We start from the raw sequence: 144,179 nt of genomic DNA on the forward strand, positions 1-144,179 counted from the left end.
AAGTAGATGTAGAGAGGATGTTTCTTCATTTGGAGCAATCTATTAAGAAAGCTCATAGTTTTAGGATAAAGGGTAGCATAATTAAAACAAAGATAAGTGTAGTGATTGTAACGAGGTCAGCTAGGTGGACCTCATTGAATATATGTTGCCTGATTGGGGGCTGTTAATCTGGTCAAATCAGGGAGCCCTGGCTGACAGACATAAACAGGAGCGTCAGATATCTGGTTCATTCTAAGGGCTGGCTCTGAGAGAGCTGGATCAGTGTCAAGGACTCTCCAAGTGTAAATAAAATGTGACTTGGTGATGGGATATTGGCCTGTGTTGAGGTATTGCAGCAGCAACAAGAGAAAAGCATGCTCCTGAAGAAATGTGCTTTCAGCCATCGTCTTTGACTTGGAGTAAGCATTTCTGGCATCATGCCATTATTTGGCAAGCTTGACTCATTCGATCCTGCTGTTGAAGACCAGGCCAAATATGTAGAAAGAATGCGTTTTTTTTCCAGTCAAATGACTGAACCAGATGTAAAGCAATGAGTAATTCTCTTGTGAACTTGTGGACTTGCAGCTTTTTCAGTTATTAGGAACTCAACTTATCCTGAGGCACCAGATACGAAAACATTTCAAGAGTTGATGGATTTAGATGAGGAATAATACAATCCCAAGCCTCCTCTAATTCTGAAACACTCTTGGTTTTACTTGGCAATTCAAGAGCCAGGGGAATCGGTGTCAGGATTTTTGACTAGGTTAAGATGACTGGCAGTGTCATGTGACTTTGGTTTAACCCAAAATGAGATGCTAAGACACTGTTTGGTATGTGAGATTAATGATGCAACTGTGCAAATGCACCTAGTGACTTCAAACAGGCAAGACAATTAGCTTTATCATTGAAAACTGTGGCAGATGGAGCATACAAGTTTCATATATTTCAGTGGAAGTGGTTACCCGCACCAGTCTAATTTAGCTTTGGGGAACACCATTTGAGTGAAAGTAATTGCAGAGTCTCACTCAGGCCACATACCAAACAGAAGGACTCTAGGTCAGCCCACAGCAAAACCCCAAAACAAAGCCAAGCCTCGAGCAAAGTGGTTAAAATTTTCTTCAGGGTTGGGGCTGGTAAGCCATTGTAGTTGCTGTCGGTGTGTGAACTTGAGACAGCAAAAGGTTTCCATTAGACCTGAATTGAGTAAGAGAATTCATAGGCCGATATCCAGAAGAGTACACACTCGGGAAAGTCCATCTTCATCTGGTGTGGAGCAGTTAAATTGCTTAGCAACATCCAAATTAGAACCAGTCAAAATAAGTATCTAGTTAAATGGTCACCCAGTTCTAATGGAGGTCAATACCTGCGTGACTGTTTCAGTGATCGCAGAACCAGTCTTTAACAAAATTCCCTCTGGACTCTAACCTTTTGAGTTTTCACTAGACCTTGGCTTGATGGAGAACCTATACTGGGGGGATCGTTTACAGATTAAGGAGACAACTTCGGTTCTGATCTCTTACGAGAAGCAGCTGATTCAATTACCATTGACTTCAATATAAGGCTGGGACCCAAGCTTGATGGGGTGCAATTGGTTGACAAAGATTCACCTGTTGATTGGAAAATAATTGCCTGAGTCAAGTCTTAATTAAATACCTAAATATTTTTCAAGAAGATTTAGGGACTATGAATGCTACCTTGCATGTTTGTCCAGGAAACAATTCCTCAATTCTACAAGGCTCATCCAGTGCCATTTGCCTTATTGGCAAGAGTCCAGGCACAAATCAGAAGACTGGAAAGTGAAGGAACACCAAACCCAGTCCAGTTTGCAGAATGGGCAGCACTGGTCAAACTGATTGTGAAGCCTGATGGATTGGTTCGCCTTTGTTTTAAATGAACAGTAAATCACAGCTGCAAAACTACCCAATCCCTCGCATAGAGGATTTATTCACAAGCTGATGGGGGAGCTGTCCTTCATTAAGCTGCATATAAGCCATGCATACTTGCAATTACAGTTAGATGAGGATTCCCAGACGTATGCTATAATTAATACCCATAAGGGTTTGTCCCACTTAGGAGATTGCCATTTGGTGTATCTTCAACCTATGCAATCTTTCAGCGGACAATGGAAAACATTTTACTAGGTCTACCCCAGGTCACCATTTATCTAGATGACAATGTACTAATAACAGGGAAGAACAATAAGGAGCACTTAGAAAACTTGGGCATAGTCCTTAGATATTTCTCCAAGGTGGACATATGTCTTAGAAGAGAAAAATGTGCTTTTCAGGTATCCCAGGTGACCTACTTGGACTACAGAATCAACAAGACCAGGTTACACCCATTGAAAGATAAAGTGAGGGTGATCAAAGATGCCCTGGTTCCCATGTCTGTTCTGGAGCTTAGGTCTTCCTTTGGGTTGGTGAATTATAATGGAAAGTTCAAACATAACTCTGGCCTCCATCTTGACAGCTTTGCATCAACTATTCAAAAAGGGTCAGCCTTGGAAATCGTCATCTAGCCAAACCGTAGCTTTCAGGGAAATGAAGAAACAGTGATCATCTTCTAAGGTGTTGGCACACTATGATCCCAAGCAGAATCTAGTATTAACATGTGATGCTCCTTGTATGGCATCGGGGTAGTATTAGCTCATAGGTGGCTTAATGGAGAGCTTATAGGTGGCCCAGTAGTGTACGCATCCAGGGCTTTGACTAATACAGAGCATAAATATGCCCAGATAGATAGGAAGATTTGGCAGTCACATTTGGAGTCAGGAAGTTCCACCATTACCTTTTACAGATATAAATTTGTAATAATAACAGTCCACAAACCCGTACTAGGTCTACTTAATAAGCACAATGCAATGCTGCCCATAGCTTCAGGCCAAATTCAGCGGTGGTCTCTAATACTAAGTGAGTATAATTACAAGTTGGAACACATATGGGACGCCAAGTAGAAAATGCAGATGCATTGAGCCATCTTCTCCTGGCAGATACAACATAGGTTGTACCACTACTGGAAGAGTCCATAATGGTTTTAAATCTTCTGGACACACTTCTAGTCACAGCTGATAATATCAAACTTTGGATGCAGAAAGATCTGGCCCTGGCAAAACTGAAAGAGCTGGTGGTGATTGGGGAAACCAAGGGCTATCACAACCAGAATTGCAATGTTTTCAGACTCAAAGAGACCAGATCATACTGGAGGATGGCTTATTATTCTGGGGAGCAGATAACAGGTTGTTGTTTACCAGCAGGGAATTTGAATATTTCTTAAAGTCGAATGGCAGCTCCATACTATCATCATCCAATGGCTTGGCAGAAAGTGCAGCCCAAACATTTAAGGCAGGCTTAAGGAAACAGCTTAAGGCTTCACTAGATACCTAGCTAGTTCCTGTTTGATTATTAGATCATTCCTCATGCATCTACAGGGATGATTCCAACAGAGTTGCGAATGGGGAGAAGACTCCATTCCAGATTAAATCTTATCTTCTCACAGACCGGGAGTGGGAGCGAGGGTGAAACAGCTTCAGGATTGTCATTGCTGGACACAAGGCTCTTCTAAGCAAGAGAGACAGTTTACTTTAGGGGTCAAAGTTTGGTGTAGGAACCATGGGATGATCCTGCGTGGGTAAGAAGCATGATTGATGCCACTTATAGCTAGGTCCACTGATGTAAAACATTTGGGTAAGTATGATGGTCCTGGACAAGCACATGGTCCATGTGAAAGCAGCAAACTCACAAACAGTGCGGAAGCAAAACATGGCCACATCCTCGACAGTGTTTCTGACTGTTCCAGAACCCGTGAGTTTCCCTTTCCATCAAGCATTGAAGATACCTTGGAATCTGAGATGGGCACAGTGGATGTCACTGCCTTTGCCACCTGAAGAAGAGAATGAATTTCTTCTGAGATACTCCAGGCACAAGCAGAGAGTGACTGTCTGTTACACGTCATCTGTATCAGATGCAGAGTTGGAGAAACTTGACCCAGTGCTAAAATGCCCCAGGAGGAGCTTCAAAAAAAGGAACTGGCCTATGTCCTTGGACTCAGAGTGGGAGGGATGCAGTGATTATAACAAGATCAGCCAGAAGGACCTCATAGAATATGAGTTTCCTAATTGGGCTGTTAATCTGGTCCAATCAGGGAGCCTTGGCTGACAGATAAGAACAGGAATGCTTGACCGACACAGTTGGCTTTGAAGAAGTCGGATCAGTGTCAACACTCTCCATGTGTAAATAAAGGGTGACTTGGTGTCAGAATACTGGAGCCATGGAGTTATTTCAATAAGGAGAAATTACTTCTCTCAAAGGGTCGTGAATCTGTAATTCACTACCTTAGAATGTGGTGGATGCTGCGAAATTGAAAAAATTTAAGGAGAGGATAGACAGATTTTTAAAGTTATAATGGATTGAAGGGTTATGGAGAGTGGACAAAATAATGGAGTTGAGGCCAAGATGAGATCAACTATGATTACATCAAATGGCAGAATAAGTGGAAGTTTCCAACCCCTGCTCACATTTCATACATTCTTATAGGTTGTGGCCATTCCTTGCTAGGTTAGAATTTATTGTCCATCTCTAATTGCCCAAAAGTCCAGTAAAGAGTCAACCAATGTGCTGTAGGTCTGGAGTCATATGTCAGCCAGACCAGGTAAGGATGGCAATTTCCTTTCTTAAATGACATGCGTCAACTAGGTATGTTTTCATGACAATCGACAGTGGTCACATGATCACCATTAGACTAATTTTTAATTTATCATTGAATTTAAATTTCACCATCTGCCATGGTGGATTTTGAATCCATGTTCCCCAGGACATTGGCCTAGTGTTGTGGGTCACTAGCCCAGTGATAGTACTTCTGTCTTCCTCTTGAACTGCTCCACTCTATGTGGTCTGGGGACACTGTAGGATTTTCATTCAGCTGTAGTGAAGTAATGTGATATCGGTCAAAGTCAGGTTGGTGTCTGTTGTGGAGAGGATAGCACAGGTGACAACTCTGAAGTGGAGAACAGTTAACGAAGGTATATGGTTAGTTTACTCATATTTCCTTCAGATCATAATTATATGCCCTAGTTGTCCTAATCAGAGTGCACTTGCCAACTAATCAGGCTGCTCCACACATACAGTATAAATGTTGTTTTCTCTTTACATGAGTATGTAATGAATTGTCCTGATAAGTGCAAGATAAAAAGGTTCAATAACTTAGGTCTTTTTTTTCGTAACAGGCAAGTTTGGTATTACTAAACAATTACTCTGAGTTTTGTCAGAAGTTATATATTCTGCAGTGGAAACCAAGACATCGGACTTCATCGCAATATTTTGTCAGGTTAGTATCTGGGTTACTGGTAGGTTCACAATATGCTGAAGCAATTGACTACCAATTGCACACTGGAAAGGATGAGCTCAAAGCTTTGTGAAAAACCCTGAATCAAATTGGTGCCAGACATCATCATGCTCCTTGACATTGAGGGCAGGCTTTTTGACAGGTTTTCCAAATGCACAAAGCACTTTATTATTTATACCCATCAGTCTTTTTCTGTAATCTAGCCTGCTGAAGTGTTTTTTTCTTAGTCCTCTGCATAAAAACCTCACACAGTGTCACCTTTCCAATAAGCCGGTTCCTCCACTCTCCTTGATCCGTGCGTTGGATTCTCTTGGGCCCCGTGTCTCACCATGTGCAAATCCCACCTCAAAGGTAAGAACAGTGCAGCAGAGCTAGTGCCGATAAAAGTAACAGAAAGACACTAGGAGAATGCTGTGGTGCTGGCAGAGCAGAACGTTGAGGTGCAAGCTTACACCAGCTGCAGCTGGTGAATCAAACATGGCATAAGAAGGAAATGGGATTTGAGGACAACAGATGAGGAAGCTATCACCTTCGATGAATCCAATGAACTAAGTATGACCTTTCGGATATTGACTGGCACTGTTTTCTCCATGAAGCTCCAAGATTACAAATGCTCCTCTCCACTCTCTGGTTAGCTCCTGCCTCCTTTTGGGTGTCATCTTGGGAGACAGGGAAGTGTATCAATGTGTGACATGCTCGGCTGAGATGGCTTGGCTGGTAGCTACTCAAAGACTTTGGGGCTTATAAACTTATCACTTATTTTGCCCCAATTAGAAGTATGGAATGTGTGAGCAAATGTTGAAGTAAGGGGAGGCAATGGCTTAGTGGTATTGCTGCTGGACTGTCAAGCCAGAGACCCAGGTTCTGTTCTGGGGTGGGTTAAAATCCTGCCATGGTGGAATTTGTATTCAATTTATTAAAAATAACTGGAATTAAAAATTTAATGATAGCCAAGTGTTGATTGTCAGTTAAACCCATCTGTTTTACTAATGTCCTTTAGGGATGGAAAACTGCCATCTTACCTGGTTTGGCCTACAGGTGACTCCAGCAATGTGGTTGACTCTTAACTGTCTTCTGGGTAATTATGGATGGTTGATAAATGTTGGCCGAGGCAGTGATGTCCTCATTCTGTGAATGAATAAAAAAAAAAGGTCAGACCAATCCAGCCTGAAAAGGAAAAGAGGATTTCTGAGTTGCAATCCCATCCCAACATATACATATGCTAAGTCTCACCAAAAAAACTTTCTCTGCTTCAAGAAGATCCAATATTGGGTGATGAGTAAACCTAACTTCACACCAAATGGTCTTTACCTTTAGTATTTAAGAACCGCCCTTCTATGCTATTATAAGGAAGTTTCCAGGGGTTAAATTTAATCCAAGGCTTCTCCAGCACTTTCTAAGTATTATAGACGTAGTCAGTACTTACTCACAATTCATTGCTGTTTGAAATCTTCTTGCCAAATGATAGAAACATGCAACTCAATTAATTTTCCAACTCTGCACACAATGTGACTTCACAATTCTACTGCAATTGTAATGTGCCTGTAGGACAAAGATGCATATGCCTGTGCCTTGTGGGCTTGCCCTGAGCTGCAGGCTTTTGAAATTCTATCCCAGTAGGCCTCAAATCATTAAGTTCCTTGTTCTGATGTTGTGATGCAGTTTGCTGTGAGTATTTCAATCACTTTCCGTTATGAGCTATATTTAATCTACTTTAATTTTGAAAGGGAATCAAAGGCACACATTTCACCCTTGTGAAACTTAGTGATATTGCCCTCACTTACTGATAAACTCAAAAAGAATGGAAGTGACACATCAAGTAGATCAAACCAACACATTTCCTTCAGTTTGGAAGCAGATCTTTGATTATGACAGCATCAAGTTCTCTGTATAATTCATATCAGATATTAATTATTTGTCTGTATGATCCCTCTAGAATACCCAGCATCATTGTAGTTTAGACATGGAATGGAAAATAAATGGATTCAGGAATGCGTTACGATAGTGGTGAAAAGCTTGTTTTTGAAGCAATTCTTTGTACAGGGAACCTCAACAAGTTAGAATAAGAAAGGTACAGAAGTAAATAATCTTTTGAAAGTTCCAAAAGTAGAAGTTATGCTGTGCTATCTTACTCTTATTTCTCTTTTTATTTCTTTGCCTCCAACCTCAAAACCCCCCCAGCTCCAATCCATTTATGGTCACGAGCCAGCCATCATCAACTCACTTCTGTAGTTAGGACAACAAAATTAGTCCAGTCATGAACTACTCTAGAACAAGTGCCAATATAAGTGTGCAATAGTCCCATAGGTTATGTAGTTTAAATCTAGACAGTAATAGTTGCCGTCCATTTCCAAATCTGTTCCATTCTGTAGTGTTCTATTCATCTTTGTCAATGGAGTTCTTTCTAACAACTCAACTGTCCACCAGAGAACTCCACACTGCAAGCATTTTCAGTGTTAATGAAATACCTGACAATATTATAGTTTATTTCTCCAACAAACCTGAAAATAAAATAAGGGCAAGGAAAAAAAATCAATTCAGTTAAACTTCAATTTGATAGGATATCAGTGGAACATAATTCATAGGGTAAACAAACTACACTCAGTGATTTATGCATCACATAATTTTAAAAAACATGCATTCCCCAATGGCTCCTAAACTTCACACTTTTAATCAATCTCCAATTCTTGGTATGTGCATAAGACACAAACGCTTGTATTTTACAGAGCCGTCGTAGTCAAGCAGAAACTTCAATAAAAAATTGATTTTCCAACATCGAAAAGTCTGAATTGATAAGATGCAGAGGAAGTACCGCTCTCTTTTAGCAGATTCAACATTATTCTGCTTCATTATCCAGACAAGATATTCAATAATCTTAGATGAAGCAGATATTTACTTTGTATTTATAGCGTTTGTTCAAATGTATCAGAAACCTAATAAACTGATGCAGTTAACACTCTGGCAGTAGAAAAAGCATGCATTTGATTTTCCACCTAAAATGTTATTTAATTCTGGTTGCTCTCAATGGGAAGATTTTTGGATTTTTTTCTAACCAGATGCAGATAGAACACATCACAGGAGCTTCCCTTACATTTCTGTTTATATTACCAGCTTGTGACTGGGAAAGACGGTGCAGAGTATAACACATTCCAATTCTTGTCTGGGTTGAACTGCAGTTGCAATGGGGCCATACAAGTTGACTTTAGCATCATTGGGTTAGATTGGAAATCATCCACATTCCCCCTCCTGAGTATTTTGTACTTAACATTAGCCTCCATTGCTATTTTCCCAGTGTTCTGTTTTGGGCTTACTATGTCCAAATTCCATCTGACCAAAAGCTGACAGGGTGAACAATATGAATAGATATCTGATCTTTTGCCTGGAACTCTGACACCTGACAAGTGACTTAACAGCACCACTGGAAAATCTATGTTATGATACTTGGCTTTTTGTTTGAGCTTCAATCTATAAATTTACCTCCCCCCTTCAAAACGTATACAGGGTATATATATTTAACTCTTTCAAATGCAGTCTGTCCTGTACTTTTGCTTTTAAATTAGTTCCTGTTGTATGGGTTTTTGTTTATATAATCATTGTTATTGGCGTTGCAGGAGTGATAGGCTGCAAGTTTCCTCCTTAGGCTCAATCACAATTAAGGGCTTGAAAGTGCATCCAGTGCTACACACACTGCTAATTTCATGTTATCCCAAGTGTCCAACAATTTTGTTAGAATATGCCAAAAATTAAAGTGAGCGTAAATAGGTATAGATCAATGCCAACTACCAAGGCCTATGATAATGCTGCATCTACACCATATATTTCCTCATTGAGCCTTAAAATTTAATTTTCAGCTAATTTAACCATCATTCATGCACATCAAGATTCAGCATGTTTAAGACCCTGCAACTGGGGGAGCTTTTCAATTTTTAATGTAATGATAATGGTCTCGGTTGTTTATCTTTGGGATAATATTCATCTTGTTCTCTGGTTGTTTGATTTCAAACAGCTTCCAATTTTTTTTTGCTTTGAAATCAGAAATGCAGGGAAACAGGCTGCCAAAAAAAAACTAACCCACAGCACAAGCCTAATTATTTATCACAAGTAAATACATGAATATTCAGTGTCAAAGTTCATGGAAGCCAGCCTTCATTATAACTACTTTAGAGGAAACAGTTATTTATGTACTACCTGCAATAAAATCTTAGTATTCTTTAGAGAAAAATTTACGGCTCTGTTCCACATTGCAAAATTTCTTATACCCAATTTCTAAGGTCTTTTGTTAAAAGCCAAAAAGCTTTATTAATTTTCTAACATGGCACTGAGAAAACAACCTTACCCAATGGTCATTGAATGTCTGGTTGGTTAATATTGAATTTGTTTAATTGTCAGGCAGATTAACTTGGTGGAAAACACAGCAAGTTTAAATTTTAAATATGATTAAACTTAATTGTGAATATTGCAATGTATGAACCTAGTCAGGCACTTGGGGAATTTTGTATTATTTCCATCTGACAATGGTTTATATACATATGTACTTAAATATAATTCATTCCATTAATTTAAGCTAAGCCCCCCAGCAAGGTGTTAATTCCTCCTCTGCTAACACAAGCTAATAGCTTGTGAGAAAAGCTCTTCAGCTTGTGACTAAAGTACTGTTTTCCTCTTTACTGTGTGACTGCCAGATGCAGTGTATTTTTCCTTAATAAATACACTACTCTGGTTCTTTATAAGCTATGCAAATCAGCCTTTCTAAAAATTCCTTAATACTGTGCATTAATATCATTAACAAAATTGATTCAAATGATTGTATAGCATTTCACATTTGGTGAACTACAGTCCATAACAGGGTTTACTGAGCATGTATCTATTGTAATTATTATCGACTGAAATTGCGCACAGTCAAGAACCGTGCAATCAAGAGTTATAGAAAATAGTGCTGTTTAGTTTCGGTAGGACACTTGCCAGAGGGAATAAAACACAGCATCTTGGCTGTGTGTGACTTCAAAAATTCAGCCCAGTGAGACAGCATGGCTTTCTAAAATCAAAGTACCTCTGTCCATCTCTCCCTTTCATAAACAGCATGCAAGCTGTAGTTTTTAGGGTCTTCAACCGCTGCAGACTTTTTTTGACTCCTGTCAGACTTTTCTTGAACATAGGCATTCGCTGCCACTCAACTCCCCTGTCACCTGTCATACTTCCCCATTCTTCAAGACATTCAGGCTTTCAGGAAATGTGTCTTTCCTATCATTAGATTCTGCCTCCACGCACTGCGGGACTCCTACAACATCCATCCTCCCCTAATTTTTTTTCTGTTGAGAAGCCTCAAACTCCCATGGAGTTCTGACAGCTCGGGGCCATTACCACAGGAAATGACAGCCAAGTCTGAACCGTCCATCATTAGTATCCAGTTTCTTCTGGATTAATCTGGGTCTCACTTCAACCCCCCGACAAATCATAATTTATTTACTCCAAAGCTGCCACATTTGTCAACTCATCAGTTCCTGGTTTCATAACTTAAACACTCAGATGGACTCCCCAGAGAGATTTTTTTTAAAATAAGGAACGATTTGCTGCTTGCCCTAATAAAAAAAATACTGAACAGTCTACTGGTGGCTAAAGACGAACAGGTTTTGCTTTATCTGGTATTAAACCTTTCTTAATGAAATCTACAGATAAAACCATTAATATACATGAGGTATTCATTGTGGCTTATTCCTGTAATGATTTGCTCCCAGGGTATCACCTCTGACTCCGGATCATGTTTTGTTTTTGGCATTTTTCTCCTTAATACATTTAAACCCAGAACAATCAACTTATTTGCCACAGGGGGAAAAAAGAGTCTCTGGAGAAAAGTGATCTTATTAGGGGGTGAAATTATGTTAACCCCATTGTGTTTATTGAAAAGTACTTTCTCCAGTACTAAGCTGTAGCTGTTAAAATATTATGCAGTCAGACCTCATTACAGAGGTTTGGATTGGCCCATTTCTGGCAGAATAACAAGGGTAGCATTATAAACTGCATACAAAAGTCATACTGCTAATAAAACTGGACCCAAGGCACACCACTTTACGTATGGTAAAGCCATTTTTTGTAAATAATGTTTTGCATAGGTTCAACACGTTGGAACACAACGCATCAAGCAATAGTACAACGAGTCCCAAAAAAATAGAAAACTCTCATTTCTGCTTGGGACTGTTGGCAGATCACAGACAGTGCCTGTATAATGAGGTAAATAAAGTGAAAGTCAAAGGTTTTGTCTAAGTGTGTGTGGGTTTGTTCTTAGATGTGAGAGTAGCAGCATAAAGGGTCAGAATAGTAAAGTATGAAGCTATGTAAAATCTTTTTATTTGTTGATTTTAATATTTATTGAGTATATTTTGTGTATATTTTATTAACAGATTCAAGCCCTATGGAAGAAGGTGATTTTCTTGTTCAATTTGCTATTAACCAGCTTGCTAGAATCTAGTATAATATTGGCTAAGATTTTACCAACTGAGTAAATCAACCAGCAATATCCAACATAATTTTCCAATAGCTAATGCGTTCTAAGGAGAATACAGTGTAGGAAACAGTCTCCTATAACCATCAGGGTATGATCAACTGTTCAATCGGATGGTGCCTACTAAAAATGTGTAACAACAAGGACAGTTGACTGGCTTTTTAGTAATACTTTAATCTATAGATATCAGTATCTGTTTGTTTGGTGACAAGTAGAAATGTGAGTTGAGGCTGTGCCTCAAGACGCTGATGCCAGATTCTTAACTGTATATGAGATAAGATAAGTAAGTATATACTATCAACCTAATTAGTCATAGGATTCTGATATTGGTCACCTGAACTTCGGTTTTAGTGGTTAGACATCATGTAGGTCACATTGCAAGGAAGATCTGACATTTCCTTATTGCCAATTGCATTCTTTGTAATCAGTGCTATCCAATGTCAGATTCAATAGGATTCAATAGGCTGGTCTGTAAGTACTGAAGTGGCCACTTCTTTAAAGGAGCCTTCCTTAAGAGAGATGTCATAGGGATCTGATATGCATTAAATGCCATCCAGAATGCATTATTTACAATTTCAGAATTGCACATCAATGTACTCGCACTATAAAGTCTGAAAGTAATTCAGTTTATTTCTCAGCCTTTCACGAAATCTCCGATTGATCTCAATGTGTGCCTATTTAAAGGCTGAACATTACAATCCTGCTCCAGATCCAAGGCTCCTAATGGCCATGCCAATGGGTGTCAAACTAGCTTCAATCTAATTTGTACGGTATTTTAATTTTACAATGGATGGACAAATTAACAATTCTTAGGCACAACGTTTGTCAAGAAATAAATTGTCAAATACATATTATCAATCAAAAGTCACAATAGCTCAGAACAAATTTGCATTACCTGTCACAGGTGCATTGATTTGCTTAAAAGTAGGATTCGGCCTAGAATCCCTTGTGTATAATTGCCAAATCCTGCTAATGTGCATGGCACTCTCATATGGATAAATGCCATAATTGGATTGCCTATCCATTTATATCCTCCATAGTCTTCCCCTGTGGATGGTTGCATATGTTTGAAATTATTATCAGCGGCTGTTTTTGGGCTGGAAGACTCCATCATTAGTGATATAATCTGCTACTCCGGACATGCTGTAGTACTAAACTGCAGTAATGGTGCCAGGTCTATATTGCTTTGATTAAGTGCAGAAACAGGATTGGGAAAGAAGAAGAAACATAATCCAGAAAATGCTCGAACGTGTTCACACATTTTAATCAACACTTGAATTACCTTAATGCATGTGGCTAACGTTTGATTAAAAACACATGGCAAAAAGATCTGTGAAGAGAAAAGGCTTACTTTGAGACTAGAATTAAAAAATACCGAGATAAGTGCCTGAGCAATTTGTATCTTTTTCACTGTTCTTGAAACGGTGTTTGCTATTATTGCATCACTGACATTGTAGGTCAGATGCAGCAGTCACCAGGGAGGGCTCCACGAGTTTTAAAGGGAAACCCAGGTTCCAAGATTTGTAGATCATAGTGTCATGCTTTGGTGCTTAAACCAGCGGAGTTGATTGCTTGTTCCACAGTGTGTCTGCAAAACCCATGAGATGTTAGGACAGTCAATCTACTACACAGCTTTTTTGATTCGTGTCTGCCTGATGAATTACAAACATATGACCAATTTAAATTTTGCCATCCATGGCAGAATTAAGTGAATTCCTTTACCTTGTGGGAATTCAGAACTACCCCATATTTATATTTCCTCCAGGTATCCTTCGCTTTTTCTACTCAGGGTGCTTAGTGCTGCGAGCAACAGGCTAAAGGTTAATGGATAGATTCATTTAGCTTTAGGCCTCTGTTTGTGATGAGGGAAGCATGCATGACATTGAAGGGACCTACATCTTGCTGAGTGCACACTGTATTCTGCACTGGCTCAATTTTGCTTTACTGTTTGTAATATTAGTGATAGTCCAAAGTGACCTGTTCTTCACAAGGATTTTAAATGCTCCTCTCCAGTCTGCAAGCTGGAACCAGTGCATTTTTTGTTTGTGCATGCACTAGAATGTCCTGCATTTCTTGCAGAGGAAAAACCCAAATTCAAATTGTGAAGCAAAAGTAATGAAACAAAAGACATATTAGTGGATGATGCATTTTCTTCTGGAATGTTTCTCTTTTGTATAAATGTGAAAAAAATGCTGAGTTTGTGCATTTTTTTTCATTGTAAAATCAACTTAGCAATTTGGGTACTCAGTATTGTAGAAGTGAGAAGACCACTATTGGACACTCATAACACCCAATAACTAATTATCAATGTGAGGAAAGTAGAACTCGTCTTTTAAAGTCAGGAGATCCTGACATCTTGGAATATATCTTATTGCCTCAAGTTGCTTTTATTCAACATCCATATACTTTCTCATGGACAGTAGCATTGCTTTAAGATTGGTACTAACACAATTCAATGTTTGTTCAACTCAAACTTACCTCTTTTGACTTTGAAAGTTGGCGGGGTGGCTTCGTTCCACGAAGTTTAGTCAGCGGGATTTGTTTGGTCTGGTCAGTAACAAGAACAGAGACAGCTAGGGCCCAGAAATCCCAGTGCCAGCTGGCAGCTGTGATGTTACCTGATGTCATGCTTAGTGCTGGGTATTTAGAGGAGGCAGCTTCTTGGCTGGCAGGAGTGCCTGCCCCAATTTCCTGGCTAGCTGATTAGGTTCATTCAGAGAGTTGTTGCGCTCAATTGAAGGAGGACAACTAGGACTTTTCATGCACCTTCCAGTTACCTACACTTCCACTCTCGAGACTGCAGTGGTAGCCTCACTGCAAAAGCTTTAATTTTTAAAAGATTTGAGGAGAGTGCACCTCCTTGTTATTTACCTGCTATCACAAGCTGCTGGTCCTCTCAAGCTGGAAAGCCTCATTCCCTACCCCACTGCCCCCCTCCCCACCAAGCCTTGAGAAACCATCCACTGCCCGTAACAGAACAGGGAACTTATTTCCATGGACACTGAGGGTCACCTCCCTGAAAATTCCAATGAGAGGTAGGGATTTAGGGCATGGGAACAGTCTAGCTTCCTGTTTCCTGCCCTCAGATGGAAAATCCAGCCCATTGTCAATTATCTACCTCTTAAATTTTTACATTTCCCAACTTTAATTATCTTTATCCATGTAGAATTGGGCACATAATTATTTTGCTGAAATAAATGTATTTGCCTATAATGTGTCACTTTATACAAATCACAGAGTTTCTTAGTAGAGGGCTTCTCTGCCTGAAACATGCGAGCTCACTCTGTCTTTCTACAGGAGCAAGAGCAATTGGAAAATATTATATTTTTAGCCATCAACATTTCCTAATATATCCTCCTTTAAAATCAGAGCTGCTGTTTTTCATTTGGGCCAAATGTGTTTCTGGAAATTATCTGTTCTCACATTAGATCAAATTAAAAGACGCAGGAGGTGTGTGATCATGCAGCGGAATCCTATGAAGCAATGCTAGAACTTCAACAAAAACAATAGGTGGGAGTACTTCACTATGATGTATTACTGGATGCTACTTTTCAATTCTATGGCTCACAAAACGCTAACAGAAGAAAAGAAGGCTTTCATTTACATATTGTCACAAAAACGTACATTAGATTTTTAAAATATTTTTTGATTTTGGTCTTTTGGCTGGCTGGAAACCCAAATTTTTCTTTCAAAGAGAAATAAAAGCTCAATTCCAATGGCTTGAGCTTGCAGACCAATATGGCTATAGAATTTGCATCAATGTCCTGCTAATACCATTGAAATAGAATCTACATATCAAGGATAATGGGCTTCAACTTACCATACTTTGGTAAAGTGCCACTTTTGTCAAGTTTCATGAAAGGTTTCACTCCGTATTCTTTGAAAACCTCTGTTTTCTTGCACTATTATTGCAAACTCTCCTCATTAGGTACCTACCACATGTCTACAGTGCACCTCTCTTCTATCCCAAATCTCCCACAGACTGTAGCCAGAAGTGTTCACCACTCCCGGGATATCTTGGGATCCCTGACGCCAGTGCAATCTTTAACAGACCATTGTCTACTTGGTCAAGCATTATCAATGAGAAGCTGCCAGGAATGGTGTGTGCAATTTGTTCCAAATTTGGCAAATAAAGAGGAAATTGATGCCTCTGGTTTGCAGACAGTGACCTAGAGGTCCCGGTGGAAGGGATGGTACAGGGGAGGGATGTTCTCATCCGATGACAGAGGAGGTCACGACAGCAGATCCTTCCAGCTTGATCCATGCTGCCAGGTTAGTGCAGTTTCAGGTGTCTGGAGGAATGGCAGGAGGGTAGGAAGTAGATCGTTGCCCTTCTCCACTCTTCCAGGGTAAGTCTCACCATTTTTTCTCTACTAGCTTACACTCACTCTCGTCTGCTCTGCTTATGCCCCACCACTCTCACTATTACATGCAACATCTACCATCACATGCACTTCACTCACCCAATACCCCCCCCTCGAGCCATGCCCCTCCCCTCGAGCCATGCTTTTAAATTGTTACTTTCTAAGATTCAGAAAAAAAAGGTAGTTGCTCTTAAGTTCAATCTTTTGCTTCAAAATCTGTAAGATTTTGGGCAGTATTTTAAGAATTATTATTTTAGCATTTAAAGGTGGAGGAAGCAATTGGTTTAATGGCTGTTTTGTAAAGCAGCACTTCTGACAGTGTCACATTCACCAGTGTAGATTTTATGCTCAAATGTCCAAAGCAGAACAAGGACCAACACGTACTCACTCAATGTGAGAGTACAACCTGTATTATAACTGATATAATACAGGCTTCGTCCTTTAATCCTCTGTGTCATGGGCTATAATTCATTGCCTATTACCACAGTCAATTACATATAGGCTCCTTTTTTATTTTTATCAGGATGTTCCTAGAAATTTCTCCCTTTTAAAATTATGCTTTGACATTATCTTTTCAGTTAATAGTCCTCAAGCCAACAAAGGTCATAAAGGTTTTTAAATATTTACCTTCCACATTTCATTTTAAATGCAATTAGTCACAAGTACAATCTTTCATTTCATAATTCTGTAAGATTTTAATATGGTCAGTAATTTAGAAGCAATGAGGTAATTTCATTATATTATGAATGAGTCACCCAGCTTGTTTTGTACAGAAATCTTCCTATGACAAAACACTGAATGACACCTCTGCCAGCCATCCTGTCTCTATGCTGACTTGTTTACAAGTTTCAAGGGGAGGGGGTACACAACTGAATTTTGAATATTATCCAATGATCTGCCAGAACACTTAACAGTGCCTCCAAAGCCCCCCCCCCCCCCACCCCGCCCCCATTGTCATGCTCCTCAAAAGGCAACTGAAAAGGAGACGTTTTATAAAGAATACCCAGTCTCAATGAAAAGTTGAAAAGTCCTATTCAGAATTAAACTATCTTTGTTCCAAACCACTGAGGTTGATTTGAACCTTTCTAAATCCATAATGAAAAGGCAGAAACTGGGTTAAAATCGGGTTGGTAGACTTACTTCCTTGTTCATGCTATGGTCACTTTTTTTTTAGATTAGATTACTTACAGTGTGGAAACAGGCCCTTCGGCCCAACAAGTCCACACCGACCCTCCGAAGAGCAACCCACCCAGACCCATTCCCCTATATTTACCCTTTCACCTAACACTACAGGCAATTTAGCATGGCCAATTCACCTAACCTGCACATTTTCTTTGGACTGTGGGAGGAAACCGGAGCACCCGGAGGAAACCCATGCAGACACAGGGAGAATGTGCAAACTCCATGCAGCCAGTTGCCTGAGGCAGGAATTGAACCCGGGTCTCTGGCACTGTGAGGCACTAGTGCCACCGTGCCAGTAACTCTGTTTATCTTGCACACTTGAAATATATTCTGAGCCACTCCAATGCTATGACTGCATGAGTTGAAACTGGATAACATCATTGAAGTACAGAGTAGCAAGATTGTGGAGGGAATTGAACGTGAGAATCAGAACTTTAATTCTAAGCCATTTGGCCAAGGGTACCAATAGATCTGTAAGTATGGAGGATTGTTGGATGAGCAAGATACGGTACACATCAGAATAAAGAAAGCAGAGCCAGGCCATTGGACATTGAGTCTGCTCTGCCATTAAATAGATCGTGGCTAATATGAAATCTTCAACTCTACTTTCCTACCTTTATCCCGTAATTACCTTTGATTGCCTTACTGATTACAAATCTCTCTTTCTCACCTCAACAGTACTCTGTGGTGAAGACTTCCACAGACTCTACCTCTGACAGAAGAAATTCCTTCTCATCTTGGTTTTAAATGGACTTATAGATTACACTGCCCATTCACTTTACCTGCCTATATCCCTCAGTAGACTCTTTGTGTCTTCAATGTAAGGGTTCTTTTAAGATTACTACCAGTTCATCCATTATCTCTATAGTTACTTCTGTTGATGACCTAAGATGCACCCAATCATTTTGAGGGGATTTATCATTCTTTCATCCCATTAGTTTCCCTAGTGCTTTTTTTAATTGATGGTTGTATTTATTTCTTGTCCCCATTTTACCATTTTATCAATTAGTATTTTTGAAATGTTTCATGAAGGTTGATGCGGAATATTAATTCAACTCCTCTGTCATTTCCTGGTTCCTCATTATTATTTTCTATACTCATATTTCAAGGGGCCAACAGTCACTTTGGCTTCTATCTTCGTTTTCCTATATTTAAAGATCTTACTGTCTATTTAGATATTACTTACAAGTTTGCCCTCAAAGTTTATTTTCTCCTTTTGTTTGGGGTCGTCTTCTATTGGTTTTCAAAACATCCCCACTAATTTTTGCCACATTATACGTTTTTTGTTTTAATTTGATACTATTCCTAACTTCTCTGGTTAAGTATAGTTTTTTTATCCGTTTTTGGAATCTTTCTTCGTCATTGGGATATATCTTTATTGTGTCATGAACTACTTTCTTAAATGAATGCCATTGTTCCTCACCTTTCCTTTCTGCTAAATTGCTACCCTGATCCATCTATCAAGTCTACCATCTTTCCTTCATAGTTTCTCATTTTTACATTTTGCACAGTTGTTTCTGACCCAGGTTCCTCACTCTCAAACTGAGTTCTACATTCTACCATGTTCAGTTCACTGTTTCCTAGGGTGTTTTATTCTGAGATCATTTATTAAACCTGTTTTATTACACACTACCAGGTTTACAACATATGTACTCAATTTGATTTTCCCAATCTCAGTGAAGATTACATGACATGTTCGATGAGTTCCAATGTATGGAGGATACAATATGAAAAGCCAGAGAAGATAGCATTGAAATAGTGAAGACTGAAGGTATCAACAGCATTGATCGAATTCTAGCAGCCGATGGCCTCCAACAGAAATAGGCATGGTCATTCCTACAGAGGTGTAAGTTTGTAGTTTTTGAGATTATGGGGACATTATGGGGTGGTTGTGCTCCGAAAACTAGTGCTTACAATTAAACCTGTTGGACTATAACTTGGTGTTGTGTGATTTTTAACTTTGTACCCCCCAGCCCAACACGGCATCTCCAAGTCATGGCAAATATTCCAGTTATTCTGAAACAGTGTCCTAAAAGAAGTGAAAGAACAGAACTTTTCACGTGGACTAAAGTCAGTGGCTTCAAGGTTGTCAGGTTTACCACAAGGAGTTTCCACTTTTGGAATACAGGTCTCCCTGTTAGAGTAAAGATTGTGAAACTTGAAAGGGTTCAGAGAAGATTTACAAGGATGTTGCCAGGTTTGGAGGGTTTGAGCTGTAGGGAGAGACTGAGTAGGCCGGGGCTGTTTGCTCTGGAGTGTCAAAAGCTGAGGGATGACCTTATACAGGTTTATAAAATGATGTGGAGTGTGGTTAGAGTGAATAGTCAAGGTTTTTTTTCCCCAGGGTGGCAGAGTCCAAAACTGGAGGGCATAGATTTAAAGTGAGAGGGGAAAGATTTAAAAGGGACCTAACAGGCAATGTTTTTTATGCAGAAGGTGGAGTGTGTATGGAATGAACTACCAGAGGAGGTGGTGGAGGTGATGGGGCTGGTACAATTACAACATTTAAAAGGCATCTGGCTGGATATGTGAATAAGAAGGATTTAGAAGGATATGGACCAACTGCTGACAAGTGGGACTAGATTCATTTGGAATATCTGGTCGGCATTGACTAGTTGGGCCAAAGCATGTGTTTCTGTGCTGTAAACCTGTATGCCTCTGTAACATTATGTGAGGTAAACAAGCTCAGCACGCACGGGTGCAATGTATGGGTCTAGCGAGGTGGTGATTAGATACAGCATATTATAATCAGCTTACATGTAAAAGTTGGCAGAGTACTATTGGATGATGTTACCAAAGGGTAGCACATCAACAAGAAATAAGATGTTCTCCAAGGAAAAAGAACTGTGAAGGTAGTTGTGCAGATAACCAAAATTAATCAATTCTAAAGAGATTCACGGGCTACCACTGGATAGATCAAAGTAGAACTGGACAGGTATAGCTCCACTCAGCTAGAGAACAGGAGATGCCATAAAGGAGAATGGCAAAGTCAACCATATCAAAGACTGCAAAGAGATTGAGAAGGATCAGGAGGGATATTGCACCACAATGACAGTCAAACATTACCAATATTTGCGACTGTTCAATGTCACCAGCATGAGGGGAGGTACTGAAACCTGCATGGAGATGTAGAAAAGGTAGGCACCAAGTTGAGAGATGAAAGCAGAATTCAAGGAAAAGAAAACTGCTTATGAAGTGATAAATCACAAGTACAATGTTATCACAAACTGAAGTTTTGAGCAGACAACATAGAAAGCTGATTTGAAAGGGAGTGGACAGATTCAAGGAGAGGGAACCATTTTAAATATAATTGAGAATAGGGTCCAGCTTGGTGGTCACAATTTAATGGGAATAGGAATGAATGAGTAGTCAGCAGACCTCGTGGACAAGGTGACGTCCACAGAAGAGCATGAGGGATAATTGCAAGGAATCCAAGAAAGGTGAAAATCTAGGGCTAGGGCACTCGGGAACTTTAGGTGGAGATTTTTGCTGAGAAAGGAGCAAGGCAGTTGTGAAATCCCATTGGTTTATCAGGCATCATAGGAGAGAAGATTCTATATAAATTATCAACTGACCTTTAGTCAGTTGTTTGAAACGTAAGATAAAAATAAAAATTAAAGCATTATTTAATATTCAGATAGCCTTCTTGATTACATCCAGGGTTAAGAGTCAGGTTATTAAAATACCTTGCCAGTGGCAACAATAAGCTTTGCAAATCCTGAGATTAAACAGTTTATCATAGCATAAAACGGAAATGTTCAAAATCTTAAATCTATTGTTATTATTAGAGGTTCCTGACTTCCTTTTTTCTTAGAAAAAATCATAAATTCAACAGACAATGTAAGTGTGGCTGCAATTCAATCCATGATTTAAATACAGAAACATCTTGTTAAATGGAAGAGGGCGGCCTTTGTAAAGATGAGGCGTGAAGGTTCAATAGGGGCAATTGAGAGTTATAAGGTAGCCCGGAAGGACCTGAAGAGAGAGCTAAGAGCAGCAAGGAGGGGACATGAAAGATCCTTAGTTGGTAGGATTAGGGAAAACCCTAAGGCTTTCTATAGGTATGTTAGGAATAAAAGAATGACTAGGGAAGGAATAGGTCCAATCAAGGATAGTAATGGGAAGTTGCGTGTGGAGGCTGAAGAGATTGGGGAGGCGCTGAATGAATACTTTTCGTCAGTATTCACTCAGAAACAGGACATTGTTGTCGATATGAATACTGAGGCACGAATAAGTAGAATGGATGGCTTTGAGATATGTAGAGAAGAGGTGTTGGAAATTCTGGCAAGGGTGAAAATAGATAAGTCCCCTGGGCCTGATGGCATTTATCCTAGGATTCTCTGGGAAGCAAGGGAGGAGATTGCAGAGCCATTGGCCTTGATTTTTGTGTCCTCTTTGTCGACAGGAGTAGTGCCAGAGGACTGGAGGCTAGCAAACGTGGTTCCCTTGTTCAAGAAGGGGAGTAGGGATAATCCTAGTAACTATAGGCCAGTGAGTCTCACTTCTGTTGTGGGCAAAGTCTTAGAGAGAATTGTAAGGGATAGGATTTATGCACATCTGGATAAGAATGATGTGATCAAGGATAGTCAGCATGGTTTTGTGAAGGGCAGGTCGTGCCTCACAAACCTTATTGAATTCTTTGAGAAGGTGACTAAGGAGGTAGATGAGGGGAAAGCGGTAGATGTGGTATATATGGATTTTAGTAAGGCGTTTGATAAGGTCCCCCATGGTAGGCTACTGCAGAAAATACAGAGATATGGCATTGAGGGTGAGTTGGAGGTTTGGATTAGGAATTGGCTCTCTGGAAGAAGACAGAGGGTAGTAGTTGATGGCAAAGGTTCATCTTGGAGTGCCGTCACTAGCGGTGTTCCGCAAGGATCTGTTTTGGGACCATTGCTGTTTGTCATTTTTATAAATGACCTGGAGGAAGGGTTAGAAGGTTGGGTGAGCAAGTTTGCGGATGATACGAAAGTCGGAGGAGTTGTAGACAGTGAGGAAGGATATGGCAGGTTACAGCGGGATATAGAGAAGCTGCAGAGCTGGGCAGAAAGGTGGCAAATGGAGTTCAATGTAGCTAAGTGTGAAGTGATTCACTTTGGTAAGAGTAATAAAAAGATGGATTACTGGGCTAATGGTAGACTACTTGGTAGTGTGGAAGAGCAGAGGGATCTTGGTGTCCATGTACACAGATCTCTGAAAGTTGCCACCCAGGTAAATAGTGCAGTGAAGAAGGCATATGGCGTACTGGCTTTTATTGGTAGAGGAATTGAGTTCCGGAGTCCTGAGGTCATGCTGCAGTTGTATAAGACTCTGGTGCGGCCGCATCTGGAATATTGTGTGCAGTTTTGGTCGCCATACTATAGGAAGGATGTGGAGGCACTGGAACGGGTGCAGAGGAAGTTTACCAGGATGTTGCCTGGTATGGTAGGAAGATCCTATGAGGAAAGGCTGAGGCACTTGGGGTTGTTTTCATTGGTGAAAAGAAGGTTTAGGGGTGATTTGATAGAGGTGTACAAGATGATTAGGGGGTTAGATAGGGTTGACAGTGAGAACCTTTTTCCACGTATGGAGTCAGCTATTACAAGGGGGCATAGCTTTAAATTAAGGGGGGGTTGATATAGGACTGATGTTAGGGGTAGGTTCTTCACTCAGCGAGTCGTAAGTTCATGGAATGCCCTGCCAGTAGCAGTAGTGGACTCTCCCTCTTTATGGGTATTTAAGCGGGCATTGGATAGGTATATGGAGGATAGTGGGTTAGTGTAGGTTAGGTGGGCTTTGATCGGCGCAACATCGAGGGCCGAAGGGCCTGTACTGCGCTGTATTCTTCTATGTTCTATGTTCTATGTTCTATCTCATGTAAAAGTAAAGAACTGATGTACAATTCAAATATTCTAGTTTATGAATTTTGACAACATTAAAGAATTGTTTTATTATTGATATTCAATGGGATTTTAATTTAATAGGATAGTTTTCAATATTAAGCATCTTCAGCTTTGAATTTCTCAGTAGGTTAAAAGTAGTTCTGAATGCAGTAATTTGTGAAGGAAGTACGGTGGGCAATTTGCAAGCTCACCCAAACAGAAATACTGGATCATCTGATTTTGTAATGTTGATTGATGGATAAATGTCGATTGCAAAACTAGAAATTACTTCCCTGCTTTTTTTTGTATTGACTCTTTGACAATTTGCAGAGAGGCAAATGGAAAATATTGTTTAATAACTCACCTGAAAAATGGTACCTCCGGCAGTGCGGCACTCCCTTGTTGCTGCATTCCAAAGTCAGCCTTTAATGTCTGCAATGAGATTTAAACCTAAACCTTCTGGAAAAGAGAAGGAGCTATCAACTGCTGAACCAAGGACATTTTATTTTAAATAGAGCCATTTATTAGCCGTATTGGCATACAATAATCAATTTCTTTTGTTGGGTATGTACATTTATGTTTAAGGACTTTGTGAAAAATTGAAAGATATGGAACTGTTTGGATAGTTTCTGGATGGATAGTACTTAGTACAATGTGGTTTCTTGTAGACATGGTCAACAATTTGATGTGAGCTGTGGTTTATTTGCTGTCTGCAAGTGACTTTGGAGGAAAAGACAAGAAAGCAGTAAGAGATAAGAGATGGGATGGATGGCCTTTAATGGCTTTGAAAAGACGAATGAGGGTCTTTATGTTAATGGCTATCGAGAAACCCTCTGTGGACTTGGCTTTTTCTTTTTACAGACCTACGTATTTGTAGGGAAGAAACTCTGGAGCTGTAGCTCTTTTTCTCCCAGAGGATGTTTCTGGGAGCCTGACAAGCTTGCAAATGTCTGAAATTCTGTCTAATATTTAAATCCCGAAATGCTGAAGTTGGTCACTTGCCACAGACTCAAATCCAGCTTGATTTCAATTTGATCTAAAGATCTATCAGCAACTTGATTTAATCAAAAGGAGCACCCAGCGAATGGTCAAAATCATCAAATTCTACCTTTTGTTTTTCAGATGTTTGCAAAATATGAATGGTCTTCTTTAATCCTTTTTAAAAAAATAATATTGGCAGAAATCATCACCTTCTGTGTTATGAGTGTGTTTTGGGATTAAGGGGATATTGTTCTAACTCTACATCATGGATTAAATGTTAACCAGTGTTAGCCATTTGTTTTAAGAATAAATTTTGTATTTTAATATATTGATTTTTATTCATTAATTCATTAAAGAAACGCGGTGAAAGATTTTTTATTCTGGGTCATGGTATAATGGAGAAACAACTAGTCCTTTCGGTAATTGAAACAACATACTTATACTAATGGTGTGATGGTGGAAGAGTAGGGTTTGATAATGAGTGCATTTCTCCCGTTATAGTTAAAACACTTTATAATTGAAATACTATGGAAAAGTTTTGAAGACCTGCATGTATGTGCCACTCCATCTCCAAACTCCGCCACTCCCGTCGGAAAATGTAACTCTGACAACTTCTCTCAAAGGCTTACCAATGGGCACAATTGTGGAAGTGTCCATTTCAGGAAATATCCAATGGTGATTTGATCTCGAAACTGATGAGTATGCTTTTCGGCAGGGCCAATTGTAATTCCTGTACCATGTTTTTAAGCTGGTGCATAAGATCATGAAATCTTTATTTTTTCTGAACATGTTTTATGCTTGAAATTCCTTGATTTCTGATAGGTTAGCTCTCTCTAGGCAAATTGTGCTGCAAAAAACACACACCATTGGAGAAATGTCTCTAGTTTATATCCAAATTAAAGATGCAGGGCTTGAAATTCATTTGCACCTGCCTTTTAGTGAGAAGAAATTGTTCACTCATGCCTCTCCCAGTTTATAAAACGTCTATCACCTTCAGTACACTCAAGGTCAACATTGTTCGCTAATGAATCACAGTAATGTATTGCAGGTGAAATTTCTACATTAATGTTTTATTGTTTAATTTACTCACTCTTATCTGTTAATGATAAGGTTGCATCTGAGAAGTTAGATCGTCATCATTCCTTCCCTGAAACAAAGTAGATAATATAGAAAAAGAAGAGATAAAATGATCTAAAGTTATCAAAGCATCTCAGCACAGAGCTTCAGTGCTGCTGGTCTAGAGTTGGGTGTACTATGTGCAAATTTCCAAACAGACCCCACCACCAAGGATATATTTCCCTCCCCTCCCCTATCAGCATTCCGGAAAGACCACTCCCACCCCGACTCCCTCATCAGGTCCACACTCCCCACCAACCCAACCTCCACTCCTGGCACCTTCCCCTGCAACCGCAAGAAATGCAAAACTTGTGCCCACACCTCCCCCCTCACTTCCCTCCAAGGCCCCAAGGAATCCTTCCATATCCGTCACAAATTCACCTGCACCTCCACACACATCAGTTACTGCATCCGCTGCACCCAATGTGGCCTCCTCTACATTGGGGAGACAGGCCGCCTACTTGCGGAACGTTTCAGAGAACACCTCTGGGACACCCGCACCAACCACCCCAACTGCCCCATGGCTGAACACTTTAACTTCCCCTCCCACTCCGCCAAGGACATGCAGGTCCTTAGCCTCCTCCATCGCCAGACCACGGCAACACAACGCCTGGAGGAAGAGCGCCTCATCTTCCGCCTAGGAACCCTCCAACCACAAGGGATGAATGCAGATTTCTCCAGCTTCCTCATTTCACCTCCCCCGACCTTATCTCAGTCCCAACCCTCGGACTCAGCACCGCCTTCTTGACCTGCAATCTTCTTCCTGACCTCTCCGCCCCCACTTCCTCTCCAGCTTATCACCCTCACCTTAACCGCCTTCCACCTATCGCATTCCCAACGCCCCTCCCCCAAGTCCATTCTCCCTACCTTTTATCTTAGCCTGCTTGGCACACCTTCCTAATTCCTGAAGAAAGGCTTATGCCCAAAACGTCGATTCTCCTGCTCATTGGATGCTGCCTGACCTGCTGCGCTTTTCCAGCAACACATTTTTCAGCTCTGATCTCCAGCATCTGCAGTCCTCATTTTCTCCCTGTCCTATGTGCATTCAATTCCAGGCCATGTAATATTTATCTAAGATTGGAGTTACATTTATATAATATTTGATGTGTGGCATTAATTAGTTTTTAAGTTGCATGTCGTTTCGTAGCCTTGGGTTTCAGTCTATTTGCAATTGCTTCTGTGTCATGTTTGACTTATTGCATCATGCAATGTCAAGTGCCTAAGATCTCCATTGATTTGTTCCATTGGGTTCCTTCCCAATTTGAAGCATTTAAATTTCTGGCTTTAACATAGCACAGCAAGTTGCTACCATTGTATTATTTAATTAATTGAGCATATACCACCCAAGTTTTTTTCTCTAAACCAATGTGAGGATCGTTTTGTGAACGTTGTCCAGTCTTCAAAAATAGAGGGTTCATAGAAAATCAATTAGAAGATTTACTGTGTTTTGATGGAGAGCATAAAATCCTCTTTAAAGTTGATCATAAAATAAATCGATTAGAAAATTGAGAGAGAATAGATAAATGATGCAGAAGTAATAAAATCTTTTCTATTTTTTTAATTGTATTTTCACTATTTGCTTTTATAGCTTAAGGTGAATGCTGTCAATGCCAAACTACTTCTGACACTTTAGTAACTCTATTGTTATAATATTGCTGTTTGTTTTATGAAATTTGAGCTGTAATTTTTAAAACAATGCGTTGCCAGGGAGGATGACATTTCTATGCACTGTCAGATGTCTCCGAATGTTGCTATATTACAGGTACACAATACTTTGTCTGAAATTCTGAAATCCAAAACGGTCCGAAATCCAAACGTTTTTTTGTGGAGTGTGGAATGCCTTTTGGCGTGAAAACAAGTGATCCAACTCCACACCCACTCGAACCACATCACTCAGATGTGACGTGGCAACGTGGCCCAGCACTGGCAGGCGTCAATTGTGTCTCAGCGCTCGTACTAATCACACATGGGTCTGCTGTTAGGTAATTTTTTTTCATTTCGCTGTGAAAATGTCATTTATTCCGGAATCTGAAAAATTCCAAATTCTGAAAAACAACTGGCCCCAAGGATTTCGGATAAAGGATTATGTACCTGTACAAGGGTTAGCCCACTGCTAACATTAATGTGGTACCATTAAGTTGATAGTTGCCCAGTTTAAATTTCACTTCATATCAAACTGCAGTCAAAACAACAGAGAACAGGTGGCATGAGTGGTCTGAAGAGAACAAGATCACCTGCAAGGGCTCCAAGTAACTCTACATTCGAACAATACCATAGACCAGGGTAGAATTTAGACAAAGCGCAATTTGAGGCCCAGATTCAGCATTGCTCAACCACCTGAATGCAAAGACCTGATACTGTCTGAAAACAGAGCCCTAGGCCTCAAGCCTGCATGGTCCATGTGAGATACTAGGGTCTGTAAAGCTTATGCAGGCAGCTTGCCCTGTCAGAAAAATCAATTCTGAGCTCATGGCCAAAGCTCTCAGTCACGTGCTATGGTGGAGATGTCTCAGATCAAGCACCATTGAGGCCTGACATGACTGTTGTGATGCCCTGCCACCTTTCTGCCCTGTCTCCATTCGATCTAATTTCCTAACCCTACTTGTCATTACCACAGCCGTGAAGTTCACTGAAGAGTCCTGAACAGTAACTTACCCAATACATCACAAGTATGTTTTGCAGCTCTTGTGGTACAGTGGTAATGTCCCTACCTCTTAGTTAGGAGATCCAGATTCAAGTCTCAGGTGCTCCAGAACATCCCTAAACAAGCTGAGGAGAAATATCTGAGGCTCCTCATTAAGTGGCTGAATGTGTGATTGCAGGATCTATCTCTTGATGTATTTGATACCCATTGTACATCTGAAAATCAGAGACAACAAATAGTTTTCACTCCCATCTTGATCATGGAAGATATAATCTACGCTCAATCTATCATCTGCTAATGATCTACAAAAATGATTAAGTTTGGTCACAGATTAAAAAAACGATTGTGGTGATCAGGTGAGAGAGGGAGATTTTTTTCATTAGCTATGTGCTTGGTATCTCACAAACAAAAGATTTCCTCGCTGTTTTTAGAAAGAACCATATCATAAATCATTCAAGAACTCAACCACAAATATGTTGGATACAACAATGAGAGGAAATCCGTCCTGTGTGTTTTTGACCTTGTTAATATAGAGTGACCAGAACAAAATCACCCCCAAGTTCTCAATTCAAATGCATAACCAGCTGTTAATAGCAGCTGAGAAAACTAAAACCCAGAATTTCACACCTTCTGATCTGCTATAAAGGCCAAAATAAGCAGCAAAAGGATGTAGAATGATCGAGAGGTGTTTTAAAAAAGGACATAATTAGTATGGCTGGTCCATTTTACTTTGTGCAATTAAATCAATTGCACAGAGAAACAATTCATTATTTTCTTTAGTATTTGATGTGGCTAGCTACAAAGCACTTCTTAAAACTTGACCAATTTGCTGCTGTCACTCTCTTTGATCAAATCTGAAAGAAGCTTTTGTAAGAAAGCTAATCTACAGAATGCTCACCCTGCCTACATAAGCCAGCCAAAGGGATACTGTCTTTTTATTTATAGCTTAATGCTAGAGTTGCTGACTGGAGATGTTGTACTCTCTCTGATTCGTTTCTCTGGCACCTTTCCCTCTGCTTATCAGTGATTGATTGCTTTTAACCATTTATTATCTTAATCCATTCTTCATAATTGTGAAAGCCTCTAATATTTATAGAACACAGGCACATTTTTGGAACTTATTCATCTGAACTTGTTAAACATTTCTCCAATAATAACAATGATAGTAATTTGGAGCTGGTCTATCTTTATTAAATTCCTCAGTAAATCTACGAATATTACATTTCCAAAGAAACTCACACACATGGCTTAACACTCTCTAACTCATTTTCGTTTGATCACACCTTTGGCTTAATTTTAGCTTTGTGCTTGGCTCTTGTATGTTTGAATTTTTTCAGAGGTTAGATAATATTCTTCAGGACAGGGAAAACTCATGTTTTACAGTGCGCACATGCATTTAGAATCTAAGGAAAGCAATCCAGAGCCAATGTATCACAGTCAAATCTAACAGCTACCAGTTAATGATGGTGAAATATTCAGAGTAAAGTACTATCAAAAGTCTGAATTGGAGAGATTTTGTTTTCATCTTTGTCCTCCAGACAGATAAATACTTTGTGCATTTGACGCAGCCTTAAGCATGTGTTTAGAACTTATTGACTATTAACATGAGTTTATTTTTCAGACACTTCAATGGCAGTTCTAACAAAGGCTTGCATAAACAAGTATTGGCCCATTTTTCCTCTTTAAGGAAGCTGACAAAATTTCCCTGTAACTTGTGAGCATGTTATTTTCATTTACTGTGGTGCAGCTTGTGTTAATATCTGTTCGTTTCTCATTTTTATTGAAAGAATTTTCTCCCGGTCCTCTCCTGAAGGGATTTCTGCCTCATTGAAATACAATTGGATGAACACTGGTCACCCTTCCCTTCTATCATTTAAGTGGCCAGTTTGACATGTGTGAACCAAGACAACATGTGAGCAGGATATTCAGAGCAGTTCTGTATCATAACCAAACCCAATCCTGTTATCGTGCAACATCTATGAGAAGGCACTTTTACTAAAGTAACCAGGATAACAGTCAGAATTCAAATCACAGTTCTCCACCCAACCCACCATTACTTTTCTCAAATTTTATTGACTGGCCATCACTATGGCTACATTAACTCTGCTTAAATCTGGTATCTGTCTATTTTGAGTGGTTTAGAAAGCTGGACTGAATTTTCCAAGGTTTAGATCTGAGTGGTACTGGAAAAGCACAGCAGGTCAGGCAGCATCCGAGGAGCAGGAAAATTGACGTTTCGCGCAAAAGCCCTTCATCAGGAATAGAGGCAGGAAGCCTCCAGGGTGGAGAGATAAATGGGGGGAAGGTAGCAAAGAATACAATAGGTGAATGGGAGTGGGGATGGAGGTGATAGGTCAGAGGGGAGGGTGGAGTAGATAGGTGGGAAGGGAGATTGGCAGGTAGGACAGGTCATGAGGACAGTGCAGAGCTGGAAGGTTGGAAGGTTGGAACTGAGGTAAGGTGGGGGAGGGGAAATGAGGAAACTGGTGAAGGAATTTTCCAAGTCCTTTCGCAATGGGCTGGGAAGTATGGGGGCTGGTACATTGGCAGGGAAGGGTTTTATCTAATTAGATTTTCCTATTGTTATTATAATTCTGTTGGTAGTGGGAGACATTAGGTACAGTCGGCGTTTTAATCACAACCAACTGAACCATTTACACAGCCAACTAGGAACTGCTGCAGACATTTTGACCAAGGTGAGAGATCCCATCACTCAGTTGAGGAGGCTCCAGGTCAACTGTGGTAGTGTTGAATGAGGAACCTTCCTTCATTTGTGAGATAGGTCCATGGATAGGAATGGCTGCCTTTTTGGAAATAGACAAGAAAACTGCAGATGCTGGAATCCAAGGTAGACAAGCAGGAGGCTGCCAGAACACAGCAAGGCAGGCAGCATCAGGAGGTGGAGAAGTCAACGTTTTGAGTGTAACCCTTCTTCAGGTTGGGTGTGGGGGGAAGCTGCAGATAAAGGGGGTTGGGGCAGGGTGGTGAGGTTGGGATAGGTGGAGATGGGTAGAGTGTGTGAGCCAGTTAGTCGTCGGGAGAGATGAATCTAGTAGATGGCTGAGAGGAATGGAAGAATGGGAGAGGGGCTGGGAAGGGAGTTGAGGGACGGGAAGAGAGGTCATTTGAAATAGCACCACCAATGTTTCAAGATTTCCTCCACCCCAACGATCATCACAGCCTGGCTTTTTCTGCCTTCGCTTGTCAGTCTTCAAGGTGTCCCACCACTGAGGTGGCCCCACTTTGATGATGAAGCCTCAGCAATGACCACTGCTATTGGTGGCACTGCTGGACCAACAATCCTCTGGTTGGTTTTAACTGGGCAGTGGCTGTAGCAGTAGCCTATTTACTGGTCATCCTGGAATGATGTGAACTGGATCCCTCCACTTGCCAAAGGGGTGTTGCCTCCCATTTTCAGGCCCTGAGGCAGGTCATAAATGACGGGATTCAGATGGTGATGTTACAAGAGGCAGCATTTCTGTTTGGGATTTTTGGAAATCCACATTTTTTCCAAACACTGATCAGAACGGAGGGACCCAGTTCTCACAATTGGGAGGAGCAGGGTATAGCTGGTGATTGTGTGGGGCATCAGGGATCACGGGAATGGCTGGTATACTGGTTGGGCTGGAGTTTGCAGTGACCTGAGAGTTGGGAAATGACTTTAATTGGGAGCTTGAGTTGAGAGTCTCCTAGTCTTCCCAGCCCTCAAATGTTTTCTCATACTCTGGAGCAAGCCTTGCTTCACTATAACCTCTTGAGATTCCAAGACCCAGGAATCAGATTCCTGGCTCAAACAGAGGTCCTAGTCCAGGAAGCAGGTTGGGACATAAGCAGATTCAAGATAGTTTGGGTTCAAGCAGTATGCATGTTGGTTTCACATTGAATTGCCATTCTTGAAAATTGCCCTGGTGAGTACATGAATAAAAGCTTCTCAGCAATACACAAGCTCTGTGAGATCAAATGACTATACTAAGTATGAATGATTTTCAGACAAGTAAGACTTGAAGAGAAATCTCTTTTGGATGTTTAGTGGGATGGGAGTGGGAATAGATTATCCTCTTGTGATTATTAGAGTTCTTAAAGTAATTCTGTCAGCAAAGCAACAAATTAAGCACATGGGAATGCTCCTATTTCTTCTGTCCTATAAACATCAGAATTGCAGAACCACAGCTATTAGACAGAAAAAGAGCCTATTGCCTGACATGTATAATATACTGGGAGAAAGTGAGGACTGCAGATGCTGGAGAGCAGAGCTGAAATTGTGTTGCTGGAAAAGTGCAGCAGGTCAGGCAGCATCCAAGGAGCAGGAGAATCCTGAAGAAGGGCTCATGCCCGAAATGTCGATTCTCCTGCTCCTTGGATAGTGCCTGACCTGCTGCGCTTTGCCAGTAACACATTTTCAGCCATGTATAATATACTAGTCATCACTGTGACTCAAATGAGGGATCTTACTTTCTACCTAAAATGGTGTCATGTGTTGTGACACTGTACACTTTTCACTGTACTCTTGTAGCCCATACTTGAGAATACATGACAATAAAACCTAAATTTAAATATTACAAATTCTGTGTTATATTGACAGAAGCAACTTAATAACATAGTGCCCTTCTTATGAGCAACTTGAGATAGGTAACAAGTTCTGGTCATGCCAACGATGCCCAAATCTCAAGATCAGAGGAATCTTGGTAATCCAAGATGGAGGATGGGAAAAATTTCTGGCTGTAACAGATGCTCCTTTATTGGGGTATTTTAGGTGCTGGAGGTGATTTCCTCGAATTCCAGGAGCGGCAATTACTGTTTCATATGCTGTTGCATTGTTTTGCAGTTTCAAAAGGGAGAAGAACAGATAAAGGAAGCACATGGTGAGGTAATTGCCAGAGAGAGAGAGAGAGAGAGAGAGAGAACCTGCACAGTTACTACCTTTGCTGTTTGAATTCATGTATCGTTGGATTTGGAGTGCATCTGGCAAAATTAACAAACTGTGAAATTCACAACTGATCTTGGAGGAACTGTTGAGCGAAGTTCACAGCACAGAATCAGATAAGTTAATCGTTATTTTAAGTGTGGCCTACAGAGAATCTGCAGTAGTGAGTAGAGTGGGTTCTTTCTTGATTATATGTTTTTGGAGATATGTCTCTTGATCAAACTTAAAATGTAAGCCATAACTATTCATTTAACCTGGGGCAGTGGTTGTAGAGGAATAAGACAGTGTGAATTTCTAGGTCTGTAGATTGTGAAGGAGCAAAAATGGCCTTTAATAGAGTGATATCTACTTCTTGTCAGATGTGGGAGTTTAAAGAGAGTTCAAGGGTTACTGCGGATTATATCTGCCATAAATGCATCTTATCAGATTGAATGGATCGGTTGGAGAGACAGTTAGAAGCATTGAGGAATTTGCAACAGCAACAGTTATGTGATGGATGGCAGTTATACGAAGGGGGGGAATGTCTCAGATACAGCCACATAGATGTGTTAACTCCAGGAAAGATAAGAGAGGTAGGCAGCTAATGCAGGAGTCTTTTAGGGATATATCCATTTCAAACAGGTATGCTGTTTTGGAAAATGTAAGGGGGGATGGATTCTCAGGGGAACGTAGCACAAACAGCCAAGTTTCTGGTATTGAGGCTAGCTCTAATGCAATGAGGGGTACATCAGACTTGCAAGAGATCAATTGTGTTAGGGGATTCTCTAGTCCGAGGTACAGACAAACGTTTCTGTAGTCAGCAGCGAAAACGCAGAATGATGTGTTGCTTCCCTGGTGCCAGGATCAAGGATGTCTCAGAGAGGGTGCAGAATGTTCTCACAGGGGAGAGGGGCCAGCAGGAGGTCATTATCCACACTGGAACCAATGACATAGGAAAGGAAAAGGTTGAAATTCTGAAGGGAGATTACATGGAGTTAGGCAGAAATTTAAAAAGGAGGTCCTCAAGAGTAGTGATATCTGGATTACTCCTGATGCTACAAGCTAGTGAGGGCAGGAATAGGAGGATAGAGCAGATGAATGCATGGCTGAGGAGCTGGTATATGGGAGAAGGATTCACATTTATGGATCATTGGAATTTCTTTTGGGGTAGAAGTGACCTGTACAAGAAGGATGGATTGCACCTAAATTGGAAGGGGACTAATATACTGGCAGGGAAATTTGCTATAGCTGCTCGGGAGGATTTAAGCTAGTAAGGGGAGGGGGGGGTGGGGAGGCGGGGTGAGGGGTGGGGGGTGGGACCAGGGAGATAGTGAGGGAAGAGATCAATCTGAGACTGGTACAGTTGAGAACAGAACCGAGTCAATCAGTCAGGGCAGGCAGGGACAAGATAGGACTAATAAATTAAACTGCATTTATTTCAATGCAAGGGGCCTAACAGGGAAGGCAGATGAACTCAGAGCATGGTTCGGAACATGGGACTGGGATATCATAGCAATTACAGAAACGTGGCTCAGGTATGGATAGGACTGGCAGCTTAATGTTCCAGGATGCAAATGCTACAGGAAGGATAGAAAGGGAAGCAAGAGAGGAGGGGGTGGCATTTTTGATAAGGGATAGCATTACAGCTGTGCTGAGGGAGGATATTCCTGTGAATACATCCAGGGAAGTTATTTGGGTGGAACTGAGAAATAAGAAAGGGATTATCAATTTATTGGGATTGTATTACAGACCCCCTAATAGTCAGAGGGAAATTGAGAAACAAACTTGTAAGCAGATCTATAAGAATAATAGGGTGGTTATGCTAGGAGGTTTTAACTTTCCAAACATAGACTGGGACTGCCATAGTGTTAAGGGTTTAGATGGAGAGGAATTTCTTAAGTGTGTAAAAGACAATTTTCTGATTCAGTATGTGGATGTACCTACTAGAGAAGGTGCAAACCTTGACCTACTCTTGGGAAATAAGGCAGGGCAGGTGACTGAGGTGTCAGTGGGGGAGCACTTTGGAGCCAGTGACCATAATTCTATTAGATTTAAAATAGTGATGGAAAAGGATAGACCAGATCTAAAAGTTGAAGTTCTAAATTGGAGAAAGGCCAATTTTGACGGTATTAGGCAAGAACTTTCAAAAGCTGATTGGAGGCAGATGTTCGCACGTAAAGGGACGGCTGGAAAATGGGGAGCCTTCAGAAATGAGACGAGAATCCAGAGAAAGTATATTCCTGTCAGGGTGAAAGGGAAGACTGATAGATGTAGGGAATGCTGGGTGGCTAAAGGAATTGAGGGTTTGGTTAAGAAAAAGGAGCATATGTCAGGTAGAGACAGGATAGATCGAGTGAATCCTTAGAAGACTGTAAAGGAAGTAGGATTATACTTAAGAGGGAAATCAGGAGGGCAAAAATGGGACATGAGATAGCTTTGGCAAATAGAATTAAGGAGAATTAAGGAGAATCCAAAGAGTTTTTACAAATACATTAAGGACAAAAGGGTAACTAGGGAGAGAATAGGGCCCCTCAAAGATCAGCAAGGCGGCCTTTGTGTGGAGCCTCAAAAAATAGGGGAGATACTAAATGAGTATTTTGCACAGTATTTTACTGTGGAAAAGGATATGGAAGATATAGACTGTAGGGAAATAGATGGTGACACATTGCAAAATGTCCGTATTACACAGGAGGAAGTGCTGGATGTCTTGAAACGGGTAAAGGTAGATAAATCCCCAGGACCTGATCAGGTGTACCCGAGAACTCTGGGGGAAGCTAGAGAAATAATTGCTGGGCCACTTGTTGAGATATTTGTATTATCGATAGTCACAAGTGAGGTGTCAGAAGACTGGAAGTTGGCTAACGTGGTGCCACTGTTTAAGAAGGGAACTATAGACCAGTGAGCCTGACATCAGTGGTGGGCAAGTTGTTGGAGGGAATCCTGAGGGACAGGATGTACATGTATTTGGAAAGGCAAGGACTGATTAAGGATATCAACATGGCTTTGTGCATGGGAAATCATGTCTCACAAACTTGATTGAGGTTTTTGAGGAAGTAACAAAGAGGATTAATGAGGGCATAGCAGTAGATGTGATCTATATGGACTTCAGTAAGGCATTTGACAAGGTTCCCCATGGGAGACTGATGAGCAAGGTTAGATGTCACAGAATACAGGGAGAATTAGCCAATTGGATACAGAACTGGCTCAAAGGTAGAAGACAGAGGGTGGGTTTTTTTCAGACTGGAGGCCTGTGACCAGTGGAGTGCCACAAAGATTGGTGCTGAGTCCTCTACTTTTTGTCATTTACATAAATGATTTGGATGCGAGCATACAGTTAGTAAGTTTGCAGATGACACCAAAATTGGAGGTGTAGTGGACAACAAAGAAGATTACCTCAGATTACAACAGGATCTTGACCAGATGAGCCAATGGGCTGTGAAGTGGCAGATGGAGTTTAATTCAGATAAATACGAGGTTCTGCATTTTGGAGAAAGCGTATCTCAGCGGGACTTATACACTTAATGATAAGGTCCTAGGGAGTGTTGCTGAACAAAGAGACCTTGGAGTGCAGGTTCATAGTTCCTTGAAAGTGGAGTTTCAGGTAGATAGGATGGTGAAGAAGGCATTTGGTATGCTTTCCTTTACTGGTCAGAGTATTGAGTACAGGAGTTGGGAGGTCATGTTGCGGCTGTACAGGACATTGGTTAGGCCACCGTTGGAATATTGCATGCAATTCTGGTCTCCTTCCTATCAGAAAGATGTTATGAAACTTGAAAGGGTTCAGAAAAGATTTACAAGGATGTTGCCAGGGTTGGAGGATTTGAGCTATGGGGAGAGGCTGAACAAGCTGGGGCTGTTTTCCCTGGAGCGTCGGAGGCTGAGGTGTGACCTTATGGAGGTTTATAAAATTATGAGGGGCATTGAGAGGGTAAATAGGCAAAGTCTTTTCTCTGTGGTCCAGGTATCCAGAACTAGAGGGCATAGGTTTAGGGTGAGAGGGGAAAGATATAAAAGAGACCGAAGGGGCAACCTTTTCACGCAGAGGGTGGTACGGGTATGGAATGACCTGCCTGAGGAAGTGGAGGCTGGTACAATTGCAACATTTAAGAGGCATTTGGATGGGCATATGAATAGGAAGGGTTTGGAGGGATATGGGCCGGGTGCTGGCTGGTTGGACTAGATTGGGTTGGGATATCTGGTCAGCATGGACGGGTTGGACCGGAAGGTCTGTTTCCATGCTGTACGGCTCTATGACTCTATAATAAATTCAAAATCCAGTTCAGAGTTGAATCTTTTCATTTTTCATGAAGTGCAAGTTGTGCCATGTTTAATGGAGTGATTCTCGCTCCAAGGCTGACTGAGGAGCCATATCTTAACAAATTCACTGCATTAATTCCCATCTATCACAAGTTGCCCATCAGAAGGCATTGGCAAAATGGCTTATTAAGTTGCTTCGGTCATTGTCATGTAGAAATTGTCAGATTCCTCCTTTGAGTAACAGTGATGACCAATATATTATTCATTTCAGGTAATACAGTCCCTTTTTGCCTCTCAGCTGTGGTTCTACACTGGATGTGTTTATAAGGTTGGCTGGAAGAAACAGGAGCATTCTCATGTGGTTAATTTGTTGCTTTGCATGATAGAATTCTTTAAAGGACTCTAATAATCACACCAGGATAATCTATTCTCGTTGCCACCCTACTAACCATCCAAAAGAGGTTTCTCTTCAATCCTGAAAATCATCCTGTCAAATTTCCACCTGCTCTTACCACAAGCCACCCCTGGAACAAGTTACCACTCACCACTGGATTTCCACCCCGGCATGGGGAACCCCTGCACTTGTGCTGTCTTTGAAAGGTGCTGTGCAGCTGGTAGAGTACTGGCATCTGATAGCTGAGATGTTTGTTGTTGGGAATGTGGCGCAGTGTTTGTGCCACACCAGCGTCATTCAAGGGTGACCAACCAGTCTCTCCAGGGCAGCCACCACCCCGTCTGTGAAGCTAGAAATGGATTTGGAACAGTACAACATGGGAACAGACCCTTCAGCCTACTCTGATGTCATTCTAATGTAATCCCATCTGCCTGCACATGGTCCCTATCCCTCTATTGTCTGCTGTTCATATGTCTGTCTAAATGCTTCTTAAATGTTACTGTGACATCTGCTTCCACTGGTGATGTATTCCAGGCACTTACTACACTCAGTTTAAAGAACTTGCCTTGCACATCTCCTTCTTTAAACTTTTATCCTCTCACCTTAAACCTTTGTCCCCTAGTATTTGACATTTTCATCCTGGAAAAAAGACTCTGACTATTCACCCTATCGATGCCTCTGATGATTTTCCATAATCCAATCAGGCCGCCTCCTCAGTCTGTCACAGGACTGGCTACGTTGCTTCATCTTTGACACAATGATGGCTAGTGACTCACAGGAGTAGCAGTACATCTGCATCTCTGTACCCAAGCAGCCACATCCCTCCCCCTTTATTTCTCTGACCAGAGGTAATGGGAAAACCGTGGCCCACTCCTTCAAGTGATCTGCCCCATTAGCACATTCCCAGATACACCTAAGCCCTGACTGGTGAGCATAAAACTGCAATAAACCCGGGTTTCTCCCCACCCCTCCATGGAGACAAAGGACTGACCTGCAGCACAGAGGCACAGACCTGACTCAATGCCTGACCATGACCAAAGCCCAAGACTGGTGTGGGAGGCTGGGCTTGACTGAAACCCCCCATGGACTTCACTGTGGGCTACTCCCCTAAGACTTTCAGAGATATCCCACTCCTTGCTGCATATGCAGTGTACTTGGTGGCATTGCTGCTGCTACATGGTACAGGTGCTGCGCTGGGGATGGCATACTGACATACTACAAGATGCATGTGCCCTTGAATGGGGATGCATGCACAGCATGACCATCTGCCTGGCTGTGTAACAGTGCCAATCACCACTGCAAAGCACAGGAGGGCAAGATGAGTTTTCCATGCTGTGAGCATGCCTGTTGGCACCAAATGAGTACACAGTGAGTGAGCAAGGGAGCAGCTGGATCCATACTGTGCATTGGCAACCTGTCCCTGTGCAGTGCCTGCACCCAATGTAGCTGCACCCTGCTGGCTGCTGGTGTACCCTGTTAGACAAGCCTAGGCTGGCAAGGCGCACTGTCAACACATTGGAGCAATGCCAGGCTGGTGGCGAAGGGTCCCTGAATGTCAAGTACCAGTGTCTGTGGCAGAAGGGTGTATTGTGCTTGTTGATCGTACCCTGCTGTGCAATTTGGCCATGAACAAAATGGAGTTCATTTGGAGGAGGTGATGAGGTCCAATTCCATCAAACATCATGCCACAGCCTATGTTCCTCAGAGCCTTAGAAGATTCTGTCCTTTGGGTCAAAAAGAATTGAAGAATTGACCACTTTGAGAGATGGTCTAGTTGGAAGTCACTAATACTTGGCATATGCTCACAACTACCAGCTTTTACACCAGAAATCAGCCTTAAGAGAGACCACTAACAAGATTAGTATCATCTTCAAAACATATAGTACCCAAAGGAACATAAGGAAATAGTGAGTTTATAACATGAGAAAACAACCAAGCACAGCATGGGTATTGAGCTGACTGTCTGGAGGGATCATATAACTTATCTGCTGGACAATCTAACAAGTATCATTATTTCAATATTATACATGTGTCATACAGCAGTCTCCAGTAAGTGTGGAAAACATATGGGCCTTAAGTATGTACTGGCAATGAGGGCAAAGCTGACAACAACTTTCTGATTCTACATGGAACAGCTAAAGACAGAAGTCACTGTCAATGATTTGACACTCCCTCAGAGAGCGCCTTGTTGAGTTCCCCTCAGAATGCAATCTGAGAAATCTGTGAATGAACAAGAAACTGTGTTCTTATGCTGTTTGTTTCATACTAAAACCCTTGAGAGATATTTCCCTTGTGGAATCAGGCATAGCTAGATTTGATTCTGTGAAACAAGTCATCATTACTGCCAAGCACAATGCCTGGTCACTGGGTCAAAATCTTGGAATTCCCTTCCTAACAGCATTGTGGGTCTACTAATACCCTAAACAGACTGCAGCCAACCACCACCTTCTCAAGGGCAATTAGGGGTGGGTAAAAAATGCTGGCACAACCAGCAATGCCCACATCTCATTAATTAATATTACAAATAATTTTTCATTGTGGGCTACCAAAAATATGATAACAATAAATCTGCATTTTGAAACGTTTCTATTTGTTTTTATTTTAACATGTATCCAATTATAATCATTTATTTTGCAATGTGAAAATTGTTTAAGTGCTTTTAACTTCACGATTTGTTATCTGTGTGATTACTTCAATGTGATTGGCTGCTCAGCTTGCTAGCTAGATCTTTGTGGGCAGTTTCCTTTGAGACTAATGATGAATGATGTTCATTCATTGCTAACCACTGCTTGTGCTTGTGCTTGTGCTCGTGCTCGTGCTCGTGCTTGTGCTTGTTACTGTCATGAATAAAATACGTAATTTTGTCATACTTGTGCTGGTAAATATCAACTGAGACAGACTATCTCTTCATCACCTTGCTGATATTTTCTCTTTCATCTTCTTCACCAAACATTATGGATTATCCAAACCACAGGCATCCATTTTACCATACACTTCACAAAAATCGACACATACAACAATGCTGTTAAATGTGGCACCAATACAAAATCTGGATCTATGAGTCAAAAACTTTTGAATACCTTGAGATATATGGAACATCTGTCAGTTCTCCACACTGCAAATGTATCACAAAGATCTTCATCTGACAATAGATCAGAACTGGGGATGATTGCATTCACAACTCCCCAGATACGAAGGCAACAGAATTCTGTGTACAACAAAACTTGGACAAGTTTCAAGCAACATTCATGTAATCCAGTGCCACACAACAGCCATTTTCAACAAAAGTGATTGTAAACAACACCTTTTATTATTTAATGGCATTGTAAAAGTTAACCACCTACATCTCCCTCCCCTTTTCATCAAAAACATCCACAAACTGGAATTATAACTGGATCTGCCAAGAAAATACTACAGCAGAAAGAACAGGTCAGAGGTGGGGAATTCTGTGCAGAACAGCTCAAACAGCTTGTGACACACAGAGCCTGTCCATGGTCGCCAAATGCAGTTTAAAACAACACTTGAGGAGCTCAACATCATTCAAAACAAAGTAGTCCACTTGATTGGCACCGTAATTACCACATTAACTATTCACTCTCTCCCCCACTGGCACACAGTAGCAACAATATGTAATGACTATAAGGTGCTGAGCAGAAACTCTCCAAGGTTCCTTCAATAGCACTTCTATACCTGTGACCTTTACCAGATAGAAAGTTAGAACAACATAACCAGCTGTTGGTTTCCCTCCTAGTCACACATTCCCTGATTTTCCTACAAAAATACATTGCCATTCTATTGCAGGGTCAAAATCCTGGCAATCTCATCCCAGCAGCAGTGTGGATGCACCAACACTGGATGAATTGCAGTAGTTCAAAAAGGCTGTGCAGCCTAGCCAGTGATGCCCACATCCCACAAACAAATGAAGAAAATAAATACTAGAGGTTTCTATAACCTACCATTCATTTCATTCCCTCTCTAAGAGACTGATGGAACAAAATTCCATTGCTACTATCTTCTTGCTGACTTCACTCCATTAGTGTCAGTCTTACATTGAACATATGAGAAATCTAAATGCAGGTTTCTTTCACACATGCACAAACAATTTAATGCTGGGTCTTACTGTTTTGACATTTTTTTAACCAATATGGACAGTGATATTATTATATACCTCTGGAGCAAGTGGACTTGAATCCAGGCCTCCTGGCTCAGAGATAAGGACATTAACCCTGCACCACAAGAGCCCAAATTCAAGCTTCAAGCATTATTCATGAAATCCATGCAACTGGAAACTCCAGTTCAAAATGGACACTTAATTCAAAACATCCAGCATTTGTCTTTCCAAGAGTTCTTACACAACTTGAAACACTGTTCTGGAGTTTTATGGTATTCGTAATACATTGAGATTTAGGATGTAAGTAGACTTCTACAAGCTCATGTTAATACATTCACTAATTTCCTTTCTATATATAATGGTTAATACATACCCTAGATTCTTGAGAAAATATCTGTACTCTGTAATAATTACTATGTCAGGTGAATACACTAGAGAGAGAAAGAAGACTGATGTAGTGACTCTAAAGGCAAAAACATGCCAGAATATCTTAAAATAAAGAATTTCAGTGTAACCCTGCCAATAAACACAACAGTCTCCTGGGGTAATATTTTCCACTGCGCATGGGTACATTCACAATCTGTCCATGCACATCTGCATTTTTGGCCATTGAAGCACCAATGATTAGCCTGTACATATGGGTGCAATTTGTGTTCAGTTTTCAGACTCAAAAGGCACTGATTCACATACAATTAACTAGCTTGAGCAATTTCACCCCACATTTATACCTCCTTCTGATGAATATATAAATAAAGTGGGAGCTGTTGGATCATTGTTACATCAGCTTTTGCTATTTCTTCATTGTCACTCAGAGATAAGCGCCAAAGTGTCATCAACTTTTTAAAAAATATTATGTTACACTGAAACAACATAATGTTGCATTTACAGTATAAAACATTTTGAGTACGAATTATTTTATTGTGACACATCTGGCAAATAACTTGAACACTTTCCTTCAGTCTTCAGTCCTGATGAAGGGCTTTTGCCCGAAACATCAACTTTCCTGCTCCTCAGATGCTGCCTGATCTGCTGTACTTTTCCAGCACCACTCTAATCTAGACTTTCATCCTATAGTGACCTGCCCCCAAGTCTCTGGTCTGGTTTTGGCACTATTTGCCATCCCTATGGAATGTTCCTGGATTTGGTTCAATGTTTCCTTGTATTGTCATTGTTGAGGTTAGAAGTAATTGCTACTAAGATCATGATCACTATTCTTTGGCACAATAAAACAATAGTGATCTTTGAAAGCAGCAACTTTTCTTCCTTAATTTGGATGCAAATTTATTCCTCAGAAGATTGACTTTAGCAACTGAAGTGAGCCTCTGCTCAGTGGTAACCTGGCCTGAATCAGAAAGTTAAGGGTTTGAAACATGCTGCATAGGGAGCAGAGTTTAGAGTTACAGTATCTAATCACTGAGTTGACATCCAGCAGAGTAATAGTGTGCAATGGAAGTGCACCTCCTCTACCTTGCCTTGGTGAGCAGGACAGCTGAATAGTGGGTTAACATCCAGAGTGATTTAACACATCCATTTAATATGTTATGACTTGCTCAGGGGCCAGTAATGTCTTAGTTTGTAGAATATGAAGTTTAAGATCCCAGCACTTACTAAAACTATAAAGTATAGAGCTTTCACGGACTTGAACAAACAAACTGTATGCTGTACTATACAAGGATGGAAAAAAATTAATCAGTCTATACAAATACAGGTACAACTTATATGTTAATGTATAGTTTTAATTTGAGGTAAATATGAGCTAAGGCACAAACCAGTTGAACACCACTTAAGAAATCAGATACTAGATGCAGGAGAAAGTGGGGACTGCAGATGTTGGAGATCAGAGTTGAGAGTGTGGTACTCGGAAAGCATGGCAGGTCAAGCAGCATTTGAGGAGCAGGAGAATCGACGATGAAGGGTTGATGAAGGGCTTAGGCCTGAAAAATGTCGATTCTCCTGCTCCTCGGATGCTGCCTGACCTGCTGTACTTTTCCAGATACTAGATGCAGTCAGGACAGATCCCCTGGATTTATCAGCAAGCCTCCAAATATTAGTTACACAATGGGTCACCAAATCAGACAAAAACTTGGTATCCCTCACAAGGAATTTCAATTCTTCACTGAAAGCTCTAACCTTGGAATCCCCCTATAATTGTTCTGTCATGCATTACCTTAATGATTCCTGTCACCTTGTAGTCAATTTCTTCTATTTTCATCTTGGTATCAGTAATATCTCTATTTAATAACTATCTCTTTCTTAAGGAACTTTCAGCAAATGCTTGCATTAAATTAACCACTAACCTGTTCAAATGCTTGACTGCCACTCTACACTAGCTTGAATCGTGCCAGTTTTTCAAAAAGACGGTTAAATAAACTTTATTCACAGTTCAATGACCATGCTGCAGAAATGCCTCATGGCCAGGACAATTGACACCTTTACATATGTCGCATTAATAAAGGGATAAATCTTAACTCAACTACAAACAAGTATATGCTACAAGCAGGATTAGCAGGGTTCAAACATCATAGTATCAGCATGACTCTGTGCCTGTATTTTCTCCTACTCCCTTTAAATCTGCAATGAAGAGTTCAATTAAATCCACAGCCAAGTTGCCACTCTTTTCATCAGCTGCAGGCACATTTCAACGTCAACTTTCCCCTTCCAAACTCAAAAAGGTCAAACTCTCATTTTGAGACAATAAGATCAAAATTACTCCTTTGGGAGCCAATAACGCATCTCCCTTTCAATCAGAATATCTCCTGACTTTATCAAGCATGTTAATGAGATGATTTTTATATTCAAGTAAAATTGTTTTCTATTCCTGTTGGATTTAATCGCTGAACAATTTGAAATCTTTCACTTTCTCCTGATTCCAACCCAAACTCTTTTATTTAATCTTTCTAAGTGATGTCCATGCCTTTCTTATTCTGCACTTTTATTATCCTGTCCAACTCTTTTTGTCTCTGATGCAAATCAAAAGCACATCCTTCCAAAACTGTTGGAATTTTAAACGGTCTTTTGAGTCCTACTAACTTCCCTGTTGTCCTCCTACACTTCAGCCCTTTGAGGTTATTTTTTTGTCTCAGCCCTTTCCATTGAGAGACCTTATTTGCAAATCCTGTACCTCTTGTATAACCTCCACACCGTCCATTACTGATAATGGACACACAAAAACAATTTTGAAATAGCGGCACTTCTTAGCAGAGTGGAAGAACTATACTGCCTGCTAAATAATTTCCTAATTTAGAATCTAAACTTTTAATAGGCAATTAGGAATAATTTCAATACACAAGACTCCTTCACAATTACATTTCGAGTGAACAAATTAAACTTCTTTTGTACAATGGTAAAGGCAAACACTTCTCATTAATATTTTGATACAGCAAGTTTCCTGAAGAAAGGTCAAAATCCTTTGCTAACCATAAACTATGAGCTGAAGCAGTATTAAATAGGATAACAAGCTTCCTAGACTTTCTCTTGGCCAAAAATGAGTAATTTCACTTTTGAATGCAAAACTCTTTCAATCGTTTGCATCCCAATCTATCCCCATTGTAGAAATATTAGGTGCGATGGGGTTCTCCTAAGCTTCACTTTCTGATGCAGCCTTCTCTGTTGGAAATTCCTAACACCTGCAATAGGACCTTTGATTTAACAGTTTGTTTTGTCAGACCTATAGGCCTGTCACCACAGTGTTCCACAGGGATTGGTTCTGGATCCTTTTTTATTTGTTATTTATATAAATGATTTGAATGAGAATAAAGAAATCATGGCTAGTAAGTTTGGGGATGACAGTAAAATTGGTGGCATACTAGACAGTGAAGACAGGTTTCTAAGATCAAAGGGTCCTTGATCAAATGGGTCAATGAGCTGAAAAATGGCAGATGGAGTTCAATCTGGATAAATGCAAGGTATTGCATTCTGGTACAACAAACATAGGTAGGGCTTATACAAATCGTGGTAGGGCCTAGGGTGGTGTTGTAGAACAGAGGAACCTAGGGGTACAGGTACATAATTCGTTGAAGTTTGTGTCACATATAGACAGGGTGATTAAAACGGCATTTGGCATGTTTGCCTTCATTGCTCAATCGTTTGAGTATAGGAGTCAGGGAATCCATGTTGAGGTTGTACAGACATTGGTGACGCCTCTTCTGGAATACTGTGTCCAGTTCTGGTTCCCCCGTTATGGGAAGGATATTATGAGGCTGGAGAGGGTTCAGAAGAGATTTACCAGGGTGTTTCCAGGTATGGAAAGTTTGAGTTATAAAAAAAGGCTAGATAGACTGGGACGTTTTTCACTGGACAATAGGGGGTTGAGAGGCAATCTGATAGAAGCTTATAAAATAATGAGAGGTAGAGGTAGAGTGAATAGTAGTTGTCTTTTCCCTAGGATGGGGGCTTTCAAGACTAGAGGCACATTTTTTAGGTGAGAGGAGAGAGATTTGAAAAAGACATGGTGGCAAATTTTTCACACAAAGAGTGGTTCATGTGTGGAATGAACTTCCTGAGGAAGTGGTGAATGTGAGTACAATTACAACATTTAAAAGACATTTGGATAAGTGCATGAATAAAAGTGCATTTGGAGGGATATGGGCCAGGAACAGGCAAGTGGGACTGGTTTAGTTTGGGATTATGTTTGGCATGGACTACTTAGACCGAAGGGTTTGTTTCTGTTCTGCATGACTCTATGACTCTATAAGTGATTGCCATTACCATTGCATAAAGTAAGTTAAATTTGTGGCCAATAAATTTAAGTGAAGGAGTGATGTGTTGTTAGAACTGTTCCTAATTTGCTGATTAAAAATTTAAATCTCGTGAAACAAATACTACCAGTGTTAGAAATCTGAAACAAGCACAGAGAATACAGGGTGAGCCCTGTGTCCACGGAATCATTTTCGGTGGTTTCAGTGACCCGCGGTTTACCGTGGGCCAATAACATTAGAGGGAACCTTCCAGAACCAGGGACCAGGAGGCTGCTGAGATGGTAAATTTCCCATTGAAATGAATGGGTTCACTCCTATCCGTGGTTTTGGGCTTCCACAGTAGATCATGGAACATATCCCCCATGGGTGTGGGGGACTAGTGTACTAGAAAAACTCCGCAGGTCTAGCAGCATCAGTATGGTGAGAAATGGAGTTAATGTTTCATAACTGATATGACTCTTCTTTAAAACTATCCTTCAACTCTGTAGAAGAGTCATACCAGATTTGAAATATTAACCACCTCACAACAGATGCTGCCAGCAACACTCCCTCTAACCGTTAAGTGCGCGCGTGCAACTTCTCTGATGTTCCACACACAACGATCGATGTCAGCACGCCAATTGCCGCACTGACTTTGGTTCCCGAGAGCATTGCCAGGGCTTCTGGTAAGAAAATTAGAGGGAAATCTGGCTGCTACTCCTGCCAGGTTTCTCCAGCATTCTCTGTGTTTATTCCCTTTTCAGAAGACTCTTTCAGTGTTCCTGTTACATCCACAAGCTTACCATCCCACTTCAAACAATTTGCTTTTACATGCCCCATCTTATGGCAAGAAAAGCATAATGGTTTATTCAAAGCAGTTTTATTCTTTTAACTTTATGGCTCAAACAGCTTGTCCCTTTTCTCTCAAGCCATATTCTATTCTAATTCTGCTGCTTCCATGTGGGTTTATACATGACAACATGACTAACCACCTAGGCATCTGTGAGGGACATCATATACACCTGCCAGAGCTGCTGTCCTCTTCACTACAGACACCTAGTATTTATCCAGGATCTAATTGCTATCAGAATCCTATTCTTGACTCCCTCTATAATCATAGTATGATCTGCCTGTATCAAACTAAAAACAACGCCTTTCACTTTATCACGATACATGCGAATCAATCAATCAATCAATCAATCAATGACTTTCCTCACATTTTCAAACATTTACTCTAACTTAAATGAATGAATCCTCCAGTCTTATACCAGTGCTTTTTCCATAATGAATCCAAAAAAAATCTGATTGGAATTTTTTCTTTAATTAGTAAACATCAGGAACAAGCTGATATGTATTATGTATTCTTTTTTCATTGTTGTATAATCTGAAGACAGTTGTTCTGGAAGATTTAATGAATGTTTATTCCATTACCTATTGGATATTTTGCAACACAAGAGTCTAATTTTTTTAATGACTCTGAAAGCAAGATGAAATATCTTTCTACTCCTTCTCTTGTAAATTTGGAAACTAAACAAAGATTCTTGCAAATCAAACTATACCTAATCCATCCAAACTATTAGACTCTCGACAAAATATAATCTAAGCTTTCTTTAGTCACTTCATGTTTTCTCTGGTTGAAGCACTGTTCTCTGATTTCCTTCCTCCCTTGCTAGCTTCTCACCCAGGGATCAAGTTTAAGCTTTAACATTTCCTTTCCTTTTTCTAGTTTTTGCTTTACCTCATCCTGTCTTTACTTACTTTTTTTATTCCTTTTTCTATTCCAAGTCTTTTCTCTGTAAATAAATTTTAGTCAAGTCAAGATGTGTTCCACCTGAGTTAGACTGTTATTCTAGTCCCTAGCACTGAACTATTAGCCTCAAATTTATCTGCTTTCTTAGCCCCTAATTTGATATCTAATTTCAACTTCTCTGTTAACCTAGTCTTGGCTTATTTTTGCAAATCAGCGATAAATCTTGCCTCTCCAGAAAAATTGCAGGAACTGAGAAAGCTGATTTGGTTTACAGTAAGTATAATAAAATTGATTATGGATATCTCATCATCCTTAACTTCAATGGACTCCAGCACTCATTTTGTCCGTGGAGTTGTAATCTTACTTACTAAAACTAAAAGCTGCAAAGGTTCCACAGTTCTGAACAAACAAACTGAACTTTACAATGCAAACAGAAAAGTAAGACAAGCCACAAAACATGTAATAAAAACAGAAGGTGCTGGAGAAACTCAGCAGGTCTCGCAACATCAATGAGGAGAAAAACAGAGTTCACGTTTTGAGTTCAGTATGACTTTTATTGGCTTTGCTAAAAGCTTTTGCTTTCACAAAGTGTGAATGTAGCTTATACTCTAATGTCCAAAATGAATATAGTGCATACAGGAGTTGTACTAACAATATTCAACTTTCAGCATTTGACTTTTATGGACAGAAAGTAGTTTTAAAAAGCACACTGCAGATGTAAAAGGACTATCTGATCACCTGCAATCCCAGGCAACCCACAGAGAATGTACTAAATTGTCTGTCTCAGAATTGCTGTTTTAATCACAAGACACAAATTTATTGAGCTATCAAGAAATTTGCATCTCATACTTACTCATGCTTGTATTATACCTCTTCATATTTACAGATAAAAGTTTGCTGACAATGATACAAACTGAAGTGAACTCACCAGAAAATGAACAGGTATGGTATATCAATAGCGGTGTTTGAGCAACAAGGGAGAGAAAACAACATGGACTGATAACCGCAAGGGTATTGGAAACTCTTCAATCTCTCTCATTCTCTTTCTCAGACTGGATCTCAATTTCAGAAAGCAGTGCCATTGAAAAAGTAAGTTGGGAAAAGAAAATAATCATTTACTGAGAATTCAAGATATTCAAATATTACAATTGCTAAAAAAAAAGGTCACTAGCTAAAGTCTTGGGCTTAGGACTTTCATTCTCACCATCCAGAGGAGTTTCAACAATCTGTGACTGCATTTGCTTGTTCCTTCCTGACTATACTACATACCTTCTTTTATTTACTTTGGTGTTTGATGTTGCATTTTTTTACAGGATAGCAACTAATTAAACAGCACTTTTATTTACTCAGGAAAACCTTGGAATTGGCTAACTTTCTTTTTTGATTTAGTCTGATTGGAGCTTGAGACTGTCATTCTTAAAAAAAAGAGAAAGTAAAAGTGTTGCAATTGATCTGGAGAGAGTTTAAAAAAAAGGGGAGCCATAACACTTCCTCTCCTGATAACAGAGCTAAGAGACAAACTGTCATTGAACGCCACATAATACACATCAAATTGCAGATGCAACCAAGACAGATGCCATGGATTTCTTACCAAACTATCTGATGAGGGTGATATTGTGGGTCACCAAATCTCATTTCAAATTTGTTTTCTTTACAAGGGATTCCAATTCTTCATTTTTAAAACTGTAATCCTAAAATTCCTTAAAAAGCTGCTCCATCACAGGCTACCTCAATGACCATTCAAGTCCAGATATTTCAATCTCTTCCCCTGTTACTGCATTCACTGAATTTCCAGGCTGCATTCCAGCACCTATTCCTGGTACACTCAGAGCTCTTTTACAGACAATTAGCTTCATTCAGCTTACTCTGTCCCTTTGCTTCTCAAGTGCCATTATTTCCCAGTTGCACCAAGCAAACACCACTTGTGGGCTTCCTTTACTCCCAACCCACAGCTGCAATGAATTATCAATTGTGCCCAAAAATACCTGCAACCCCTCTCTGTTCTGACCAGCTTCTCCTGAGCCTTAACCCAACTTCTAGTTGCATTGAATGGTTTCCAGGACTTCTGGGATCTGTAACTGCGCAGATTCTACAACAGTACCTTGTTGGTTTGGAGCATCTTCCGCTGCCTCTAATCACCATCCAGTCACAAGGCCTGGGTGCAGGTACACTACTGTCTTTGCAACAGCCACCCAAGAATCTAGGACACTGAGCTGTGCATTCCTAGCTTTTCCTGTTTGGCAAATGCATCAGAATTCCCAGGATGGGCTAGGAATTGTAGTCCTCAGTCTCGACTGAAAAAGTATATAAGTTCCGGTTTCTTAACAATTGAGAAAGGAGTGGTGGTACTTCATTGCACTTTTCACTCCACCACAGTGGTGAAGTTGCCTTTATCAATGTCATAAATGATTGAGAGTAACCATGATAAACTATCTTTCTTCGCAATCTATCTACAACCTCTGACACGGTTAACAATACCATCCTTCTTAAACACAGAGTCCATGTGGGTGGGACTACACTCACATGTTTCCATTTTTGTCTGTCAACCATAGCCAGAGAATCACTGACAATGAATAAAACAAAAGCAAAAGATTCTGAATGCTGAAGATTAGAATAAATAAAAACAAATGCTGAAGAAACTCAACAGCTCTGGCAATATCTGAGGAGGGAGAAGCAAAGCAAATATTTCAATTGCATTGTCACTGCCCTCAGATTTTAATTACTCACAATGAGTCCTTTTCTCCATTGTTGTACCCTCCAAGAATCTACCCTTGGTTCCATTAAATGCTCTCTTTTGTTTACATCATCTGATAATATATCTCCATTTTTAGACAGACAAGGAAATGTTCCATCTCACTATCAGCTTAACCCCTTGATTGCCTCTGATTGGTCCTAGGGTTTGTCCAATATCAAGTACTAAATGAGTAGAAATTTACTGCAACTAAATCTTGTACAGATCGAAACTATTGTCATCAGTTCCTACATAAAATGGACTTCCTAACCACCACTTCTATTCCACTCCCAACTGGAGCTGGTTGTGTTTGATGCTGAGACATTCCAGCCACATATTGTCTCCATCACCAAGATCACTTTCATTATCTGTCCCTGCCTCAGTTTGCTCCCTTCAAGTTAAACTGTTCCTGTGGTTTTCCATCTTCCTCTTATGAACATTTATACTCCATAAGTATGTGCACATCCAAAATTCTGTTGCCTGTATTTTAACTTGGTCTGAGTCGTGTTCACCCATCATCCCTCTGCTCAAGTATCTCCGTGGCTTTCAGTCCTCAGTCTGAAAATCCTCACCCTTGTTTTCAAATGGCCTCATTCATACAGTCATGAAGTCATACAGCATGGAAACAGGCCCTTCGGCCCAAACTGATCCATGCTGACCACGGTGCCCACTCAGCTAGTTCCAATTGCCTGCATTTAATCAATATCCCTCTAAACCCTTCCCATCCATGTACCTATCCAAATATTTTTTTTAAAATATTGTTACGTACCTGTCTCAACCACTTTCTCTGGCAGCCCATTCATGTTTGCACTACTCTCTACATGAAGACGGTGCCCCTCAGGTCCTTCTTAAATCTTTCCCTTCTCACCTTAAACCTATGCCCTCTAACGTTCAATTCCCCATCCTCCGTGAAAAAGATTGTATGCACTCATCCTATCTATGCCCCTTATGATTTTATATACCTCAATAAGGTCACCCCTTATTCTCCTACATTCCAAGGAATGAAGTCCTATCCTGGCCATTCTGTCCCTTTAACTCAGGCCTACTAGTCCTGGCACCATCCTCACAAATCTTCTTTGCACTCTTTCCAGTTTAACTATGCCTTTCCTATAACTGTATACAATACACATCAATGGCTTATACAAGTGTAACATAACATCCTAGCTCCAATACTCAAAGCCTTGACTGATGAAGGCCAGCACGTTAAATGCCTCCTCACCACCCTGTCTGAGCGTGACACCACTTTCAAAGAACTATGTGCTTGTACTCCTAGGTTCCTCCGTTCCACAACACTCCTCAGGACCTTACCATTTAAAGTAGAAGTCTACTTTGGACTGAATTTCCAAAATGCAACATCTCACGTTAATCTGTATTGAATTGCATTTGCCAATCTTCATTCCACTTCCCCATCTGATCAAGATCCCGCTGAAATTTTTGATAATCTTCCTTGCTCTCAACAGTACCTTCCAATTTATACACTCCTTCCTACCTTTGCAACTATCTTGAAAAATGTCTATATTACAGTGGAGGACGTGCTGGATTTCTTGAAATGCATAAAAGTGCATAAATCCCCAGGAGCTGATCTGAAGTATCCTAGGCCTCTGTGGGAAGCTAGGGAAGTGATTGCTGGGCAACTTGTTGAGATATTTGTATCATTGTATCATTGATAGTCACAGGTGTGGTACTGGAAGACTGGAGGTTAGCTAACACGGTACCACTATTTAGGAAAGGTGGTAAGGACTATACACCGGTGAGCCTGACATCAGTGGTGTGCAAGTTGTTAAAGGGAATTCTGAGGGACAGGATGTACATCTATTTGGAAAGGCAAGGACTGATTAGGAATAGTCAACATGGTTTTGTGTGTGGGAAATCATGTCTGATCATGTTGAGTTTTTTGAAGTAGCAAAGAGGACTGATGAGGGCAGAGTGGTGGACATGATCTGTACAGACTTCAGGAAGGCATTTGACAAGTTTCCTAATGGGAGATTGGTCAGCAAGGTTAGATCTCATGGAATACAGGGAGAACTAGCCAGTTGGATACAGAACTGGCTTGATGGTAGAAGATAGAGGGTGGTGGTGGAGGGTTGTTTTTTAGACTGGAGGCCTGTGACCAGATGGAAAAGGACTATTTGGTGCCGATCTATTGGCTCTGCCGTTTTGGCTCTAAACTGTTTTGACGCTCATTACTTTGGCGCTGAGCTGTTTTGACGCCAATTCAGAATTTAAAAAAGTCTTGTAGAGCCCGTAAGAAATTAGTTTTTTATTGCATTGTAAGAAATAAATCTAATTCTTTATTATTCATTATTTTTAACCTATTCATTATAAAAATGAATTTCTACATTTTGCTACATTTAGCAAACACATATAGATAACCATTGTGTGAAAATTTTGGTTTGTCTCTCTTGCTTAGAATGTTTTCAGCCATTTCTGGGATGGGCTCTACAAGAAAATAAAAAGAAAATTGTATTACAGCTTTCCAATGTGAAGACAGAAGGGCTTAAGAATCACCAAGGCAGTAGATGACTATTAACAATTGTTAAATGAGAAAATGATTACAAAAGGAGATTTGAATCTACAGCGGGTCATTACAGCTTTGACTATCAACTCTTGCTAGTTGAGAAAATTACATCAGGTCGTTAGTCATCCTCTCTTCTTTAACCAAACAAGACTTTTTTTTTATTCTGGACAGGTGCCAAGACAGCTCAGCGCCAAACTAATGAGCGCCAAAACAGTTTAGAACCAAAACTACGGGGCCAAATGATCGGCCAAAAGGGCGGCGCCAAAACGTACCTGACCCGTGACCAGTGAAGTACCACAAGGATTGGTGCTGGGTCCATTACTCTTTGTCATTCATATAAATTATTTGGATGTGAACATAGGAGGTATTGTCAGTAAGTTTGCAGATGACACCAAAATTGGAGGTGTAGTGGACAGCGAAGAAGGTTACCACAGAGTACAACTGGATCTATATCAGATGGGCCAATGAACTGAGGAGTGGCAGATGGAGTTTAATGTAGATAAGTGCGAGGTGCTGCATTTTGGAAAAGCAAATCAGAGCAGGACTTATAAACTTAATGGCGAGGTCCTGAGGAGTGTTGTTGAACAAAGAGATCTTGGAGTGCAGGTTCATTGTTCCTTGAAAATGGTAGATAGGATAGTGAAGAAGGCATTTGGTATGCTTTCCTTTATTGGTCAGAGTATTGAGCACAGGAGTTGGGCAGTCATGTTGCAAATGTACAGGACATTGGTTAGACCAATTTTGAAATATTTTGTGCAATTCTGGTGTCCTTTCTATCAGAAGAATGTTGTGAAACTTGAAAGGGTTCAGAAAAGATTTACAAGGATGTTGCCAGAGTTGGAGGATTTGTGCTATAGGGAGAGGTTGAATAGGTTGGGGCAGTTTTCCCTGGAGCGTCAGAGGCTGAGGGGTGACCTTATGGAGATTTATAAAATCATGACATACATGGATAGGAAAAATAGACAAAGTCTTTTCCCTGGGGTCAGGGAGTCCAGAACTAAAGGGCATAGGTTTAGGGTGAGAGGGGAAAGATATAAAAGGGGCTTAAGGGGCAACTTTTTCACGCAGAGCGTGGTACGTGTATGGAATGAGCTGCCAGAGAAAGTGGTGGAGGCTGATACAAATGCAACATTTAAAAGGCATCTGGATGAGTACATGAATAGGAAGGATTTGGAGGGATAAGGGCCAATTGCTGATAAATGGGACTAGATTAGGTTAGGATACCTAGTTGGCATGGACGAGTTGGACCAAAGTGTCTGTTTCCGTGCTGTCCATCTCTATGACTCTATGACTCTGTTAGATCTAGAAGCCTTTGAGATCTCTGTACTCCTCCAGTTCTGGTGTTTGTGTCAAACAAGGACAAAGCTGCCTTGGTTCTAAGCTCTGGATGTCTCTCCTTAAACCTCTCCACCACTTACCCTCCTACTCCTCCTTTAACACATGTCTTAAAGCTTGAGTCTTAAACCAAGATGTTCATCATTTTTCCTTTAAACCCTTTTATGGCTCAGCATTTGCTTTGTTTGAACACTTGCTGCTAGAGGTACAAGCAACAGATGAAATGAAATGCCAAGCAAGAAGAAAAGAACCACTTTTATCACCTTTTGATTCATAAATGCCTTTGGAAATATTTGTTGTATCAATTATATATCACAGGAAAAGTAGAACCACTTGAAACTTGAAGTAGGAATGAAAATCATTTCCACTCCATCTGTCATAAGAACCTAAAAGGACGATTAAACTTCATTAACCAGAGACAACTGATAGTACCATGTCTTTATTTTTTTTTTCTTTTTTTTTTTTTTCTTTCTTCTCAGGGAAGGAAACACTCAAGTGGCCAGTCACAACTCCAGGGTGTCAGTGGACACCCACGTGCTCCTTCTCCAAGGACACCCGGGCAAGTACCATGTCTTTATAAAGCAGCTTTTCATATTGTATTAATGGGATGATTGAAGAGTAGGAGGGAGCTGCAAAAAATACATGATAATGTGTTCTGAAAGAGATTTAGAAACACAACATTTTCACATGGAGCTGAGCCAAAGAACCAAGCAAATCCAAATTTGTTCTGTTTCATTCACTTTAAGCCAAACCAGATTTTACCTTAAATGTCTTGGTACTGAAGCTTGAATGAAAGTTTTTAAAATTTAGGGACTGTTTATTTCCTGTAGGACCAGATACTGCAACAGGATTTGTATTTATGCACAAGAGAACAACTTCACAAGGGAATCATTTCCATCATTGCTTTAGGACATGGCAATGGCCAAAGTATGCAAGTAGTGTTATTTGTGTGTTCAGCGTATCTTTGAAGAGATATTCTTCAAGAACAGAAGTGAATCAAACAGTCAGGGCAGGCAAGGACAAGGTAGGACTAATAAATTAAACTGCATTTATTTCAATGCAAGGGGCCTAACAGGGAAAGCAAATGAACTCAGGACATGGTTAGGAACATGGGACTGATATATCATAGCAATTATGGAAACATGGCTCAGGGATGGGCAGGACAGGCAGCTTAATGTTCCAGGATACAAATGCTATAGGAAGGATAGAAAGGGAGGCAAGAGAGGAGGGGGAGTGGCATTTTTGATAAGGGATAGCATTACAGCTGTGCTGAGGGAGGATATTCTTGGAAATACATCCAGGGAAGTTATTAGGGTGGAACTGAGAAATAAGAAAGGGATGATCACCTTATTGGGATTGTATTATAGACCCCCCAATAGTCAGAGGGAAATTGAGAAGCAAGGAGATCTCAGCTATCTGTAAGAAAAATAGAGAGTTATAGTAGGGGATTTTAACTTTCCAAACATCAACTGGGACTTCCATAGTGTTAAAGGTTTAGACGGAGAGGAATTTCTTAAGTGTGTACAAGACAATTTTCTGATTCAGTATGTGCATGTACCTACTAGAGAAGGTGCAAAACCTGACCTACTCTTGGGAAATAAGGCAGGGCAGGTGACTGAGGTGTCAGTGGGAGAGCACTTTAGGGCCAGCGACCATAATTCTATTAGATTTAAAATAGTGATGGAAAAGGATAGACCAGATCTAAAAGTTGAAGTTCTAAATTGGAGAAAGGCCAATTTTGATGGTATTAGGCAAGAACTTTCGAAAGCTGATTGGAGGCAGATGTTCGCAGATAAAGAGACGGCTGGAAAATGGGAAGCCTTCAGAAATGAGATAACGAGAATCCAGAGAAAGTATATTCCTGTCAGGGTGAAAGGGAAAGCTGGTAGGTATTGGGAATGCTGGATGACTAAAAGAATTGAGGGTTTGGTTAAGAAAAAGAAGGAAGCATATGTCAGGTATAGACAGGCTAGATCGAGTGAATCCTTAGAAGACTGTAAAGGAAGTAAGAGTATACTTAAGAGGGAAATCAGGAGGGTGAAAAGGGGACATGAGATAGCTTTGGCAAATAGAATTAAGGAGAATCCAAAGAGTTTTGACAAATATGTTAAGGACAAAAGGGTAACTAGGGAGAGAACAGGGCTCCTCAAAGATCAGCAAGGCGGCCTTTGTGTGGAGCCACAGAAAATGGAGGAGATACTAAATGAATATTTTGCATCAGTTTTTACTGTGGAAAAGGATATGGAAGATATAGACTGTAGGGAAATAGATGGTGACATCTTGCAAAATGTAGAGATTACAGAGGAGGAAGTGCTGGGTGTCTTGAAGGTGGATAAATCCCCAGGACCTGATCAGGTGTATCCGAGAACTCTGTGGGAAGCTAGAGAAGTGATTGCTGGGCCTCTTGCTGAGATATTTGTATCATCGATAGTCACAGGTGAGGTGCCAGAAGACTGGAGGTTGGCAAACGTGATGCCACTGCTTAAGAAGGGCGGTAAAGACAAGCCAGGGAACTATAGACCAGTGAGACTGACTTCAGTGGCGGGCAAGTTGTTGGAGGGAATCCTGAGGGACAGGATGTATATGTATTTGGAAAGGCAAGGACTGATTCGGGATAGTCAACACGGCTTTGTGCGTGGGAAATCGTGTCTCACAAACTTGATTGAATTTTTTGAAGAAGTAACAAAGAAGATTGATGAGGGCAGAGCAGGAGATATGATCTATATGGACTTCAGTAAGGCGTTAGACAAGGTTCCCCATGGGAGACTGATAAGCAAGGTTAGATCTCACGGAATACAGGGAGAACTAGCCATTTGGGTACAGAACTGGCTCAAAGGTAGAAGACAGAGGGTGGTGGTGGAGGGTTGTTTTTCAGACTGGAGGCCTGTGACCGGTGGAGTGCCACAAGGATCAGTGCTGGGCCCTCTACTTTTTGTCATTTACACAAATGATTTGGATGTGAGCATAAGAGGTACAGTTAGTAAGTTTGCAGATGACACCAAAATTGGAGGTGTAGTGGACCGCGAAGAAGGTTACCTCAGTTTACAACAGGATCTGGATCAGATGATCCAATGGGCTGAGAAGTGGCAGGTGGAGTTTATTTCAGATAAATGCGAGGTGCTGCATTTTGGGAAAGCAAATCTTAGCAGGACTTATACACTTAATGGTAAGGTCCTAGGGAGTGTTGCTGAACAAAGAGACCTTGGAGTGCAGGTTCATAGCTCCTTGAAAGTGGAGTTTCAGGTAGATAGGAAGGTGAAGAGGACGTTTGGTATGCTTTCCTTTATTGGTGAGAGTATTGAGTACAGGAGTTGGGAGATCATGTTGCGGCTGTACAGGACATTGGTTAGGCCACCTTTGGAATATTGCGTGCAATTCTGGCCTCCTTCCTATTGGAAAGATGTTGTGAAACTTGAAAGGGTTCAGAAAAGATTTACAAGGATGTTGCCAGGGTTGGACGATCTGAGCTACAGGGAGAGGCTGAACAGGCTGGGGCTGTTTTCCCTGGAGCATCAGAGGCTGAGGGGTGACCTTATAGAGATTTACAAAATTATGAGGGGCATGGATAGGATAAATAGATAAAGTCTTTTCCCTGGTGTCGGGGAGTCCAGAACTAGAGGGCATAGGTTTAGGGTGAGAGGGGAAAGATATAAAAGAGACCTAAGAGGCTACTTTTTCATGCAGAGGGTGGTACATGTATGGAATGAGCTGCCAGAGGATGTGGTGGAGGCTGGTACAATTGCAACATTTGAGAGGCATTTGGATGGGTATATGAAATGGAAGGGTTTTGAGGGATATGGGCCAGGTGCTGGTCAGCGGGACTAGTTTGGGTTGGGATATCTGGTCGGCATGGACGGGTTTGACCGAAGTATCTGTTTCCACACTGTACATCTCTATGACTCTATGATTTACCAATAAAGTTTAAATTGATGCATCTTTTGGAAAGTGCAATAGCCAGAAATTGCATATCCAAATAAATAGATACATTGCATGGTCATGAAAACAATTATTGTTTGACGTCAGCATCAGATGCTTGGTATGGAGGGATTTGCTGATGAGGAGAGGTTGAAGAGGTTGGTATTGTACTCATTGGAGTTTAAAAGAATGAGAGGTAACCTTATTTAAGCATCCAAGATCCTTAGGGGTTTAACAGGGTGGATGTGGAGAGGTCATTTCCCCTTGTGAGAGAGTCTAGGACCAGAGGGCATAATTACAGAGAATGAGCTCACCAGTTGAAGGCAGAATTGAGGATGGATTTCTTCTTTCAGAGGGGAATGAAACTGTGGAATTCTTTCACAGAGGGCTGTTGAAGCTATACCGTTAAGTATATACAAGGCTTAGAGAGGCAGAGTTTTAATCATTAAGGGTTACAGAGAAAAGACAGGAAAGTCGATTTGAGATTATCAGATCATGTTTTGCCTATTTCTTCAACAACGAGCTGGTATATTCTTGTTGCTGGGCCTATCTTTCAGTGAGAAAATTAATTTTCCAGTGACCTTTTATTGTTTAGACTGAGTAACCAATGCCAAAGCACTTTCTTGACAACACCAGTTAAGACGTCTTTGAGTTAGAAAACTTGCTTTAATGGGAGGACAATGTAACTGGCAGAGATGTACATTTTGGAAGAATAGTGATTCAAAAGCTTTTACAGGATAATTTTCTAAATTACAATCACCAAACAGCAAGTTACATTACCTCTGTGCCAGGCTATCACTGCTACTAAGCGATCAAGGCATTTGTCTCGGGCAGCATGACCTGTGCCCTAGGAAAGAAACAGCCTCTTGTTTTTTTAAAAAAATTGAACTAAAACCCAATATTTTCAACACATCGATCCCACATTTCATCATTGACTAAAGGGAAAGAAATTACAAATCCCATCTGCCCAAAGCAATTTCATTCAGTGACATCACATCGGGTGCAATGCTGCCCAATCAAATTCAAAATTTGCTACATTGAAAGGTTAGATCGGTGGAATTTGTTTGGCTGTGATTTTGACAGACTGTGAAGGGATTGGTAGACTTTTAGTTGCTTTGTGGGATTGGGTGCTAGGAGCAAGCACGACAACTCCAATGGGCACAAACAAGGGTTCACATTACTCGTCTTGTGATTCAGGACAATGGTTTGTTTTCACAGGTTACTGCAAATGTTCTCACACTATTTCTCTTGAAGACTGTGACTAGCAATTAAACAGCAGCATTTAACCCACAGCCCACTCGTTGCTCCAGAGTATTCCCACAGGAGGATGTTTCAGTTCCTAATATGGTGGCAGTGAATCTGCACATGAACCTGTTCCCTCAGCTCATTCCCGGGTTCAGAGAACTCATAACCCTTTCAAATCCACTGTGCTTTGCTGTTGACTTTCCATTACATTACTTTTGCTGACCTCTCCGGGGATACAGAGGTGGGGGTGGAGGATGGTAGGTTGCACATTCATTGAAGGCAGCAAACCTCCTTGTGTTGGCTATGCCCTTTGCGATGTTGTCAGGCTTGGAAATGAGGAAACCCTTTTGGTTTCACAATAGTATCAATCTCGTCATTTTGCTAACACGACACTTGATAGCAGTCACATTTCTGGCACAAAAAACATGGTTACCACCAAACTTCTGAAGGGAAAATACAGTTAGGGAAGCCAAGCCCGAAAACGTTTGAATGTACTGCTTTTTATTTGTCGTAGGATCTTTTGGAATCCTATGTGCTGCCAGCTGGATTGGGTTTACCAAAGCACACAATCAAATGTGGACCAGTTTGTAGTTCCTTCCTTTTCATTCTGCAGCCTCTTCAGAAAGGTCTCAAATGTCGTGAGGTGTGACCACCTCCATCCACTGCTGTAGCCCACCACTTAACTCTCCCAGATTTGTGGAAAAGGATTTTATAAGCAATTGGGGATACTCCAAAGGTGGACACATCCTGGTATTTGAAAGGATTGAAGAGGAAAGATCTGCCAAACGTTTGATCTGTCCTCAGAGAGCAAAAGCATCAGCCTGTGAGATTGATTACCTTCATTTCCTGTCCACCTGGTCCCAGCCTGAGGCCTCTGAGCAGGTACAGCTGGGATCATCAGATAGTAAGTCGGGCAGGCTTGGCAGGAGAACCCAGGCTCCCCATTGACATGCCAGCAAGTCATTGTGCTGAAATAATGGCAAGAGTTTTAAGAAGCAACAGCTAGTCTTGAACAGATCTAAGACCAAAGTTTAAATTTGTTTTGAATTTTCATTGCAGCCCTCTTGAAACTCCCTCAGGATTCCAATGGTCTCACAACAGCCTCCTGCTATCCCCCATATACTTAGAGCCACAGAGCTGTGTGAATGACAAACAAAAATCCTTCTGAATGGAGTTTTTGATCACTTTGACATAAATGGTTGCTTGGTTGATTTTGCTGTGATCCTGGTTTGGTGGCAATCAGAAAAATGTGACTCATTAGGTTAATAGAAGCAATCACAGTGTTTCCTTCTATGGACATTTTGAAATCTGGTTACCTGAGATGTAATAGCCACTTTTAATTATATAGATATACATGAGATAAACATAGAAAGTTAAGTGAACAAACAAATAGGGACCAATGTATGCAAACAGCAAAAAATCATTCACCATAGTAATTATGAGTACCCTTGGCATGATTGAATCATATTGTCTGGGGTTAGAGAAAAGCACTTCAGTGCATTTCTTTAGCATATGTTTGATGGGATTTTCTTTTGTTGTTCTGATTAGAGGCTCAATTGTTGCCACAGAAAGGATGGAATACTGTGTAAATGCTGGACTGGGAAACAGCAATATTTTGGATGCAGCAAAGGATGCCTGAAGGGCTTATTCACTAACAAGCTTAGGAATGGTTGATAGGTAATAGAATCAAAAATGGTCAATTTACAAATAAATGCAGTGGGTGAGCTATTAAGTATACTTAAAGCATGTATTTTGCCTGAGCATTTTGAAATTAATTTTTTTAAACTCCTTTAGACACTTTATAACTCCAAGTGCACATCACATATTGAATGTATTTACACTGAATCCTTACATCTGTCACACTCTAGAAAAAGGACAGGAAAATACATTCTCCATAAGAAAATCACTTCCTGTGATTTGTGTTTTTTAGCCTTCTTGTACGCAATGGGAAATCCCCCTTCGAATTCTGAAATGCATTTTGTTGAGATCTAGAGGGTATAGAACAATAACCAAATTTTCATTTAATCAGGAAATAAAAAAGGAGAAATATCCCTTGAAATGGACTCTACACTCACCCAGACAGCAAGGATGGTTTGTGGACCACAAAGTAAACAGCCATTAGTATACTCGGGGATAAAACATCAGGCCATTTCACCCCTCAAATTGGCATGTAGAGAATTTGACATTTTCTCTCCCACGAGTTTAAACATTGTACAGCTCAAGAATGTTCAAGGCAGTTTTCAGTTTCATTCCTCAAGCAGTATTTGTCTAGCGTGACATATTCAGGGGCCAAGTGGTTTGGTTTCGATTTGTTCCTTTATGAGGCATACAGGTTAAAAAAAACACACTCGCAAATATGTAGAAACAATCACAGCTCATTTTAGGCAAGACAGCAGAAATCACAAACATTTCTAAATGGAAAAATGTTTAAAACATTCGTCAGGGCAGTATTAAAAATACCTCACTAAGCACATCTGTAGTGTAGAAAAAGGACAGAATGATGCAAATTTACATTTCTCATCAGTAACCAAATAAAAGTTACTGAATTTCAGGCTGTTGCAGAAAAGCAGAGCTGATGGTTTTCTGCCATTGAAATTGATGCTCTTCAGTTGGATCAATTAATTAGCCATGTCTGAATGCCATACAGAAATCAGGTAGCCATGTTTTTTTTAAAGTGTTTGGGTTCGGGGAATGGATAGATAAGCTGATAACCCTTGTGTTTTTGGTTTTAGGAGTTACACTTTGCACCATTAATTGCAACTGCCACCACTAATTATTGAGTAGTTTTGAGGACTTCTTTTCATGGACACCTTTAACATGAGCAGTAAAAATAAATAATTCAGAAATAACCAGAATTTATTCTACAAAAGATTAAGATGTGATTCACATGACATATATTAAAATTAAAATTTCACAGAAACAAGAATGATTCAAAGTAGCACAAAAAAAACAATCTAACCATTCTTAAATTACTAGAAATGTGTTTTATGTTGAACATGTAGGAAGATTTTGCTGATTTTTAAATGAGAATGGATGTCCAAAAACAAGTCTATTAAATAGAGTTTTCAATAAACACTTGTAGGATATAGGCATTATTTGTGGAGAGAGAAACAGAATTACATTTTGAAGTTGATGACAATTCTCCAGAACTGGTACAATTCCCAACAGCATTGATACAATGCCCAGTTGGTGAATAAAGAGAGAGAACCACTTGCATCCTGTCATGATCCCTAGAAGTCTCCTGACAAAGATTTGCAGGAAGGTGGCCATGATATTATCTGCTCTCAGAACATGAGTGGCTTGTAATGATGTAGAGAAGTAAGGAAAAAGCTGCAGATATTTATGTATTCAGAAGCCTTTGAAGGTTGATAAGCCTGTTCAGAAAAAGCATATGGAATACTTTGTAGAGAGGGATATTGCATCTAAAAGCAAAGAATTTGTACTTAATCTTTACAAATTACTGGTTAGGCCTCAGAGGGCATATTGTGCCTAGATCTGAGCATCAAGCTTTCATAAGGATATCATGGCTTTGCAGAGGATGGTTTCCAGGATCATATCAAGGAGGAGAGCCCCTAGTTACATTGCTGGAGAAGGTAAACTTCATAGAGGCTTTCAAAATTATGAGGGCTTTTGATAGCGTAAGGAAGGAAATAAAAACCACAGATTCTGATTAACTGGCAAAAGAAGTCATTGTGAAATGAGGAAGATGTTTCTCACATGGGTTTTTATGATCTAGAAACCTGTAGTTTAAAGAGGGCCAAGAGCAGACTACATAGGAACATTCAAAAGACTTTGGGTATCTCCTGGAAGAGGACTAAATTCCAATGGGATGAGGAAAAGGCTGGGTGTAAGACTCAACTTCAAAAATCCAGCACAAGCACAATGAGGTGAATGGGCCAAAAGATCCTATTACTCTTTCGTTTCATTTGCTCTAAATAGCCCATTAATAGAGAATAAACAAACTCAAATCACAATGCAAAACTAATTAATAGTGTTGTGCAGCCCAGCAATCCATGGCTTTTATTCTGATGTTTGACAGTGGTAATGGTTTATTGATTATTCCTGCAATTAGCTTCAGACATGAGAAATGTAAAAGAACATCAAAAGGCAAAAACGTATGCCTCTGGAAAAGCAGGACACTTTCATTTTTATGTCTAATCATATGCTTGTCCTCAGAGAGTGGTGTTTGATACAAAGTTACTTCGTTTGAACTCTCACTCATGCACTCACTATCCACAGAATTAATACATAAATGCACAACTCTTTCTCAACAGGTGGTCTAACTTTGCTCTAAAGCAAATATTTTCATTAATTTCCTCCTCTTTACATGTAGTGCAATCCAGGTTAGGCTAGAAGACCAAACAATCTTAACACAATGATAGCTTAATACAATGTAAGACAGAGCTAAATAACATTACCGATGAAGAGAAATTTAACTTGATCAAATAAGTCATTGAAGCTCATAAGGTCAGGTCTCTAGGGTTTATATTCATTGCATTTATTCCCTATTCTTGTTATGACTGGAGACCATTTCTTCTTATATTTTGTCTCAAAAACAATCATTTTTGTTATTTTTACATAACTTAAATCATTTTTATTTAAGTTTACACAATCAGTATAAATACAATATTTCAAATAAACTGGCAAATAGTTTAAAATGTTGATTTTGTTATTTCTGAGTAGCTTTAAATTGTTAGAGAATTTATGATATTACAAAAAACAAAGCAGTATCAGGTTTTTTTTCATAATTTGTATTCATGTTATTTGCACCCATATGTCATTTCTGTAAGCTTGACTTTAACTTAGGGACCAGGAGTTGAAAGTCACATGACCCATGCCATTTTTAACTCCCATGCCATGTTAACACTTCACATCACATACTTCCACTTCCGCCATCACCAACTTTTTAAAAAATTCATCATTGGGTTGTGGGTGTTGCTGGCTGGCCAGCATTTATTACCCATCCCTAATTGCCCTTGAGAAGGCGGTGGTGAGCTGCCTTCTTGAATTTAACTTCACATCCTATACATTTCCCCTTATGTTCAGCAGTTCTCTATCCACACTGGCAAAACTGATAATGTCTTACTCTTTTTCAAACAGGGAGGGAGACAAAAATCAGTTAACATTTTCCCAATGTATCATTGGGAAAATGTCAAAGTCTGTTGTGAAGGATGTAAGAGCAGAGCGCTTATAAATACATATATGGTATGTCACGATGAGGAAATCATGCCTGACAAATTTATTGGAATTCTTTGGGAAATAACAAACAGATTTCCTAAAGGGCAAACAGTTGAGGTAAGATATTTGCTTTTGCAAAATGTTTGATAAGTTACTGTACTCTAGATAAAAGCCCACGAGGTTACAAGTAGTTACCAATTAGGATGAGGGGCATTTTCAGAATGACTTAATCTAATTAGTGGAGCGCCATAACGGATCAGTGCTGAGGCCATGATTCTTACCATCTATATCAATGACTTAAATAATGGAAGTATTGCCAATGCAATGACACAAACGTCCCATTTCATGCACAAAATACATGAGGGTATTGCGGACTGCTGCCACACACAATTTGTTGTGGTATATGGAATATGATATTCAATGTACCAAGAAATTCACCAAAGATCCTTCGACAGCATCTTCCAAACCCATTATCATTTTCATCTAGAAGGATAAGGGCAGCAGATACATGGGAACGCCAGCAGTTGCAAGTTCCCCTCCAAGCCTCTCACCATCCTGACTTGGAATTATATCACTATTCCTTCATTGTTGCTGGATCAAAAAAACTGGAATTCCCTCCCTACTGCCACTGTGGATCAACCTACAGAACATGGACTGCAATACAGTTCAAAAAGCCCACTCACTATCACCTTATTAAGGGTAACTAGGGGATGGGCAGTAATGCTGACCAGCCAGCAACGCCCACATCCTGTAAGTAAATAAAAAGTAATGTCAACACCTATGGCATTACTAGTATCTTTAATCTGTGACACAAAAAGGAATTTGGTGAAATAATCAGCCTTCTTGGACATAGAAAATATCAGTCAGTGTTCAGGAGGAATGCCTGTGGAAGGAATGGTTGTGTAAAAACCATGTCTTTTTATTGTGTGTTTTTAAAAACTGAGGGCTGAAATGAGAAGGAGCTTCAAAGAGTAGCAGCAATTCTGAAAGCAAGTAACCTGACATCCATTGTAGGCATCGTGTAAACAATTGTTTGACCAAGCAGTAATTGGGGTTTGAGTAGAAGACAGTTTGGAGCTGAGGAAATGTACAGATGCAGCTTTTGTTGGCAATATGAAGTTGATTGATCAATGGGTTAGTGACAGATATCAATGACAGAGACCTTTTTGCCTGCAGCAGCTGTATGGTTAGTTCTCAGATAACTTAACAGCTTGGAGCTGGAAACAAGTTACAAAGAGGGAGAAATGTTCAGCTCTTCCTGAGCTCAAGAGCAGTCTCTCTGTTCTCTGTTGTCAAAACTCACTTTAAACCTGAAGAAAACCAATAATAGCTGTTGTAAGCTTTTACTTTTAACTGATAAATCAGAGGGATTTTTAATAAGAGAAAAAGTCACTTTGTGTCTCTTACCAAGCAATGGAACCATCAGACATCAATGACGAAAACAAAATGCTGGCCAGCAGACAAATGATATGGATCATATCAACAACAAAATCTGGGAACAAAGACTATTAAACTGTCTTTTCAGTTCTTCTCCACTACTAATAACCTGTTTTCTCTGTCTTCGTGGGTATGTATGTAAAAGGAGGTTATAAGGGGAATAGATTTTTAGTAATATTATTTGCCAGTGGTTTATAACAATTTACCAGTTGATTGAGTCTAATTACTTGTAATAAATAGCGATTCCTATCTAATACAGTTAGCTGGCCTGTGTTTTCTATTGATCCAGGTCCGAAAATCAGGTAAATTGAGGAACTTTGTTTACTTTATCAAATCTTTACCTTTTGTGATGACTCAGGGAATAGTGGGGCTCAATTTCCAGCATGCTACCCAACTGAGACATAACACTTAATTGTTCAGATGGATGGAATTGACATGCTTCATACAGGAAGGCTGATTGGTTGATTGGTATCCTTATTCATATTGGACTACAGCGAGGGAATTTTTGGATTCATATCAATGAATTTTATTTTATTTGATCTTGGTTTATAATAACAAAAGGCATCATCAATTTTCTCTCCTCACTGGCATCATAACCTTGCAAACTATTTTTTTCTACTGAATGATTATTCCACAACACTACATTCTACATACATTCAAGGGACATGCTATTAGTCTTTATGAGCCTTTGCATCAATGTCCAATTCTATCTTCAATGGATTTTGGGAAGAAGTTTTATTTCTGTGTCCATATCACCTATATGAGTATGATCTAACGTGTCTTGTTGTAGCGCATGCCTTTGTAGACTACGTTCATAGAGAGATGTGATTCATCTCTGAATGAGCGTGCTAGCTCATGGACCTGTTGGATGCATCATGCAACTCATCATCTTGCTGTACCTGCTTGGACATGACCAAAATGGATGAGATAAATGTTGTAGTCTGATATCTTTGGTGGTGCAACTGATTGATTTGTTACCTTATGAACTGTAAGAATATGTAGATTTGTGTATGGTGGCAGACTGACAATAAAACAACCAACTGATTCAGTGACATAAAAGGTCAGACGTCTGACCCAAGATTCTGCAATAACATTTAAGAGGGACAATTAAAATGCATGGAATGTCGAACTTTTTGTAAACAACTCTCTATTGAGCACTGCACCATGCTCTGCCAGGTTCCTGACCATTTGTGTGTAAGATGCATAAAGGAACAATGTTGGCACTTGGCAAACATTGAATGCTGTTCATTCCTTATGGGGCAATCACTTGGATGGAGGAGATAAAGGCTTCTGTTTTTCCCACAGTGTCCATGTGGTATATTGGGGTCTGAAATCTGTAATATTGCAGCTGACTTCATACACCGTTTAGCTCACTGTCCTCTTATGGAGGAAAGCTTGTGTATGCCACAAAATGCTGGATACTGTCTAGCTGGGTAAAACAAGCCATACCAGTTTAATATTGGTATTGTGCCTTTAGGTGAAGGGATCTTCTCCCAAAGTCCATTGAGGATGCAATTTGACACTGATGCAAAGGCTCGCAAAGTCCAGTAGTATGCCCCTTGAATGTAGGTACAATGTAGTGTTGTGGAACAGTCATTCAGTAGGGAAAAAATGCTTTGCAAGGGTATGGTGCCAGTGAGGAGAGAAAATTGATTGTTTCTTTTGTTATCATAACGCAAGATCAAAGGTGCTTTGGCTATCATTTCTTCCATTGTTAATAGAGATTGTGAAGTTTTATTCCCCTCTTATCCCCACATCCCTCCACAAAGGATATCAAAGTATTTTTATAGACGATGTGGACCAAATCTAGAAATTCTCAGCAGTGATGTCAACAAAATTCAGCCAAGTTAATTTTAGCAGTGATATGTGATTCATTATTTATTTCTAGGAAATTTGTAATATTACTTCATCAGCTGAAAAAGTGGTTCTGAAGATTCCAGAGCCAACATATATTCATTGTAACATCTTTCTGGTTAATAAATAAGATTTACTTCAATACCATTTGTTGATTTTATTCCTGCCGGATGTAAGATATGTAGATTGATTTTACCAAATCTAACCTTTAACTTTTTTCGAACATACTTAAAGTAAGATGTGCACCCAGGCAGTGAGTGTGAGTTAGAGTCATATCGTCATACACCATAGAAACTTGCTGACCAACAAGCACCATACTAATCCGACTCACCTGCATTTTGTTCACAGTATACTATGCCCTGACATTTTAAGTGCTCATCCAGATGTTTGTTAAATGTTGCAACAGTACTTGCCTCCACTCCCTCATAGGCAGCGTGTTCCATATTTCTACTACACACTGCATGAAAACATTTTTCCTCAGGTCTCCTTTAAATAGCTTATTCCTCTACTTTAACTTATGTCTGGTTCTATACACATTTGCTATCGCGAAAAGATTTTCACAATCCACCCCATCTCTGTCTCTCACAATTTTGTACATCTTAATCAGATCCCTCTTCAGCCCTTTCTGCACTAAGGAAAACAAACCCAGCCAATCCAGTCTCTTTTCATAACTGAGACTTTTCACTTTAGACAACATGCTGGTGTAACTCCTCTACACCCCCTCCAGAGCGATCATGTCCTTCTAACAATCTAAGGTCCAGAACCTCACATAGTGTCCCATCTGTAGACTAACCAATGTTTATAAAGTTTATAAAGTTGAAACAAGACTTTCTTGTTCCTATATTCATGTCCTGGCTAATGAAGACAAGCATCCCATATGCCTCCTTCGCCCCCTTGTCCACCTTCAGGGAACTATGGACATGTACACCACCATTCATTGTGCATATCCTTCCCTTATTAGTCCTCCCAAAATGCTTCACTTCAAACTTATCGGGATTAAATTCCATCTGCCATTGCTCTACCCAATTTACCAGCGAGGCACTAAAGAATGTAAAACTCATATTTCTCTGAAGGACAAAAGGATAACTAGGAAGAGAATAGGGCCCTCAAATATCAGCAAAGCATCCTTTGTGTGGAGCTGCAGGAGATGGAGCAGATACTAAACGAGTATTTTGCATCAGTATTTACTGTGGAAGAGGACATGGAAGATATAGAGTGTAGGGAAATGGATGGTGACATCTTGAAAAATGTCCATATTAGAGAGGAGGACGTGCTGGATGTCTTGAAACACATAAAAGTGGATAAATCCCCAGGACCTGATCAGGTGTACCCTACAATTCTGTGGGAAACTACGGAAGTTATTTCTGGGCCACTTGCGGAGATATTTGCATCATTGATAGTCACAGGTGAGGTGCTGGAAGACTGGAGGTTGGCTAACGTGGTGTCACTGTTTAAGAAAGGTGGTAAGGACGAGCCAGGGAGCTAGTGAGCCTGACATTGGTGATGAGCAAGTTGTTGGAGGGAATCCTGGGAGACAGGATGTACATGTATTTGGAAAGGCAAGGACCAATTAGGGATAGTCAACATGGCTTTGTGTGTGGGAAATCATGTCTCACAAACTTGATTGAGTTTTTTGAAGAAGTAACAAAGAGGATTGATGAGGGCAGAGTGGTAGATGTGATCTATATGGACTTCAGTAAAGCATTCGACAAGGTTCCCCATGGGAGACTGATTAGCAAGGTTAGATCTCATGGAATACAGGGAGAACTAGCCATTTGGATACAGAACTGGCTCAAAGGTAGAAGACAGAGGATGGCAGTGGAGGGTTGTTTTTCAAACTGGAGGCCTGTGACCAGTGGAATGCCACATGATTCAGTGCTGGGTCCACTACTTTTCATCATTTATATAAATGATTTGGATGTGACCATAAGAGGTACAGTTAGTAAGTTTGCAGATGACACCAAAATTGGAGGTGTAGTGGACCGCAAAGAAGGTTACCTCAGATTACAACAGGATCTTGATCAGATAGGCCAATGGGCTGAGGAGTGGCAGATGGAGTTTAATTCAGATACATGTGAGGTGCTGCATTCTGGGAAAGCAAAACTTAGTAGGACTTATAAACTTAGTGGTAAAGCCCTAGGGAGTGTTGCTGAACAAAGAGACCTTGGAGTGCAGGTTCATATCTCCTTGAAAGTTGAGTCGCATATAGATAGGATAGTGAAGAAGGCGTTTGGTATGCTTTCCTTTATTGGTCAGAGTATTGAGTACAGGCGTTGGGTTGGTCATGTTGCGGCTGTACAGGACATTGGTTAGGCCACTGTTGGAATATTGCATGCAATTCTGGTCTCCTTTCTATTGGAAAGATCTTATGAAACTTGAAAGGGTTCAGAAAAGATTTACAAGGATATTGCAGGGTTGGAGGATTTGGGCTATAGGGAGAGGTTGTATAGGCTAGGGCAGTTTTCCCTAGACCGTTGGAGGCTGAGGGGTGGCCTTATAGAGCAGACCTGGGCATTTTACAGCCCACGGGCCATATCCGGCCCTTTGGTCGTTCCTGTTCGGCCCGCATGAGGTCAATCTTAAATTAGAACATAAATAAAAAAGTATTTACGCCATGCACGCAATACAACTGTGTTGCTTTTGTTTTGAAAAGGATGCTTTTTTTATTTATGTATGGATGCACATGTGCGTGTATGTGCGTGCGTGAACAGCTAAAAGTGATGCTTGCTGGCTAGCCCTCAAAATGTCAGCTCACGCCAAGACAAGTTATATCGTATCCCACAAAATCACCAGAAACAGTAAATCGTTTTCTGATGGAGAGTTTATTAAGGCATGCTTGTTGGACTCTGCAAAACTAATAGGGCCAGAGAAAAAGGAGGCATTTGAGAATGTGCCTCTCTCCTGACGCACTGTAATGAGAAGGATTAGGGACATCGCTAGAAATCTGGAGCTTCAGCTGCAGCACAGAGCGGTCAACTTTGACTTTCTTTCCTTGTCTTTGGATGAGAGCTGTGACGTACGTGACACAGCCCTGCTACTCACTGTCGTACATGGGATAACTATGGACTTTAAAATCATGGAGGAGCTGGCAGCCATGCAGTCAATGAAAGGAACAGCAACTGGTAATGATTTGTTCATGTAAATGCATGTTTGTACACGTTGAGACTAAAATGGGCCAAGCTGGCGGGTGTGACAACGGATGGTTGTCCAAATCTAATGGGAATAAATGTTGGACTCTTAAAGAGAATGCAGGATAAAGTGACAGAAATTGACCCTGAACAGAAATTGGTATTTTTTCATTGTATTATACATCAGGAAGTGTTGTGTAAGTCAGTGTTAAAAATTAACCATGTGGTTGATGTTGTAACTAAAATAGTTAACTTCATCAAGGCAAGAGCTTTGAATCGCAGGAAGTTTGTTGCACTTTTGGAGGAAAATGAGACTGAACATTGTGACATCGGCTATCACACAGCTGTCAGGTGACTCAGCCTGGGCAAAATGCTGAAAAGTGTATGGGACCTGAGAGAAGAGATTCAAGATTTCTGTGTGAAGAAAGGGAATGGTATTCCACAGCTTTCAGATGCAGACTGGATTGCAGACCTTGGTTTTGCTGTTGATGTGACTGCACTTAGGAATGAACTAAATGTGAAACTACAGTGCAAGGGCATGAATTGTACAACTTGGTGAAGGCTTTTATGAGAAAGTTGCAGCTGCTCTCAAGCCAAATGAAGGACAACATTCTCACCCACTTGCCAACACCTTCAGCCAATCACCTCTACAGGTACTCATCTTTATTAGAAGCATTGCATGGTGAAGCGATTTCAAGACTTTAAAATGGTTGAGAATGAAATGCACATGATTTTTTTCCCCATTTACATGCAATGTGGAGATTGCACCTAGTGATGTTCAGCTTGAACTCATTGACCTGCAATCTGACACACTTCCGGCAGAGTACTTTAGGTCAGTCTCACTGTTTGATTTTTACTCTTCCCTCAAAGAGGAGAACTTTCCACACATGAGGAGGCATGCTCAGACGATTCTAGACCTCGTTGGACCTACCTATATATGCGAACAGACATTCTCAGTGATGAAGTTCAACAAATCCAAATACCGATCCTCTATCAATGATGATCACCCCTCAGCTGTCCTTCACATATCCACCTCAGACATTCAACCAGATTTCAATGCACTTGTTCAGGCCCAAAACAGACTGGATTTTTCTCACTAAACAAGTAAAATGAACTGAAAAACATCAAAAGCACTTATTGCTTTTTGTATAGAGTTGTTCGTTGTTTGTAATACAGAACAATAATGAAACAACTTTTTATTATTGGTTTGTGAGATTAGCATGTTAAAAATAAAATGAAATACTGAAATTATTGTTTCTACTGTTTACTTCTTCTATATTTGACCTACTCCACAATTTCATATCTTTATTGTAACAGAATATCCTTATTCTCTTGATTACAAGTTTCAGTGAAAAACTATATAATTTAGTACTTTTTACAATGGGAGAAAATTAATACTGAGCAGAATTATTCTCAACTTATTGCTGGCTCGGCCCTCCAACACAACTGAGGTTTCTCATGTGGCCCCTTGAAAGAATTAATTACCCTCCCCTGTTATAGAGGTTTACAAAATCATGAGGGGCATGGATAGGATAAATACACAAAGTCTTTTCCCTGGGATGGGGGAGTCCAGAACTAGAGGGCATAGGTTTAGGGTGAAAGGGGAAAGATATAAAAGAGACCTAAGAAGCAACTTTTCCACTCAGAGGGTGGTTCGTGTATGGAATGAGCTGCCAGAGGAAGTGGTGGAGGCTGGTAAAATTGCAACATTTAAAAGGCATTTGGATGGGTACATGAATAGGAAGGGTTGGGAGAGATATGGGTCAGGTGCTGGCAGGTGGGATTAGATTGGGAGATCTGGTCAGCATGGACGAGTTGGACCGAAAACTCTGCTTCCGTGCTGTACATCTAAATATTTTGAGATTTTGGGTTTACCCAAATATTCAAATTGAAACCGCCCTCTTCAGAAAAACAGATCTTTCATGCATTTATTATAATTTTATGGCAGTACATAGAACATTCTCTCATACAATCAATGATGGCACTCCTATAGTGATACTGCAGGTTGGTTCTTTCTTCTATAAAGTTCTGCACTGTTGATATTGTAAGTGTAATGGGTTATGACTAACTATGAGATATGTTAATGAGGCACAGTACATGTCAGCACGGGAAATAGTGCAAAGTTGTACAATCTTGCTTTCTCTTGCAGCCTCATGGTAAGGTGAAGCCACAATGAAATGAATGCTTTCCTTTCCTTAGCAGACTCTGTAAGTATTCATCAGGTGTATTCTGCCTAATACCTCAGAGAGCTTTAGTGAGACTTCTCTATTTTTATTCTCCATTCTCTTTGAAAGAAAGCATCTAGCAGAGCACAGCAGATGATAATCATTGATGCCTATGCTTCGCAAGGCAAGTTGCTCCTAATCTGTGCATCATTCTGCTGCAGTAGCAGGGCTGCGAAAGCCATCATTTTCCCTGAATCGTTTTGCCTTAGATGTCTGCCAAAGTGGTGCAAGGATCATATCTGCCCAAATGCGTGCACAATGCAGTTTACCAGAGTTCATAATTTTCCAAAGGGCAGTGTGATCTTCTGCTGCAGTTCCACATCCTCACAGAGCATTGACACTAGTTTCTAACTCTTCAGATGACTACTGAAACTTCCTTGGAACTAGTCTGTTGGACAGCAGTCTGCAGATTATGAGTGACACTCAATGATTCTCCTTCCAGTATATCTGGGAAATTACAAATGTGAGAAGGAAATGCAAGCTTCTTCTAAAAGTCTCCCTGCTTTAAATAGGGCTTTGGCTGAACCATTGGAAATTGCTCCCTGGAAGTGGGCAGGTTTCCAGTCAGGTCAACCACAGAGTGAGAAACTCACCAGCACGATTATCATTAAGCTCGAGGGCTGGAATGACCCAGAGGCATATTTGACTGTAGTAGGTTAGTTTAAAAGCAGTTCACCCACCCAAAACTGACAGAAATCAGGACCATGTAAATCCTTCACAGGAAGCCACTTTGCTTCAATTAATTAAGTGCATAATTTGATTTTGAAATTACAAGCTAGCATCATGACACTTTGCCAATCCAAGTTCCTGTGTTAGGTCGATATAGTCAGAGCTGACCCTGCTTGACAGAACTTGGAACTGAATTCAGTTTTACACCAGAACAACTGGCATTAATTCAACATATTCAGCAAAGTTGAGTTTGTTGGGTCACAGTGACCTGAAAAAGATCTGAATTTAGCTGCTATGCTCATCTCTTAAATGTGTACTCTTCAGCATGTCTGCTGTCACTAGATACTACATTATTATGTGAAAATGCACCTAATTGATAGTTCCAAACAACCACTGAAAACACAAAATCATTTCTTCTTTAATTGGTTGCTTAGCTGACATATACTTCCCAGATAAATGTAGGATTGTCTGTAGGCCTCACTGAATTGATATCATTAGACAACTGCTATATTAGTTAGTGTTTAATTCCATTACCTCTCTGATTATCATACGCTGATAGATTTATGGCAGTTGTTGGACCTAAAGATACTTACTACAAGATACTTACTGTAAGGGAGTCCGAATGGATTAGATGGTTGTTACTTGATCGTCTGACAGACGGAATTGGGGGTTTCTCCAAGCCATCCTTGCAAATGCCAGCCACCAGTCCTAAATATGCTAATAACCATGGCCCATAATTATCAGAATACCGACCTTCATAAAGTATTAGTTTTCTCAAGAGTCATTAAATATCACAAGTTGGAAGTATTACACCATCAGCAGCATGCATTGGCTGCAAGCTTTATATAGCTGTATGTTTTGCTACATTCCTTTCTGGTTAGTAGAATTTAAACCAAAATACATTCTACCTGGGGGTCTCAAATGTAAAACCAGATCTGGAATGCACAGCAATAGTAGATGGGGATTTCAACTGAACAGCCTTGTGCTCATGCCCATACTGAATCAGAAGTTCAATATGTACAAGAGAAGGTGCTGGGATATGGAGGTGAGGATATTTCTGGACAGATCCAAGACAGATGATCTGACTGATATATGGCAAACAGAGTTGAACCAGTTGTCCTCCAGTACTCTGCCTTATGTCTGCCATCTAGTGTTTCTCCAAAGGAGAAGGTTGGTGTGAAGTGTCATAGGGGAAAGCTTGGGTTGTTCATTTTACACCCACCCATCTACAATCACCATGACAACTTGGCTACACCAGGAATTCTACACTTTAATTCTTTAAGAACTGAATTTATGCAGAATATTTTGCCACTTAAAAGGTGGCATGAGTTTTGCTAAGGAATTCAAGAGTCCAGCTATTGATGCCACAAGACCATGAGTAACCTTTTACATGGATATTTCTGGCATATGTGGAAGCTAAGTATTGCTAGCCTCAGCTTTTCCTTCATTGCAGAACAGATGGCAAGGGAAGCCATGTTGAGTAGCAGACTCCTGCATCATCTTCTGATGGCCACTAACACAAAGACTGCACACAGTAATGACTGTGTCCCCACAGTTTGCTAGGATACCCACACAATTAGAATTTGGAAACTGTGTGTTCGATTGCCTCAGTTACATCATCATGTGCATTATTGCAGTTAAGGAAGATGTGTTTCTCTTATTATTGGTGATGGCAACACTCTTTTCAAATGAATTGATTTTAGTGCCAGATGAGAACGAGGATTGAGAAGGAGGAAGAATGGGGTCAGTGCAATCCTCATTTAGATCCCAGAAGAAAGTGGGGACTGCATATACTGGAGACCAGAGTCGAGAGTGTGGTGCTGGAAAAGCACAGCAGGTCAGGCAGCATCCGAGGAGCAGGAAAATCGACATTTTGGGCAAAGGAAGAGCTTACGACTGAAACGTTGATTCTCCTGCTCCTCAGATGCTGTCTGACCTGCTGTGCTTATCCAGCACCATACTCTCGAATCATCTAGATCCCAGCCCACTTTGTGAAATATTAATGGTTACGCCATTATGGTCAGCACAGGGCCCATCATCAGAAGGAGACAAGGATCTCCAATGTGCAAAAGCCAAGTATAATGATGCAAATAGGACTCAATGTGATTTTATCACACAGGCCAAAAGAAAAATCAGAGGAATTGCTCTAATATTTACAAGAAGATGAGATGGAGCTTGAGTTGCCAGGGGTGGTGAGACAGGGGGATGTTCATTCATGATAATTACTACAGGTTATCGAGAAGTTCTGCCAAATTTAATGATGGAATCTCTTTAACTTTTGTTTTGATTTGAGACATGAATCATGAAGCATTCGTCTGCAATAAATGATTAGGAAGTCAAATGGAATGTTGGGATTTATTGCAAGGGGAATCAAATGTAAAAGTTCAACAGTGTTGCTACAGCTGGACAGGGCCTTAATGAGAGTGCATCTGGAATACTGTCTGCAGTTTTGCTCTCCTTACTTAAGAAAATATATAATTACGTAAGAAACAATTCAGAGAAAGATTACATAATTGATTCCTGGGATGAAAGACTCATCTTCTGAGAAAAGGTTGTGTATGTTGAACCAGTACTTACTGACTGGGTCACTGAGTATAGTTAAGCCTGAGTTAGATTTTTGAGCAATAGCAGAGTTGAGGATTATGAGAGGCAGACACATGGGTGGAATTAAGACCTCAGTCAGATCAGTCATGATCCAATCAAATGGTGAAGCAGGTTAGAGAAGCCAGATGGCTGGAGACAATGGCTTCAGTCTCCCCAACTTTTAACTGGAGAAGATTGCAGTTTCTCCACATCTAGATAACAGCTGAGAAAGCTGAAACAATGAGGCAGTAGAGCTGTAGAAATCATTGACAAAGAGATACAGCTGAGTATCAACCACAGACACCCTTCGACGTGATGTTGTCAGGGACCACATAGAGTCAGAGAGTCATAAAGATGTACAGCACAGAAACAAACTGTTCAGTCCAACTCATCTGTGATGAACAGATATCTTAAAGAAATCTAGTTCCTTTTGCCAGCATTTGGCCGATATCCCTCTAAAACCTTCCTCTTAATAAACCAAACTAGATGCCTTTTAAATGTTGGACTTGTACCAGCCTCCACTACTTCCTCTGGCAGCTCATTTCATACACACACCACAGTCTACACAAAACAATTGCCCCTTAGCTCCCTTTTAAATCTTTCCCCTCTCACCTTAAACATATACTCTCTAGTTTTGGACTCTCCCTACCCTGAGGAAAAGACCTTGACTATTTACCCTATCCATGCCCCTCATGATTTTATAAACTTTTATATGTCACCCCTCAGCCTCCGATGCTCCAGGGAAAAAATGTGCCAGCCTATTCAGCCTATCCCTATAGCTCAAACCCTCAAATCCTAACAACATCCTTGTAAGTGTTTTCTGAACTGTTTCAAGTTTCACACTATCGTTCCTAAAGGAGGGAGACCAGAATTATGCACAATATTCCTAAAGTGGCCTAACTAATATCCTGTAGAGCCACGACATGACCTCCCAACTCCTATACTCAATGCTCTGACCAATAAAAGAAAGTATACCAAACACCTTCTTCACAATCCTGCAACTCCACTTTCAAGGGGCTATAAACCAGAGGATGGTCCTGTCACAGATCCCTGGAGGACTCCAGAAGTATTGAAGTTGGAGCTGCAGCAAGAAACAAAGTCATTGCTGGGGATGGACTCGCTGTAATCAGATGGGTAACAGTAAGACTAGGTAAGTACATTCCTACCTAGACTGGTAAACAGAGGAAAAACATTGAAGGAGAGTACCATGGTTTACGTTATCAGAAGCAAATGGAGGGCTGAAAGAATCTAGGAGTGATAAGGTGCAATGATCACAGTCAATATAATCTGTCTTTTTTCTTTACAATGTACCAGCAACACTTTTAAGTGCAAGAGCCCTTTAAGTTTATTAGCTCGAACTTAAAGCAACTACCTTATGCTCAGGCTGTAACCATGAGTCTCACAAGTGATTGGAGTCACTTGTATAATTAGTTAGGACCATTTCCACATTATGGCAGAGGCATAAAATTGATTGGAGAGATTCAGACATGGATTTGGTGGAAAAACAGTAACAAAGTAACAATGCTAGTTCAGAGCATAAACATGGCACTGATCTCATTAAGGAAAATGCTGTAAAACCTGGAAATAATGTGGGACTTCTCTCCATTATTCAATTTGGCTTTGGCAGGGTAGAAACCAACAGATAAAAAGGCATAAAGGGCTGTTTGCAGTCACTTACACTGTTCCTCTTGAGATTCTGTCAAATTCCACTAAAGTTAATGCAGGAAACAGGGGCAGTCGCTATAGAATTCCAGTGCCCTGTTCTGTGTAGGATCAGAAAGTCTACTCTAATACACCAAGGCAAATAAAATGAACATGGGACAGACCTGGAAAGCATACACACCATGGAAAATAAACTCAGTGTTGAGCCATTGCCCAATTCAAAAATAAATAACAAAAGCTCCAGAAAACTCAATGAAGACAAAGGGGAATTTATAAGTTATTGCACCTCCCTGAAAGCCCTCCAGGATGCGAACTCTCCACCCTTGCTAATCTCACTCTCAGCTCTGACAGGAAGAATCACAGGTGCGGAAAGATTAGACAGCTAGGAAAAGGATTAGAAAAATCCACAGCTGCACTCTTCCCATCCTTTCGCCTTTTCACTGTTCTGTTATACAGTTTGCATGTTCACTTCAATCTTGCTCCCTGCCTGAAACAGCCTGTAGTTTCCACCCTGACACCAATTCCTCACTACCCACTAAGGGACTAGACTTAAGTAACTCCCATTTCCATTCCTCATTAATGGTGAAGAAGTATTATATCCTTGTTTTTCAGAAGCTGGTCGCCCTGGTGTGCATTTCCAGCATTTTCTAATTTGTCCATCCTATAGATTTGACTGAAGCATCAAAGAAGTATGTGCCGCATCCAAAAAGCTGCATCAGTTTTATTTTTCAATCAGTATAAACAATGAAGGAATTCTGTCATGGAACAAGAATAAGGTTCCATATTCTGACAAAAGGTGAATGCGTTTCATTGCTGATGATTTTCTTCTATCTTCGCCAGAGCAACTTGGCACAGACACCTCATGAAATATATGGAAGGATATCATTTTGCTTGTAACTAAACAATACCATAAGAGCTTTGCAATCCAGGAAGGAAATACTTTTCACAGCCCACACACAATCTGAAAGGTCATAATTAAAGTTGGTTTTAATAACTTGTCGTGGTTTCAGCTCAGTTTAAATTAAAAGCTGGTTCCTATTGCTAACTCACACCCAGCTAACACTCCAGTCCATTAAAAAATGATTTTTGTCCATTAAAAAAAAATCACCCCAGTTGCTCAAAATAAAACTGCTATATGACAGACATTTTTAACTTCACATACCTAGCAGAACTCAGGCAGGTGAGCAGTTAAAATCATCTGATTTGGATTACCACAGCTTGTCAAATATTAATATTCACAGTGATGAGCAGGGCCTTTGAGTTTTATCAATAGTTCCAGGTGGGTCTTGACAATTGGGAGCATATGTAGCTGGATATGGGAATGCAGTGAGAAGAATTCTGGAAGATGGAACCGTGAGAAGGATGCTTCATGTCTGGAAAAAATGATAAGAGTCTCATGGGGTCGGGGAGCTGTAGACTGGATGCTGAGCTATGGGCAAAACCTACGGGGAGGGCTAACTGCTGCATGGATCATGATTCACAGGATGTGAGAGCAGGGATGTGTTTGCATAGCATGGAAGCATTGGGAGCAAGGATGAGGGACTCAAATTAAGGCCCTGCAGAATTGAAAGAACTGGAAGTGACTGCAAATTGAAGGCACTGCTTGTGTTCTGTTAATGGAGGTGCAGCTTGATTTTAAACACTTATTAGTAACAGAATATTTGCTGAAAATAATTCCAACAGGTTTTCCAACTTCATGTCGGGAAAATGATTTCAGCAACTCCACTCTCTTGTTCTTCGAGCTTCAAAATCATTCTTCCAGCTGTGTCCTAGAAATCAATGTAAAGATCTTGAGCCCTCACTATTCTTAGACAAAGTTAAGAAATGTGATTTGAAAACTTCAAAGCTTGTTCTACCTCAGATTGCAATGTCAGTATGAAAGTGGCAGGATGGATGGGGGGGCTTTTGCCCGAAACGTCAATTTTACTGCTCCTCGGATGCTGCCTGAACTGCTGTGCTTTTCCAGCCCCACTAATCCAGAATCTGATTTCCAGCATCTGCAGTCATTGATATTACCTAGTATGAGAGTGGCAACAGAAGGGAAGCTTTCGGCTCAAGAGTGAGGGAGAGGTGGTGACATAGTGGTGATGTCACTTAATATGTAAGCAAGAGACCCAGGCAAATGTTCTGGGGACAAGGGTTTGAATCCCACTGTGGTGGATGGTGAAATTTGAATTCAGTAAAAATCTGGCATTAAAAGCTCACTTAATGGAGACCATATAACCATTGTTGACTAACAACTAACTTCACTTTATACTTGATCAATCTTTTTATGATACGTATTAAAAATATCTACAACGGGAAGAAGCAGCTCAGGCAGACACTGAAGAAAAATACAGTTTTGTTTCTGACTCAGACCTGCAGGCTTTCTGAAGAAATTGAATGAAGGAAGCACATACTCCTGGGTTTTTGTGCCAACGTATTGCCAGGAGTGTCACTCATGCCACCTGGAGGGATGAAAAGTGCTTTGATGCCCCTTGCAGCAGTCAGTGCAAAGTTCCCTGAATGTTGATCATTGTGATGCTCTCCCTTGTGTACTCCAGGCTACAACAAAGCCAGGGCCCCTTCACCACCGATGTCAAGGCCCAATTCTCATTGAATGGTGATGTTATGAAAGACACAGCAGGAAGTAACTATTCCAGACACATTATCAGGAGCAGATTTCACAGCCTCTGACAACAGTATAAGCATTTTTTTGGGACTGATATAGTGTTGGCCTGTGCTTATTAATTATTGTATTCCTCTGCTGTCTTATTTCAAATTTACTCTTTCATGAAATGTGGGAATCACTGGGAAGGTCAGGATATTTTTACCTGTCACTAATTCCCTTTGAACTGACTGCCTTGATAGACTATTTCCAAGGGCAGATAGGAGTCTGGACTCACATGTAGCACAGGATGGATAAGGACGGCAGATGTTGTTTCCCCAAATTGCATTTGTGAATCACAGAATCCCTACAGTGTGAGAGCAGGCTATTCATCCCATTGAGACCACACCAACCCTCTGAAGAGCATCTCACCCACACCAACTTCCCTAGCCCATCTCTGTAATTCTGCATTTCCCACAGCTAATCCACCTAGCCTGCACATCCCTGAACACTATAGGCAATTTAGCATGGTCAATCCGGCTAACCTGCACATCTTTGGGCAGAATTTATAAAGTCAGAGATGTCTGGGGGGAGACAGTAGTACGTTATTTTAAATATAATGGGAATGAATTATGTAATGATAATTCAATCGAGTACCTGGGGAGAGCTGGTTTATGTGGGTCTGAAAGGGTTAATATCTAAAAGCAGATGATTAGCACCGCCCACACTGTTGATGTCACATGATCACAAGAGATAGTCTGAGAAAAGTCAACGAAAAGCTTTAGCATGAGCAGCAACCTAATAGAGGTTGTTCTGTAACCTGAAGTTATAGCAGTTTACAGTATAGTTTACAGCAATGCAAGAATCCTCTCAATACTTTATTTCTGAAGATCTCTACTCATTAGACCTTGGAGGTAGATTGTCCTATCCACAGCAAACCAGAGCATATTACCAGCATTGGTTATGACAAGCATTAGTTATTGGCAAATTAGGAAATAATACCTGATAATAGACTAATTATTCTAATGCTAAAAATGTGTTGCTGGAAAAGCGTAGCAGGTCAGGCAGCATCCAAGGAGCAGGAGAATTGACGTTTCAGGCATGAGCCCTTCTTCAGGAACTATCACCTGATGAAGGAGCGTTGCTCTGAAAGCCAGTGTGCTTCCAATTAAACCTGTTGGACTATAACCTGGTGTTGTGTGATTTTTAACTTTATTCTAATGGCGTATTACTTCTTAACAAAACACACTTCCTCTTCTACAAACAGTAGAATGTGAATAAGAAGTGTCAGATTTTCCTCCCTTCATAGTATCAACATAGTTTTTGACAGTAAAGATGTTTATGCTATGACGTATTGGCTCTTGTACAATGAATGCCAGAGCCACAGCTGAATGAAATATTCCACCCACACATTGACCAGCAGTCTAAAGCTTTCTAGGTGAATACGAGCACACACACACACAGTAGAAGTCTACTGTTGTGGTTTTCTTTCGGACCTTGCCAAATTCCATCCAAATAAAAGCCTGTGGGTCTATCCCATTGAGGATGTTTCTAATGTCAGATAGTTCCAAAATAATATCAAAGATGAAAAGAAAAAAAATTAGGAACAAGACAGGCAGTTTGCATGACGGAAAATTTTGGGACCAGCTCAAAGGAAGATTTTCCAATGGTGCTAGCTGCTAGTTCATGTTGTGAGTGGAACATTCTATGAGTGAGTGGAACTGTGGCTCTGGCATTGATTACACCACATCATTGCACAGGCATCTTTCCTGTCAAAAACCATGAGGACAGTGTGAAGAGAAGAAAGTCTGAAACTTCTTATTTACTGCTTTAGCCCAAGTAGAAAATTGCATTACTGCTTCTGGCTGTTCTCAAGGTGGTGTCATTACCAAAGGGACATAGGAGTATAGGTAGGTCATTTAGCCCATCAAGAATGCTCCATCATTCAATCAGATCATGGCTGACCTCATAACCCTAAATTCCATTATTCTGTCTTTTTTTTAAATATATCCCTTGATTACCTTACTGATTAAAAATCTGTCTGTTTCCGCCTTGAGTATACTTACCAAACCATCCTCAAAAACAACCCTCTGCAGTAAAGAATTGCACAGATTGACCACCCTCTGAGAGAAGAAATTCCTCCTCATTTCTGTCTTAAATTGGCAACCCAGGTTATGCCCTCTGGTACTGGAATAATCCTATAAGAAGAGATATCCTTTTCACATCTACCGTGTGAAGTCCCATAAAAAGCATAGATGTTTCAATAAGGTGACAGCTCATTCTTCTAAATGCAAATGAATACAGGCCCAATCTACTCAACTCCTCATCTGAAAATCCCTCCATACCTAAAACCAATCTTGTTAATCTATTCTGCATGGCCTCTATTGTCACATCCTTAGATGAGGGGACCAAAACTGTTCACAGTATCCTAGCTGTGGTCTGGTTAGTGCCTTCAATGCTTGATTAAAAAGGCCTCCCTATTTTTCTACTTCATTCCCTTTAAAATAAAGGCCAACAGTCCATTTCCCTTCTCTACTGCTGGCTGAACGTAGTGCTGGCTTCTTGTGATTCATGTATGAGGACTCCTAAATCCTGCTGTGCTGCAGATTTCTGTGGTCTTGTCCATTTAAATAATAGTCAGCTCTTCTATTCTTCATATTAAAGTGGATAACCTCACATCTTCTTCAAGCGAGAGAATAACGAACTTGTATTTATGTAGCACCATTGTTTCCAATTGCGGAGCACTTCAAAGCAATTTACTGCCTAATAATTACTTTTGATGTATGCTTACTTGTAATGTAGGAAACAGATCAACCAAACTGTATGTAGTTACATCCCACAATGGAAATGTGATAATAATTAGGTAATCTGTTTAATTGATGATTTTTTACTGGCTATGAAATTGTTGTCTGGACACATCATTCACCACTGGCCAGTTCAAAATGAACTGGAACTATGTGAATAACCATTGGCATAATATTTTCCTCTGGGGAGGTGGTGAGAAGTGTGGCAAGGGAAATTAATTGAGTGAACTGACCCTGAAGAGATATGCGCCTTCTTCACTGCAAGCTCACCAAGTAACAATGAGGGAGAAGATCCATTGGGAGCATTTTTGCCTGACCAGCAATTATGTCAATGAATGACCTCTTAATGGACTTCACCAGTTTCCTCATTTCCCCTTTCTCACCTTATCCCAGATCCAACCTTCTAACTCAGCACTGCCCTCATGATCTGTCCTACCTGTCCATCTTCCTTTCCATCTATCCGCTCCATCCTTCTCTTCAACCTATCACCATTACCCTCACTTTATCTATCTATCTCACTCTCAGATACCTTCCCCCCCCCCCGCACCACCTCCCTCCCATTTATCTCTCTACCCCCTTGGCTCACAAACCTCATTCCTGATGAGGTGTTTGAAACATCGATTCTCCTGCTTCTCGGATGCTGCCTGACCGGCTGTGCTTTTTCAGCACCACATTCGCATCTCTGTTCTCTAGCATCTGCAGTCTTCACTTTCTCTTAGACCTCTCAATGGCCTCAACTCTGCTCCCCATTTACCTTCCTCTCCATAACTTCCCCTTTAGTTGGGCAGGCCCTCCATTTGGTGGCAATTGGAGGCATGTATTGGGGGAAGAAAGAAAAAGATCCATATTGTTGGACCATCAGAAGAGTGGGCCTTGCCCAAACGTTTTTAAGATGGCAGTTTCTACTGGGTTGCAAGATACTTGGGTATGCTCATGAGAAGCTGATTGGCAGAGACACAGAAAGCTTTCTGAGCAACAAGGAAGGATAAATAGTTTACATATAACATGCCTGCCCAATACTTTGTCATATTTCATTTATATTAATGAAATCTGGACCAAACGGAATTCAATGAATGCAGAAGAAAAGTTTTATTTATTTATTCTTTGCAGTTTTGTATGTGTTGCTGAACCAGAAAGAAGTTGAATATTAAATGAAAACAATTCTTGTCATAGTATACTTACAGACTTTGCCAGTTCCATTAATGTTAATGAAAATCACTACAATCTTTATATAATCTTTGTCATAAAACACTTCAGCCATTCACATTGTTTGTTTTCATTAAAGTATTCATTTTATAATTGAACCATGAGCCCTAATTAACACTGCAGATGTCTAATTGGTTGCTTGCAATGCTGTTTCTCACAAATATATGTTGTGAATCCAGTTCAGAAAAGAAACACATGTCAAACAATGCATTTTTAAAACCTTTAACACCCTTCCAGACCATTTTAAAGGACATTAGTCAGTCTTATTGATATTGAGCAGCTCATAGCTATAGCAACATTTTATACTGTTAGATTTACACCCTGAATAACACCTTTTTTTCATTTTTCACTGCTGTTTAAAAGTCTCATTGGTGACCACTTGTTTCAATACATAACACTTGCATTGTTAACCAATATAATCATACAAAACATAATAATCATACAAAACGTGCACACAGATATTTGATTAGAATCTATCATCTGCTACCCTCCCTAATGCCATTTATGACATTAACCAGCAGTTGGATTAGTTCCTTTTTCTTTAAAAGAGTCTTGCATATATACAGCCATGACCACCAGCCATCTCAAAGCATCTACAGCCAATGAAGGACGTTTTGAAATGTGGTCGCTGCTGTGATGTAATAAATGCAGCAGCAGTTTGCACAGAACAAATCCAACAAACAGCAGTGTGATGCAGACCAGATAATTCGAGGTCTTGAGAAATAAATATTGGCCAGGATACCCATAGTAACTCCACTGACTTCTTCAAAATAATACCTTGCGATCTTCTGTCAAACAAGCAGACAGATCCTGAATGTAACTTTCATCCGAAAGTTGGCACAGCTCATCCCTGACATGTCCTGCACTGCAGTGTCAGCATAGGTTTTTGAAGCTCAAATCCTGAAAAGGGATTTGAATATCACTGTTTGATTGTAGTCTAACCTCAGTTCAGATATACATCTAATATCCTTGTTACGCACTGGCATCAACAAGACACATTGTCAAATAATCCACACAGCCAGATTGGCTAGAATATACTAACCAGTGAGAGCCCTTGCTCTTCCTAAACATTAGAATGTTTTAACAGTTCTGAAGTAAATAAGTGGTGCAGATGGTTTTAAGTAAATAAATCCATTATTGAAAATACTGAAAGTTTGATTGGTCATATAAATCAGACGAGCTGTTATTAAAGCTGGGCATTGCGTGAGTTTTGAAAGGTACAAAATTAATTTTCTGAATACAGTTCCTGAAAACCCTGAGTTTTATTTTGTTTAGACTGTTCTAAGATCTCAGCTAAACTATGGAGAGGTTTTATTTCAACAGTATATTGTATCTGTTAAATGCAATACTTTGTCTGTGTATTATGTTACACAAACTGCAAGTTGAGACTTGTGTGAAGAAACTATTAACTCAAATTGTTCTGTAATCCATCTTTCAGATAATACTTGTAGGAATTTGGAAAGATTAATAATTTATAGATTGTCAACTGGCTTGAAATTTCCATAGAGGCAAGGGGGCAGGGTGAGGACTGAAGAAATGAGAAAAGACAGTGTGACATTCTTTGTAAGATTAAATCATGAAACTCCTTAAAATAGTTAGGAATCCTACTTTTTACATATTTGTGTAAGTAATATAAGAAATTAGTTACAGAACATTAACTTCTGGTCTGCTGAAAATCAATTTGAACATGCAGTCAAAATCCATATGCTGTAGGTTAAGGGTTATGCTGGTTGTGTAAATGTAAACCTCATGAACAACTGATAAAATAGGGATTTAGATAAGCTACTAGAAATGTCATGGCATTATACCATGTGACTGCTCAATACTGTCACGGTTCCGAACATGTTAAGTATTGTGACTTGTTGAGTCGAGTTGTGAAATTAGCCATTGTCCACTGTGTTTATTTTAAATGGAAATAAAAACAGACCTGAGCAGGGCCACTGGTTTATAGTGATTGAAAAAGTCAAATTCAATTTTTATTACATGGGACCCTAGGAATTTTATGAGATGCTTTGGGCAGTTGTATTCTGCAATTCTATGTTTGCAATTAGGAGCAGAGATTTATGGGGACTGAGTAATCAAATGTTGATTTTATTAAATAGCATTTTCTTTAAATTGTACAGTGAATTGGAGGTCACATTTTGTAAGCTTTACCATTTCTCTATGAAAACCACAAACTCATGACCTTGGGCATAAGCAAATGAGTTCAAGGGACAGGGAGGTTGCCATAACTTTTCATTTACATCAATATTCTGAGCCTGCTTAAAATTTGTTAATAAAAGATTAGAAGTAAAATTCCTTTTTGTACTTTGTCAAAGTCTTATTATAGGTCAGTGAAGAGCTAGTGGAGAATTGTGCTTCATAAAATTAGAGAATGTGAGCAAATGTGAGTACTGAATCTCCAGCTCAAAACCAGGGCTATGAACAACAGGAATAATTTCAACATACTCGGGCAATAACAGGCTGAGGAATATCCGTGGGCACATTGAGCTCCTAACGATGGGTTCGGACATTCTTGTCATTTCATTAGGAGCAGATGGAAAGCATGTGACCTGCCACACAGTGTTGAGGCTCTGTCCAACAGGAAGGTTAGGACTAAGATCTGAACCAGGAGGCTGAGACAATGCACTACCACTAACACCAAACACTACTGCCCCCAATGTTTACCACCAAGACCTATGCATAACCATAATACTTTTCTACAAGACAAGTAACTGAAATCATACTTTGCTGATCAACAGCATCGACTTGTATTTATGTATCACCTTTCACATAATACAAAGGTGCTATATAAATACAACTTGATATTGAACCTTTGTAAAATAAAGTTGACACATGAAAAGATATTAGGGCAGATGACTAAAAGCTTGATCGAAGCAGTCGGTGATGGGAAATATTTCAAATCAGAAAAGAGAAGGAGTCATCTTAAAGGTTATTGGAAGGAATTCCAGAGTTTGGGACCTTGGCAGTTGAAGACATGGCCACCAATGGTAAATGATTCAAAGCTTGGGGTGTTCTATAGGCCAGGGATTAGAGGACAGCAGATATTTTAGATATTTTATGGGCTGAAGGAGATTTCAGGGAAAGAAGGGGTCAAGATGTGGAAGGATTTGAGAACAAGGGTGAAAACTTTAAAATTGATGCGTTACTTAGCTAAGAGCCAATACAGATCTGTGAGAATAGGGATGATGTTTGATCAGGGCTTGATATGCATCAGGACATGGGCAGCAGAGGTTTATATGACCTCATGTTTATAGGGGATTGAACATTGAGGGTGGCTAAGAGATCACTAGAATAGTTAAATCTAGAGTTTCTGGCAACACTTCAGTGCTAACAACGGAACAGAACCACAGGTCTTCCATCAGCACCTAAGTAGTAAAACGATAGTGATGATTTACAACCCAGAACAGATCTTCTTATAGATGTAGAGGGCTAAGAATAAGTACTTTGCACTGTCTCCACTAAAAATAGAGGATGCTGCCAATATAACAGTAAAGGAGGCAGCAGTGGTATTGATACAATAAAAATAGAAAAAGAGTTATGTACTGAAAGGTTTAGCAGTCCTTAATGTTAAAACATCTCCCTGTCCAAACTGAGTGAATCCCATGTTCCTGAAGTAACTGTGGGCAGATGCTGTCTCATTAAAATCTCATAGGCTTTCGTTTTACTTATATCTATTATGCAGTACTTTGTAAAAAATCTTTTGAAATTGCATATAGACAGCATCATCACATTACTTTCATTAACTTCAATCATTACTCGCCTTTAACAACTCCATGCAGAGCTTTACTGATTAGACAGTAATTTTCAAAATGAAATGTATGCTCTTTTTGGCAAAGTATCAGTCTTAAGGAGTTTCTTGGAGAGTTTCATGTCATGAAGCCTGTCAAAATCACTTGCCATATGTCATAAACTCGCCTCATTAAATATTTTGCTCCCACCCCTTCAGTGGGCCACCTTACCTGATTCTAACCCCATTTTTCCACACGCCATTCTTGAAACAACTCACCACTCAGCCAATAGCCATCAAAAGACAGGCATCCATGGTGCTCATACCAAGTGTAAAGGGATCACTGTGCCCCCAGACTAGTGTTGGCAATCTGCTGAGGCTCCTTACCAATAACATGATGGCACATCGGCCACAAAGCCTCACTGCACATGGCACATAGCCAGCTGAACTTTCTTATGCATACAGTCCCAAACTCTCACTCTGACCCTATTTAACCACATGAGAACACACAGTTTACCTGCCCTCCGTTACATCCTGTCTGAACACAGTCTTTACATTACTGCGCAATGCTCAGTGCAGACCTGCAGCTTGTCATTGTCCAGAGGAATGTACAATTGGAAAACTCTAAACATGAGGTTTTACTTGCAACCAGCAACAGTGAACACCATCAATCCACATGGAGGCGACAGTTCACCCTCACAATGTGAATGAAATGCTGGCATCATTCCCGATGACTATTTTACATTCCACAACAGTCTGCTGCAGCCAGCTCTCATTAACAGGAACTGGATGTGAATCAGGTCCTGTCTGCTCAATGGTCCCTAACACAGCTGAGATCGGTCATAGACAAAGGGAGTTTCCTTCTCCCCAGTGTCCTCCTCCTACTGGGAAGCCTTCCCCCATTCCCCAGTTCTTCAATATCCAACACTTCGCCTCATTGACTGCTCCAATTGGGCTGAGCATGGCACACCAGAATGATATGACATACTCTGTCTGGGCCATTCTGGTACACCCTCCCCACCCAAACTGGTCCAAGCAGTGGAACTGGCCTTTCAGTAGCCGCATTGTCTGTTCCACCACAGCCCTGGTCGAGGCCTGGGCAGCATTGTATCAGTGCTCCCCATCAGGCAGGGTGTTTTACAGTGGAGTCATAAGCCACGGTTGCAGCAGATATCCCCTACCCTCTCAGTAGCCAGCTTTGTAAGGCTCTGGATCTTCAAACCCACCAGGTACACCAGAGTGCTCCAGGATGTAGGAGACACGGCAGCTGCCAGGGCAGTGGGCCCACACCCTCTAGGAAGTGGTAATGGTGATCACAGACCACCCAGGCATTAATGGAGTGGAAGTCCTTCCTGTTGGTGAATTCCACATTGTTGTGATACTGACTCCCCTCAGTTCTATGTGTGTATAGTCGATGGCTCCTTGCACCTGGCGCAAGTCAGAAAGTGTGGTGCTGGAAAAGCACGGCATGTCAGGTAGTATCCGAGGAACAGGAGAATTGATGTTATGGACATAAACCTTTCATTCCTGATGAAAAACTTATGTCGAAATGTTGATTTTCCTGCTCCTTGGATTCTGCCTGACCTGTTGTGCTTTTTCAGCACCACACTTTTTGAATCTGATCTTCAGCATCTGCAGTCTTCACTTTCTCCTATACCTGAGGGAAGCCAGCATTTGTCCTGAATTCCACTGCCCGGGCTGCAACACTGATCTGATCACGGGGGAATGAAGTGGACCAGGATGGTCCTGTATAGATGGCATCGGGCACTTTCCTAATGTATTTGTGGGAGCACGACTGAGAGATCCCACACAGGTCACCCATCGTTCTCTAAAAGGTATCTGTAGTATAGACATTGACAACAGTTGTCACCTTCACAGTCACCAGATCTCAAAAGAGTCAGGGGTGACATGACCAGCAGATACTCCTCCAGACAGTGAGACATAGTGTCATCAATATCTCAATCAGTTATTCAGCTTCAGCCTCAGTGTGGGCACCAACTTGGTGAAGGTGCTGCTTCAGCTGAGTGACCAATACATGACAACAAAAAGGGAGTGCCTACTGCACTCCCACCCCCTTCCCATCCCAAGCCCACATCAACTTTTGTCTTCTGTATCTGGAAATGCCCTTACATGCAACTGAATGTTTTTTTCCCATCACCAAATCATTCTTGGTTTTTTACCATCTATTAACCACCATCAGTAACTCAATTGAATAATTTACATGTAAGGTAATGCAAACCATCAAAAGTGAGGGAGACAGGGTGAGAAGGTTTCGAGATGTTACTACACACCTCTGGGTCATGAAACTCATTCTCCTGGCTTAGAGGTAGGGACACTACCACTGTATCACAAGACTCCTTATTCTAGATTATTATTGAATTCATCTGTTGTAGTGTGATTTGAACAATAGTCTGCAGAACAAAACCCGGGTTGCTGGATTAATAATCTAGCAATAATACCCGAGGCCATCGCTCCCCTCAGTCAGACGTACATCAGCCACTAAATTTGTCATTGCAGTTAGCTCAATCCATTGTAATATCACATGACATTTAATGACATGATTGTTTTTGGCTCTAACAGCCTCTTTGGAAGTTTTACAAGTGACAGGATGCTTTTGGCCAGCATTTCCTCTTTTTAAATCATTGCTGTTAACTTTTGTATCAATGAGATGCCAATGTTAGACTTTCAAGCTGCAGTGGAATGGTGCAAATCACCTTTGACTACCATTTGAACCCTAAGCACATTCACTCTGTAGATTGTAAATGGATGATGAAATGATTAGAAATGAAATAAAACTGGAGATTGCAAACATTTGCTTCATGTATTTGCCCCTTGAATGTCCAAGCAGAAACAGATCCCACACTTTTTCCATCAAATTCACACAGACTCCACACACCCTGAGCACTTAAAACCATGTTCCAGCTGCAGTTCAAATCTAGAGATAGCATGTCACTATGGGGCCACTATTTGCCACATACTCTCCCTAGCCTCCCTATCCCCTTTTACCTCACACTGCCCTATAGTCCATTCCCATCCATCCATCTCTTGTGGAGACCAATCATGTTGAGCGTTGCATCCACCCATCCTCCCTGCCCCCTGAACCCTGAGTTCACACCTTATTGATGCCCATGCCCAAGCTGTTCCTCAATGTTGCCCCTGTGGAGGCCACGATGGTGGTTACTGCCAATAGCCCATCCTCGCTCCCACAGCCTAACACACCCTTCACCCACTCCCTGTCATTGTCCTTAACCCTACCTCAATACATACCTCTGTTTTACCCCCATGCCCAGTTTTGCCTGTCCTGACCCACTTGGCAATGAGCAACCCACTTTGCCTACTGGTACCCTTCTCAACAACCACACATGGACCCCGAGGCCTTATCGGCCCCAGGCCTCTGAACGCCTTTGACAAGCAGTTCCTAGCAGCTCCCTGACTGACGATAGCTGATTGCCCCTGACTGCTGGTGTTGGCCCATTGCCTGCTCCCCAGACTGTAGTCAGACAGATCAACTGACCTGAATGACCTGAATGGACAACTGATTGTGTCCAATGCCCTGGAGAGTGTAGGTGGCACCCATCACTGACTGGATTGGAATCCCCTGTGTGGCAGCACCTTTCCCGACACCTCACCTCACCCAACTAGACTGAGGACTAGCCCCTGCCCAGTTTTCAACCTGACCATGAGATTGATTAAGTATGCTGGCATGCTAGGGACATTAGCTTGATGCTTGGTGTGCCCACCAGCAACCACTACTCCCTCCCTCATCTCCCCTCCACCATCAGATCCCTACTAACAAGCAGCCTGTTCTGTGCATCTGTATGAAAGAACATGTCAGAACAGCAGAAAATGAATAGTTTGTAGGTTCTGGCTGAAGCACTAACAGGCATGGCACAGAATGACAAGGCAAAGCAGAGCATGGATGCTGTGACAGTGCAGGTAGGCAGGAAGTGAGTGAGTGCCTGAGATGCAGCCTGCTCCACTCCGTGAGCTGGGTGCCTGCCCCTATGCTCAGTGTCCTTGCATCAAACTTTCATCACTAGTTCACTGGTTCGCCCTGCTATCTATATCCCTATTCCAAAGTGTTTTGCAAGTCTATTAGAGAAGTGCAATGAAGATTGTGAGGAGTTGGCAATTATCCGATGCCAATGTCTGTGCAGAAAGGGTGCACGTGCTGGTGTCTGTAAATCATACCCTGAGATACCATTGCGTTGTGAGAAACATGTACGCTCCTTACAATCGGGGTGAGCGGAGGTCACCAGATCCATACTGAGACCTCCAAGTTGAGAATTCTCAGTGTCTAGTTTGCTCACAGTGGGTGGTAGAGTAAGAAGCTGTATATTAATGTAGCGAGAAGATCATCAACAAGCAATAATCCCCCTTTAGTAGGCAACTTGCCACTGCCTAGTGAGGATCTCGCCTTAGCTCACAGAACTTAGTTAAAAGAAGCAGTAATGTGTTCCAGATTTGTCGAGATGGGCCTCACTGGATCTTCTGTGTAATTCTGTCATAAATCTCACCACAACCCACATTGTTCAGGCCTCTGTACAATTCCACCGCAAGTCTTGAAAAACTCTCCTATCCCAGTAGTTAAGCTGACTTTCCAGTTGCTACTGCGATCATCTCTCTCCCCTTCTGTACACTTTTGGGGAGGACAGGTGTAACACTTACAACTCTTCCAATCCTCCAGCGTTATCTCCACTTTTAAGGAGGATTGGAAAGTTGTGACCAGAATGTGTGCACTTTATTTCTATCAGGAATGTCAGTTACATCACATCTGGACCAGATGAGTTTTATACTTTTGAGGATGGCCAGCCTTTCAATTACATCTTATTAACTATCCAAATCACAACTTTCTCAGACTTGACAGAAACATCGGCAGCATTCTTTATACAGATACATTAAAACCCACATTAAAATTAGATTACTTACAGTGTGGAAACAGGCTCTTCGGCCCAACGAGTCCACACCAAACTGCCAAAGCGCGACCCATCCCCTTACATTTACCCCTTCACCTAACACTATGGGCAATTTAGCGTGACCAACTCACCTAACCTGCACATTTTTGGACTGTGGGAGGAAACCAGAGCACCCGGAGGAAATCCACGCAGACACAGGGAGAATGTGCAAACTCCACACAGTCAGTCGCCTGAGGCGGGAATTGAACCTGGGTCTCTGGTGCTGCAAGGCAGCAGTGCTAACCACTGTGCCACCGGGCTGCCCATAAAATAGGGCAATCTTTTTCAAAAAGGCCAAATATATAAAAACATAAGACATAGGAACATGAGTTGGCCAATCAGTCCTCCTTGATTGCCAATCAATGCAATCAGGCCTGATTTTCTTTTACAACACTATTTTTCTGCATTTTATTCCCATTTCACTTGATCTTTTTAATATATTAGAAGTATGTCAATCTCAGTCTTGAACATACTGAACAGCTGAGCCTCCACAGTCTTCTGGGGCAGAGAATTCCAAAGATTCCCCACCCTCTGAGTTGAGGAGGTGCTCCTCATCCCAGTCCAAAATGGCCTGCCCCTCAATCTGAGATTGCACCTTGTGGTTCTAGATGCCCCACTTCCCAGCCAGAGGGAACATCTTTCCTGCTTCTACTCTGCCAAGTTCTTTATGAATTTTGCATGTTTGAATGAGATCACCTCTCATTCTTCTAAACTACAGAGAATAAAAAGCCAGTCTTTTTAATCTTTTCAAGATTTGTGAGTTGATTAGGGGGTGGCTCAGTGGTTAACACTGCTGCTTCACTACGCCGGGGACCTGGGTTTGATTCCACCTTCAGGCAACCGTCTATGTGGAGATTACTTGTTCTCCCTGCGAGTGTGTGGGTTTGCTTTGGTTTCCTCCCACAGTCCAACGATGTGCAGATTAGGCGGATTGGTCATGTTAAATTTCCCACAGTATCCAGGGATGTATGGATTAGCCACAGGAAATGCAGTCTTCAGAGAGTCAGTTTGGAAATAATGAGCTGAATGGCCATCTCCCACAGCACAGGGATTCTATGAGTTTCCTTAAACCCTTGATCACATAACCTCGTGAACCAAAGACCACTGTTGGTGAGAATATTACAGGTTGACAAGTGGCAGTTATTTAAACAGACATTTGAAAGTATGTTAACTTTTGACACACTGAATATATTGCATGTTGACACATCTGTTATGAACTAGTTATAATGGAGGAAAATGAGTAGTTTATCAAATACAACTGACTGACACATTGGTTTTGATCTCGTTTGTTTGCATTTCCATTTAAACCAAAACAATTGGATCAGCATTATTGTTACCGCAGCCAACCAGAGCTGAAATCTTAAAAAAGATTCCTAACGTGTTAATATCACATTCCAGGAGACACAATCTCACAATAAGGGACGGGCCATTCAGGACTGAGATGAGGGGAAAACATTATTGTGTGAATTTGTACAAAATTAAATCTCAGAGACCTTCCATTTCTGTTCTGGCCTGAAAGGTTAACTGTTTCTCTCCCCTCAAATGTTCCGAGGTTTGCTTATTATTTTCAGTATCATCTGTTCTTAAGTTTAACGTTTCATCCCTACACATTTTAAGGTAGTCATGATTTGGAGACGCCAGTGTTGGACGGGGTGTACAAAGTTTTTAAAAAATCACACAACACCAGGTTATAGTCCAACAGGTTTATTTGGAAGCACTAGTTTTCAGAGTGCTGCTCCTTCATCAGGTGGTTGTCCATTTTAATGTAAACCTGGTGACATATATAATATCTTACTGAGGAGATGACAGGGCTTTGGAAGACCAACCTTTGCCACTGGAGAATCCAGAAATTCATTGCATCAAGATCTGCAAATTCTTGAAAGAGAAATCAAATCAAGTTACTATCATAAACACCGATAGTAAGTGCTCCAATAGGAAACCTTCCCCAACCTTCCCAATCTAATTCAGAACAAGACACACTTGATGGAATCAACTCTGGAAGAAAAATGTTCCAGGAAGCAACAGTTGACAGTGTAATTTTCAATATCATGTCAACTTTTCATACTTGTGAAGAGAAGAACCCCACATATTTAGTAATAATGACCAAAATAGAGCATAGACCGTCAAAGAGAGGATGAGGAGAAGTGGCACTGGAATGACTTTGCAAATCCCTTATTAGACCATCAATGGCTCACACAATCTGATGACAAGCATAACACCTACAATTAAAATTCTCTAGTAGAGGAGATGGACACAAAATTTCTCTTGGCATGAGATTTGAGATTAATTGCCACCATGATAAATTGAGGCCTACCCCTGTCTAACTACATTAATAATAGGCAATGAAAGTTGAATTTGTCAGCATTATTTCAAAAGTAATCAAGATACTTTATGGAGTATGACTGTTGCACTCGCAAACTCTACTACATGGATTTTGTCAATTTGTGAAGAATTTGTCAGCAGCTTTCTTATTAATCCAAGGTTTGGCAACCATTTCCACCTGAAAACCCTTTTTCTTTACAAAGGTTGCCAATAAAAACTATTGGGAATCACAGGATGACAAAAGATTAATGAAAAGAGTAAAAACAGAGGTTTATTGAATGAGGAGAAAAGATATTTATTGAGATTCCAGGAAACGTTATGCACTTACTTGATTCTGTGAAAAGTCATTTGTTTTAACTTCTCTCTAATTCTTATAAGAATGACTGCAGCCACTACATGTAATTTTAATCTTGCATATAGATCAGACAAATAACCATTCTCTATATTCCAGAACGTGATTAAATAAAAAGACATTATTTTTATGGAGAAAGTTGAATCTTGGTGTGACCTGAATCTTAAATTTGTCCTCAATTTTATTAACATCTTATTTGAGAATTAATTTTGCTTTAATCATTCACAGGAATGAGGGCATCACTGGCTAGGCCAATTTAAAGTATTCCTGATAAAGGGCTTTTGCCTGAAACATCGATTTTCCTGCTTCTTGATGCTGCCTGATCTGCTGTGCTTTTCTAGCACCACTCTAATCTTGACTCAGTTTAAAGTCAATCCTGTTGTTATGGGTCTGGAGTCATATGTAGGCTAGCAGATCTCCCTCTTTAAAGGACATTAATGAATCAGATGGGCTTATTATGATAATGCTTGCCATCAGACCTGCTTGCTATTCAGGATTTTTAGTGAAATCAAATTTCATTGTCCACAAGTGGGATCTGAATCCTCATCTCAGAACTTCAACTTTGGGCTCTGGATTCCTAGCCCATTGATGTTACCACTATGCCACCATCCCCCCATCATAATAGCATGTTTTCTTTCACTTCTAGATAAGTGCCACATCATATGATTGCACTGGAGAGGGTAACAGAGGGCATTCACCAGGAGGAAATGTCTGTGGGTGTCTGATTAGGATTTATGCTGCAAAATGGGACTAGTTTAGTTTGGGAACCTGATTGGCATAGACTGAAGGGTCTGTTTCCATGCTATTGACTATAAAATGATAAGAGGCATACACAGGGTAGAATGTGAGAATCTTTGCCCCATAGCCGATGTGTCTAAGACCAGAAGGCATAAGTCTAAGGTGAGGAGTAAGTAGTTTGGAGGGGATTTGAGGAAATTCTTTTTCACCCAGAGGGTGGTAGGAATATGGAATGCACTGCCTGAGAAGGAGTTAGAGTCAGGCACTCTCACAATATTTATGAAGCATCTGAACGAGCACCCAAAATGCCAGGGCAGAGTAGGCTATGGACCAACTGCTGGTAAATAAGATTAGTGTAGTTTAGATTTTGTTGGTCAGCATTGACATGGTGGGCCAAAGAACCTACTTCTATGCTATATGACTTTAAAAAATGTATCTTACCAAATATTTGCCAGCATTTGCATGAAAGAATTCTTTTTTGTTGTTAATAGGAAACATTTCATCCCATGACTCAAGTCCTGTTTGACGATTCATCTATGAATTGAATCATGAGATAAACTACCAGTAACCAGAAGACAAGAGGGCAGTTTGAATCTTTAAGTATTTTTTTATAAGACCACAATTAATATAAACGTTTCAAAAATTAGCTCTTAGAATGCTATTTTGATGCCCAGTGGTGTAGAAACAAATAGTTTGTTCAGGCAAATGAATAACTCAATAAGAAAAACAATGTTGTCACTTTGTTGTTTAATTTGCCATGTTCTTAAGATGCAACTAGTTGAAAAGGAGTGATCAGCTCCTTGCTTTTTAATACCCTTTGGTTGATCACCACAAATACATTTTGTTTCTGTTTTAATATGCAACTATCACACTTCAAGTGAAAAATAACTAATCAGATCAAGATAAGGGAGTTAAAACATGACAAGATACTCTTGACTGAATTAAAGAAGAAGTTTATTACCTACCATCTTGAAAAATAATAATAATAAAGCAACACCAAGCACTCACACAAGTCAAGGTAGTAAATTTACAACATAGGAACAAAAAGTGAAATTGCTGGAGAAACTCAGTGGTCTGACAGCATCTGTGGAGAGAAAGTAGAATCAACATTTTGAGTCCACTTCCGAGGAAAGTTTATTGGATGCAAATCATTAACTTTGCTTTCTCTCCACAGATGCTGCCAGACCTGCTGAATTTCTCCAGCAATTTCTGGTTTTGTTTCAGATTCCCAATATTCACAGACCTTTGTTAGTATAGAATAGCGTGTTGGGTATCTATAGAAACAGGAAAGTACAGGCAGTAGCAGTTTAAAGTTCAGATCATGGAAACTCAATATTATTAGCCCATTATGAGTATTACTGTAACATTTAACTTAATTTCTTTCATGATGTGACACAAAGATAGGATCTGTTCAGCTGAGGATGAATGTGACAGACACCTGAAGGTGCTCAAGGATGCCCTCACAATATTTATGAAGCATCTGAATGAGCCAGGGCAGAGTTGGCTATGGACCAAGTCCTGGTAAATGGTATTAGTGTAGTTTAGCTTTTGTTGGTCAACATTGACATGATGCTGGTGTTGAAGGTGCTCAAGAATGCCCTCATAAGAATAGGGTATGATGCTCAACTCATCAATCACCAGTTCCAATGTGCCACAGCGAGAAACCGTAATGATCTCCTCAGGAGACAGGCACAGGATGTAACTGACAGGATACCCTTCGTTGTCCAGTACTTTCCAGGAGGGGAGAAACTACACCATGTTCTTCACAGCCTGCAACACGTTATCGATGAGGATGAGCACCTCGCCAAGACCTTCCCTACACCTCCACTTCTCACCTTTAAACAGCCACCAAATCTTAAACAGACCATTGTTCACAGCAAACTGCCCAGCCTTCAGAACAACATTGACCACAAAATGTACAACCCTGTCATAGCAACCACTGCACATCGTTGACACGAGTGTCAAAAAAGATACTACCAATACACGTGGAGACACCTCCAATCATGTACGTGGCAGGTACTCCTGTGACTCAGCCAACATTGTCCATCTCATATGCTGCAGGCAAGGATGCCCTAAGACATGGTACATATGCGAGACGAAGCAGATGCCATAACAATGAATGAATGGACACCACGCAACAATCGCTAGACAGGGCTGTTCAGCAGTCAGGGATATTCGGCCTCTGATCTTCAGGTGACCATCCTCCAAGGCGGACTTCGGGATACGCAACAACGCAGAGGCTGATAGCCAAGTTCGGTACCCATGAGGATGGCCTCAACCAGGGCCTTGGGTTCATGTCACACTACAGGTGACCCCATCTCACTATACACTCTCTCTCACACACACAGACACACACACACTATTACATACTCACACACTCACGCAGACCCCCTCTCATACACACACATACACCCCCTACAGCCACACACTCTCTCACAGCTTTTCTCCATCACACTCACAAACATACACTTTACCAAGCATGCACACAAACTCTCTCATGTGCACTTACACTCACATGCAGACACTCTCACTCTCTCATGCACGCACACATATAAATCTTTGCGGTGAATTTGCATTTGCAGTCAATTCATGTAATATTTCATAAATTCCACTTTGGAAATGGAACCAGTCTGACTCAAAATTGGGATACAGACAGATTCTGACCTCACACCTTTAATGCATTGTCTGAGCTGAGATGTCACCGTTTTTTAAATAAAACCTTAAGTTATCTCGAGAATATGACTTAAAAGAAATTCTTGGATTTACATATTAATGAACCAAAACCTGCAACCCATTCTAAAAGATGAAAGACTTAACAGCAATCTAGGTTTGTTCAATATTCAGTTGCTTGGCACTGTGATCTTTTGCGATAACTTCTGTGTCTTATGATCCTGCTCCACAGCTACCCAATGAAGGAGCAGTGCTCCAAAAGCTTGTACTTTCAAATAAACCTGTTGGATTATAACCTGGTGTTGTGTAATGTTTAACTAATTCCTTTGAGGCATTTTCTATAATAATAATATTCAAATGTAAAAAAAGTTGGGAGTTACAAATAAGATACTCAAGAGCCTGTGTCTCTGGACCTGGGCACAGATCCTAACTCTTCAGTCAGTATTGTATCTTCCGCCTGGGCGATTTGACAAAAGATGTTAGGAGGGCCACAGTGCAAGAAAAGCTTTCTAAAATCTGTAAGTATATCTATGATCCACAAGTGGTGACACCACAGAATCTCCAGCCTATACTTACCCTCCAATAAACAGAAAAGGTACAATGTAATGTTGTCAGCCAATTATTTCAGGTTGTGAATTTACCTAAGGAAATGGAATAGCAGCTTTAATTAATTGTCAAACAAGCTTCTGGGCATGTGTCAGAGACAAGTGAATAATTTAATCCCTTTGTGAAATCCCCACTCTCTTTTCTGACACCAGAGTGGAGTATTGTTATTGCACAGTATATTGAAGCAGCAAAGTATTCTCCCATTTAAACCATTGTTGCACCTCACTGGAGGAAAAGAGCATTGATAGATCAACATGTTAAGAAAACATGAACAGACTATAGCACTGAGTTATCCTCAGGACGGTGGATTTTTCCTGTGGCCATTGTGTCCATACTGGTTTACATCTGCAGCAGACATTACACATGATGGGGATAATAAAGTGCCACAAAATATTGTGTTTAATTAGCATATTGCTGGTACAAAACATTTTCCAGCCAGGGGATCTGATATTCCAATTTTGTAAAACCTAGGTTATTGAAGCCTGAGTTTTCTGCTCCTAGCTGCCACCTGTAATGGTGTAAATCCAGGTGCAAAAGATGGAAGGAAGCTTCTTACCTCCAGCTCGCTACTCACTTGTTGTAGTTTCCAGTGCCATTTCCATTCCGTGGGAAACTGCCTTTCAAACAACTTTGACATGCCAACTTAGGCCACCTTCTACTTTTTGAACATGGTAGCCTTGCTTATCCATCCTTCTTCCTTGCAACCGTCTAAAGTTAGGTCAGTTTGTTCATAATCTATATATCTCGTAACTTTTACCTTCATAGTTATCCCATCACTGACTCCTATTTCCACCATTCTAACATTGTGAGAAAGTGAGAACAGCAAATGCTTGAGATCAGAGTCAAAGAGTCTGGTGCTGGAAAAGCACAGCATGTGAGGCAGCATCCGAGGAGCAGGAGAATTGACATTTCAGGTATAAGCCCTGATTCCTGATGAAGGGCTTCGATTCACCTGCTCCTCGGATGCTGCCTGACCAGTTGTGCTTTTCCAGCACCACACGCATCAAACACTCTACAATTGTACACTTCACCCTGTCTTAGCTCATCTGCTCTTGAAACTCTCATTCTGACCTATCTTTCCTCTAAACTGGATGGTTCCAGTGCAGTTCCAGCTGATCTTTCATACCCATAAACATGAAGCCATCGAAAATATGCAACCCATGTCTTAATTCACAATGAAATCCCATTCCCTTATCATCCCACTATTCAGACTGACAGTGGCTCATGCTCAAGCAATATATTGATTTAACAATTTTCAGACTTACTGTCAAATCCCAGGATAGCTATGCCCCTCCCTATTCCTGTAAATCTTCTCCAACTCCACAATCTTCAAGATACACAAATGGAATATGGGTTTCCTGTGTTAAAGATGTTTAATGATTAATTCTAAGTATGTCTGTAGCCATGTTAATTTCATTATAAAGAAATAGTACGGGAGATAGTTCTTCAAGCGCATTAGAAAATTGTTTACATTAGGAGAGTTTTATGAGCAAACAGTTTACTGCATCTTCTTCAGTTTGTAAGTTGTAGAAATCATACTTCCTGTTAACTTTTGGAAATATCTATATCTAGGAAAGCATTTTATTTTCAGTCCCAGGGTTTGCAGAAGTCTTGGCTGAGTCTGGATGTGAAAACAGTTGCACCCTAACAAACTATTACCTCAATATAAGGAGGTAATTTAAACATTAAATTATCTCAGTATAAGGGGTTTAGTTTTAAAGTCCTGGGCCAGATTGTTTGGTTTATACCCAAAAAGGATTATTTGAAGCTGAAAAAGTACCAGCTCAGTTGAATGGAGACTCCAGGGGAGGCTATCAGATTCTCAAGTCTGAGAACTTAAGCCATAGTTAAATTAAGTCCTATAAATGTTACAGAGAATGGACTGGGCTCTAGTGTGAATACAGTAAAAGAGTGCTTTAGTGTTAATGGGATTATGTTGTAACATGTACTTCAACATCTTTAAATTTGTGTCCCATGTAAGTAGCTTGGTTTATTATATTTAATCCTCATTTTTTTATACAACAAACTCCTGTTTTAGTGTTAAAACCAAATCTATAGCATACTGTGCTTATTTTTCACTGTAGGAATATCTCTTAAAAGAAAAAAAATTGATGAAGCTAAATTGTAGTCTGGGATCCAATTTACCAGCAATGACATAAGCTGGGATTGTAATAGATAATGATAAACGTAGACTATCAATATTCAACTACATCCATCATCTGATTTGTAATACAGGAGACCTTCAAGGTCTAGCTTAGGTTGATGATATGTATGTAAGCTAACTCGCTGAGCTGGAAGGTTTGTTTTCAGATGTTTCATCACCATAGGTAACATCAACAGTGAGAGTCTCCAGTGAAGTGTTGGTGACATGTCCCCCTCTCTATTTATAGGTCTTTGTTTCTTAAGGTGGACCTTCAAAGTCTAATGTGATCTTTAATGCGGACAAATATTGACCCAAAATGGCTTCCATCATCACCTGATTCAAATTGAAGCAAGTCTTGTGAAACATGTATGAAATATCTTGGTATATGACATGGTTTGGTGTCATACTTTGTTTTATAAAGGCCCTGAGGAACACTCTGAGATGTTTCATTACATTAAATATACTAAGTAAATATAAATTGTTGGTGACGTCCATACTCTTGAGTTACTATTGGCCTAAACTGCAAATGTTAGAGTGGGTAATAATGGTGGGACAACAGCTGGTTTCCCGTATCTTGCTGCTATAGTAATTTGGCTAATGTAGGCTCTGAGTTGTCAGGCTCCACAATATCAGTTGGTGGGCATTTGGATGAGGAGTTTGTCATCATTACAACCTAAAAATCATATACAGTGATTTCTGTATTTTGGGAAACACTATTAAAATCCTGCAAAGAACTGTAACTGTTTCTGACTGCCTCTCAGTATCAGATTCCTGAAAGATTTTTGAAATATCATTTCCCTTGCCGAAATGAACAGTCCTCAGCAGGTACAACACCATCAACTTGGAAGAGGAGCATTTACAAAGGATGGCAATAAGAAGAGTCAGTCATCATTCAAGGATGATATATTTCACCAGAAATTACCCTAAATCAAAAAACATATATATAACATCAATCATATCAGGGCTTCGCTGGTGGAGCATTAGTATTTCACCAACGGAGCCATAAAATTTACAGTCATCAAGTTTTCATAGCATGGCAAGAGGCTCTTTGACCCATTGAGTCATTGATTCTAATCCCACTTTACAACACTTGGCCTGTAGCCTTTTATGGCAAGACTTTTCAAATGCTCTGTGAAATAGTTCTTAAATGCCTGGAAAGTCTAACACCTTTTGCAGGTAGACCTGAAGTGAGTCCTCTACTCCCATTGGACTCTGACTATAAAGTGATCACTACTGCCTAATTTTATAGCATCATGTCAATACAGTCAGCCAAGGAATAATACAGGCATGTGCTTGATAGATGATTCATAGCTCTTCAACTCAGAGTGGCCTAATTTCTGAATGTTGTCGGGTACTACATTAGATTCTCTACAGTATGGAAACAGGCCCTTCGGCCCAACAATTCCACTTCGGCCCTCTGAAGAGTAACCCACCCAGACCCATTCCCCGACATTTGCCCCTGACTAATAAGCCTAGCACAATTTCACATGCACATCTTTGGACTGTGGGAGGAAATTGGAGCACCTGTAGGAAACCCATGCAGACACGGGGAGAATGTGCAAACTCCACACAGACAGTGGTCCAAGGTGAGAATCGAACCCAGGTCCCTGGCACTGTGAGGCAGCAGTGCTAACCACTGAGCCACCATGTCGCTCAACGGTAGTACATTCATCGGTCCTTGTATGTTTGTAGGGCTGTTGAACTGTACAACATCCAGTGTACAATTAGTGGCACAAACATTGCATTAGGTTAGCCACAGCAATAGGGGATTCTGTTCCCTCAATGTCCGAAGTGTGCATGACAATATTCAGAGGAGCCTTCATGTCAATGTGCGTTTTACAGGAAGATACCAAGAAGCCTCTCTCACTGCTTCAAAGAAAAGAAACAGATTCATGAATGGCTTCTGGAAAATGAAAGCTAACCATGCAACAGTGGCTGGTAACGCGAAAATAGTGTGTCCCAAGCTGAAGCAGAGAAATGCAGCTACCTGGCTAAGGAGTGAAAAGACTGCTAGGATGTCGAGAGGCTGACTTTCACTGTCCAGACATAGGATCACCGTTAACCATTAAGAATAGGAATTATCCACTGTATCTTTCATAACTTTTCCAATCAGAAGGAACATGGCTGAGGAGTTGGTCCTAATTCCAATGGATCCAAAACTTAATGGCACACATAATCATTAAATTGCAAAGCACGCAAGGAAGTGAATTCTCTCAGCAGTAATCTTTCCATTTCTCATTAATTAATGTTAATGTGGTACCTGGAAATAAATGTAACTGTTTGTATGTCATATATGTTGCATTTTATCCTTCATAACAGACTTTATTTTATGTCCATATATTTCCTTTGATTCCCTATTAATGAAGGCTAACATTAGACGTTCCTCTTCAAGTTATAAAACTTCATCCAAATTTATTCCCAGAACCCAGCAATGGCCAAACTTGAGTTTCCATTCTGTACCATGAATTCCCAAGCTCTCCAGCAATATTACTTGTGAACTGTTCTGTTCAAGCAAAAATGTCAGGGCTAAACCCCATGGTGCCTCTTAGAAATACTTTTATAAATGATCAAATGGATATTCTCAAATTTCCAACGCTGTAAAATTTTGCATGCTCTAAAGCTGGATTAACATAATGTCATTTAAGTAAGTTAAGAAACTTATTAAGTAATTATATATTATGAAAGGATAGTTATATGGACACACATTTTTGGTTATTTTTCTTCGATTTGATGGTCATTAAAATCTGCAAAAAATAAGGTTATTAAACTTTTTTTTTGAAAATGATCAAATGATCTTGGAACTACGTACAGTAGTGACAATTTATTCCCTAAATCCTTCATCTGATGATTCAATCAGTTCTTGTAGGTGTTCAGAATGTGTTTCAATACCCTGGAGGTTAGGATGTTCTTCAGAGTAGGCTTACTGAATGCTTTCAATCCCATGACCTCATTAGGTTGCTTTCCTGTGGGAGAATGCTCCTAATTGATAGAGACTCTGAATCATGCACAAATACTTAACTAAGTGAATTAATCCAGGACAGCATTGAATCCCAGCACAGAATCATCACTCTGCAAGATAAGGAAGTGGTGATAGCTGTGAATATAGCTTATTGCATGGTGTTTTGGTATATATAATATTATCAGGACACAAATTAATTAGGAGACTAATGGATGGAGTTGTGGAAAAATGGTTAAACCTGACACAGTAATGAGAAATTGAATATGGCTCTGACATTCTTTCACCAATTTCAAACGTATGAGGGATTTTGGGAAGCGAAAGAGCAAAAATTATGTTCTTAACTGGACAGTGAATCAGTATTAAGGTGATATCAATTTAAGATCAACACCAAAGAAGGATGATGTGGGGAGAATGTTTTTCAAGCTACGCACTTTCATATATTACTATATCATATCTAAAACAACAGTGGAAGCAGAATGCATAAAAAAACTTTTGAAAGGGCAGTGGCTAAAAATAGGGAAGGACACAGGCTGGAGTGGGTAGGTCATTCAAAGACTGACTTATTGAACAGAATGGTTCTCTTCAACATTGTAAAAGCCTATGATTAGATGTAAGTCTCCCTTACATCAGTAATCCAGGTGGAGGGTATAACCAAATCACCTCTAGACAATCTGTAAATCTTTAAACCTTCAAACGACATAAGAAACATTTCCAGGCAGACTGCAGATTTCATCTCAGCCCATCCAGTAAATAAGCTGCTACTGTCAATCTCTAAACAGTTCCCTCAATTCCACCATCCTCCAGGCCAGGTCTTCAGCCAATTACAGCATCCAGGATATGAGTGCAATTCAAGCACACCTAGTTTTGTCATCCACTATCAAGTTTGGTTCTGCCATGTCAATCACTGCCACATATTCCCTCTGCATACTCAACCCTCTTATTACTCCAACGTTATCTGGAGGGCAAGAATAATTCATGACTCCCTATGACAAATTGTTTCTTTCTGCCACCTTTCCCTGGTCCAGCAGGGATGTACTGCTGAGGCTGTACAAGGCTCGGGTCACACTACATTTGGAATACTGTGAGCAGTTTTGGGACCCACATCAAATGAAGAATGTGCTGGTCTCCGAGGGGGTCCAAGGAAGTTAACAAGGATGATCCTGGGGATAAAGGGCTTGTCATACGAGGAACAGTTAAAGACTCTGGATCAGTGCTCAGTGAAGTTGAAACTTATAGAATACTGAGAGGCCAGGATAGAATGGATGTGGAGAAGGTGTTTTCGCCAATTGGAGAGACCAGGACCCAAGGGCACAGCCTCAGAGTGAAGGGATGACCCTTTAGAACTGAAATGAGGAGGAATTCTTTCATCCAGAGGGTATGAATCTGTGGATCTTATTGTCACAGAGTGTTGTGGAGGCTGTGTCATGAGTGTATTTAAGGTAGAGGTTCTTGATTAGAAAGCGGATCATGGGTTATCGAGAGAAGGCAGGAGAATGAGGTTCAGAAACATATCAGTCATGATCGAATGGCGGAGCAGACATCATGGATTGAACGGTCTAATTCTGCTCCTGAAGCTTTTGTTCTTATATTCCTTCCAGCTTCAGTTCCAACTTTGAGAGTTTAAGATCAGCTCTTTGTCTCAAGTAGCAACTTTCCCTCAAGCCCGCCACTTCCCAACAATATCTTACTTTAGCACTGACCTGCCACACCAGTTTGAAGCTTTACTGATTAGCACCCAATCTTTTCTCATCTCAACTGTTCTATCATTTCTGGTCTTCCAAGTTTTTGTCAATATTGTTAGTGGCTGCGTCTATTCAGACAATATCCCTTTTCCATTTGGAACTGCCACCGACCTCTTGCTTCTCATTTCCTTCGACAACTGCCTAAACTGTGACTTCATCTCTTGTCCTAGGCCCCTGCATTCATCGTCCACTCCCAGCTTCATGCTCTACACACCTACAGCAATTTGCTGTCTTGAGGTTCTTCTTTATTTTGCTTCGTTCACAGCCCTGGTCAGGACCATTATCCATTGGAACAGAGACAGTCAACATAATAATTGCCTATAAGCCATACAGCCACACAGCAACCTGAAACTTTCTGCACAAGTTGATGTCTTTAACTTACACTACATGCACAGACTTGCAATTAGTACTAAAGAGCCCTATACTTAAAAAAAACAACCATTCATTACCAAACATTTTGAAAGTGTATTAATGACACCCATTTCCCCCTTCCAGGACACTTGCTGTTAACCTTATAGTTATCTCCATTCTGGTCCAATGTTAAATAGTAAAATGGTTTGGAGTTTACCACAATTAAACAAGAGGACAAACTAGGACATTCTTTATAACTCTTGCTAGGTGGTGCCCACTGACACTTCTAATCTCCTGCCCGTAAACTTGCTTTTACTGAACCAAACTACAAGTAAGTTTTATATTCTGGTCAACCTAGAGCTGGGGTTTCAAACCTCAAATCATATCCATAACCAAGACTAATTAATTCCATCTCAATGACACAGGCAACTCCTAATCTTTCCTTATCCACACTAAAACATCAGAAATACTGTTACCTTGTCCCGAAATAAGCTCTCCTCACCCATTCTCTCTTGAAAAAAACTACAAAAATTCAATCATGTAAATTAAATTAGGAAGAATACAAAATCCATATTTAGTAACTAAACCTTCTACCAAAATGATTTGGAGACACACACACACACACACACACACTCTCTCATATGGTCACACATACACTCCCACACTCGCACACGTACCCTCTGACAGACTTATACCCCTTTACATTCACACTCACACACACACCCTCTCTCACAGACACTCATAACCCCTGTACAACCCCCACCCCCACACACACACCCACATGCACACATATACATATAAGTTTGTCGGGTGAATTTATATTTCCAGAAATATATTTTACTTTTCTCAAAAACTACATGAACCCATGTAAGATTCTGTAAATCCGTTTTTTAGATTAGAATCAATCTGACTATTGTGGCACAGACAGTCTCACACAGGGCTCTTCACACTTTAATGCATTATGTGGACCGATATGACACCAATTGTTAAAGTTTACTTGAGAATGTAACTTTTAAAGAGGTTTTGAGATTTACGCATGAAAGAACTAAAACCAACATGGTCATTCTAAAAGATGAGAGACTTAATAAATAATCCAGGTCTTTTTCAATATATAATTTTAGTTACATCACACTGTAAACTTTTGCTATAAATTCTGTGTCTTATGATCTTATAGGAGAAAGTGAGGACTGCAGATCTGGAGATCAGAGCTGAAAAATGTGTTGCTGGAAAAGCGCAGCAGGTCAGGCAGCATCCAAGGAGCAGGAGAATCAACGTTTCGGGCATAAGCCCTTCTTCAGGAATGAGGAGAGCATGCCAAGCAGGCTAAGGTAAAAGATAGAGAAGAGGGACTTCGGGGAGGGGCGTTGGGAATGCGATAGATGGAAGGAGGTTAAGGTGAGGGTGATAGGCCGGAGAGGGGGTGGAGGCGGAGAGGTCTGGAAGTTAAAGTGAGGACTGCAGATGCTGGAGATCAGAGCTGAAAAATGTGTTGCTGGAAAAGCGCAGCGGATCAGGCAGCATCCAAGGAGTAGGAGAATGATCTTATACTCCACAACCACCTGATGAAGGAGCAGTGCTCCAAAAGCTAGTGCTTCCAAATAAACCTGTTGGACTATGACCTGGTGTTGTGTGATTTTTAACTTTGTACCAAAATGCATGACATGCTGTGTTAAAAGTAATGACAGTTTAAAACATTTGGTTCACAAAAAGAAGTTGTGCTCGTGAATGTGTGTCATGAATTCGACACTTGAATGATCACTTAGACTGCTGGCTTCCACCACTTCCTCTTCTTTTGCCAATTGACAGTAACATGATCATTTTGGTGGTTTGCTTGAAGTAACAATGGGTTAATGCAAGAACAGCTTGTTTATTCACATGCCTGGGACTTGATCACATTCATGCAAATTTCTCTGGAGCTGAAATACTTTGGAATACTTGGCAGAACCACTAATTTATTTTAAAAATGATTTTTTGCAATGATATTTTGGCCTGAATCTTCTATTCAGTGGAACGCCTGTGTCCAATATTGATCTGACAAAAAACAGCCCATTTACCTGCAAATGATTTTTCTGGCCAAATGTCAAATGGAGGATCCAGTAGGACTCCCTCAACACATGAATCCACAGAGGGAAGCGAAGAGAAACTCTGCAGACACCACAAACCCTTTTTACAGCATTAGCTGCTGCATTCTCTGTGTGTCTAAAGGTCCCAAAACTTCTCAATGTGTTAGTGTGATGTACTGGTGAATGGCTATATATATTCCAACTGTGAAAGTGGATAGAATGGGTGAGATCAGTGGTTAGGATGGTAAGTGAGTGCAAGGCAGTTGAATGAGTCTGGGTGTCAGGATGGATCATCACAGTGTCAAAGGGGTCAGTGTGAGTGATTGAAGGCCCAGTTGGTATAGTTACCCAGAAGTTAGAATAGGACATTTCTGTCTCACACCTCCTGTATAACTATCCATGTATGTATGCCAAAACCATTCAAAGTATTCAACTCTAACTCCCTGTCAGAGATATTTATGGATGGTCCGAGGGAAGAAAGAGAATAATCTGTTGGAAATTCAAACTTCCCGAGAAATTCCCACAGAGTCAATGTGGCGGGGTTTCCTTGGGGTCCAGAGACTGGACGAAATGGAGCTTTTGAATTGTGACATTTTTAAGTCCAAACATGTTCCAAATAATTCAAACCAGAAGCTGTTTGATATTATACTTTTACAGGTAATGTGCAGAAGAAGGAAGTGACACATGAAATTTTGAAGTTTAGTTATAGGGGAACAAAAGGTTGAAAAATGGTTAATTTGTTCTTTCTGATATTTCTAAACAACCTATTAAGATGCCTTTAGAAGTAGAAGTAAGAAATTAAAAGGGATAAATCTACTAATTTTATTCACAGTTGAAACAGATTTGGAAATCTAGTGTATATTTGACTAAATTCTTGGCTTGAGCTCTTGCTGATAGTTTTTGGCTCAGCTGCAGCATATATGCCCCATTGTGCTTTATTATCAGAGCTGGTTATGTTCCAACTCTAGTGGGGTTTGTTCCTGAATTTATTTAGCCCGCATGTCACTAAAGTAGTAAACATTTTATGTCTTGTTTTCTTGAAATGCTGAATACCTCTTGGCACTGGTAATCCTTTCTTATCTATTTTGAGAAGCTGCCTCAGATATATAATTGACTAAAAATAATAAATGTCCAGCTGATCCAGTTTACTTTAGCCTAAACGTGGAGATTTCATCCGTGAAGTTAAGACAAGTCTGATTTAGCTTTTCACTTTCTCATAATCCTATTGCTCAATACTTGGAGTCTCCCAGAAAAGAACTACGTGAAAAACTTTCAAACACAGGCTGAACAATGAGGCACCTATTGAAAGAATGATGGTTATCTTATGGAATGAAGAATTATTGTGAAATTCTAAATGCTAACCTAGGATCTGCAAGTCCAAGCATAACAAGTAATCTACTAAATATTAGTTTGGTTTGCAGCAGCTCCCAGCTTATTTTGTGAAAATCCTTTTAGGTTTTAAAAAAAGGAAAGGCAATCAATTATAATCTGCAATCATGTCTTGCAAATGATATGAGTTTGGCATTCTTTGCGAAATTCTGGCCTGCACTGTGAAAACAAACGTAAGGGCATATTGAAACTCCTTTTTTTCTGTCCCATTTGTATTTACTTTACTGTATGGAGGGATCAGCCAGCCTTTGGCTTTTTGTTATTTTCACATGGCAGGTCATATCATTTTCTCAACCAAAGGCTCATGAGTTTAAGTTTCAATAGGACATTTTATCCCACCTTGTTTCCCTTTGTTACAGCCGCTCAGACAACACTGAATAGCTATTCAAATCAAGCAAACTTCTCCATGAAACAAAATCACATTTACTATTGGTTGATATCCAGAACATCATACCGTCTTAGGCTAACAGTTATAAATATTTAACATTCAGCACACTGCTGGAGGATGTTGGAGACTATGCGCATAAACAACTTAGGAATGTGTATCTTACTGTTTGAATTTTCTGTCCCAAAGCAGCTGTAGAAGGTCACTTTGCAGAGTCTTGAATTTTCAAAGTTTGGAAGTGATAATTGATCAGCAATTGGAGCACAAAAGCACAATTCCAATAAGAGCCAATGGATAGCAATAAACAATGGGAACTCTGGCAGATTATCCCTCACCTTAGCCCTTTGGTAAAATGAAGCATTACAAGATCGTTCACAATCAAAGTGCTTTACATTCAATAAAATCCTTTGTAATATAGTGTTTGATTGGAAAAGAATGGAAATACAGCAACCAATTATTTTTGACAGATGTTTCATGGGATGCGTCAATGCTACCTAGGCTGACATTCTTTGCCAATGTGGTAAAAACAATGACTGCAGATGCTGAAAATCAAATACTGGATTAGTGGTGCTGGAAGAGCACAGCAGTTCAGGCAGCATCCAACGAGCAGCGAAATCAACGTTTCGGGCAAAAGCCCTTCATCAGGAATAAAGGCAGTGAGCCTGAAGCATGGAGAGATAAGCCCTACTTGGCTATAGAAGGCAATAAGGTAAAAACAATAACTGCAGATGCTGGAAACCAAATACTGGATTAGTGGTGCTGGAAGAGCACAGCAGTTCAGGCAGCATCCAACGAGCAGCGAAATCGACGTTTCGGGCAAAAGCCCTTCCCGAAACGTCGATTCCGCTGCTCATTGGATGCTGCCTGAACTGCTGTGCTCTTCCAGCACCACTAATCCAGTATAGAAGGCAATAGTGAGCTAGCTGCCTTCTTGAACCGCTGTTGTTCTTGGGATGTAGGTACACCCACAGTGCTGTAAGTAAGGGAATTCTAGGATTTTGACACATCAACAGTGCCATAATTCCAAGTCAGGATAGTGTGTAGCTTGGAAGGGAATTTGTAGGTGGTGGTGTTCCAATGTATCTACTGCAATTATCCTTCTGAGTGGTAGAGATCGAGGGTTTAGAAGATACTGCCACAGACAATCTATACGAAGCCTCCTAATGTAAGGGTCATAAGCTGAAATTTTGGAGGTGCAAGCGCTGAGACAGCAATGCAATGGAGTTGTGTGCAACCTTCCAGCTCAGCACCATCCTCATGACCCATCCCATCTGTCCATCTCCCTTCCCACCTATCCACTCCACCCTCCCCTCTGACCTATCACATTTATCCCCACCTCCATTCACCTATTGAACTCTCAGCTACCTTACCCCCAGACCCACTCCCCTCCCACTTATCTCTCCACCCCTGAGGCTCCCAGCCTCATTCCTGATGAAGAGCTTCTGCCCAAAATGTTGATTTTTCAGCTCCTCAGATGCTGCCTGACCTGCTGTGTTTTTCCAGCACCACACTCTCGACTCCTGCTCTAAAGGACAGGTCCCACTCTCACAGCTCTCCCCAGTAATTCTCACGAAGGCATTGTAACTTTGTGCAAGCCATGAATTGGGGTTCCAGGGGAACAAAAACTTAGGAAACATTAATTTACACAGTAAGCCCCTACCAAAAAACATTGAGGTGCATTAATTACTTTGATTAGCTTGGCTGTCAGGATGGCAGGAGAACTCATCTGCTCTTCTTCAAACATTGTCAGGATATCACTTAGGCCTTTTGCTAAAAGGTTAGACCATAAAAGTGGGGAAGTGTTGCTGCAATTATACAAGGTATTAGTGAGACCTTTTGGACCCCTGACTTGAGGAGGGATGTAGTTGTGTAGGAGGCAGTTCAGAGAAGGTTCACTAGATTGATTCCAGGAATAAGGGGTTTGTCTTCCGAAGAGAGATTGAGCAGTTTAGGCCTGGAGTTTAGAAGAATGAGAGGAGATCTAATTGAGGTATGTATGATACAAAAGGGGATTGACAAAGTAGATGTCGAAAGGATGTTTCCTAGTATGGCAGTCTAGAATGAGAGATCATAGTTTTAGGATAAGGGGCACTTTAACAGAGAAGAGGAAAAATTACATTCTCTCAAAGGGTCGTGAATCTGTGGAATTCATTACCGCAGTGTGCAATGAATGCCTCAATATTTACACTTAAGGGGGAATTAGACAGGTTTTTAGTCAGGAATAGGTTGAAGGGTTATAGACAGCAGGCAGGAAAGTGGAGTTAAAGCTGAGATGAGATCAACCATGATTATATTAAATGATGTCACAGGTTTGCGCAGCTGAATTTTGTCCTCCTGCTCCGAGTTCTTAGATTCTTCGGTCCACTCGAGAGTGATCTGACCTCAGTTTACAGTCTCATCTGATAAGCCCAACAGAGCAGCATTCCTTCAGCACGGCTCTAAGTTGTCCCCGTAGATTATGTGTTCAAATCTCCAGGGTACTCTCAGGAGAGAGAGCAACAGCTGACACCAACCATCATATCCCTAGACAAGTCCCACCTGGCTTAACTACTTCAGTATAGATCAGGGGTTTAGTTTCATAACAATCAATCTTTCAATTGTTCAAAAAATTTATAGTAAAATATCAGTGACAAAAATCTGTAAAAGATAAAGTTGCTGAGGATGGACTCTTATTTCAGGAAACATCAAGTGTTTCTAACATAGGAGGGTATGTAATATCAGAGGAACAAAATCAATCCCCTGAGAAAAATATGATGTGAAGTAAGAAAAGATTTTTGTAGCAATATGAGACATTTCAAACTAAAGATTATAACACAATAAAAATAGTCAGTGCTAAAAGGGCACTGTTAACCCACAAGGGAACAGAACACTTATGACAGTTGTTAGTAATATAAAAATTCCAAACTATACAGCACCTCGAGCTTGTTACAATCTTTTCAAAAATCAATTATATTTGTACTTCATTCATATTTTCTACATTCCCTTACAGATCCCATTGTAACACATACTGTAGACTATTCACAGAGGAGGTATGTTTAAAAATTGGATTGCGCAATGCCAATTTTCTTGTGATTAAATGTATGCCAAAGGGTTCAATATGTCTGGCAGCAACCAATTAATGATGCCACCCTGTATGTGTGCCACATGTCATCTTAGTTAGGCCTGCTCAGCTGATATTCAAGGCTTGTATCTATGATGGGCACTAAACAGGCTGCAGTTGTAGACTGAGGGCCGAACACCAGACTGAGGCCAAACTGGGTTTCAAATTGAGCAGTAAGCACCAGGCGTGCAGTAGTCAATTTTTTCAGACTTTCAGGGGGCATTAAAGAGACCCTTGGAGGCTGTATCATAAAGGTAAGTTTCACCATCTTTATTTACTTTATGATGAAATTAGGAGGAGCAGCATTCACTCAAAAGGATTCAGCTACTTAAAAAAGTAAATTGACTCACAAATGAGGATAAAATTCTTGGGAGGCTATAAAGTGTAATTCATCTCTCACATAGTTTTGAATAACATAAATGACTGGCACAGTAAGAAGGAAGGCAAGATGTCACATCTATGGGCAAGCGACTGAGCAGTGCAAATCCCCAAATACCTGTTTCATAGCTGGCAAACTGGAGAATGGTATGTAGTGAGGAGCCCTTCTGTGACTGTCCTGTGGAATAGCAGTGTGACATGTTTGGAAAAAGTTAAAAATCACATGACACCAGGTTATAGTCCAACAGGTTTGTTTGGAAATACAAGCTTTCAGAGCACTGCTCCTTCATCCAAAAGCAGCGCTCTGAAAGCTAGTACTTCCAAATAACCTTGTTGGGATATAATCTGGTGTCCGTGCAATTTTTAACTTTGTCCACCCCACAACACATTTGGAAGGCAGTGCAAAAAGAGATGTTTGTTTGTAGGAGCAACTAGCATTGCCATTGGATCTCAGGCCTGCAATATATACTCACAGCAAACGTCTTTAAAACAGTCGGCACAGCTTTGCCTTGGGCTGCTGGCCGATATTATGAGTTTGCCCTGGATTGCTCATAAGTGTGGTGCTGGAAAAGCACAGTAGGTCAGGCAGCATCCGAGGAGCAGGACAATCGTCAGATGCTACATCTCCTGCTCTGCTTTACCAGCACCAAACTCTCGACTCTGATCTCCAGCATCTGCAGTCCTCCCTTTCTCCCAGGTTCCTCATGCTCAGGCCCAACAAAAGTGGGTGGGTGGGAAGGGGTCAGTCGATGGGCAGAGGGACGCACTACTGGCATAATTGGAGTTCCTGGCATCTCTTCCTCCTTTCCTTTGGAAAAACATAAGAAAGGGGGAGTTGACTGGAAACACTGTTTTCTAAATTATCTTCTAAATTTAAAACCAAAGTACTTAACACCAGAATACTTAACACAAAATTACTGGAACATGGAGAAACGTAAAAGTATCCAAAGAGCTGATTTCAAAAGTGACCTGAAAATGCAGCTATGATTCTTGAAATGATCGTTCATGTACATTCAAGCAGTTCTGGTTCATTTATATTAATATAAATCCACAAAGTTGCATGGACTTGCCTTTGGCAATTAAATATGAGAAACCTAACTACAGGCTTGCGGGTACTTCTAGAATTGGTGTAGTTCCCACACAGAACTAAAAGACAAACATTTCTTCTTTGGTATGGTACACTTGAGATAAGAAGCAAGTCAAAAAGTCAGGGCAGGCAGGGATAAAGCAGAGAACAAGGTAGGAATGATAAATTAAACTGCATTTATTTCAATGCAACGGGTCTAACAGGGAAGACCTGGTTAGGAAAATGAGACTGGGACATCATTGCAATTACAGAAACATGGCTCAGGGATGGACAGGACTCGCAGCTTAATGTTTCAGGATACAAATGCTGCAGGAAAGACAGAAAGGGAACCAAGAGAGGAGAAGGAATATCATTACAGCTATACTGCGGGAGGATATTCCCAGAAATACATCCAGGGAAGTTATCTGGGTGGAACTGAGAAATAAGAAAGGGCTGATCACCTTATTGGGTTATATTATAGACACCCTAATAGTCAGAAGGAAATTGAAAAACAAACTTGTAAGGAGATCTCAGCTATCTGTAAGAATAATAGGGTGGTTATGGTAGGGGATTTTAACTTACCAAACATAGACTGGGACTGCCATTGTGTTAAGGGTTTAGATGAAGAGGAATTAATTAAGTGTGTACAAGACAATTCTCTGATTCAGTATGTGGATGTACCTGCTAGAGAAGGTGCAAAACCTGACCTGCTCTTGGGAAATAAGGCAGGGCAGGTGACTGAGGTGTCAGTGGGGAGCACTTTGGGGCCAGTGACCATAATTCTATCAGTTTTAAAATAGTGATGGAAAAGGATAGACCAGATCTAAAAGTTGAAGTTCTAAATTGGAGAAAGGCCAATTTTGACGGTATTATGCAGGAACTTTCAAAAGTTGATTGGGGGCAGATATTTGCAGGTAAAGGGACAGCTGGAAAATGGGAAGCCTTCGGAAATGAGATAATGAGGGTCCAAAGAGAGTATATTTCCTGTTGGGTGAAAGGAAAGACCGGTAGGGATAGGGAATGCTGGATGGCTAAAGAAATTGAGGGTTTGGTTAAGAAAAAGAAGGAAGCATATATCAGGTATAGACAAGATAGATTGAATGAATCCTTAGAAGAGTATAAAGGCAGTAGGATTACACTTAAGAGGGAAATCAGAAAGGCAAAAAGGGGACACGAGATAGCTTTGGCAAATAGAGTTAAGGAGAATGCAAAGGGTTTTTACAAATACATTAGGATAAAAGGACAAAAGGGTAACTAGGGAGGGAATGGGACCCCTCAAAAATCAGCAGGGCAGCCTTTGTGTGGAGCCGCAGGAGATGAGGGAGATACTAAACGAGTATTTTGCATCAGTATTTACTGTGGAAAAGGACATGGAAGATACAGAATGTAGGGAAATAGATGGTGACATCTTGAAAAATGTCCATATTACAGAGGAGGAAGTGCTGGATGTCTCGAAATGCATAAAAGTGGACAAATCCCCAGGACTTGATCAGGTGTACCTTAGAACACAGTGGGAAGCTAGGGAAGTGATTGCTAGGCCTCTTGCTGAGATATTTGCATCATCGATCGTCACAAGTGAGATGCCGGAAGACTGGAATTTGGCTAACATGGTGCCACTGTTTAAGAAGGGTGGTAAGGAACAGCTAGGGAACTACAGATCAGTGAGCCTAATGTTGGTGGTGGGCAAGTTGTTGGAGGGAATCCTGAGGGACAGGATGTACATGTATTTGGAAAGGCAAGAACTGATTAGGGATAGTCAACATGGCTTTGTGCATGGGAAGTCATGTCTCACAAACTTGGTTTTGTTTTTTGAAGAAGTAACAAAGAGAATCGATGAGGGCAGAGTGGTAGATATGATCTATATAGACTTCAGTAAAGCATTCGATAAGGTTCTCCTTGGGAGACTGGTTAGCAAGGTTAGATCTCATGGAATACAGAGGAACCTTGATTATCTGAATGAGATGGGTGGGCACTATTTCATTCAGATAATTAATTATTTGGTTAATTGATTCAATGCCTCTCTTCTGGGGCTTGGAGTTTTCTGAAGTTTCTTTTTTCCTCGCTTTGCCTGCCTTGCTCCCTCTCTGTCTCAGGGTTTGTTTCTAAGCAGACACCCAATTGTGTGTAAGGGGCCTGCAGCATTGCTGAAGCCTGCCAGCCTGCCATCAATTCAATCAGATTGACACAGCGAGCACTTGCTAAGTCCATTCTCCATTCAGAAGACGAGGAAGCAGCAAATCATGCACGAGCCCCCCCCCCCCCCCATCCCCTGTCCGCCATCCTCTACCCTGTACAACAGCATCTGCCCACCCAACCCCGGTCCATGCCAGTCCCAATTCCCACACCCAACCCTGTCAAACCCCACCCGCCCCTACCCCCACCACCAACCCCAATCCTGTCCAACCCTGCACCTCTATCCGCACTCACCCAACCATCCACCACCTCAATGCCAGTGCCCACACCCTGCCCCCGTCCGACCCAGCTACCCCCGCACCCCTGCTGCTGCCTTTGAGGGGTAAGTCTCTAAATAGTGGATTCTGGATTAGTGGTGCTGGAAGAGCACAGCAGTTCAGGCAGCATCCAAGGAGCTTTGAAATCGACGTTTCGGGCAAAAGCTCTTCATCAGGAATAAAGGCAGTGAGCCTGAAGCGTGAAGAGATAAGCTAGAGGAGGGTGGGGGTGGGGAGAAAGTAGCATAGAGTAGAGCTTCAGGGCAGAGCAAATGACCTGGGAATTGCAGTGGGAGAGGGACTCCCTGAGATTCTTGTAGATAGAGGAGGAAAACTGCTTCAAGGCAGGCATCCTTGCAAGAGGATTTGCAGTAGGGTTAAAATCAACGAGGTAAAAACTATGCTACTTTCTCCCCACCCCACCCTCCTATAGCGTATCTCTCCACACTTCAGGCTCACTGCCTTTATTCCTGATGAAGGGCTTTTGCCCAAAATGTCAATTTCAAAGCTCCTTGAATGCTGCCTGAACTGCTGTGCTCTTCCAGCACCACTAATCCAGAATCTGGTTTCCAGCATCTACAGTCATTGTTTTTACCTCTAAATAGTGGAGACACACACACACACACACACACATTTTTAACAAGTTCCACCTTTGCCCTTTACAGGACAAGGCTGGTGAGATTATCTCGGGAATGGGGGTTTAGGGTACACCCCTGTGTAGAACTCCAGGGAAAGTATGGGGAGAGAGAGGGGGCTGGCAGTCAGTCATTTGGAGACCGTGCCTGGGCTCCCATCAATGTCCAGGACTGTTCTCGGCAGCATTTGCCAAATTCACTTTTAATCATTGTAAACAAAAGACGCAATCAGTGTTGGAAATACCTCTTTAATAGATGTTTCTATCAGGACATTGCAATCTTCGGAACATTCAAAATTCAGATTATTGATATTCGGATGATCGAGGTTCTTCTGTACAGAACTGACTCAAAGGTAGAAGAGGGTTGTTTTTCAGACTGGAGGTCTATGACCCGTGGAGTGCCACAAGGATCGGTGCTGGGTCCACTACTTTTCTTCATTTATATAAATGATTTGGATGTGAGCTTAAGAGGTATAATTAGTAAGTTTGCAGCAAAATTGGAAGTGTGGGGGCAATGAAGAAGGTTACCTCGGATTACAACAGGATCTTGATCAGATGTGCTGAGAAGTGGCATTTGGAGTTTAATTCAGATAAATGCGAGGTGCTGTATTTTGGGAAAACAAACCTTAGCAGGACTTATACACTTAATGGTCAGGTCCTAGGGAGTGTTGCTGAACAAAGAGACCTTGGAGTTGCAGGTTCATAGCTCCTTGAAAGTGGAGTCGCAGGTAGATAGGATAGTGAAGAAGGCATTTGGTATGCTTTCTTTTATTGGTCAGAGAATTGAGTACAGGAGTTGGGAGGTCGTATTGCAACTGTACAGAACATTGGTTAGGCCACTTTTGGAATATTGCAATTCTGGTCACCTTCCTCTCAGAAGGATGTTGAGAAACTTGAAAGGGTTCAGAAAAGATTTACAAGGTTGTTGCCAGGGTTGGAGGATTTGAGCTACAGGGAGAGGCTGAACAGGCTGGGGCTGTTTTCCTCTAGTCTGAAAAACAACCCTCCATCACCACCCTCTGTCTTCTACGTTTGAGCCAGTTCTGATTCCAAATGGCTTGTCCTCCCTGTATTCTGTGAGATCTAACCTTGCTAACCAGTCTCCCATGGGGAACCTTGTCGTGCGCCTTACTGAAGTCTATATAGATCACGTCCACTGCTCTGCCCTTATCAATCATTTTTGTTACTTCTTCAATGAACTCAATCAAATGTGTGAGACATGATTTCCCACGCACAAAGCCATGGTGACCAACCCTAATTACTCCTTGCCTTTCCAAATACATGTACATCCTGTCCCTCAGGATTCCCTCCAACAACTTGCCCACCACCAAAGTCAGACTCACTGGCCTATAGTTCCCTGGCTTGTCCTTACCACCCTTCTTAAACAGTGGCACCACATTAGCCACCTTCCAGTCTTCCAGAACCTCACCTTTGACCATCTATGATATAAATATCTCAGCAAGTGGCCCAGCAATCACTTCCCTAGTTTCCCACAGAGTTTTAAGGTATATCTGATCAGGTCCTGGAGATTTATCCACTTTTATGCGTTTCAAGACATCCAGCACTTCCTCCTCTGTAATATGGACATTTTTCAAGATGTCACCATCTATTTCCATATATTCTATATCTTCCATGTCCTTTTCCACAGTAAACACTGATGAAAAATACTCGGTTAGTATCTCGCCCATCTCCTGCATTTCCGTACAAAGGCTGCCTTGCTGATCTTTGAGGGCACCCATTCGCTCCCCAGTTACCCTTTAGTCATTAATATATTTGTAAAAACCCTTTAGATTCTCCTTAACACTATTTGCCAAAGCTATCTCATGTCCCCTTTTTGCCTTCCTGATTTCCCTCTTAAATATACTCCTACTTCCTTCTGAGGATTCACTCGATCTATCCTGTCTAAACCTGACATATGCTTCCTTCCTTTTCTTCACCAAACCTCTATTTCTTTATTCATCCAGCATTCCCTATCCCTACCAACCTCACCTTTCACCCTAACAGGTATATACTGTCACTGGACTCACGTTACCTCATTTCTGAAGGCTTCACATTTTCCAGCTGTCCTTTTATCTGTGAACATCTGTCCCAAGTCTGCTTTTGAAAGAAGGGCTCATGCCTGAAACGTTGATTCTCCTGCTCCTTGGATGCTGCGTGACCTGCTGCGCTTTTCCTGCAACACGTTTTCAGCAGAGGATGGTGGAGGGTTGTTTTTCAGACTGGAGGCCTGTGACCAATGGAGTGCCGCAAGGATCGGTGCTGGGTGCTCTACTTTTTGTCATTCACATAAATGATTTGGATGCGAGCATAAGAGGTACAGTTAGTAGGTTTGCAGATGACACCAAAATTGGAAGTGTAATTGACAGCAAAGAGGGCTACCTCAGATTACAACAGGATCTGGACCAGATGATCCGATGGGCTGAGAAGTGGCAGATGGAGTTTAATTCAGATAAATGCAAGGTGCTGCATTTTGGGAAAGCAAATCTTAGTAGGACTTATACACTTAATGGTAAGGTCCTAGGGAGTGTTGCTGAACAAAGAGACCTTGGAGTGCAGGTTCTTAGCTCCTTGAAAGTGGAGTTTCAGGTAGATAGGATAGTGAAGAAGGCATTTGGTATGCTTTCCTTTATTGGTCAGAGTATTGAGTACAGGAGTTGGGAGGTCATGTTGTGGCTGTACAGGACATTGGTTAGGCCACTGGTCTCCTTCCTATCGGAAAGATGTTGTGAACCTTGAAAGGGTTCAGAAAAGATTTACAAGGATGTTGCCAGGGTTGGAGGATTTGAGCTATAGGGTGAGGCTGAACAGACTGGGGCTGTTTTCCCTGGAGCGTCAGAGGCTGAGGGGTGACCTAATAGAGGTTTACAAAATTATGAGGGACATGGATAGGATAAATAGACATAGTCTTTTCCCTGGGGTCGGGGAGTCCAGAACTAGAGGGCATTAGTTTCGAGTGAGAGGGAAAAGATATAAAAGAGACCTAAGGGGCAACGTTTTCACGCAAAGGGTGGTACGTGTATGGAATGAGCTGCCAGAGGAAGTGGTGGAGGCTGGTACAATTGCAACATTTAAGAGGCATTTGGATGGGTATATGAATAAGAAGTGATTGGAGGAATATGAGCCGGGTGCTGGCAGGTGGGACTAGATTGGGTTGGGATATCTTGTCGGCATGGACGGGTTGGACCGAAGGGTCTGTTTCTGTGCTGTACATCTCTATGACTCTATGACACTACTGGGTCTAAATAATGATGAGGAACAGGCGCAAATGTGGTGGGCCGAAGGGCCCATTCCTGTGGTAAAAACAATGACTGCAGATGGTGAAAACCAAATACTGGATTAGTGGTGCTGGAAGAGCACAGCAGTTCAGGCAGCATCCAACGAGCAGCGAAATCAACATTTCGGGCAAAAGCCCTTCATCAGGAATAAAGGCAGTGAGCCTGAAGCATGGAGAGATAAGCTAGAGGAGGGTGGGGGTGGGGAGAGAGTAGCATAGAGTACAATGGGTGAGTGGGGGAGGAGATGAAGGTGATAGGTCAAGGAGGAGAGGGTGGAGTGGATAGGTGGAAAAGGAGATAGGCAGGTTCGACAAGTCAGGGAGACAGTAACTGAGCTGGAAGTTTGAAACTAGGATGAGGTGGGGGAAGGGGAAATGAGGAAGCTGTTGAAGTCCACATTGATGCCCTGGGGTTGAAGTGTTCCGAGGCGGAAGATGAGGCGTTCTTCCTCCAGGCGTCTGGTGGTGAGGGAGCGGCGGTGAAGGAGGCCCAGGACCTCCATGTCCTCGGCAGAGTGGGAGGGGGAGTTGAAATGTTGGGCCACGGGGCGGTTTGGTTGATTGGTGCGGGTGTCTCGGAGATGTTCCCTAAAGCGCTCTGCTAGGAGGCGCCCAGTCTCCCCAATGTAGAGGAGACCGCATCGGGAGCAACGGATACAATAAATGATATTGGTGGATGTGCAGGTGAAACTTTGATGGATGTGGAAGGCTCCTTTAGGGCCTTGGATAGAGGTGAGGGAGGAGGTGTGGGCACAGGTTTTACAGTTCCTGCGGTGGCAGGGGAAAGTGCCAGAATGGGAGGGTGGGTCGTAGGGGGGTGTGGACCTGACCAGGTAGTCACGGAGGGAACGGTCTTTGCGGAAGGCGGAAAGGGGTGGGGAGGGAAATATATCCCTGGTGGTGGGGTCTTTTTGGAGGTGGCGGAAATGTCGGTGGATGATTTGGTTGATGCGAAGGTTTGTAGGGTGGAAGGTGAGCACCAGGGGCGTTCTGTCCTTGTTACGGTTGGAGAGGTGGGGTCTGAGGGCGGAGGTGCGGGATGTGGACGAGATGCGTTGGAGGGCATCTTTAACCACGTGGGAAGGGAAATTGTGGTCTCTAAAGAAGGAGGCCATCTGGTGTGTTCTGTGGTGGAACTGGTCCTCCTGGGAGCAGATACGGCGGAGGCGGAGAAATTGGGAATACGGGATGGCATTTTTGCAAGAGATAGGGTGGGAAGAGGTGTAATCCAGGTAGCTATGGGAGTCAGTGGGTTTGTAAAAAATGTCAGTGTCAAGTCGGTCGTCACTAATGGAGATGGAGAGGTCCAGGAAGGGGAGCGAGGTGTCAGAGATAGTCCAGGTAAATTTAAGGTCAGGGTGGAATGTGTTGGTGAAGTTGATAAATTGCTCAACCTCCTCGCGGGAGCACGAGGTGGCGCCAATGCAGTCATCAATGTAGCGGAGGAAGAGGTGGGGAGTGGTGCCGGTGTAATTACGGAAGATCAACTGTTCTACATAGCCAACAAAGAGACAGGCATAGCTGGGGCCCATACGTGTGCCCATGGCTACGCCTTTGGTCTGGAGGAAGTGGGAGGATTCAAAGGAAAAATTGTTAAGGGTGAAGACCAGTTCGGCCAAACGAATGAGAGTGTCAGTGGAAGGGTACTGTTGGGGACGTCTGGAGAGGAAAAAACGGAGGGCTTGGAGGCCCTGGTCATGGCGAATGGAGGTGTAGAGGGATTGGATATCCATGGTGAAGATAAGGCATTGGGGGCCGGGGAAACGGAAGTCTTGGAGGAGGTGGAGGGCGTGGGTGGTGTCTCGAACGTATGTGGGGAGTTCCTGGACTAGGGGGGATAGGACAGTGTCAAGGTAGGTAGAGATGAGTTCAGTGGGGCAGGAGCATGCTGAGACAATGGGTCGGCCAGGGTGGTCAGGCTTGTGGATCTTGGGAAGGAGGTAGAACCGGGCAGTGCGGGGTTCCCGGACTATGAAGTCAGGCTTGTGGATCTTGGGAAGGAGGAGTCAGGCTTGTGGATCTTGCCCATTCCTGTGTTGTATAAAAGTTCTAATGGAGGTAATGACATGATCATATTTCTATCTGCCCTCACAAAATAACATGCTTGCTGCTGTCTGCCATATTGCATGCACTGGTGTCCATTTTACGCCTGTTAACATTAACCAATTTAATCAATGTAATCAAACTCTGTTTTGTTTTCTTCCTTTCATTTGTATGCATGGTCACGACTGCTTTCATTTGTAAAACAAATGCGTGAACTACAGAGTTTTGCTTTGACAATAATCTCATGAATATCACCCACAGTCTTATTCAATTTGCCTTTGTTTAAAATTCCACATTCACCCCACCCACACATAAATTAATACGAATATTACTTAGCCAAGTCTCAACCATCCTGACTGCATTATAACTGAGGAAATGGGCCAAGTGAGAAGGAAGCAATGGAAAGCTGCTGTTTGCCTTTAACTGTTTGCTAACTGCAGCAACCTGTCCATAAAAACCGAATTTTTTTTTCCCAATATTTAAACTAAAAGTCAGAAATGAAACACATCCTCCTCCTCTGTATATTCAGAGACACTGAGATCATTGGCCTTTGCAATGAGCAACAAGATAAGTTTTCTCACTGTTCACCGGAAACAAAGCCTCAATGAGAGACCCAGCAGTCTCTCTGGCAAGAATATTACCTCCTTCCACTATCCAATGAACTGCAATGATTTCATGAAGATTCCCAAAACATCTACCTTCCCAAATAGCCAATCCCACTGATGAGTTCTGAGACACAGTTGACCAGGAAGTGGAAGGTCACTGAATTAAATTTTATTTTAAAAATTACCTTGAGTAAGATAATGATTAGGCCATACATATGAGGCGAAGGTAGAAGCTAAAATATGAATTAATGTTTTTTAAAATTATTTAAACCTTACCATGTTGGTGGCCTCAGGAGGAGGCCATTTAGTCCATCAAATACCTGCTAGTGCTTCACAAAGCAATCCAGTCAGTCCCACTCCTCTGCTCAATCCATATACTATGCACAGTTACTCCTCTTAAGGTTCATCTAAATACATTTCAAATTCATTATTGTTTCGGTTTCCACCATCCTAGTGGACAGTGAGTTCCGGGCCATCGCCACTCACTGTGTAAAAGTGTTCTTCCTTACATTCCCTCTGCTTGCCCACAACCAAGGCTCTTGAATCCTTGTTCCATCAGCTAACGTGAATAGTTTTTCACAGTTTGCCTTATCTCAACTTGCCATGATCTTGAACACCTCTATAAATCTCACCTCAATGTCTCTGCTCCAAGGAGAGCAACCATTGCCAACTTAAACTCATGGCTACAATTCCTCATCCCTGGAACTTTCTCTTACATAGGAATTAGAAACAGGAGTAAGCAATACAGCCCTTCAAGCCCATTCCACCATTTAACATGATCATGGCTGATCTTATCCTGGTCTCAACTCCATACTCCTGCCTGCTTCCCAAAGTCCTTTATTCCTCTTTTCATCAGAAACGTATCTATTTCTGTCTTGAATCTGTTAATAGATTTGCCTTCACTACACTCTGGGGCAGAGAGTCCCACAGTCTCACAACCCTCTGAGAGAAATAGTTTCTCCCCTTCTCCATTTTGAACCTATCTCCTTTTCCTCTCAATCTATACCTATGCTGTCTTGCTCGAGACTGTCCCACAAGGGGGAACATGTGTTCCACATCCACCTTATCAATCCCCTTTAGCATTTTATGCACCTTAATCAGATCTTCCCTCATTCTTCTGAAGTCCAAGTACAGATCCAAGCTAATCAACCACCCTTCGTATGACAGCTCTTTCATCCCTGGAATCAATTTGATGAACTATCCTTCCTCAAGTAAAGAAACCAAAACTGGACACAATGCTCCCAGTATGGTGTCACCAATGCCTTATATAATTGTAACAACAAATTCTGCATCTTCTCTTCTGCATCCTCTCCAGGACGAGACACAATCGTCCAGAGAGGGCCTCACTGGTGCTTTATAAATGTTCAGCATAGTGTCTACCTTTGTATAAAGTGCCCATATGAATTGTTAACCACTGTTTAATATGATTTGTTAACCATGTACATGCATCTCCAGGTATCACTGCTCCTGCGAGCCCTCTGTAACTGTCCCATTGCTGGCATAGAAAGCGTTAAGTTGCTTTTCCCTAACCCTTCTACTAAGTGCATTATCATACTTTCCTATGGTCAATTTCACCTGCCACATGTCTGCCCATTCTGCTCATCCATCCTATTACAGACAATTTGTCTCATCCTCAGTACCTGACACTTTTCCCAAGTTTGGTGCCATCAGTGAAAAGTGACATTCTCTATTCCAACTTGCCATTTTTTTGTATCAAACTCCAAAAGCAGTGGTCCTTGCACAGACTCTTTGAAGAACACCACTGCTGATCATCTTCCAATCTGAAAAATTTCATATGACATGCTTTTTTGTCCTTAAGCCTGTTTTTCCTTTCCCCAGTTGGACCCTGAGTGTCCTGTTCTTGTTCAGGGTGGATACAAAAGGTGCCACAGTATTACAGTATTAGTCCAATGAAAGGCAGAAAAGTTACCTCCGGTGTCCTGGCTAATATGTTTACCTCAAAAAATAACTTTACAAAACGGGGAGGGGGGGGCGGGGTCACCTGTCATTTGTAGCAGTTTACTGAACTCAAAATGGCTGCCATGTTTCCAATATGACAGCAGTGACTGCACTTCCAGAATAACTTCATTGGCTGTAAAGCATATTGAAATATCCAATAGTCAGAAAGGGCACTATATAAATGCAAGTCTTCCATTTTTCTTTTGTAATCTTAACTACCCCTGTCAGTTTAGACTTCAACCTATGCTTTTCTACAGCCTATTCAATCTTTCCTATTACTAAGTGCTAGTTCTGACACTTCTCAATGTCATTCTAGTTCGTCTTTACTTGCACTTGTTTTTTTTTGTTAATATATATGTGGGTGCAGGAAGTGAGCAGCCACCCCCTTTTGGCGATCACTGGGATCCAGTGGTGTATTTTGCTGACAGCAATTAACGAATTGGAAGCTGTCGGGGATGACAGCCAATTAAAAACAAGCATCACTCTCTCCAGAGAGCTACTTGACCCAGTCAGAGAGCTGGGAGCTATGCAGTATCATTGCCAACATCAGCCATTTGCCAGGGCTACTGCTAGAGAATGAGGGTGCATTGATACCCAGGCCCCCTCAAAGACAGGTGTGTGGTCTGGGAGCATTGCCTTGTGGGGTGGTGGGAGGGGGCTGTCACTGAGGTCAGGCAGTATCATTGCCATGGGGGGTGCGGTGAATGGGGCATTGATGCTTCTTCCCACATGGGCCACAGAGTGCCCAGAAAAAAAATGCCCACCCACTGACCCTACCAGGAGGCCACTAACACTTACCTGGTAGGCTTCCCATTTGGGAGTGAGGCTGTTGATGGCAGGCAATTGCATGTGACGGTAGGAGTGGGCTTTAACTGGCCACTTCAGTGACTCAACTCAGCTCTCAGTGGGTGACCCAAGTGCCAAGCTTGCTGCCACAAGCAAAATGGTATGATGGTGGGATGACCCTGGGAAACCCATGATGCCTTCCATGCAAATATTGCGAGCATTCTACTTCCCAGGTCATTGACAATGAGGCCACAACTTTCTGGCCTTATTTTCCAAAGACCATGTTGTGACTTAATTCTCTGAACCAAAACGCATCACTTCACACTTATCAATCATGAGTCAGTTACCAATAATGTGCCCATTCTGGGAGATACTTGGTTAATTAGTTACAAATGATGCCCATGTGAGATATTTGTGCACATTTTAATAAATAGTTAATGTGATGACAATAAAGATGACAATCTGATATGTTCTCACAACTCAGTGAGCAAATATAGTGTGACTACATAAACCTGCAAGATCAGTCAATCAGCCATATGTCTTGATAACCCCCTGCCAGCAATAAGTCAGTACCCAGGAACATGTGCTTGAGTCTGGAATTGTCCAAGGGTTAGATTTCTCACAGGTTGACAATGTCTACATTCCTGACAGAGAGTTCTTTAGAAAGTAGCTCACATTTTATCCCAGATGGCTTTCGGCATTGACTTAGTGTATTCTCATTACCATGTCTGTTACTTGGATTTGTGGTCCTTGACAAAATCCATTTTCCAATGGGTTGTTGCTAAATGGACCAGGAATCTGATGGCTGAGTTTGTTCACCTTCACAGCATTAGATTGCGGGTTGGATAACCTATTCTTAACTGGAAGATAATGTGAGGATTGCTATCTGCTTCCTGAGTGGTGAAATCCCAGATTTCAAGCTTCCATGGGAAATCTGGACAACACTAGAATGGTCAAGGATGGGTCCAGGAAGATGTAGGACAAGTAGAACATGAGAAGCTGCTTCAGTTGTGACTGTGATCATCCAAGTCAGACCATCAGCCATGTACTGAAGGTGTGCTCTAAGAGACCCATTCCAAAAAATTATTCTCAAGGATTACACACCTTTGTTCTGTGTCTAATATTGGCAGCTTGACTGCACAGAAAGAGGAAACAATCATACTCCATATCAAACAGTTTCAAAGGGTCACGTAACATGGCACCAATTACAACCTACTTTTGTATATGAGCCAAAGCTACTTGGATGATTTGGAAAAGCCGGTGTTGAACAGGGGGGTACAAAGTTAAAAATCACACAACACCAGGTTATAGTCCAACAGGTTTATTTGGAAGCACTAGCTTTCGTAGCACTGCTCCTTCATCAGGTGGTTGCCCAATACTTGGTTGGACTATAACCTGGTGTTGTGTGATTTTTAACTACTTGGTTGAGAGTGAGTGGAGGGCTGTTAGTGCAAGTAAAGGCATGCTTCAGGAGTCACTTGTTACAGTTATAAGGTTTACAAAATTCTTAGGTTGTGCGACTGTGTCTTTAAGGTAAAATGGCAAGGATTATGTGGGCTGTCCTGAAGTCTACCTGACAGCAAGCCTGAGTAGGTTGATATTGAGAGACTGAAGGCAGCCCAGATTTTACCTTCTTCCCAGTAAAACAATTGGTTTCTGTTTAAAGGCAATCACAGCAACCTGTATGCTAACAGTGAATTGCCTATGAGTCTAAGTCCAAGAAAAGCATTCAACATCTCACCTTGCTGAAAAACATGTTCTAAACTATGCATTTAGTTCTGAGATGAAAGACATTTGTGTTCTCAGAGATATGAATCTATCTGGATACATGGTGCATGTGATTCATATTGCCATGGAAGTGGAAACTCTCAGATAAGGTTAGTCTGTCAGGGTCTGGACAGTGACAGAGCAAAGATCTAATGGCCAAAAGTATCTATGGTGCATCACACAAGAATGTGGGTTGGAGCTCAGACTCAGATTGAAAGACCAAATTCATGGGGAGTTAAAACAAGGCTGGAAGATTTTCTTAGATTTAGCTGAGGGAGAAGTCTCTAGGAGAACATGCACTATGAAAGACAATTTTGGAGTTAAAAAGTTTCTAAATTGGAAAGAAAAGGTGAGCCATAAACCCTGGGGAGCTAAGAAACATTTTAGGTGATTCTAAGAAAATTGAAGGTTTGCTTAAAGGACCATGTATTGTTTACCTAATGGTCTTCTCAGTTGTGTTTAAAAGATTAAAGTATAAGTTTACAACAAACGTAGTGATTAGTAAGTAGTGTGTTTTGGTCTGTCTGTGACAGTAAACATTTTAAACCATGAAGTATTGCTGTGTCATCCATTCAGCTATTAGCTGGCTGTTCAAAAACCTTTTTAAAAATGATTGGTCTCTACAGTAATTGGAATACACTGTTTTCAGACAAGAGGTGAATATTTTATTTGCATTGATTCTGAGAAGACGACTGTGGTCTCACAGTAATGCTCCACTTATAAATGAATACAAGTTTCTATGGCAAGGACAGATTCTGGCCCTGGGCAATTAGCCAGTTAAGCTATTCACTACAGCCTTAGCTTCAAACACTAGGATTGTCTGGCACTGAAAGACTTATCAGCTTGTGATAACTCTCATTCGTTCATAGCTGGGTTACAAATGGAGTAATTTACAGTCGCTGGGGCCTCTACAGTGCTCACTCATCCTGTTGAAATACTACAATTCAATTTACCTCAGTTTAAACAAGCTCATTCATGACAACAACTGGTTTGAAATGTTCCCAACTGCCACTAGCTTCAGATTTGGTAAATACAGAGAAGCTATTTATTCTTTGGGTAATCAAGAACGAGCAGACATAATCTTAGCATTAGAACAAGACTTCTTATGGGGGAAAACAGGAAGCACTTTCTCACATAAAGGGGAATAGAATTTGGAATTCCACTGACACCATTACCCCTGCCCATAGCCCCCTAAGAGTGCGAGGACAATGAAAGCTTTCAGCGACATAGGAAGGGAAAAGGTTGAGATTCTGAAGGGAGATTACAGAGAGTTAGGCAGGAATTTTAAAAGGAGGTCCTCAAGAGTAGTAATATCTGGATTACCCCCGGTGCTACTAGCTAGGGAGGGCAGGAATAGGAGGATAGAGCAGATGAATGCATGGCTAAGGAGCTGGTGTATGGGAAAAGGATTCACATTTTTGGATCATTGGAATCTCATTTGGGGTAGAAGTGACCTGTACAAGAAGGACGGATTGCATCTAAATTGGAAGGGGACTAACATACTGTCAGGAACATTTGCTAGAACTGCTTGGGAGGACAAACTAGTAAGGTGGGGGGGGGGGGGGTGGGGGGGTGGGGTGGTGAGACTCAAGCAGTTAGTGAGGAAATACATCAATCTGAGACTGGTACAGTTGAGAACAGAAGTGAGTCAAACGGTCAGGGCAGGCAGGGATAAGGTAGGACTAATAAATTAAACTGCAGTTATTTAAATGCAAGGGGCCTAACAGGGAAGGCAGATGGTTAGGGACATTGGATGGGGATATCATAGCAATTACGGAAACATGGCTCACGGATGGGCAGGACTGCCAGCTTAATGTTCTAGGATACAAATGCTACAGAAAGGATAGAAAGGGAGGCAAGAGAGGAGGGGGAGTGGCGTTATTGATCAGGGATAGCGTTAAAGCTGTGCCGACGGAGGATATTCCTGGATTTACATCCAGGGAAGTTATTTGGGTGGAACTGAGAAATACGAAACGGATGATCACCTTAGTGAGATTGTATTATAGACCCCCCCCGATTGTCTAGCTATCACCATTGTTAACAGCTAACCCAAGAATGCAACTTTTTAAAAAAAGGTTTTGTGATTTACACATGAAAGAAGTGAAACTATCACTGTATTCTAACAGATGAAAGGCTTAACAGACAATCAATTTTTCAATGTATAGTAAATGTTTGCTATAAATTCTGTGTGTTAGGATTGAGCCCTCCACTATCACCTGATGAAGGAGCGTCGCTCCGAAAGCTAGTGTGCTTCCAATTAAACCTGTTGGACTATAACCTGGTGTTGTGTGATTTTTAACTTTGTTTTATATGCTGTTGCATTGTTTTGGAACTTTGGAAAAAAAAGTCAAACAACAGCCGTTTAAAAGGGAGAAGAGCAGACAAAGGAAGCACATGGTGAGGACAGTGAGAGAGAGAGAGAGAGAAAACGAATGAACAAACGAACGAATGAACAAATGATCCAGCACAGTTACCGCCTTTGCTGTTTGAATTCGTGTATCGCTGGACATCGGAGTGTATCTGGGAAAATTAACAAACAGTGAAATTCACAACTAATCTTGGAAGGAACCTGTTTGGGCGAAGTTCACAAGAATCAGATAAGTTAGTCGTTGTTTTAAGTGTGTCCAATAGAAAGGCTGCAGTAGTGAGTAGAGTAGGTTCTTTCTTCATTATATGTTTTTGGAGACAAGTCTCTTGATTAAACCTAAAATATAAGCCATGGCTATTAATTTAACCTGGGCAGTGTTTGTAGAGGAATAAGACGGTGTTATTTTCTGGATCTGTAGATTGTGAAGGAGCAAAAATGGCCTTTGCAATGATATGTACTTCTTGTCAGATGTGGGAGTTTAAAGAGAGTTGAAGGGTTACTGCGGATTATATCTGCCATAAATGCTGTTGGATGCAAATCTTATAAGATCGAGTGGATCAGTTGGAGAGACAGATAGAGCGATGAAGAATTTGAAACAGCAACAGTATATGATGGATGGCAGTTATAGGAAGGGGGGAAAGTCTCAGATACAGCCACATAGATGGGTTAACTCCAGGAAGGGTAAGAGAGGTTGACACATAGGTCTTTTGTGGATATACCTATTTCAAACAGGTATGCTGTTTTGGAAAATGTACAAAGTTAAAAATCACACAACGCCAGGTTATAGTCCAACAGGTTTAATTGGAAGCACACTAGCTTTTGGAACAACATTCCTTCATCAGGTGGTAATGGAGGGCTCAATCCTAGCACACAGAATTTATAGCAAAAATTTACAGTGTGATGTAACTGAAATTATACATTGAAAACTTGATTGTCTGTTAAGCCTTTCGTCTGTTAGAATACAGTGATACACTTCTTTCAGGGAAAATGTAGGGGGTGATGGATTCTCAGGGGAACGTAGTATGAACAGCCAAGTTTCTGGTATTGAGACTGGCTCTAATGCAACGAGGGGTATGTTGGCTTCCAAGAGATCAACAGTGTTAGGGGATTCTGTAGTCCGAGGTACAGACAGACGTTTCTGTGGCCAGCAGAGAAAAAGCAGAATGGTGTGTTGTTTCCCTGGTGCCGGGATCAAGGATGTCTCAGAGAGGGTGCAGAATGTTCTCACGGGGGAGAGGGGTCAACATAAGGTCATTGTCCACATTGGAACCAATGACATTGGAAGGGAAAAGGTTGAGACTCTGAAGGAAGATTACAGAGAATTAGGCAGAAATTTAAAAAGGTCCTCAAGGGTAGTAATATCTGGATTATTCCCAGTGCTACGAGCTAGTGAGGGCAGGAATAGGAGGATAGAGCTGATGAATGCATGGTTGAGGAGCTGGTGGATGGGAGAGGATTCACATTTTTGGATCATTGGAATCTCTTTTGGGGTAGAAGTGACCTGTACAAGAAGGACCGGTTGCACCTAAATTGGAAGGGGACTAATATACTGGCAGGGAAATTTGCGAGAACTGTTTGGGAGGATTTAAACTAGTAAGGTGGGGGTGGGGGTGGGGGGGAGGGTGTGGAACCCAGGGAGATAGTGAGGAAAGAGATCGATCTGAGATGGGTACAGCTGAGAACAGAAGTGAGTCAAACAAATAGTCAGGGCAGGCAGGGACAAGGTAGGACTAACAAATTAAACTGCATTTCTTTCAATGCAAGGGGCCTAACAGGGAAAGCAGATGAACTCAGAGCATGGTTAGGAACATGGGACTGGGATATCATAACAATTACAGAAACATGGCTCAGGGATGGGCAGGACTGGCAGCTTAATGTTCAAGGATACAAATGCTACAGGAAGGATAGAAAGGGAGGCAAGAGAGGAGGGGGAGTGGCATTATTGATCAGGGATAGCATTACAGCTGTGCTGAGGGAAGATATTCCTGGAAATACATCCAGGGAAGTTATTTGGGTGGAACTGAGAAATAGGAAAGGGATGATCACCTTATTGGTATTGTATAATAGACCCCCCCAATAGTCAGAGGGAAATTGAGAAACAAACTTGTAAGGAGATCTCAGCTATCTGTAAGAATAATAGGGTGGTTATGGTAGGGGATTTTAACTTTCCAAACATCAACTGGGACTTCCATAGTGTTAAAGGTTTAGATGGAGAGGAATTTCTTAAGTGTGTACAAGACAATTTTCTGATTCAGTATGTGGATGTACCTACTAGAGAAGGTGCAGAACTTGACCTACTCTTGGGAAATAAGGCAGGGCAGGTGACTGAGGTGTCAGTGGGGGAGCACTTTGGGACCAGCAACCATAATTCTATTCGTTTTAAAATAGTGATGGAAAAGGATAGACCAGATCTGAAAGTTGAAGTTCTAAATTGGAGAAAAGCCAACTTTGACGGCATTAGGCAAGAACATTTGAAAGCTGATTGGAGGCAGATGTTCGCAGGTAAAGGGATGGCTGGAAAATGGGAAGCCTTCAGAAATGAGATAACAAGAATCCAGAGAAAGTTAGGGTGAAAGGGAAGGCTGGTAACTCTAGGGAATGCTGGATGACTAAAGAAATTAAGGGTTTGGTTTGGAAAACGAAGGAAGCATATGTCAGTTATAGACAGGATAGATCGAGTGAATCCTTAGAAGAGTATAAAGAAAGTAGGAGTATACTTAAGAGAGAAATCAGGAGGGCAAAACATGGACATGAGATAGTTTTGGCAAATAGGATTAAGGAGAATCCAAAGGGTTTTTACAAATATATTAAGGACAAAAGGGTAACTAGGGTGAGAATAGGGCCACTCAAAATCAGCAAGGGGGCCTTTGTGTGGAGCCACAGAAAATGGGGGAGATAGTAAATGAATATTTTGCATCAGTATTTACTGTGGAAAAGGCCGTCTGCTTTTTGTCATTTATATAAATGATTTGGATGTGAGCATAAGGGGTACAGTTAGTAAGTTTGCAGATGACACCAAAATTGGAGGTGTATTGGACAGTGAAGAGGGTTACCTCAGATTACAACAGGATCTGGACCAGATGGGCCAATGGGCTGAGATGTGGCAGATGGAGTTTAATTCAGATAAATGCGAGGTGCTGCGTTTTGGGAAAGCAAATCTTAGCAGGACTTATACACTTAATGGTAAGGTCCTAGGGAGTGCTGCTGAACAAAGAGACCTTGGAGTGTAGGTTCATAGCTCCTTGAAAGTGGATTCGCAGGTAGATAGGATAGTGAAGAATGCATTTGGTATGCTATCCTTTATTGGTCAGAGTATTGAGTACAGGAGTTGGGAGATCATGTTGCGGCTGTACAGGACATTGGTTCGGCCACTGTTGGAATATTGCATGCAATTCTGGTCTCCTTCCTATCGGAAAGATGTTGTGAAACTTGAAAGGGTTCAGAAAAGATTTACAAGGATGTTGCCAGGGTTGGAGGATCTGAGCTACAGGGAGAGGCTGAACAGGCTGGGGCTATTTTCCCTGGAGCGTCGGAAGCTGAGGGGTGACCTTATAGAGGTTTACAAAATTATGAGGGGCATGGATAGGATAAATAAACAAAGTCTTTTCCCTGGGGTCGGGGAGTCCAGAACTAGAGGGCATAGGTTTAGGGTGAGAGGAGAAAGATATAAAAGAGACGTAAGAGGCAACTTTTTCACACAGAGGGTGGTACGTGTTTGGAATGAGCTGCCAGAGGAAGTGGTGGAGGCTGGTACAATTGCAACATTTAAGAGGCATTTGGATGGGTATATGAATAGGAAGGGTTTGGAGGGATACGGACCGGGTGCTGGCAGGTGAGACTAGATTGGGATAGGATATCTGGTTGGCATGGACGGGTTGGACAGAAGGGTCTGTTTCCGTGCTGTACATCTCTATGACTCTATGCTTCCTACATTTTTGGCATAAGTGGATCCAGAGGAAGTCTTGTACAATGTAAAAAGAACTGGCGGCTGTGTGCATCCTACAAATGCTTTTAACTTCTGAGATGCGCACTAGGACCATTAGATTTCCAAAATACAGGTCTCGTATGGAAGGTTGCAAGTTAAACTTAAAACAGCCTTGATTTGTTAGGCTGGTTAATGGTGTTTTCAGCGAGTCTTCCAAGTCACTAGCCTTAGTAAGTCAAGTCACTGTACGGTTACATTTGCCTTATAGGCAACTGTACTAGACCTGTACCTCAGGAACTTGCAGCAATACCATAATTTAAATACCTGATAAGTGATTTCTAAATTGTGTGCAGGGTGTAAAATAAGACTATAAGTACCAATCCAGAGAAGGTTTCTAACCAGGTGTTTAGGAAGGAAATCTGGAGATATGTTAGTGTGTGGAGTCCTGGAGAACTACATATGACTATGGTAGGGCATACTCAAAGAGTTTCAGACAAGCATAAGAAGCAGTGAGGGAGACAGTGAGAACTACAAAGCCAAATGTGGATTACACTGGGAATCAGAACCAAGCCTCATCCTCTTCTGGATGGTCATGGATGCTCGAAATGAGCAAGGCAGATCGGTGTGCTGTGGTTAATGGTGTTTGCAAATAACATTGCGATGTGTGGTGGGGATGATGAGAACATTACCAAGTACTTGGAAAACTGGAGAAAAGCATTGAAAGTAAGGGGTAGGAAGATCAGCGGACCGAGCCCAATTTATGGATTATCAGTTTCAGCCCAAGGAAAAAGGAAATATTAGGGGTGAAGGATTGGAGAAAGTGAGTAGTTTCAAATACTGGAATCAGTGGTGGGAGGAGATGGAAATATAGAAAGAAGATTATACAACAGGTTATAGGATTTAAGTAATTGGAAAGGATTCAATAGATTATTACTTGATAGAAAAATATCACTGAAACTAAAAAGAAGAATCTGTAAGACCCTTCTAAGATGCATTATTTATTAATGCAGGAACATGGGCAAAATTAGAAAGAGAGGAACAACAACTGGATACCAAGCAGATATGGATACTGAGATAGATACTGAGTTGGAATGAGGAGAAAGGACAACATCAGTAAGCAAGTCAACAGAAGCTCATTGTGGGAGCACAGAAGAAAGTAGCTGTCAGAGATGGTCATCTATTGCTGAAAGAGAAAGAGAGAGAGAGAGAGAGTCATGTCAGATGTGGTGAGACGAGTGGAAGAGCCAGGCTCCTGACAGGAAGACAGAGAAGAATAAGGCCTAAGACTAGATGGAAAAATGCGGTGGTAAGAGATTTAAACCAAGAGGGACTAGATGAGAAATGGCGACTGACAGAGATGGAGAACTGTGATCAACCAACATTATATTAACTGCACCACCCACCCTCATAAATGAACTTAGGGAAGCTGAAAGAAGAAGTAGCTATGAAATACAAACATTCAAAGTGACTGTGCATTTTCTAGTGTTAATAGGCTTCACCCCCTTTAACTACGGAGATGAGACTGTTGTTTATTTAGGTCATTCAGGTTCTGAAACAAATGTGCATCAATTAACCATGGTTTTAAAAACGTGGCAGAATTGATGGGACTAAATCCTGTTCCATTATTTGCCACTTTGTTTTGAATTAGAAAGTATATCTCCTGCGGACTCTTCACACAACAGTAGCATCAAATTGCAAATCTCTGGCAGTCTTCCTCTCTAGTTTTGTCTGTTTTGCTCCTGAATTAGAGAAAAAGTACAGTAAAGGCAAGCAACTGTTTTAATGAGAGAAATTTGAGGAAGATTTGAGGGCATAGTAGTAGTTTAAGCTAAAAGCCCTTCATTATTTAGACGAAGAATAAATCAAAATTAACACTATGATTGGTCTGTTGCTTTATTTAAAACCAAACCTGCACTGATGGACTCAAGAACGTCAGTTGTTCCGAAGAGCTAGTAGGGATGATAAGAGATAGTGAATTCTATCTACCATAACTGGAAATCATTTAGCAATGAATCAAAATTGTTTGTGAATAATTTTTCTAACAACTCCTCCTCCACCCAATAAAAATATTCAAATTAATTATTTAGACCTCAAACTTAAAAGCATTTCAGTATGTTCAACACTGGACCAAGGGCAAATTAAAACAGAAATTGCTGGAAAAGTTCAGCAGGTGGAGAGAAATCAGAGTTAATGCATCAGGTTGAACAAGCCTTCCTCATTTCTGAGCTTTTCCAGCAATTGTTTTTGTTTCTGATTTACAGCATCCACAGTTCTTTCATTGTTTTTTTAATCAGCAAATAACATTGTTTGTCTAACATTTTTGAGTCTGAACTATTAAGATTAATAAATGCCTATGTCAAAATTCATTTGCCGGGATTTTGATTGATGAACATAGCAGTGACAGAGTCAGTATAGCACTGAAAAAGGCCATTCTTCCCATTGACTCCTTGCCAGTTCCTTGTAGAGCAATCCAGTCAGTCTCACTGCCCCCACTCTTTAATGTATTGTCTGAGCTGAGATGGCACTTTTTGTTGTAAAACCTCAAGTTGTTTGGAGAATCTGACAAAGGAATTTCTGGGATTTACGTATTAAAGAACCAAAATTAGCAAACCCATTCCAGAAGATGAAAGACTTAATCTAGATTTGTTCAATATATGATTTTGGTTGCATGACACTGTAACCTTTTGCTATAAAGTCTGTGTCCTTTGGTGCTGCTTCACAACCACCTATTGAAGAAGCAGCGCTCTGAAAGCTAGTATCTCCAAATAAACCTGTTGGATGATAGCACGGTGTTGTGTGATTTTTAACTTTGTCCACCCCAGTCCAACACCGCCTCTGCCAAATCGTACTCCCACTCTATTACTGTTGTGTTATATTGAATGTTATCCACATCCCCAAATGGAGGCTATGACTTGTCAGGAAGAATTAAATATGTAAAGGGTTTAGTTTTCTTTAAGGAAATGCAATAGAGAGGATAGACTAGATTAATTTCAAGGAAAAAGATTAAAAATAACATGCAAAAGAATGACTGGAGAAGGAAAAGACATCGTGAAAAGTGGCAGAACTGGCAATGTTTAAATGTTAGAAATGTTTCCATGAGGCAAGTAACCAAGGGTCAATTCTGTTAGGTTTGCTATTGTATAATTGGTTAGCCCAGTGCTGTATAAAACAATGCCAAATATCTTCGATAAACATTTCAAATAAGCTCCACTTAAGTGCCACTTTCAGTGCCAGAAGAAGAAGAAAAAGCAGCTTTTGATGAAGCAAATTCTGTTTGGTTACTTTTCTGCTTCAATACCATCCAGCAGAGGGAAAAAAATGGCAAAAGTAATAATAAAACAGGAATGATATCATTTTTCTTGGGTCTGGCTATTTTGAGCAGCCTGCAACAAGCAGTGTATTTATCTCGGTTTCTATGACCCTTTTCAGGCACTCTGTCAGTGAGCTTAAATTGAGCAGCCAGGCTGGGAGAAAGTTGGAGTCTGCTCCAGGCCTCGTCGGTCCACAGGGACTCAGGGAATTATTGTTGGCAAGCCTGGCTGGCTCCAGAAGTTGATCCAGTGCCCTCCACCCCTCCACCCCCTTACTGATGCAGCAGCAGACCAGGCTTGGAATGTCCTTATAACTTAATTACAGTTCGTGTTGATTGGCTGCTGGAGGTGGCCTTGTTACAAATGTTGAAATCTCTGGCGAACAAGGGTTACTATTCAAAGAACAAACTGGAGTCTCACAGCCCATCCATAAACTCCTAAATTTGGACCAATCAGACTCTCACACTTTCTTGAAGTTGCCCACCTGCGTGGTCATGTTGGGCAAAGTGTTGTTATTGGAGGAAGCAGTGAAGTGAAACAGTTGAAAGTGTTATTAGATGCACAGTAAAGTAAGAGCTGAACCATAAAAGGAAAGCAATCTAGCAAAGCCTATTGATGGATAAGAGCTAAAATTACATTACCAACTAAATAATATTAGGGGAGGGCCTTTACACTAATGTTGCATCTATAAGTGAAACTGAAATATAAGGAGTGATTTGGAGGAGCCAGTGTTGGACTGGGGTGTACAAAGTTAAAGATCACACAACACCAGGTTATAGTCCAACAGGTTTATTTGGAAGCACTAGCTTTCAGAGCGCTGCTCTTTCATCACAACCACCTGATAAAGGAACAGCGCTCTGAAAGCTAGTGCTTCCAAATAAACTGGTTGGACTATAACCTGGTGTTGTGTGATTTTTAACTGAAATATAAGGAGTGATTTTTTTCTGTATCCTACGCCCATAAGTGTGCTAAATGTAAGAAGTTTGAACTCATACCTCCCTCTGCCTGATTATCCTCCTGGGTCAGCCTCCTCACATTTCACATTGGAGAAACTGTGACTGAGAATAAATATTGTGTTGTTTTCAGTGATGTATAAATGTGGCTGGCACTGGTGATTCATCTGTGCAGCCAGTTTTACCTCATTTTATGCTGGTTACAAGATGTGCTTGTGAAAACAATAAGCAGGTTTTCACTGCAGTGCTGCAACAACAAAGTACAAAGGGCAGCACGGTGGCTCAGTGGTTAGCACTGCACCAGGGACCCAGGTTTGATCCCAGCCTTGGGTGATTATCTGTGTGGTGTTTGCACATTGTCCTACAATCCAAAGATGTGCTGGACATGTGAAATTGCCCATAGTTCAGGTAGGTGCATCATTTAAGTGTAAAATGTAGGGGAATGGTTCTGGGCTGGTTACTCTTCGGAGTGTCAGTGTTGACTTGTTGGGCCAAATGGCCTGTTTCCACACTGCGAGGATTCTATGATGAAGTGCCGGGCAATCACAGACAGAATAGGAAATAGCCTCCCAGTCCTGCATGGACAGCTGGTTTGAACTCCATAGTACTATCCTTTGTTTCCCTCCAGTTCCTTACTTCATTATTTGTCTTGTGACCAAAAATATTGACAGAATGTCATTTTGTTTTCAGCAGAGTTCAAAGATGACTGATTTTTGCTGGAAATGAATTTCTAAACATTGGAGCTATACCAGGTTAAGGGTTGGAATTTTCAGGGAAGGCTTCCTCATCTGGCGACTTCATTCAGCATCAAATGGGTCTCATATTTAAAAGATTTGTTAATAGATGACTTTTTGCTGTACTTTATCAACTTAAGCAATGATGCTATCCACAAAGACACAGTGCTTTTCCTTATGGGTAGGTTTGATTCTTTTTATTAGCTCTACCTTTTACGTTGCCTTCATTTGATTCCGTAATTGTGATGACACTCCACTCAACGCTCGGGAATCAAATTCTGATTGAGCCAGGATTTTCTCCAGCTGAGCCCGTTATAAAACCAAGGCAATTCAAGTTCTCTCTTGCCAGGAATTTTCCATTTCATTCATGGATTCCATTGCCTTCCTTTCTATTGGTTCAATGGGGCACACAAATATGCCTTCCCACCTTGTCCAATGCAGACGCAAGTTTCTGATCCCATATACAGATCACCACACCCTAGCTCACTGATAATCAAACCTCAACCTTACCATGTTACCAATCTACAGGAGCACTTTTTCAAAGCTTCTCCTTGCAAACCTTCTTAGCACAACTTGACACAAGGTACAACTCATTGGCAGGCCCATCCCATTCCACATAGAGTCTTCCAATTAATCTTTGGACCCCAGCAATCTATTTTCAGACAGCTCAGATACGGGCATTCCCCTTCATGTCAGGGGGTTGACATGACCATGAGGAAAATTGAACTATTAGCACAAAGTCTCATGGGAACAAAAATGCCAGAAGAACAGAAGAGAAAACTGTTGAAAATATTCAAAAAGTACCTAAAATGTTGCATATTCAATTATCTGTGCATGTTCAAAATCAGTTATTTCTCTGGTAAGACACACACTTTATACTGTGTCATTTAGAAATTGGACAGAGCACAGATAGGGTGACTTGGAACCTCTCATTTTGCCAAAAAATGAATATTTGTGGTACTGACAGTTGGTTTGCAATCCCACATACTCATTCTGCATCTTTAATTCATTCAGTGCTATTTTTTTAGGCGCCTATCATACTCATTGAAATTGACATGTGCTTATTTAATGTCATAACATCTGCAGGAGGAATTTTTCAAATTCTTTCAGGATGTAAGCACTGTTGTATATGCCAGCATTCACTGTCCATCCCTAATTTCCCTTGGGGAAGTCGTGGTGAGCTGCCTTCTTGAACCACTGTAATCCATCTGATGTAGGGACACCCACACTGCTGTTGAGGAGGTGGTTCCAGGGTTAGGACCTGGTGACAGTGAAGAAAGAGCGATACATTTCAAAGTCAGGATATTGTGTGGCTGGGAGGCGAAATTGCAGATGGTAGTCTTCTCATGTGTCTGACATCCTTGTCCTTTTAGGGGGTAGAGCTTGTGGGTTTAGAAGGTGCGCTTGAAGGAGCATGGGTGAGTTGTTGCAGTGTATCCTGTAGATAGTGCTCACTGCTGTCAGTGTGTGTGTGTAGAGGATGTGAATGTTTAAGGAGTTGGAGGAAGTATCAATATTCACTTCCTCTGAGCAACCAACAAATGCACTTTTTAACAACTCTGGCACTGCATTCACCAATCGTAAACTGGTTGCAGAAATCCTGAACAGGAGCATTAGGTAGGGCACCATTCTGAGTAGTACTCGGAGATGCTATCACATTTTTTTGGGTAATCCACTCTTGTGCTGCCATTGTGCTACTTTGGAGGCAGTTAGCTTGCTCGAGCTGACATCCTTTATGGAATTATTCAGTCAGTCAGCAGTGAGATTGAAAACCCACATTTCCAGCAAAATTCTATTATTTGAATGGTTTTGTGCTTGCACAGTTATTGCATCTGCAAAACATAGAGGGGAGAAGGCTAGAATCCAGGGACCTGTGACTTGAGACTGTAAAGTATAGGCTCAGAATCTCTTCCTTGCAGTCGTCCAAGCAACAATATCTGTTATTACTGCACTTCTCCCTAAAGAAGTGCTCCTAGGGGTGAGTGGTTGCAGTTTATACCCAGGGCAGGAACAGAATGAGACTCAGTTTGAGTTACCCTGATGCTAATTGGTCAGAATTCTGGAAAGACCTTAGTTTTGGCAGAAGACTCTGGTACCAAGGGAAACACAGATCAATTGACACCATTAATACGTGAGACACAATCGCTATGTCTGCCTGTGTGAGCTTCGCCTGTAACCAGCCCCATGCATCAGTGCTATGTCCAGGAGATGGACAATCCCACCAATCATTGTAAGAAGAGAGGAAGCTGATTGGAGCTGTGTGACTCTGGGTTTGTAAACCATTGGAATTAATTAGTTGCTGCTGGAGGTTCTGTGCACATTGCCTTTTGCTCTTAAGTTTTATTTCCTTCTAGTCTTGGTTGACACCCATTAAGCTGCTGCAGAAGACCTGACAATCCAGTTATCCTATACACATGCACACCTCCACACTGTCTATGAATGCCCTGCTAATCAACCTTATCTAAAGCGACTAATATTCTTTTATGTATGCTTTTTTTCTCCGTGCTGAAGATAGAATCTACATGCTGCCATTTACGTGCTGAAGATAAATAAAGTTTTGATTTGTATTTATTAATATCATCATTAACACATTTTCTTATTTCTTCCCAATAGGTGAAACAGTCTATGAGACTTCCTTGGGTATAAGACATATTTTTAATGTAATCATTGAACCACCATTTGTAAGTTGCTTGTAAAAATGGACCCAACATGATAAGATATGGATTAATTTATGACTTATCACTTTACTGAAGCACTTTATCATGGTGAGGGGAGATAGTAGTGCAGTAGCAATGTCACCTGACCAGTAACCCAGAACTCAGGACTAATGCCTTGGAGTCATAAATTCAAATTCCATCATAGCAGGTAATGACATTTGAATTTAATCTTTGAATGAAGTCTAGAATTTTAAAGTTTAGAATTTTGAAGGAGGCGTTGGCCTGATGGTATTATCACTTGCTTGTTTATCCAGAGACCCAGATAATGTTCTGGGGATCCAGGATCGTGTCCTGCCATGGCAGATGGTGGAATTTGAATTCAATTTTTAAAAATCTGGAATTAAGAGTCAAATGATGACCATGAGTGCATTTTCGATTGCAAGAAAAACCCACCTGGTTCACTAAGATCCTTCAGGGAAGGAAACTGCCATCCTTACCTGGTGTGGCTTAATCATAGATTAGAATCCCTACAGTATGGAAACAGGTCTTATGGCCCATCGAGTCCACACTAACCCTCTGAAGAGCATCCCACCCAGTCCCAATCTATCACTGTGCATTTCTCATGAATGG

Source organism: Chiloscyllium punctatum, chromosome 38, assembly GCF_047496795.1.
Source record: "Chiloscyllium punctatum isolate Juve2018m chromosome 38, sChiPun1.3, whole genome shotgun sequence".
In the NCBI taxonomy this organism is placed as follows: domain Eukaryota; kingdom Metazoa; phylum Chordata; class Chondrichthyes; order Orectolobiformes; family Hemiscylliidae; genus Chiloscyllium; species Chiloscyllium punctatum.